This window comes from Moschus berezovskii, chromosome 15 (genome assembly GCF_049115385.1).
Source record: "Moschus berezovskii isolate FMDL1 chromosome 15, NW_MosBer_1.0, whole genome shotgun sequence".
NCBI lineage: Eukaryota > Metazoa > Chordata > Mammalia > Artiodactyla > Moschidae > Moschus > Moschus berezovskii.
This window is the reverse complement of record NC_142474.1, coordinates 2,116,338-2,260,516: the sequence shown is the minus strand read 5'-3', so window position 1 is coordinate 2,260,516 and position 144,179 is coordinate 2,116,338. Positions and strand designations below refer to the sequence as shown.

At 47.0% G+C, this 144,179-nt stretch overlaps 1 protein-coding gene across 5 annotated transcripts; it reads right to left on the bottom strand.

The window, feature by feature from the left end:
* Window positions 1-36,108: 36,108 nt before the first annotated feature.
* BCAS1 (brain enriched myelin associated protein 1) lies at window positions 36,109-140,816 on the bottom strand. 5 transcript variants are annotated; one of them, XM_088843615.1, is made up of 13 exons: window positions 140,441-140,815; window positions 128,349-128,425; window positions 126,921-126,999; window positions 107,369-107,940; window positions 84,680-84,823; window positions 83,171-83,215; window positions 80,716-80,850; window positions 73,442-73,618; window positions 61,962-62,003; window positions 54,849-55,022; window positions 47,441-47,506; window positions 38,655-38,918; window positions 36,109-37,239 (listed from the first exon to the last, which is right to left on the bottom strand). In XM_088843615.1, the coding sequence occupies exons 2-13, from the start codon at window positions 128,418-128,420 to the stop codon at window positions 37,165-37,167; spliced, it is 1,845 nt and encodes a 614-aa protein (XP_088699741.1). In that variant the 5' UTR covers window positions 128,421-128,425; window positions 140,441-140,815; the 3' UTR covers window positions 36,109-37,164. The 5 variants fall into 5 exon arrangements, with proteins under 5 accessions (XP_088699741.1, XP_055249844.2, XP_055249851.2 ...); XM_055393852.2 differs by lacking the exon at window positions 80,716-80,850 and having other exon boundaries at window positions 36,112-37,239; window positions 128,346-128,425; window positions 140,441-140,813; XM_055393863.2 differs by lacking the exon at window positions 80,716-80,850 and having other exon boundaries at window positions 36,113-37,239; window positions 140,441-140,812.
* Between the last annotated feature and the right edge of the window lie 3,363 nt (window positions 140,817-144,179).

Below are 144,179 nucleotides of genomic sequence, written 5' to 3'. Positions count from 1 at the left end.
AACTTGGTGTTCGTTTAGCGAGACACTAAGCAGGGACACGCCAAGAGGTGGGCAGAGGGGCCAGCGAAGGATCTAACGACACCGTAAGTGACTCCTCGGTGAGTCAAGATCAGAAGGCGAACAGGAGAAGGATAGCAGCGGCGGCCAGGACGGGGCCCCTGCAGCACTTCTGAGCCTTCCGCCAGGCAGGTCTGGATTTGAATCCCAGCTCTGATCACCTATCAGCCGTGCAAACTTTTATCTCCTCTCTGCTCTGACCTTCCGTCTGATCTGTAAGAGGAGGCTCAGAAGAAGCCCTGCCCTGTGAGGGTGAAATGGAATCATGTCTCTGAAGAGCTTAAGTCCAGGACCGGGCACATTAATATTAATACGCGCCCAGCCTGTAATTAGTACAGTGCTTGCTAGTATTTGCTGAGCATCAGCCAACTCACACTTAATACGATGACTCCCTCTCACCTTCCCCAAACAAGCCTACGGGGCAGGCTCTGCGATGACCCCAGTTTACGGGTGAGGAGGCCGGGTTCAGCGCCTGGGTCACCCCGTGAGCGTTAATCAGTGTTATCATCTGTCTTCCGGCAGCACCAGAGGAGGTGGTGGCGACCCAGCAGCCCCACAAGAACGTGGGCCAGACAGGCAGCGGCTACTGAGGCTGGCACTTCCTGGAGGTGGAGAGCGAAGGAATACCACACTTGACAGTAATGCATTTCTTTCTTCATCCAGCATGCTCGTGTTTCACTGGGGCATCACACACACAGTGCGAGGATTCTGACCGAGACATGCAGACCTCCAACACCACTACCTCCTTTCGCCAGCACCTATCTGCTTTCTATTTCTAAAGCTTTGCCTCTCCTAGAATCTCATATAAACGGAATACATACTTTTACTGAACACGTTTTTGAGACTCACCCTTGTTCTCAAGTGTACTAGTAATCCCTTCCCTTACCCTGCTGTGTAATATTCCATTATAGGGAGGTATACAGTTTGTTTATTCACTCATCAGCGAATGGACACTTGGTTATTTCCAGTTTGGGGCTATTATAAAGAGAACCGCTATGAAAGATTGAGCATACGCTTTTGTGTGGACGCATGATTTTATTTCTCCTTGGTAACACCTTGGAGTGGGATTGCTGGGTTGCAAGCTAAGTGTTCGTTTCACTTTATAAGAGTCAGAAAACCATTAGACAATGTGGCTGCACCATTTTGCATTTCTATCTGCCCTGTAGGGAATGTCCAACTGCTTTGCATCTTTGCCAACCACTGGATTATCAATCTTTAAAATTTTAGCCATTTTAGCAGCTGTGTGGTAATACCTCATTGTAGTTTTAATGTGTATTTCCTAATGACTAATGAGGCTTAGTATCTGTACATGTGTTTATTTGATATTGTTATTTATTCTTTGGTGAAGCCTCTGCTTAAACATTTTTCCCACTGGGGGGAAAATGTCTTCTTACTACTCATATATCTAGAATACAGGCATTCTTTATGTGTTCTAGATTCAAGTCTTTCCTCAGATATATGTTTTGCAAATATTTTCCCCATTTGTGACTTGCTTTTTCATTTTCTTATAGTGTCTTTTTCTGCTTCATTGACTATGCCAAAGCATTTGATTGTGTGGATCACAATAAACTCTGGAAAATTCTGAAAGAGATGGGAATACCAGACCACTTGATCTGCCTCTTGAGAAACCTGTATGCAGGTCAGGAAGCAACAGTTAGAACTGGACATGGAACAACAGACTGGTTCCAAATAGGAAAAGGAGTACGTCTAGGCTGAATATCGTCACCCTGCTTATTTAACGTATATGCAGAGTACATCATGAGGAACGCTGGGCTGGAAGAAGCACAAGCTGGAATCAAGATTGCCGGGAGAAATATCAATAACCTCATATATGTAGATGATACCACCCTTATGGCAGAAAGTGAAGAGGAACTCAAAAGCCTCTTGATGAAAGTGAAAGAGGAGAGTGAAAAGTTTGGCTTGAAGCTCAACATTCAGAAAACTAAGATCATGGCATCCGGTCCCATCACTTCATGGCAGATAGATGGGTAAACAGTGGAAACAGTGGCTGACTATTTTTCTGGGCTCCAAAATCACTGCAGATGCTGATTGCAGCCATGAAATTAAAAGACGCTTACTCCTTGGAAGGAAAGTTATGAGCAACCTAGATAGCATATTAAAAAGCAGAGATATTACTTTGCCAACAAAGGTCTGTCTAGTCAAGGCTATGGTTTTTCCCGTGGTCATGTATGGATGTGAGAGTTGGACTGTGAAGAAAGCTGATCGCCGAAGAATTGATGCTTTTGAACTGTGGTGCTGGAGAAGACTCTTGAGTCCCTTGGACTGCAAGGAGATCCAACCAGTCCATTCTAAAGGAGATCAGTCCTGGGTGTTCATTGGACGGACTGATGTTGAAGTTGAAACTCCAATACTTTGGCCACCTGATGCGAAGAGCTGATTCATTGGAAAAGACCCTGATGCTGGGAAAGATTGAGGGCAGGAGGAGAAGGGGATGACAGAGGATGAGATGGTTGTATAGCATCATTGACTTGATGGACATGGGTTTGGGTGGACTCTGGGAGCTGGTGATGGACAGGGAGGCCTGGCGTGCTATGGTTCATGGGGTCACAGAGAGTAGGACACGACTGAACTGAATAGGGTCTTTTGAAGATGAAGTTTTAAATTTTTATGAGGATTAATTTATCAATTTTTTTCTTTTATATGAAAGGTTTTGTGTCCCAAGGAATATTTGCCTAACCCAAGGTTGTAAAGACTTTTCTCCTAAAAGTTTTATTAATTTCTCTCTCATGTTTAGGTCTATTAGTTCTTTGGTCCATTTTAAATTAATTTTTTATGTATCCTATGAGGAAAGGGTCAAGGTTCATTATTATTTTCATATGATATCCAATTGTTCTAGCATCATTTGTCAAAAAGAGTACCACTTTCCCATTAAATTAAGTTGATGCCTTTTTATAAATCAACTGACTATATTTATGTGGGCATTTCCCTGGATGTTCCATTAATCTACAAATCTCTTCTTACCTCAACAAAAATCTTGTCTTGGTTACTGTAGCTTCAATAATAAGTCTTCAGTTCAGGTACTTGAAGTCTTCCACTTTTGTTCTTCTTTTCTACATTCACTTATGAAGTGCCAACTGTGTATCCAGTCTTGCTCGTTTGTTCACCGATTTATTCAAGAAAAATTTTAGAGTGACCATTATATCAGGCTTGCTTTAGCTGCTGGGATTTGGTGGTGATAAAAAACACACAAACTTTCTACCCTCATGGAGTTTACAATCCACTGGAGGTTTGGGGTTGGCGAGTTGGACTGATAACCAGAAAAATATGTAGATTGTATTTGTCAGATGTATACGCTGTGTGTGTGGTCAGACAGTAATAAATGCTGTGGAGAAAAGTAAAGCAGAATGAACTTTCGGACGCGAAGGGTGAGGGGAGAAGAGGGAGAGAGGCCCTGACAGAGACACTGTCGTAATCCGCCTGCACGAGGGAGACCGGCTTCCACCCCCGGGTCGGGAAGAGCCCCAGCAGAGGGAAGGCGCCCCACTCCAGTGTTCTGGCCTGGAGAAGCCCACGGACTGCATGGGGCCGCAGGGGGTCGGCAGGCCTGAGCAGCTTCCACTTTCACTTCACTTCGTGTAAACTAGACAGCTAGTGGGAAGCTGCTCTGTGACACAGGAGCTCAGCTCTGCTCTGTGATGACGCTGAGGGGTGGGAAGGGAGGCTCAAGAGGGAGCGGATATGTGTACTTAGAGCTGATTCCTGTTGTACAGCAGAAATTAACACAACACTGTCAAGCAATTATACTCCAATTAAATACATAAAAAATAATTAAAACAGAGAAAAACATAAAGCCCTGGAAAGAATAGTGATGGAAGAACTCTCTGAGGAGGTGATAACCCCAAAAGAAGTGAGGGGTTGAGTCATTTAACATGGTCTCTTTAGGGCAGAAGAGCAAAGAAGTGCCTAGAAACTGAGCAGAGTGGGAAATGTTTAGGTAAGTTTTCTCTACTATGTTTGTAAGGATTTTAAAGTCAGTCCACTTAGTGGTCATTTCCATGATAAACAGGGAGACCTGGGCGACAGCTGAATTGAGATTGAAACGGTCTTAGAAGACGGATGCTGTTATGTGAAGAACTGGATACGTTTTCTAGGAACAGGAACAGCAGGTGCAATGGCCCTGAGGTCAGAAAGTCCTCAACATGTTCTAGCAATCAGGTTAATATGCGGGAGTCTTCGAAATGAAGCCTGACAAATAAAACAGACCAGGGAATTCCCTGGTGATTCAGTGGTTAAGACTCCACGTTTCCACTGCTAGGGGCCTGTGTTTGATCCCTGGTTGGGGAACTAAGATCCTGGAAGCTGAGTGGTACCACCAAAAAAATAAAGACAAGACACCTAGAGCTGTAGGAGTAGGCGCAGGTGCAGGCACAGGCGCCTGTGTGTGTGCCCAAGTGTGTGCACTAAGTCGTTTCAGTAGCGCCTGACTTTTCGCTTCCCTGTGGGCTGTAGCCCGCCAGGCTCCTCTGTCCATGGGATTCTCCAGGCAAGAACACTGGGGTGGGGTGCCATTCCCTCCTCCTAGGACTGAATCCACGTCTCTCATGTCTCCTGCATTGGCAGGAGGATTCTTTCCGCTAGCGCCACCTGGGAAGCCCATAGGGCTTCACGAGCCAGAGGTTAAGAGTCTGGATTTTATTCTGTAGGGCAGTGAATGCCATTGGGGAGCTTTAAATAGAGGGAGTGTTTCTGTGTGTCATTCAATGTAACTCAGTGGCCTGTATTTCAGAAACTTCAAGTCCTGAGAGACCGTTGGGGTGTGGCTGTACCATCTGGCAGCTTCTGGTGAACCCCGTAATCTGGGAGAGTTTATGAAAATGTTTAGGAATGAACCTCACATTTTGGCTGTCGAATTATCTTGGGTGCACGCAGGGACGATTCATTTTATTAGTATGAGGGGTGAGCTTTGATATATGGGGTACGCACGTGTGTGTGCGTGTGTTTGGAATTTTTAATCTTCGTGAGTCATGAAGTGTATTTCCACATTTCAGCTAAATGAATGCTGTTTACTTTTATAGTTTTTCTCTGTCTCCAGCTTTTAAACTACCTTTAATTTGAAAATAATTTAAATCTACCCACCAAGTTGCAAATAGAGAAATAATGTAGATTACCTTTTTCCTTTTATATGTTTACCTACTAACATTAACATTTTACTCTGTTTGCTTGTGTGGTCTCTTTACACACACACACACACACACACACACACACACACACACACACACACACAATTTCTTCCTAAACCATCCATGACTGTTAAATTCCTCACGGCCCTTGACTCTCAAATACTCCAAGTATGTATTTGCTAAGAATGGGGATTCTCTCCTACACAGCCACAATATATTTTAAAACTCAATATATTTATCCTGATGTAACAGTTTAACTTACCACCCAGACTCCAGTTTTTATCAGTCAGCCTTTTACTGTTCCTTTTGACATTCCCCTTCCAGTACAGGCTCCTGTCTAGGGGCAGGGTGTGCATTTAATTGTCATATTTTTTTAGCCTCCTTGGACCTGGAACATTTCCACAGCTTCTCTTTGTCTTTTGTGAGATTAGCACTTTTGAAGATCGCAGTCTTTCCCCTGCCCTCTGCCCCACTCTAACAGAGTGTTCCTCTAATTGTGACTGTCTGATTTGGTGTTAAGTTATGCATACTGGGCTGCAGTGAGGCACACAGAGGATACTGTGTTCTTCTCAGGACACCATCTCTGGAGACAGAGGATGTCCACCTGTCTGTCTTGCTGATGTTAAACACCCACACTTTTCATCCGGTGTTTACAGACGACTTGAGGGAGAGGGGAAGAAAGTTGAAATAACAGAGGCGGATGACTCAGCATTTGTTAAGTTCCTGAGTCATCTGTGTTGCTGATTTAACCACCCAAAGCAAGGCTTTGTATACTCACAAAGGACACACACACACTCACACACCCAAGTTCTGATCCACTTTGCATTTTTTTAGCTGCCACCAAAGTCCTGTTTCAGCAGATGGGGCATTGGAAGAAATAATGTGAAGGTATTTTCAAATTCTGCATTGAAGAGTCACATATAATCATTACTTATACATATAATTATGTAACAATTCCTTGGGTCTTAAACCAAGGAGATGGTGCCATGGTTATGAGCTTTCTGGGCACTAGCCGAGCATATGGATTAGATTGAAGCAGTAGTTTTCAGCCCCAGACATTAAGTTCTCCCAGGTGCATTTAACACCCAGTGCTGGGCACACCCCCACTCCGATCAACTGAATCAGAAGTTCTAAAAGTGGGGTTCCTGGATGGAAGAATTTTAAGGTAAAGAACCACCAGCTCAGTGGTATGATTCTGGACCTTCAATAATCCCCAAAGGTCTTTAACTTTTGGTCAAGTCCTCCCTTTAACAGCTGAAGTATATTGAGCACTGACTGTGTGAGCACTGACTGTGTGTCATGGACAGCCACAGATTTGTTTACAGAGCATCCACTTTCCCTTCTATGGGAAAAAGCTCCCTGGATTTATTTTGGCCAATACCACCCCCACTTGCAGCTCATGTGGTTTTGGGGTTATTGTTATTTAGTTGCTCAGTCATGTCTGACACTTTTGAGACTCCATGGACTGCAGCATGCCAGGCTTCCTTCCCCATCTTTCACCATCTCCCAGAGTTTGCTCAAACTCATGTCTGTTGAGTGGGTGATGCCATCTAACTACCTCATCCTTTGTCATCCCCTTTTCCTCCTGCCTTCAATCTTTCCCAGCATCAAGGTCTTTTCCAATGAATCAGTTCTACACATCAGGTGGCCAAAGTATTGGAGCTTCAGCTTCAGCATCAGTCCTTCCAACGAATTCAGTCCAGTTCACTTGCTCAGTTGTGTCTGACTCTTTGAGACTACATGGACTGCAGCACATGAGGCTTCCCTGTCCATCACCAACTCCGGGAGCTCACTCAAACTCATGTCCATTGAGTCAGTGATGCCATCCAACCATCTCATCCTCTGTCGTCCCCTTCTCCTCCTGCCCTCAATCTTTCCCAGCATCAGGGTCTTTTCCAATGACTTAATTTTTTGCATCAGATGACCTGAGTACTGGAGTTTCAGCTTCAGCATCAGTCCTCCCAATGAATATTCAGGACTGATTTCCTTTATAATGGACTGGTTGGATCTCCTTGCAGTCCAACGGACTCAAGAGTCTTCTCCAACACCACAGTTCAAAAGCATCAATTCTTCGGTGCTCAGCTTTCTTCACAGTCCAACTCTCACATCCGTACGTGACCACTGGAAAAACCATAGTTTTGGCTGCTGCTGCTGCTGCTGCTAAGTCACTTCAGTCGTGTCCGACTCTGTGTGACCCCATAGATGGAAGCCCACCAGGCTCCCCCGTCCCTGGGATTCTCCAAGCAAGAACACTGGAGTGGGTTGCCATTTCCTTCTCCAATGTGTGAAAATGAAAAGTGAAAGTGAAGTTGCTCAGTCGTGTCCGACCCTTAGCAACCCCACGGACTGCAGCCTACCAGGCTGCTCCATCCATGGGATTTTCGAGGCAAGAGTACTGGAGTGGCTTGCCATTGCCTTCTCTGATAGTTTTGACTAGATGGACTTTTATAGGCAAAGTAATGTCTCTGCTTTTTAATACACTGTCTAGGTTTGTCATTGCTTTTCTTCCAAGGAGCAACCATCTTCTAATTTCATGGCTGCAGTCACTATCCACAGTGATCTTGGAGCCCAAAAATATAGTGTCTCACTGTTTCCGTTGTTTCCCCATCTATTTGCCATGAAGTGATGGGACCAGATGCCATGATCTTAGTTTTTTGAATGACTTTTAAACCCACTTTTTCACTCTCCTCTTTTACTTTCATCAAGAGGCTCTTTAGTTCTGCTTCACTTTCTGCCATAAGGTTGATGTCATCTGCATATCTGAGGTTATGGATATTTCTCCTGGCAATCTTGATTCCAGCTTGTGCTTCATCCAGCCTGGCATTTCACATGATGTACTCTGCACAGAAATTAAATAAGCAGGGTGACAATATAGAGCCTTGACGTACTCCTTTCCCAATATGCAATCAGTCCATTGTTCCATGTCCAATTCTAACCATTGCTTCTTGACCTGCATACAGATTTCTCAGGAGGCAGGTCAGGTGGTCTGGTATTCCTGTCTCTTGAAGAATTTTCCACAGTCTGTTGTGATCCACACAGTCAAAGATTTTGGTGTAGTCAATAAAGCAGATGTTTTTCTGGAACTCTCTTGCTTTTATTATGATCCAACAGATGTTGGCAACTTGATCTCTGGTTCCTCTGCCTTTTCTAAATCCACGTTGAATGTCTGAAAGTTTTTGGTTCACGTACTGTTGAAGTCTGGCTTGGAGAATTTTGAGCATTACTTTGCTAGCGTGTGATATGAGTGCAATTGTGCAGTAATTTGAATGTTATTTAGCACTGCCCTTCTTTGTGATTGGAGTAAAATCTGACCTTTTCCAGTCCTGTGGCCACTGCTGAGTTTTCCAAATTTGCTGGCATATTAAGTGCAGCACTTTGAGAACATTATCTTTTAGGACTTGAAATAGCTCAGCTAGAATTCCATCACCTCCACTAGTTTTGTTCATAGTGATGCTTCCTAAGGCACACTTGACTTCGAACTCCAGGATGTCTGGCTCTAGGTGAGCAATCACACCATCGTGGTTATCTGGGTCATGAAGATCTTTTTTGCATAGTTCTTCTGTGTATTCTTGCCACCTCTTATTAATATCTTCTGCATCTGTTAGGTCCATACCATTTCTGTCCTTTATTGAGCCCACCCTTGCATTAAATATTCCCTTGGTATCTCTAATTTTCTTGAAGAGATCTCTAGTCTTTTCCATTCTATTGTTTTGGGGGGCTGACCCTGAATCCTGACTTCAGGGATGGACATTATTTTCTAGGTATGGCCACTTGATCTGTTCATGGTCTAAGTTGATCAGATAAGACCTGAGTTAAGACTTTGTTGGAATTATTGGCAAAAAGGTACTTTAATTCCACTAGCGCTTAAAACTAAGAGAGTGTTAATGTGCAGTTACCAGGGACTAGTACAGAAAGGGGACCTATCTAAGAGTGAAGCCAAGATAAAGTAAAAAAGAAAAAGAGAGGAACTTGGTGGATATTGGTTTGAGCCCGTGTCCTGGATCCAGCCATGCCTGAATTCCTAGATTTTTTAACTATATGAGCCAATAAATTCCTAAAAACTGCTTAAGTCAGTTTGAGTTCAGGTTCAAGAAGCAGGCAAGACAAATCTCAGCCATAAGGACGTGATAACTTGACCTAAGGTGAAAAGTAATCAGAGGTAGAAAGGCCTTAGAGAAGGAGGGACTTTCAAACACTGGTTCTCTGGCCTGTGGCTGTGGGATGTTACAATCACCCAGCCTCCCTGGGCTCTGGCTTCCTCCCCAGTGTAGCAGGGGTGGGCAAATAAAATTCAAGACTGCACTTGTGAAGTTGGTTGAGCCAAACCCTCCCGCAGAACTGCTTGGTTCAGATAATACAAAGCTTCCTCCATCAAGCATGTGTGCTCAGAAGCCAAGCTCCAGCGTCCTGGAGGGAGCTCGTGGCAAAGAAATGATAAACTAGCCCTCGCTGGTATTCACTGAATCCATGCCGCATGCCTTCTGAAGCCCTTTACCTGCACTGTCTTGCTTATTCCTTACAGAAGGGGCAGATATTACAGAGAAGGAAACAGTACAGCCGACCAATCACTGGCTGTTACAAGAGCCCAGGAGTCCAGCCGCAGGCTTGTCTTCTTCCCAAAAGGTGCAACAAACTAGTCCTGGGGGTTTGCCACCAAGAAACCCCTTCCAAAAGGTTTCCGGGAATTTTACAAACAGCAGTGGACATCCATTTGGACAGGAGTTTTTTAACCGCATAAATATGTTCAAGGCACCAGAAGAGGCAAAAGTAAGCCAAACGCAAACTTTCCTCAGCATCTTCCCCTTAGATACAGAAAAACAAATCATAAAGTATGCTCAGTAATGAATTGGTAGCCTTGAGGGGCCCCATAGCAGACCTCGAATCAGCTGGGATTTCAGCCCCCGTCCGTGGGGGGCGGGGGAGGGGAAGAGTCCTGCAGAGAAAGTGCCGGAAGAATGAGGAGAGAGATGGGGGAAAGGAGGGGGAAAGGAGAGAATGAAACAGAGATTGGAGGGAGGCGGCGGGCGGAGGGAGAGACAGAGGTTGAGAGAGAGCTGGGGGAGGGGAGAGACGGGGGCGCGGAGCGGGTCGAGAAGGACTGAGAGCGACGCTGGACGGACAGGCGGGCGGTCCCGGGGGCAGCTCGGCCCGGCCCGGCCCGGCCCGGGTCCCTGCAGCCGCCCTGCCGTCCCCACCATTCTGCCCCCGGCAGGCGTGTGAGGCCGAGGCTGGGTTCAGGGCGCCTCCGAAAAGCGGACCCGGGGTCGGGGGAGGAGCTGCCGGGGGCGGCCCGCGGGCCCCGGGCCGGCTCGCGCGGCGGCGCGGACGCAGGGAGCTCGGCTCGGGCCTCCCGCCTCAGTTCTGCAAAATGGTGTCCGCGCCGCGGGCCGGAGGCTGAGGCGCTGCGCGCCGCGGGGCGCGGCCCCCACAAGCCGCCTGCGCCCCGCGGCTCCCGTCTCCGCGCTCGGGCGCCGTGTGCTCAGTGACCTGTGCCATCTGCGGCCTGGGACTGCTGCTCACAAAGAAGCCACACTGACGGGAGGACAGCCCCTCACGCTGCTGCAGTCTGCACGGAGAGGGGGAACGCAGGCGCCCCCTGCTGGGCGGGACGGGCGGGGCCGAGCCGGGCAGTGGGGGGCTGGGGGGGCCGGGACGCGGGTCCCGGATGGAGGCGGGGCCTAGGCGCGGTGGGCGGGGCCGGGGGCGCGGGTCCCGGATGGAGGCGGGGCCTGGGTGCGGTGGGCGGGGCCTGGACGCCGCTCTCCCCTAGATAGAAGCAGGCGGAGCCTGAGCGCTGAGGTCCCCGAAATGGAGGCGGGGCCTGTCCGCGATGGGCGGGGCCTGTCCGCGATGGGCGGGGCCTACCCACCCCACCCCTCACCTTCACGTGTGACCCGCTCCCACCCTTCAGGGCAAATGGGGTTAAGCTGAGTTCTTTCGGCAAGGGGAACTAAAAACCAAAACTGAAACTGCATTACAAGTAAATCATTCACTTTGAGAGAACTGAAAATTTCTTCTCTGGGATTTTTTTTTTTTCCTGTCAACAAATGTTGAGTTTCACATGTTCCAGAGAAGCAGGCAGAAGGCAGGGGTCTTGCGGGACACTGCTAACTTGTTCATCAAAGCGAATGGTTTGGGCTCTCAGGGAGGTCCTGGCAAAGACTGTGGCTGCGCCAGGCCGGCGGGGGCAGGGGCTTCGCGGACAGGGTGGCCAAGTTCTAGTCCATTCATAAATTATTATTGACACTTTGAGAATAAAAGAGGTGCTAAGAATGGTTCAGTTCAGTTCAGTCGCTCAGTCGTGTCCAACTCTCCGCGACCCCATGAATCACAGCACGCCAGGCTTCCCTGTCCATCACCAACTCCCGGAGGTCACTCAAACTCATGTCCACAGAGTCGGTGATGCCATCCAGCCATCTCATTCTCTGTCGTCCCCTTCTCCTCCCGCCCCCAACCTTTCCTAGCATCAGAGTCTTTTCCAGTGAGTCAACTCGTCGCATGAGGTGGCCAAAGTATTGGAGTTTCAGCTTTAGCATCAGTCCTTCCAATGAACACCCAGGATCGATCTCCCTTAGAATGGACTGGTTGGATCTCCTTGCGGTACAAGGGACTCTCAAGAGTCTTCTCCAACACCACAGTTCAAAAGCATCAATTCTTCGACGGTTACAACACATCAATACGAGTAATTCTGGAGTGTGCCAGGCAAGGCAGACTCTTTAGCTCAGCGTTGTCCAAAAACAACTTTCTACGATGATAAAAATGTTCCGGATCTGTGCTGTCCAATAGGGTAACCCAGCCCTACATGGCTACTGACCATTTGAAGTGTGGCAAATACAACCTAGGAGATTATTTTGTCCTTTAATTTTGTTAATTTAAATTTATTTATTTATTTTTTAGCCCCACTTCAGGGCATGCAGGACCTTAGTTCCCCTACCAGGGATCCTATCAGGGGCCCCCTGTAGTAGCAGGGTGGAGTCTTAACCACTGGACTGCCAGGGAAAGTTATTTAAACATGGTTGCATGTGTCTAGTGGTGGTGCTAGGGGTAAAGAACCCACCTCCCAATGCAGGAGACATAAGAGACATGGGTTCGATCCCTAGGTTGGATGCAGGAGGCATGAGACATGGGTTCGATCCCTAGGTTGGGAAGATTTCCTGGAGGAGGGCATGGCAACCCACTCCAATATTCTTGCCTGGAGAATCTCTTGGACAGAGGAGCCTGGCAGGCTACAGTCCACAGGGTCGCAAAGAGTTGGACACGACTGAAGTGACTTAGTACACACTCACAGTGACTAATGGTTTTTCTGGTAGCTCAGCCGGTAAAGAATCCGCCTGCCAATGCAGGAGGCTCAGGTTCCATCCCTGGGTCATTAAGATCCCCTGGATGAAGGAAATGGCAATCCACTCCAGTATTCTTGCCTGGGAAATCCCATCGACAGAGGAGCCCGGCAGGCTACAGTCCATGGGGTCACAAAGAGTCGGACACAACTAAAGTGACTTAGCACAACAAGAATTGGTTGAACAAATAAAATCTCAATAATCAAGTCACTGTGTTCCATGTCTGCAGTGGCATAAACTCAGAACACTTCTCAGAGACTTCCAGGAACTTGGAGAAACACAGCTTCGCCTGGGAGAGCCGAGATCCCGGTGACATTTCCTGTCCAGTGTCCAAGGCTAACCCCAGGTCTTGAGAGTCCGCCTTGGCATATGGCACTGCCATCAGCACTTGGAAAGGTTAGTTGCTGCTTGTTCCAACACTTTCCTGGTAGCGTCCTAAAAGCTGGCAGAGTGTCCACGTGATCAGAAATGTCCTTTTACCTTTGCAATTTCACCAACAACTTTTAAAATCTCTCCAGTTGTCTCTTGGTGTTTTAGATTTGGAAAGCGACATTTTTGTTTCTAATTATAAATTCCTAGGTGATGTCATTCAGTCCCCAAACACCCACTGGGGCAAGGCTCAATAGAGAAAGACAGTATTCTAACAAGTTATCTGGAGGTGTCAGAAAGAAATGAGGAAAAACAGTACAGTTTGGGGAAATGTTTTCCAGGCTGCTTTCTGGTTTTAGCAGCTGCTCTGGAAGAGATAAGATACACATGGCTTTTATAAGGAGGCAGCGGGATCTCCAGGGGACATGAGGCAGGAAAAAATAATCAGGCTGAAAGCATCTGATCATCACATATTCACTGAGAAACAGATTACAATATAGCAAAAGAAGTTCTTCAAGGAAGGGCTCCTATGGGGACCTCTGGGGCCAAGATTCAGTGCGTTCTGGGACAACTTGACTTCAACTCGATGGTATTTGAATAATCTGCCAGGGAGAAAGCAGATATAGCACACACGGTCACATTGAGCATTGAAACTCTCAGTTTGACAATGAGTAATGATCAGCCATGCCCAGAGGCCAGGCCGACACTGTCTCAGAAGCAAGCGGGGAATTGAAGCAATTATTCAGTTATCCACGGACATAGCTACTGGCCAGGGCTGCATCCCCAATTTAGCCAAGAAACAGTAACACTATTATAAGCAGTTTGCAGTGTGTGGGTCTGTCTTGAATTTATTAAGGAAAAGAGATTACAGAGAAATCCAGAATGTTGTTGGGAGTGCAGTAAGACTTAGTCACACAGACAGTGAAGTGGGAGGTGGAGGGCCCCTTACCACTGAAAGGAACATCTTGCTTTTGGCCAAAATGGAAATAAAGATTTGGGTTTAGATATTTCAGATGGTCATTTCTTCATGTCACCCTTTATTATATGCGTGGTTGCTAAATTTCACATTGGATTGCATTTGTGGTCAAAAAGACAGAAAATGTTGAAACAGGACATTGTTCAGTTGTTTAATCACTAAGTCGTGTCCAGCTCTTTGTGACCCCATGGACTGCAGCAAGCCAGGCTTCCCTGTCCTTCACTGTCTCCCAGAGTTTGCTTAAACTCCTGTTCTTTGAGTTGGTGATACCATCCAACCATCTCATCCTCTGTCACCCGCTTCTCCCCCTGCCCTCGATCTTTCCCAGTTTCAGGGTCTTTTCCAATGAGCCAGTTCTTTGCATTAGGTGGCCAAAGTATTGGAGTTTCAGCTTCAGCATCAGTCCTTCCAATGAATATTCAGGGTTGATTTCCTTTAAGATTGACTGGTTTGATCTCCTTGCTATCCAAGGGACTCTCAAGAGTCTTTTCCAGCACCATAGTTCAAAGGCATCAATTGTTCGTCTCTCAGCTTTCTTTATGGTCCAACTCTCACATCCGTACATGACTACTGGAAAAACCATAGCTTTGACTATCTATATCGACCTTTGTCGGCAAAGGGATGTCTCTGCTTTTTAATTCACTGTCTAGGTCTAGGTTTGTCATAGCTTTCCTTCCAAGGAGCAAGCATCTTTTAATTTTATGGCTGCAGTCACCATCTGCAGTGATTTTGGAGCCCAGGAAAATAAAATCTGTCACTGTTTCCACTTTTTCCCCATGTATTTGCCATAAAGTGATGGGATCTGGGGCTTCCCAGGTGGTGCTAGTGGTAAAGAACCCTCCTGTCAATGCAGGAGACAAAAGAGATGTGATTTCAGTCGCTGGGTTGGAAAGATTCCTCAGGAGGATAGCATGGCACCCCACTCCAGTATTGTTGTATGAAGAATTTCAAGGACAGAGGAGCCTGGGGGGCTACAGTCCATAGGGTTGCAAAGCGTCAGACATGACTGAAGTGACTTAACACTCATGCACACACGATGGGACCAGATGCCATGATCTTAAGTTTTTTAATGTTGAGTTTTAAGCCAACTTTTTTACTCTCCTCTTTCACCTTCATCAAGAAGCTCTCTAGTTTCTCTTTGCTTTCTGCCATTTAGAATGGTATCATCTGCATGTCTGAGATTGCTGATATTTCTCCCAGCAATCTTGATTCCAGCTTGTGATTCACCCAGCCAGGTATTTCTCATGATATCCTCTGCATAGAAGTTAATGGGAAGCCTGGCATGCTGCAGTCCCTGGGGTCACAAAGAGTCAGACCCAACTTAGCGCCTGAACAATAGCAAAGCAGGGTGATAATATATAGCCTCGATGTACTTCTTTCCCATTTTGAAGCCAGTCCCTTGTTCTATGTCCGTTTCTATCTGTTGCTTCTTGATCTGCATACAGGTTTCTTAGGATATAGGTAAGGTGGTGTGGTATTGCCATTTCTACGAATTTTCTGGTTTGTTGTGATCCACATAGTCAGGGCTTTAGCGTAGTCAATAAATCAGATGTTTTCCTGGAATTCTCTTGCATTTTCTGTGATCCAATGAATGTTGGCAGTTTGATTTCTGATTCCTCTGTCTTTTCTAAATTTTTGAAATACTATGAATAAAGTAATATTATTTCAGCTGTTCCTTAATTATCCCCTTCTGGTGACTTTTGGTGGGCTAGAAAGAGGGAAAATGTTTTATTCCTCCGTTTATTTCCTCCCTTCAAAGTAGCTTTGCATGTCCCTCAGTTGTGTCTGACATTTTGAGACCCCATGGACTGTGGCCTACCAGGCTCCTCTGTCCATGGAATTCTCCAGGCAAGTATACTGGAGTGGGTTGCCATTCCCTTCTCCAGGGGATCTTCCCAACCCAGGGATCGAACCCAGGTCTCCCTCATTGCAGGCAGATGCTTTACCGTCTAAGCCACCAGGGAAGCCCCAGAATATAGTTTATCTACCTATCGAAGAAAACCCAAATATGAACAGCTTAAATAAGATTTATTTTGTCCATTTAGTAAGAAATTCAGAGGCATGGGCATAGTAGATTTTAAGACCAAAATTTTGGGTCTTACTCTTCTCGTCATAGTTTTTCAGGTGGCAGAAAAGGAGAATGGAAAAAGAGATCCCTGAGACTTGACCGCTCCTCCCTATCCCATCCCCCAGCTTTAAGGAACTTTTGGGAAGTGTACCCAATGACTTCTGACATTTCATTGCAAGTGAAAGTGAAAGTGGCTCAGTCGTGTTCGACTCTTTGTGACCCCATGGAGGAATTCTCTAGGCCAGAATACTGCAGTGGGTAGCCTTCCCTTTCTCCAGGGGATCTTCCCAACCGAGGGATCAAACCCAGGTTTCCCACATTGCTGGCGGATTCTTTACCAGCTGAGCTACAGGGGAAGCCCAAGTGGGTAGCCTATCCCTCCTCCAGCAGATCTTCCCGGCCTAGGAATCAAACTCAGGTCTCCTGCCTCGCAGGTGGATTCTTTACCAACTGAGCTTTCATTGGCCAGCACCAATGAAGTGTTAAAAGGCCAGGTCTATTTGATAAGGAAGCTGGGAAATGTAGTTTTTAAAGCTGAGGTTTTTAAAGCCTCCCCTCCCATTAAACTTGATATTCTGTTAATAAGAACATTATTAACAGAATAATATGGATAGGCATTGAGTAGGCTTCACCACTTCAAAGCATCTTAAAACAGATTTAAAAAACCTTTTTATCTAGTTTTGCAAAAGTAATATTGTCTTTATGAATGACACTTATAAGTTCCCATAGAAAGACAAGGCTCATGCCTACTATTAAATACTTATATCAAGGAAGAAAACCAGTTAGTTAAGACGAGGGTGTGTGTGTCTCCCTGAAGGTGGCTGCATTCTTGCTGTGTGATGGGCTTCGGGACATGCCTCCTGGGGTTCTGCACGAAGTAGGTGTGACTTGTCTGTCAGTCCCTCTGTCTTCTTCCATTAGGACCTGAGCTGAATGGGATTCTCCTGAGAACTAGCTTCCGTAGGGGTTTCTTAAGCCTGAAACACACCGTCTAGAGCAGCTTCAACTTCATTAGTGATTTGAGGAGAGATTTATTGAGCCAGAGGGAAGACGTCTGTGAATAGAGTGTGTCTACATTGGTTTAGTAACTAAAACAGTCATGGTGTTTGAGTGGTTTTTTGGGTCTGGTCTGAAACAATTTCTCTGTGAGTCAGAAGGAAAAACAGAAGTTGAAGGGAGAGACTGGGAATTGGGGCTAGGGGCCGAGGGGCCGCATAGTACAGGTCTCACGAGCATGTTACCAGGTTGAGCTTCAGCCTGGGGCTCAGGGCTTACAGACTCTTCAGGGCCAGGCAGCAACGTGGATCCATGAGGCTGGTCAGGCTGACAAAAGAGGGGCAGAGGCGAAGCCCACAACTCCCCATGGGGACAGTCCCTGCTGGGCTCCAACCAGTTAATCCCACGTGAAACTGCAGACCCAGTTCTGCCAGTGAGGCAGACCATTCAGGAAAAGCCCAATATCTGAGTGTTTATATGAAATCAGATTTGATTATGTGGAGTCACTTAGCTGGGCAAAGTGCTGGGCAAATTTGGCTGCAGCTGGCACCTTTGTGAGCAATACGGTACCAATGAGACTCTGAGACGGTGGGATGGGGTGCCGAGGATGGTCTGCAATGGCGAAGAGGGGAGCACAGAGGCAGGGGCTTCACCGATGGCAGGAAAGCTGTTAGGATGCTCGCATTCCAGCAACGAACAATACAATGAGGCACCACTGCACACTGGTCTGAAGGGCCAGCTTCAGAAAGTCTATAGATAATAAGTGCTGGACAGGGTGTGAGAAAAGGGAACCCTCCTGCACTTTGGTAGGAGTGTAAATTGGAACAGCTACTCTGGAGAACAGTATGGAGTTTCCTCAAAAAACTAAAAACAGAGCTACTATCTGATTTAACAATCTCACTCTTGGGCAAATATCCAGAAAAGATGAAAACTCTAATTCAAAAAGATCCATGTACCCCAATGTTCATAGCAGCACTGTTTACAACAGCCAGAATATGGAAACAAGCCAAGTGCCATATATATATGTACAGACACACATATACACTCATTGGAATATTCAGTTCAGTTCAGTCACTCAGTCGTGTCCGACTCTTTGCGACCCTATGACCCGCAGCATGCCAGGCCTCCCTGTCCATCACCAACTCCCGGAGTTCACCCAAACTCACGTCCATTGAGTCGGTGATGCCATCCAGCCATCTCATCCTCTGTCATCCCCTTCTCCTCCCAGGATCAGATCTTTTCCAGTGAGTCAACTCTTTGCATGAGGTGGCCAGAGTATTGGAGTTTCAGCCTCAGCATCAGTTCTTCCAATGAACACTCAGGACTGATCTCCTTTAGGATGGACTGGTTTGATCTCCTTGCAGTCCAAGGGACTCGCTAGAGTCTTCTCCAGCACCATAGTTCAAAAGCATCAATTCTTCGGTGCTCAGCTTTCTTCACAGTCCAACTCTCACATCCATACGTGACCACTGGAAAAACCATAGCCTTGACTAGACGGACCTTTGTTGGCAAAGTAATGTCTCTGCTTTTTAATATGCTATCTAGGTTGGTCATAACTTTCCTTCCAAGGAGTAGATAATCACGGTGGTGTGATCACTCACCCAGAGCCAGACATCCTGGAATGTGAAGTCAAGTGGGCCTTAGAAAGCATCATTACGAACAAAGCTAGTGGAGATGATGGAATTCCAGTTGAGCTATTTCAAATCCTGAAAGATGTTGCTGTGAAAGTGCTGCACTCAATACGCCAGCAAATATGGAAAACTCAGTAGTGGCCACAGGACTGCAAAAGGTCAGTTTTCATTCCAATCCCAAAGAAAGGCAATGCCAAAGAATGCTCAAACTACCGCACAATTGCACTCATCTCACATGCTAGTAAAGTCATGCTCAAAATTCTCCAAGTCAGGCTTCAGCAATACATGAACCGTGAACTTCCAGATGTTCAAGCTGGTTTTAGGAAAGGCAGAGGAACCAGAGATCAAATAGCCAACATCCGCTGGATCATGGAGAAAGCAAGAGAGTTCCAGAAAAACATCTATTTCTGCTTTATTAACTATGCCAAAGCCTTTGACTGTGTGGATCACAATAAACTGTGGAACATTCTGAAAGAGATGGGAATCCCAGACCACCTGACCTGCCTCTTGAGAAACCTGTATGCAGGTCAGGAAGCAACAGTTAGTACTGGACATGGAACAACAGACTGGTTCCAAATAGGAAAAGGAGTATGTCAAGGCTGTATATTGTCACCCTGCTTATTTAACTTATATGCAAAGTACATCATGAGAAACGCTGGGCTGGAAGAAGCACAAGCTGGAATCAAGATTGCCGGGAGAAATATCAATAATCTCAGATATGCAGATGACACTACCCTTATGGCAGAAAGTGAAGAGGAACTAAAGAGCCTCTTGATGAAAGTGAAAGAGGAGAGTGAAAAAGTTGGCTTGAAGCTCAACATTCAGAAAACAAAGATCATAGCATCCGGTCCCATCACTTCATGGGAACTAGACGGGGAAACAGTATCAGACTTTATTTTTGTGGGCTCCAAAATCACTGCAGATGGTGATTGCAGCCGTGAAATTAAAAGACGCCTACTCCTTGGAAGGAAAGTTATGACCAACCTAGATAGCACTGGAATATTACTCAACCATAAATGAAATATTGCCATTTGCTGCAAAATTAGGTGGACCTGAAGAATATATCATACTAAGTGTGGTAAGTCAGATAGAGAAAGACAAATACTATATGATATCACTTATATGTGGAATCTAAAACATAATACAAATGAATCTGCATTCAAAGCACACTCACAAACGTAGAAAACAAACATAGTTACCCGAGTGGAAAGACAGGGGTGGAGGGATAAATTAGGAATATGGGATTAACAGACACAAACTACTGTACGTCAGATAGATAAGTGACTATTTACTTAACTAGTTATTTTTATTTAACTAAGGAAGTAAAAATATATAAGGATTTTCTGTATAGCTCAGGGAACTATATTCAGTATCTGGCAATAACTTATAATAGAAAATCATCTGAAAATGTATATAACTGAATCACGTAGCTATATACCTGAAACTAACACAGTACTATAAATCAACTCTGTCTCCGTTTGTGGAACAGCGGTAGAAGGGGAGGTATTGCCTCATGATGTCACTGAAGAACTCTGTGTAGAAGGACTGAGGAAGACTGCTCCTGTCAGTTGCTGCTGCCACCTCGGAAGGGGCGTTAGTCAACGTGTGTGAACACACACAGGAAGACGGACTTACCCAGGGGTCTGGATCGACTGGCTTTAACCAGTCCATCCTAAAGGAAATTAACCCTGAATATTCATTGGAAAGACTGTTGCTGAAGAAGCTCCAGTACTTTGGCCACATGATGCAAAGAGTCAACTTATCGGAAAAGACCCCGATCCTGGGAAAGGTCGAAGGAAAAAGGAGAAGGGGGTGACAGAGGATGGGATGGTTAGACAGCATCACTGACTCAATGGACATGAGTTCGAGCAAACTCCGGGAGTTAGTGGAGGACAGAGGAGCCTGGCGTGCTGCCATTCGTGTGGTCGCAAAGAGCTGGGCATGTCTTAGCAACTGAACAGCCACGACAGCAAAGTGGCTTGGAGGTCCAATTCTCAGTATTTTCCCTAGAGGAGTACAGTCCCACTCAAGTGCCCAGACAGATGAAATCAAGAGTATTGTCTGTTGCCTCCTTGTTTGTGATGATAAGGAACCAGAAGCCAGCTAATAATGTCCATCCGTAGAGTTACAGGTAAATAAACTCCGGTCCATTGTGTATCTGAGCTGTGGAGACACAAGAAACACTCAGAAAGATAAGACACACTGAAACACTTCCACACGAAGCCACAGCCGGCCTCTTCTCGCTTCCTCTCACGCATTCTCTGTCTCTGCGGGCACAGGTATAGGACCCGAAGGTGCCCTTACCCTTCCCTCAGCGTTCGCAACACTGGACACCTTTGTTGCAGGAGAAAGTTTCCAAGATGATGGATAAGTGGTCACCAGGGAATCTGTGTTTAAGTTGTTAATTATTTTAACTGGGAAAATGCCTTTCTGGATCTCTTGTGTAGTGAGCAATGACAGTGGAGGGTGATGCGTCTGGCGTTTTGCAAGGACTGTTGTAGCAGGGAGCGGGACAAGATGGCAGCATCTTGAGGGGCAAGTGGAAGTTCAGAAGGCAGAATCTAAGCGGAGGGAAAGAGCCGTGCTAAGGCTGCGGAAAGGCCTGGTGGGGCAGGCTGGGGCAGACGAGAGAAAGTTCTTTTAACGGGGGTGACAGAAAATCTCAATAAAATGGTATTTTGATTTCCTTTCACGGGGCATTGCTTCTACATTAGTAGATTCTACAAATCTCAATAAAATGGTATTTTGATTTCCCCTTCACATGGGGTTTGCTTCTGATTCAAGATCACTCCTATGACCAGCATCCCAACTCATCTGATGTAGAAAAGTCTAGAAAGATTTCGATAGGAAATTAAAATTCATTGGTGGGATAGGACCAGAATATCTGGATGAGGGCAACACCCTCCTGGGGAGAACATGTTGCTTGAAATAGGATACACAGGAAGGCCTGCCAATGGAGAGACGGCTGAGTGCGTTAGTATAAGAATCAGCGGCGTAGGCTCTTACGAGATTATTAAAAATCATATTTTCCAAGTTTTTAAATTGGAAAACATGCAGAAATGCTGATAATCCAATGTTTGATTTAAAAAATGCTTGCCACAAAACTTTATGTGCAGTTGAGTCCAATTGCAGTTTACAAAAATAAGTCTATCTACGTGAGGGGAGAAAAGAAGGAAGCATTCATTTGGTAACAGTGCTTTTCCCTGGGTGATGGGGAAACTGGTGATTTTATTTTTCATGCATTTCTGTTGACATGACAATTTTCTGTCGAAAACAGGATTGCTTTTTTAATTCCCCAAAAGAACTGTTTTTAAAAACCGTCACTGAAAAATCATCTCTGAGGGACGACAGCCAAGGGAGGATTCCTGTTTGGCAAAGAAGGAGACAGGCGGGTTCCAAGCAGCTTTTGGGGGACTTTCCCCCCCTTTTGCCCAAATGTCAAGTGTCAGGCATTCACACGGTTAAAAACAACCTAAAATGAGCAACTTCCCCAATGCGGGATGACAAGTGTCAAGCCCTCCGCCCCTTCCATCCCAGGGGGCTGTTGTGAGTTCTTATATTTATAAGAGAAAACACGGAACTTGAGTAGGCTGGAGTTCACAGGCTGGCAACAGAGGTTTGGTCCTTGTCTCCTTGGATGGACCCTGGAATCCTTCTGGAACACGCAGGATATGTATGAACATGATGAAGCAGAACACAGTTCTCTCCCTCCTGCAGAATCCCACTTCTTCCCACCAACATGGCAGGAAGCAAAACGACCTCATGGTTAAGCCTGTAAACTTTGGAATCAAACAAACCTGTGTGACATCTTTGCTTTTTTTTTTTTTTAACCTAACAGTTCTGTGGCTTCCAGCAAATTCTGTAACTTCTTTGTACTTTTGTTTCAGTTCAGTTCAGTTCAGTCTCTCAGTTGTGTCCAACTCCTTGCGACCCCATGAATCGCAACACACCAGGCCTCCCTGTCCATCACCAACTCCCGGAGCAAAATGGTGATAAAGATCACCACCACAGTGGGTTCCTTTGAAGATTAAATAGGATAAAATACAGAAAGTGGACATGTGCGACCCTATGGACTGTAGATTTTTATTCTCGGATTACCTGTTTTCTTCTCACCCTACCTTAGGGCCGTCATTCATGGGATGAAATAAGAAAGGATGGTTTGGAGAAAGATACTCTTGGTAACCTGCAGATTTTCTTGTGAAAAGTGAAATCTCCCAGTTCCAGGTTGGCGTCTGTTGTTGGTAACCAGGTTGGCTCCAGTCAATGAACCAATTTATTGAGCACTATTACTTGCTAGTATGGCTTCCCTGATGGCTCAGGTGGTAAAGAATCCTCCCGCAATGTGGAAGGCCTGGGTTTGATTCCTGGGCTGGGAAGAACTCCTGGAGGAGGGAATGGCAACCCACTCCAGTATTCTTGTCTGGAAAATTCCATGGACAGAGTAGTCTGGAGGGCTAGAGTCCATGGGGTCGCAAACAGTCGGACATGACTAAGTGACTAACCCCTGCTAGGCAGTGTGCTTAAGCCCTCTTATAGGTATATGACTGGTGTCCACATAGATTATATTATCCCGTTATGTTTTATTCAAATAAATCCTGATAACAGCCACTTCTCACCACCTCTTCAGCAATGACGCTAGTCTCAGCTACCACCTTCTCCCAAGAAGTCACAGCAGCAGCCTTCTCCTGGGCCTCCCCTCTTGCACTCTTTCCATTTCCAGTGAACTTTGGAGTCACCCAGAACAGGAGCACAACCAGTCTGGAGGGAGAGCAGTGCTACACCGGGGAGCCCAGGGACTCTGGAATCAGGGACTGAACCCTGCCTCACTCAGTTAGTTGCTATGACCTTCAGTCACAAGGCAGCCGCTGCCAAAGGTGCTTCCCATGCGCCTGGCTGCAGGCTCCGAGGACGCCAGACTTGCCGTCACCCGTTATCGCTGAGACATGCGGACGTCGAGCGCAGCTGGCTGTCTCTGATCGCTAGGGCAGTGCCTTCACTTAAGCAGACTGCTGTCATTGCTCCTTCCTTTCTGCTCCACCAGCACGAGAGAGAAATTTACCCACCTAACACACCCTAAGATTTGAGAGGGCTTCTGCTTCAGGAAATGCAGTACATAGCCAAAAATTTTTCTCTGCAGCCTTTTAAAGCCAACCTTTGGATTAACCAGACGTCTGATGAGCATTTTTTAAAAAAAACATATGTCTACTAAAAGTGAAAGTACTGTTGTTTTTGCTTATAAATACATCAAAATATTCATATCTTTTATTGATCTGTGCTGATGGAGTTGTGGGTTTTCATACAATGTTTTTTGAAAGAGTGAAAAGTGAATACCTCAAAATGAAAATAGGATCACACATGGTTTTATCATCTTGTGCAGTTCATTTTATTACAACCTGATCTTATGGAAGGAATCCCATTTTGGTTTAATCTTTTGGGGCTCCCTGCTCAGCTAACCTGAAGGTTTAGCTTGGGATATTTAATTCCATAGTCTATGATCATTTTAGGAAATTTACAAAAAAGGCAAAACACAATATATAGAATGATTCACTGTGGTGGAGGTCAAAGCAGAGTGGTCTGTAGTAATTCTACAGACGACAGTACAGCAGAGAAAAATGGCTTAGCCAAGCTTGCACACTGACACAAGAAATCCTAGAGCCATAGAGATTATAACCATGCATCTCATGAAAAAACATGAGCGGAATGTACACACAATAATTATAACATCACATCATATCATATAACTTGTGTACAAAGCACAGGCTTCTCCCGTGGCGCTAGTGTTAAAGAAGCTGCCTACCAATGCAGGAGACATAAGAGGGTTGTAAATTCAATCCCTGGGTTGGGAAGACCCCCTGGAGAAGGGAATGACAACCCACTCCAATATTCTTGCCTGGATAAATCCCATGGACAGAGGAGCCTTGTGAGCTACAGTCCACAGGGTCACAAAGAGTTGGACACAACTGAAGTGACTTGGCCACATGAACAAAGCATAATACAAAATAGTTTGCATTGAACTGGATAGTCAGGCAGTCAATATGCATTTTATTAATCACCTGCTGTTTGCAAGTTACTTTCATAACTGTGAAATAATCTATATAAAAAAAAATCTGAAGGGAGTATGTAAAAATAAGGCTGAGTCAGGAAGATGGGATTATCATGTGTTCTTTGTCTTTATTCTCCCCTAATATTGAAACATATATGATTTCAAATGGGATCTTATTAAACTTATAAGTTTTGCACAGCAAGGGAAACCATCAACAAAACAAAAAGACAACCTACTGAATTGGAAAAATATATTTGCAAATGATATGATTGATAAAGGGTTAATATCCTAAATATATATAAATAGCTCATTTGACTCAACATAAAAAAACCCACCATATTAAAAACGGGCAGGAGGCCTGAACAGACATTTTTCTGAAGAAGACACGCAGATGGCCAGCAGGCACATGAAAAGACACTCACGAATTATCAGGGAAAACGCAAACCAAAACCACAGTGAGAGGTAGCCCCATACCTGTCAGAACGTCTGTTATCAAAAAGAACAGAAATAACAAATGTTGGCAAGGATGTGGAGAAAAGGGAGCCCTCATACACTGTGGGGGGAACGTAAATGTAAACTGGTGTAGCCACTATGGAAAACATCATGGACGTTTCTCAAAAAGTTAAAAACTGAGTTACCAGCAATCCCACTCCTGGGCATATATCTGAAAAAAACAAACACACTAGTTTGAAAAGACAGACGAACCCCAGTGCAAGGTTTATAATTACAAGCATTATTTACAAACGCCAAAGATACAGAAGCAACCTAAGTGTCCAACAACAGGTGGATAAAGAAGATGCGGTATAACTATACACAATGAAATACTACTCAGCCATAATAAAGCGTGCAGTTTTGTCATTTGCAACAACACGGATGGACTTAGAGAGTATTATGCTAAATGAAATAAGCCAGACAGAGAAGGACAAATATATATGGTATATTTGTACATATATATACACACCACCACCTATATATAAGATCTAAAAATAAACTAGTGAATATAGCAAAAAAGAAACAGACTCAGAGAAATGGGGAACAAAGTAGGGATTGCCAGTCGGGAGAGGGAAGGGGACAGGAGAGTCCAGGGTGGGGAGCGAGAGGCACGAACCACTATGTACGGAGTGAGCTATAAGGAGCGATTGTCCAACACAGGGAAATCTGTAAATAACATTTGCTTTCAGTATTTTGTTTTAAAAGGATAAAAAATATTTGAAGCAGCATAGTGATAAGAGTTGCAAATGCTGATTTTGTGCTAACTTAATCTCAGGCACTGCTCTGAGCAGGCTATGAATTTGCTCTGGTTTACTTCTACAGTGATGGTTTTATCAATAACATCACTGCCATTTTACAGTGAAGAGACTGAGATATGATGTTTTACGTAAGCCCAGTGTCCTAGAGATGGCTCATAGGAGAACTGAGTCCCAGAGTGTTCTTGATTACTACTTCAAACCTATCACACAAGGGTATGGAACACAGCTACACACGTGAGATTTCCTTGATATTCGGCCTTGCAAGTGGCTGCCTCCTCAGACATCCTGGAGTGTTCTCTGCTTTTCTTATCACTCTCCCAGACCCAGACTCACAACTGATACTCAGTTGGTCAATGAATAAACCAATCCCTCTTTGATAAAGGAGGCCAGGAATTGGGTCATCCACTTCATTTTTTTCAGAAGTGTTTGTCAACACCAGGGGACTTTTAAAGAGTTATTTCTTTGTGTCCACCATTCCAAACTGAAACAGATAATGCCTACTCAGCTCACAAGACAAGCAAATACTTAAACTGAGAAGATAGTGATAAAACTAGGAGCTTGTTTCACTCTGGGAATATTCCAGAAATCAAGTTTGAATAATTGCTTCATGTTCAGTTGGACACAGGTTCATTCCTGCCTTGATTCACACATAGAAATACTCCTGTCTTATGAGTGCTACACACACGTACACTCCTATCTTTCCAAAATGCTAATTGTGCATGAACCAGTCATTCTTGACTTCAGAGCAGCAAGTCCTTAAGTGTCAGCCTTGACACCAGCCTTTCTCTGATCTTCACATCCAATCCAACAGCAAACCCTGCCCACCCCACCTTCTAAATCTGAGACCTACTCAGTAGGCCAGCACATGTCAGTTTTGGTAAATATTCCATGTGTACTTTAGAAAGAGTATATATTTTTCAGTTATTGGTTGCTTTGTTCTATAAACATTGATTAAACCAAGTGTATAAATAGTGCTGGCCATTTTTTTTTTTTTAATTGCTACTAAGCTGAGTGCTGAAGAATTGATGCTTTTGAACTGTAGTGCTGGAGAAGACTTTTGAGAGTCCCTTGGACTGCAAGGAGATCCAACCAATCCATTCTAAAGGAGATCAGTCCTGGGTGTTCATTGGAAGGACTGATGCTAAAGCTGAAACTGCAATACTTTGGCCACCTCATGAGACGAGTTGACTCACTGGAAAAGACTCTGATGCTGGGAAAGGTTGGGGGCGGGAGGAGAAGGGGACGACGGAGAATGAGATGGCTGGATGGCATCACTGACTCGATGGACATGAGTTTGAGTGAACTCCGGGAGTTGGTGATGGACAGGGAGGCCCGGCGTGCTGTGATTCATGGGGTCGCGGAGAGTCGGACATGACTGAGCGACTGAACTGAACTGAACTGAACTGAACTTGCCTTTGTTGGTTTTTCAGTTCCTGGTAGAGGAAAGGTGAAGCTGACAACTACGACTGTGAGTCTATTTCTCCTTCTGGATCTGGGGGTTTCTGCTTTATATGCGTCACAGCTGCATTAGCAGGAGTTGCAGCTGTGAAATTTTTTTCCTCCCTGTATCTGTAATGACAAGGATAGAAGAGGCTCTCAACACGTTTGCTGTGTCACATGAAGGGTCGTGCAGATGCGCTCACTCGTGTCCTACTCTTTGTGACTCTGTGGACTGTAGCCCACCAGGCTCCTCTGTCCATGAGATTTCCCAGGCAATGCTGGAGTTGCCATTTCCTCCTCCAGGGGATCTTCCTGACCTGGAGATCAAACCCACATCTCTTGAGTCTCCCACATAGGCAGGCAAATTCTTTACAACCAAGCCACCTGGGAAACCCCAAATAAAGGGTCAGATGGGGACAAGCCAGAGTCTTCTTGGCTCTGATGATCTCTATTTATCCCCTGAATGAAGATGCCTACATTTCCCTCTGAGTCAGAGTCAACAGCAAAAAAATAAAAATCTCCTATTCTGGTCATTTTCCCAGAGTTGCTCTCAGAGACTGCTGTGGCACCAAAGAATGAAAGAAACATCACCACCACCACCCCCATTCCAGAATTTCCTGTCTTGTCTTGTGGTTGACTTCAAACATCTCACCTCCCGCCTCCCTCTTTCTCACCATCTCTTCTTCATGTCTAAAAAAGTTACACATTTGCAAAGGAAATGATTAAGCAAATCCAGAGATCTTGGCCAGGGGACCTGATTTTTTCAAGGCCCTCATTTTCTGAAAGCTGAAGAAATCTGTACAATGAAGGGTTTGCTCATGCGTTTTTAGCTTTAGTCAGGACTGGTGCACAATTTCCTGTTTTTGTATCCTCAAAACTGCTAAGCTACTTGTGAACGACTGGCCGAGAGAGGGAGGGTTGTGAGCCATGCGGGTAGGGAAGGGCTGCTCCTTCCTCGGTCCTGGCAGGGCTTCTGTGAAAGTGGCAATGTGTTTCGGTGTTTTATTTTCGTCGTTTAGTGGCAGCGCAGTCGAGACTGGAGGCAGAGTCTCGGATTCTAGACCTGAAGCTGGGGGCTGGAGTGGTAAAGAGAAGAAACAAGTTCCAGCAGGAATTTTAACGGGTGTCCAGATACCCAAATGACAGTTGAAACTCAGTGTCCTGATAAGTGTGAACCTTTATTAGGCCCTTACGATGTGCCAGGCTCATCAGCAGGCAGGGTGTCTCCTTAAAGCCCGTGCAACCCGCGAGGGGGCTTCCACCATCAGCTCCGCTTTACGCGTGGGGAAGCGAGGTGGGGAGGGAAGTGACTTGGAATTCCAACCTGGCCTTTGGACCAGAGCCTGCATCCTTAACGTCTACTCTGTCCTGAAGGTAATGAAGGGGACCTGGTTGTCACAGGGACCGCAACATACATGTTCACGTATGGAGATCCAGAGAGAGGGTGGGGCCCTAACCAAAGCTGCGCCCTGGTTTGTTTTTCTCTCTCTCTCAAAGCAGGACCTCAGATTGTGCTGGGCATTTGCCTGTTCGCTCTTACTTGCTCTTTCCACGCTTGCCTTCAGACTACCTTTCCCAGGATCCACAGAAGCCGAGTGGCTTCTCGTTAGGTCAGCCAGTGGGAGGCACTGGCACCCAGACGGTTTTTCCTCCCATCAGCACAGAAGCAGCGCTTCTGGAGGCTGACCCTCCGAACCGCCCCTCTCCTCCCCGCTCCCACGCCCCACCCCACCCCCTCCCACCCCCACCCCAGCCGCACTCAGGCAGTCCTCCCCTCCCCGCACAGGGCTCTCCCTTTCCCCCAGGACCACAGGTTCCCTGGTCTCAACCAAACCCCCCCTGCTGTCTGTGTGGCCCTAACGGCAGCCGAGGCTTCCTTCGGGGTCTTGTCTCTGCATCGTTGCCTTGTCACACGGTTGCCTTGTCAGTTCTTCCAGTACCTTTGAAACCAGTGCCATATTAACCCCCCTTCTGTTAAATGACTTGGCACAAAGCTAGGTCCCCTGATGAAAGCCTGAGGGAAACACAGATGTTCGTGCTTTAGATACAGACCAAGACGAGAGGTTGCGTGCAGGTCGTTTATTGGGGAAGGGGTCCCAGGGAGCACAAATGAGGAAGGGTGTATTTGTGAGTGTGTTACTACTGTGGGCTCTTGCTGGGGACGCCTGTGGAAACGTGCAGCAGATCCCCTTAAATATGGAGAAGCTGAGCTATTAATCTGTCTTATTCCATCCCTCCTTGGTTGAGGGTGCTTCTGGAAACGTGAACTTTCAGGCATTTCCAGGAATCCTGCATGTGGACTGAACAAGTTCCCACAGCCCCTGGAGGAAGCCATCAAGAAGGAAAGCAAATAATGGAGGGACCATTGAAGTGGGAAGTTATCAGGGCTGTGGCTGAACTCAGAGTCGGACTGAGGACCAATGAGGCAGCCACAGCATCTGCTACTATGGCAACATGGCTAACAAACAGATACAACCAAGGCAAACTAAAGGGAGACCTGGGACCCCTCCCCTCAATTCTACTTTACTTTCAAATGGGACAGACACCAGGGAAAATCAACATGTTTTCCCTTCCTTCTTTCTCTTTTCTTGGATGAGCCAGACAGTCAGGTTACCAGGACAGGGAAAGACAGGGATGCAGCTTAAGGGCAAGGACTGGGTGGACTCTGAGCCCTTGAAAGAGAAGACATACCTTCTACCTTGGGCAGATGTGCTGGGCATCCTCATCAACATGCTTCCTGTGCACTTATTTGCCAGGCATTCTACTAACAAGCTATAAATGCCTTGTCTAATTCTCCCTGGTGGCTCCGACAGTAAAGAATCTGTCTGCAGTGCAGGAGATCTGGACTCCATCCCTGGGTCAGGAAGACCCCCTGGAGAAGGAAATGGCAACCCACTCCAGTATTCTTGTCTGGAGAATCCCAAGAACAAAGGAGCTTGGTGAACTACAGTCAATGGAGCCGCAAAAAGCTGGACACAACTGAGCAACTAACACACTATACTAACAAGCTATACATGCGTTGTGTTATTACTCTTCTCATCAAGTCTAAGTTCCCCGATTATTTCCATTCTACAGAGAAGCAAACTAAGGTAAAGTAACTGAAGATCTCACAGCCTTGGGTCATAGATGTGGGTAATCAGCTGGACGATGGGGCTGAATTCCAAACTCACACATATGGCACTTGGAAATAAGCATTCAAGCATCCTTTCAAGGACCAAAGCCATTTAGAGGTTTTATCTGAGTATTTCTTATACCCTGTGAAGAGGTTTAAAAGTCAAATGATGACGCTTTATGGTGTCTGGTAGTTCAGGTCACTCAAGGTATCCAGGGAATATTAGTTGAATTGAGTTTGCATTAGATCCACCTGCAACCAAAGTGCAAATCTGATTCTGTAACCTCCCGCTCAGATCTCTTCCCTGGCTCCCTACTGCCCACAGGAGAAGGTTCAAGCTCTCAGTGCGGGCTCCTTTCTGCGTGTCCCTGCTGGTGTGGTCTTCCCTCCCGTCCAGCCTTCACCGTCTGTCTTCCCCACAGCCTCACTCCAGCCGTGCCGACCTACCTGCCATTCCCTCTGGAAACACTGGCCTTTTGCACTTCCGTTCTGCTGGAAGCCCCTTTGGCCATTCTTTATGAGTTAGTTCCACCGTCACCTCCTGAAACGGCATGCCCCATCCCCGTTAGCGCTGAGGGGCTGCCTCTAAGCGCCACCATGCCCTGCATTTGCGTATATTACAGTTGTCTTTGTGTCTGTCTGTATCTCTCACAGACACAAAAATATGCCTTTAAGAAGAGCTTAGCTGGGTTGCAGCCTTGGCTCTGACCTGTGTGTCTGCAGGCTAAGTTGCTTCTCCCCTCTAAACCTTGTTTTCCTCACCTGTAAAATGGCCAGTAAACAAGGGACTTCTTGTGAAGCACAATACCGGACCTGTATAGTAAATTCCAAGGGTAGCTGTGATTATCTTTGCACATTCAGAACTGGTCTTTTTTTGGTTGACACTCAGTGAAGTCAGAGCTCAACCTTGACCAGTGGTTTTTAATTTTCCCTGCATCAGAGCCACCTGGAGGGCTTGTGAAAACACACATTGCTAGGCTGCACCCTGGGTCTGGAGTGGGGCTGGACAATTTGCATTTCTAACTGGTTCTCAGCTGACGCAGGTTGTTCTGGAACCACGCTTAGAGGGCCACTCAGTCGGACACTTGAGGAGGGAAGGCTGATTAGAGTGATCAACACTCGGAGCTGAAGTCAAGCCAGAGCACAAGGCGGCCCTCTTTCCAATGGACATGGCCTTAAAACACTTATCTATCCACGTACCCATCCAGATGCTATTTATTCAGCCTTTCCTGTGCCCAGGCATTGTACATTGATGATAGAGCAGTGAATGAGACAAGAAGGTCCCTGATGTTGATGGGCTCACAGTCTAATGACCCTGGTCTTCAGGGCAGGCGTCATAATTGCTCAAGCCCTACCAGGAACTTGAAGGGGCCTGGCTGGCTTGGGGAATGGCTGACTTTAAACATACTGATATTCACAGTCGCTTTATTGCTTACTGCCTCATCATAGTTACCTTTTCAATAGCAGTTTCACGGAAATGACAAATCAAAACTGATCCGTGACCCTGTAATTCCCTTGTCTGGCACTGATGAAGTCGACTTACTTGGGACATGGCAGAGCTGAGTCCCAGAGGGTCAGAGCCAGGTTGTGACCAAACACCTATCACATACAATGATGAATACCCCTACTGTTGTTGTCATTATTAACTAGCCGACTTGAGTAGGAGTTTTCAGGTGCTTGGTGCTCTAACAGCCCTCCTGTACTGTTTTTTTTTTTTTTTTAATGTACCAGCCTTTGCACAGAGGGTTTGCCTTGCTCCATCTCAATCCACGCTCGCAGCAACTCCAAGAATTGTGCACTATTATTACTCTCCTGTTTAGGGAGGAAACTGACAGGGTAAAGTCACTTGCCCTCTCCTCTCGTTAGGTGTGAGCGTGACTTCCATGCTTGGCAGTGACACCCGCTTAACCGTTTACAATCACACTACCCTTCTGAAACTTCTAAGTCTGAGCTGATAAAAATGGAAAAACCAACCAATAACCAACCTTACCTTTGTTGGTGGGACCGAGAATCACAGGGACCTGGACTCACCAGGTTGGCGCTCTTACCCTAGTTCTCATTATTAAACTTGACCACTTTCTAGGAGTTACCCAACAAACGCACTCTTGAGAGTTGCTTCAGCCCAACCTCCTGGTCAGTGGTCAGAGAAAAGGGCCAGGCTAGAGATCTGGGATCCAGGTCTTGGAACTCCCTCCTGTGGCCAGATTTAAATAGAAAACCTTCAAGGAGAAGAAATCGCGTGAGCAGTGAGCAGTCATGGCTAGATCCAGCTGGGGGCCATTTTGTTAAGGAATGCATCTTTGGGAGGGGAGGAAGCCACAGAGTGCACACCATTCCCTCTCACAGTGAAATACAACAGAGGATGCAGTTAAGTTCAGTTAGGGGCACGCAGCTTTAACTTGGGTAACTTAGTCAAAAAGCAGCCGATAAACCATCAAGTGTGATAATGTAAGGATGTTGTATCATTGCCCTGGTAAAAGCGAAAGTGTTAGCTGCTCAGTTGTGCCCTCATGGACTGTGGCTCGCCAGGCTTCTCTGTCCATAGAATTCTCCAGGCAAGAATGCTGGAGTGGGTTGCCATTTCCCTTCTCCAGTGGATCTTCTCGACCCAGGGATGGAACTCAGGTCTCCTGCATTGCAGGCTGATTCTTTGCCATCTGAGCCACAAGGGAAGCCCAACTGTTAGCCTTACTTTCATAAAATTGCCCTGATTTGCTATCCAGGCACTGGCAATGGCTAGTTAAAGGGCCAGGGGGTGAAGAGGCTCCAGTGAGTGGCTTTCCAAGAGAGGGAAATGAAAGAGTTAAGCTCCTCTGAAAACCAATTTATGGCAAGGACTGGATTCTGACGGGCATTCAGGCCAGTGCTAAAGATCTGAATTACAAATTTACAGAATTTTCTGCTCTGTAAGTAATTCCTTTTCTTCCTAATGGAGCCCGTAATTTCTGGGGTTGGGGGTGGTAGCTGGTGTCACTTGATTTCCACTGATAGAATGAACAAGATCTAGACCAGAGAGGAGCTTCATTCTACTCACCGTGAGAACTGCCTTTTTATTAATAAAAGGCCAAGAAAGGGCTTGGGAGGATAGTTAAAAGCCGATAAGAATCATTTTAGATTTCTGCAAAATGCATTCCCTGCATTTGCAACTTGGGTGAGTTAATACTGGCAATCATCTTCCTTTCCTCCTCTTTCAGGTAGCGTGGTGAGCTGATTCTAGTTTGTAAGGCTTAAGAACAGTTTGGGATTCTTTGACAAAAGAAATGCTGCTTATCAGGCCTGCTCCCTTCCAGGCACTTTGAGAAGGAGCCAGCAAGGCGCAGATTCGAACCTGTTGGAGTCTCATTAAATGGGACCCCAGTGCACCCGCTTGCACACAAACAACAATGCAGCTAGACAGGCTGTGTGTGTGTGCAAATCCCTGAAGATTTGTTTAAAGGGCAGGGGGGCACAACAAAACCACAAGGACTCCGCTCTCTTTCTCACTTCCTTCCCTTTTCGGCATTTTCCTTGGGTGGCATGTGCCCCTCTCCCCAGGATGAATTCATGAGAGACCTCAGGGGCTGCTGAGAACAACCATGACTTGAATGGATCCTTTTTCGGATATCAGTGCAGATGTCGCCGTTGGCTGGAGCTGGCAAGCAGCATTTCTCTGTTGTTGCTTTTTGTTTCCCTGATGGGGGCCAGTTCAGCTCAACAGCCCAATTCTTGGAAAGGCCACGTCTTGACACAGGAGAAGACACTTCCATGCGCACCTAAAAACAAATAATAAGTTAATGAGTCTGTCGGCTTCAAAAAGGCACCTTTGCCCCTCCCCCAGGTGCTAATTTCTCTTTCTGTTTTGGGGTGTTCTTAACATTTTACTGTGGGTGGTTTTGCTATCCAAAGGGCATTCCTGGGCACTGTAGTTTAAAGAACTTCAGTCCCTCTGGGAATCTGTGTCCCCGGAGCTTTCCTGCACTCACTTGGGAGTGGCTACTCTTCTCACCCCTAATCCAACAGGAAGCATGGAAATTAGTATTTATTGCAAATGTGTCAGGAATGGGTTCTCCAATCAAAACCAAACAAACCCCACCAAACTAAAAAAACGGAATTTTAACTTGCTTTGCAGGCTACAACTGGCTTTAGAATCTCCCCAATAATTTTTAGAGTCCTCTCTGGCTTAAGTTTTCTTAAAAACAGAACAAGCAATTTCTCTCTTTTTTTGGCCAGGAGGATGGGAAACTAGTTACAGAAACCGTTGGCATGCTCTGCATTAAGATTCTCAGCAGAGAACTTCTTTTTAAAAGTTTGAAAATTTTTTTCCGGGGTGGGAGGGCTCCTTTGGCATTAGTGAGTCAGTCTCGCCCTGGAGACATTTCTCATCAGGGCAAAAAGCCCCTGTGTCCAGTGAGGTGAAACTTGCAAATAACACTGTCACCTTTCTCAACAGACTGGCATGGCCGGAGCTCAAAGGTCACACCAGGCAACCCCCGCGGTGTTTAGAGACAAAGCAGTGACCAGCTACCTGTTTGCCCTGAATCATCCCATGTGCTGTGATGGGGATGATGGAGGGAAAGTCAACCCCCACTGAGGTCTTCCCCAGAGGGTTTTTTCCCCTGATTTGGGCCAAGTTAAGCATGCAGACGTGAAGCAGCATGAGGTCATTCTCAGCTGGGTGAGTCACAAACAGTAGGAATCTCCAGGTTTGGGCAGGAGGGCTGAAGAAGCCAAACCCACCCCAAGGTAAAAGCCTCTGGTCTTTTTTTGGAAGCTGAGCCCTCAGGTGCAGCCAGTCCAAGCTGGTAGCCAGCGGGTCCTAGGAGCCAAGGGCCTCCCAAATTTGGGGGGGAAATATTTTTGTCCTGAACATATTTTCCAAAGTCCTTTTTGCCCAAGCCAAAGCTTTATTTGCCTGAGGTATCAACTTCTCAGGAGCAGGCGTTCAGTGTTATTTCTAACCACGGTGCGGTGGACTGGACACACAGTGGAGCCGTGGGTGCCCGTGGTTCTGTGTCAGTTACAGGTGTCCGTTTGCCTGTGTAAGCCTGTGAACGTGTGCATGCGTCTCTGTTCCTGTATGGAAACACATGTTCCTGAGTGTGTGTGCATCTGTGGGTATAAATACACACCTGGATGTATGTGTCACTTGTGGACACTTCGACTGACTCTTAACCTCCAGCCCAAGGGATCCCAGCTGCTCAGCTCAACTGTAGAAGTTTGCCTGGCTCAACACCGCCCAGGGTGGTCCATGACTCACCAACAAGGGGACAAAGGCCAGCCTCCTTGTCTATAGGCAGAACCAACTCTGTGGTATGAGTCCTGCTCCAGGTCTCCCTGGGAGACGGAACGAAACTCCACTCCAGCTGAGACCAGACACTGCCCCTGCCTCCCTTTCCTCTGGGAGCCGGCCTTCAGGCTAGCACGTGCACTGAGTCTCTGGGTCAGGCTCTGCTCTGTCAGTGTGGCCAGAGGCAGTGTGTATATATTACACACGTGTGTGTGTATGTGCAAATACATGTGCACACGTCTGTATGTGCACACGCCCACGTGTGAGGAAATCGAGGACGATCTGGGAGAGGAAATAAGATGCAGGGGGAGCATCGATTTTCTGACATGGAGGACAAAGGCATCTGAGATACAGAGCGCGAGGCCTGCTTTAAAAGCTGAACATTAATTAAAAGATCGTTCAGATGTCAATGCATTTTTTTATTAAATCAGAAAAAGATACAGTATACATGATATCAGTCGATCATATGGCTAGGTTTTGAACTACATTGTAATACACCATGGTCCTATTTAGTCCTCTGTACAAGTATTAAAAAAAAAACTCAGGTATTTGAATAATCTGTAAATTTTTTATTATTAACTGGGGTTATGGGAGGGTTTTATCAGAGCACATCCTGAGAACATTAGGAAATTACAGACAGACTTGAGATAAGTGTCAGACAGAACAGATGAAGCAAGCCCCTCAGCCATCTGAGAAACATTAATAATGTAAGATCGCAGACCAAATCTTTGTTAGGGATACGGGATGCGGGACGAAAACGGAGACCTTGGCGCCCCCTAGTGTTGCAAAAATAAGCTCGCAACGTCTTTTATTTGGTTTGGGTTTTTTTTTTGAAGTTGTAATCCTCGCCCTTGTCACTGAGCCTCAAAAAGCAATTGTTTTCCCGAATCATGTCAAGTCCTCTCCAGTCAGTCTTTTCCCTCTCGTCAATAACGTTCAAGGACCCTATTTGAAAAACAACTCTCATTCATTCCTTTGTCATTCCCCACACATTCCATTCCAGAAAATTGGCAACCTCCCAACCACACACAGCCCACGTTCTGCCTCCTTGAAACGTGAACTTAAACAAACGGATTTTCGCTTCTCCTCTTCAAGCCACGAGGATGAGCACGCCTTGACACAAAGCTTAATTCCTTCCAGCAGTCTTTTCCCTTCTGCAACTTACTTGCCCCTGGCCATTTTCCATAACTTAACCAGAATGCAGTCCTCTGCCCCTTCCCCACCCTGCTTGGTACCCATCTCTGGACCTGGCTAGCTAACCTGCTAAGCCATCTTTACAGTTATTTACCAGGGAAGACTGGACTAGAGACGTAAATAATACACCTCAATATACAACAGCTCAGGCTTAATTCGGAGGCAGACTTTCACTGGATGGCCATCAGATGAAAAAATATACACATGGAGAGGGTTTGGGGGGGAGATGGAGTCAGAAGGAGACATCTCGGTGGCGGAACCTGATGGTAGCCGTGAAGATTTGTTTACTTGGATTTGCCCACTGGTCCGATGGACACGGGGTCTGTTTGCACTTGAGCATCCAACATCCGCTTCGGTCCCTGGAGGAAATACAAAGAAGGTGAAGATCTGTAATATCAACAACACTCACCAGTTATTTAGCACTTTATGCCAGGTGTTGTCCTAAATAAATACGCCATATTCGTGGGTGGTCGGTAAGACAAGCAGTCTCAGGTGAGCTGCCCGAGTTCCGTGCCTGTGTATATTCCTTGCTAGCTTTGTGAAATCTTGGACAAATGACTGAACTCCCTGTGCTTCGGTTTCCTCATCTTTAGAATAAAGGTGATGACGTTTATCTCAGAGGGTTCTCCCAAGACAAAGTGAGTCCTGGCTTATGATGCACTAAGAACAGTACTTGGGCGGGGGGGCGGGGCGCCGTGTAGAAAACCGCCCACAGTTAGAGCTAATTTCATTCAACCCTCTATTCACTTTCTAACCGTACGGGCTGTTTACTTTTCTCACAAAACGTATCTCTGCAAAGTTTTCATGTAACACCAAGTAGGCTGCTTTCTCTCTGAATACAAGCAGCAGATGTAGGAGGAGGAAGGGGCCAGAATGAAGGATGTCACCAGGAGGGCAAAGGTCACATGGGGGGTGGCTGGCGGTGTAGCTTCTGGGGACGGAGGCTGGGCTGGGTGGGGCTGAGGGCAGCTATAAGCTCCTTTTCTGTAGGTGACAAGGTGGCAATGGTTCCCTGACTGGTGATGGACCTGCTGCTGGCATTGCCCTCTCAGGAGAGGGGTCAGGCAACCCCCGGGGAAAGGTGCGCAGCCTGGAAGCCCTCGGGGCTTGATTGGCTCCTTGCAAAGTGGCAGGAGAGCCCTCCCTTCTTCTCCACCACCGTTGGAGTCTTGTGACTTGGAGGAATTGAGGAAGAAGCATTTCTGTCCCAAAAGGATGTTGCCATCATTAAAGAGGTGATGAATGCAGGGAAGCCTGGCCTCAGACAAAGGGCTGGGTGACGTGAACTAGACTTAGTGTCTACCCACTGCTCACCACCTCTGCAGGCATCACGGTGCCAAAGCTCCATCAGCTCTCCAAGGCTGTCAGAGAAGTGTGCTGCCTGCCTGACTATTCTGCTGTGGCCTTCTATGGCCATGTCTGCACTGTAGCAGCAGAACAGTCCATGAAGGCTATAAGCAAGGGTCCAGCATTTTCTCGTTGAACAGTTTAATAGCTTTCCTGTTCACGCAGGAGTGGGTCAGTACTCTGCACAGCCCGCACTGCCGGCTTGAGCTGCCCACGGCCCGAAACGGAGCTCCTTTCACCCGCCCCGCGTCAGCATCTCCCTGCCCGCAGGCACCAGCCTCTCTGCCCCGGTATCCAGCAGGCGCTCAGGGTTTGTCTGCAAAGGCCCGGCCACCTGGTGGCCGGCCAGCCGGTCACCTCTGGAGGCGGGACCCACAGCCGGGGCCCAAAAGTCCCGAGAGAGAGGGGAGCCGCCCCGTCTACCCACCAGGCCCTTGAAGAAGCCCCCGAGGGACTGCCGCCGCTTCTCGGGTCTCTTCTGGGGCTTGTCCCCGTTCGGCAGCGAGTTCGCCTCCACGGCGGCCGGCTCCACGCCCGGGGCCGGCTCTTTGGCTTCCTGCTTGTTGGCCTTCTGCTTGGTGGTCTCTGCGGCTGCCTTCTTGTCCTTGGACGGGCCCTCTTTGCCCTTCTGGCCCGCAGCTGCCGCTTCCGGCTGTGGCGGAGCGACCACCTTCTCCGTGGGGTCCGAGGTCTAGAGCAAGTTCAAACAAAGTGCATTTTTAGTGAGGAGCAGGTGAATGAATAGGTTAGATGTTCAAAGGTTGGATAGGGTCTGTGCTTGTGAGTCCTGGGGGAGATGGAAAAAAATAAGAAAAGATGTGTAAATACTTTTCATGGTGTGAGGTCACAATGGGGACATTTGTTTACCAATCTGATCATTCATCCATTGATGACTGCTTCCCTGGCAAGCATTTTTTACTCCTTCTTCTAGAACTGGAAGCTGGGTTTTCCTTGGAGAACCACTCTTCTCTCTGGTTTATTCCCTGCGGTTTTCACACGCTAAGTTCACCCTTGGACAAGGACACGTGACCCAGACTTGGCCAACCAGAGCATTGTGTTTGATTGGGCTGCTGGGATTGGTTCAGGCTGGCAAACACAGCTAAACCTGAGCTGATCTCAAAGCTTTGCTAACACAACCAAGAGAGAGGTCTGTTCCCTTTCCTTTGAGCTGGGAGCTGTGAAGATAAAAGCCTGGGGCTTCAAGAACCATCACCATTTCTAGGAAACAATCTGCTTGAAAAAGAGACCCAGGGACACAGAGGAAAAGCGGAGATGAGAGCTGAAGAGAGAGAAAGGGAGAAAGACCCCATGTATCGCTGCCATCGGATATGCCCCTGGATCCAGCTGTTCCTGAAGCCCCCTTTTCACAAGCCGGCTGTGAGAGGGTCTCTCCCACTTGTGCCTCCTGTGACGTTTCTTGGGTGCGCCTCCTGTTCTCTGCATGATTATCTCCCTCAATCTCTGGAGTGACATTGCCATTTCATAAAACAGCAGTAAAAGAAGGTAATTTTTTTTTTTTATGATTAATTCTTTTTATTTATTTGTCCCTAAATGTATGTAGGGACATACATTCAAATAAAAATTCAAAAATTAAGGAATTTTTATTTACATGACTCACATACTCTGTCTCCTTCTTTCTTTCAATATATGTAGATTTTAAGTTAGACAACTACAGTCATCTAAAATGGTGATTTTTTTGTGTGTGAAGAGACGTATAAAATTTCTGATATGATATAAAAGTATACGGGTTTTTTTTCCTAATTTTTTTTTCTACAGTTCATAACTTTTATAAATAAAATAAATTAAATGTACAGTGAATAAGTTCTCTGAAATATTTCAATATTTCTGCAGGTTTAGTAACATCATAAAATACATTTCAACTAAAATTCACAAATCTAAAAACCTGTTAGGCATTTTTAGGCGTTTTAAGTTGGAAATGAAGACCAATGTTACATCGTAATATGCCAATTACAAATAGTACTTCAAATAGCATATACTACAGTTTGTCCCAAACTTTAAAAACTATTCATGAACTCAACACTGAACTATTGATGGCTATGAGAATTGTTTCCTAGCCTTTTTGAAAATTTCAACCCATTTACGTTTAAGGTAATTATTGATAAGTAGCCATTTTCTTTATTGCTTTGGGTTCAAGTTTATACACTCTTTCTGTGTTTCCTGTCTATAGAAGATCCTTTAGCATTTGTTGGAGAGCTGGTTTGGTGATGCTGAATTCCCTCAGCTTTTGCTTGTCTGTAAAGCTTTTGATTTCTCCTTCATATTTGAATGAGATCCTTGCTGGGTATAGTAATCTGGGCTGTAGGGTATTTTCTTTCATCGCTTTAAGTATGTCTTGCCACTCCCTTCTGGCCTGAAGAGTTTCTGTTGAAAGATCAGCTGTTATCCTTATGGGAATCCCCTTATGTGTTATTTGCTGCTTTTCCCTTGCTGCTTTTAATATTTGTTCTTTGTGTTTGATCTTTGTTAATTTGATTAATATGTGTCTTGGAGTATTTCGCCTTGGGTTTATCCTGTTGGGGACTCTCTGGGTTTCTTGGACTTGGGTGATTATTTCTTTCCCTATTTTAGGGAAGTTTTCAACTATTATCTCCTCAAGTATTCTCTCATGGTCTTTCTTTTTGTCTTCTTCTTCTGGGACTCCTATGATTCGAATGTTGGAGCGTTTAACATTGTCCCAGAGGTCGCTAATATTGTCCTCATTTCTTTTAATTCGTTTTTCTTTTTTCCTCTCTGTTTCATTTATTTCTACAATTCTATCTTCTAGTTCGCTTATCCTGTCTTCTGCCTCTGTTATTCTACTGTTTGTTCCCTCCAGAGTGTTTCTGATCTCATCTATTGCATTATTCATTGTATATTGACTCTTTTTTATTTCTTCTAAGTCCTTATTAAATCTTTCTTCCATCTTCTCAATCCTTTTCTCCAGGTTATTTATCTGTAACTCCATTTTGCTTTCAAGATTTTGAATCATTTTCACCATCAAAATTTGAAATTCTTTATCAGGTAACCCCCTATATCTTCTTCTTTTGTTTGTGTTGGTGGGCAATTATCTTGTTCCTTTACTTGCTGGGTATTTCTCTGCCTCTTCATCTTGCTTATATTGCTTTGCTTGGGGTGGCCTTTCCCTCTTCTTGCAGTTTGTGGAGTTCTCTTTATTATGTAGTTTCTTCGCTGTGTGTGGGGTTGGACGGGTGACTTGCCTGGGTTCCCTGGTTAGGGAAGCATGTGTCGGTGTTCTGGTGGGTGGAGCTGGATTTCTTCTCTCTCCTTTAGAAGACAATGGGCTGCTTTTCTGGGAGCCTGATGACCTCTGCCAGTAGTCAGAAGTTGTTTTGTGGACTTTACTCCGTGTTCAAATGTTCTTTTGATGAATTTGTCGGGGAGAGAGTGGTCTTGCCGTCTTATCCCTCCGCCATCTTGTTCCTTCCTCCCCAGAACACTGGATTCTTATATTCCACTTGGTCGTGGAGTATCTCTTCCCAGCTGCTCCAGCAAGGTGCAGCCGCTGTACCTTACCTTGCACGAGGGGTATCTCCTCAAGGCTGCCCCTCCTGCTTTGAATGTGGATCAGCTCCTCTCGGCCCTCCGGTGCCCAAGCAGCCACCGCCTCCTGGACATGGTACAGCTCCTCTCGGCCACCGCCCTAACCCTGGGCGCGGGGTAGCTCCTCTCAGCCACGATTCTGCACGTGGTCGGTTGCGCCGGAGCCGGGCGTCTCTCGCGTCTGGTAATTGTTTTATTTGTTGTTTTGAATGGACATCTTTTCATGGTAAAGTGCAATGTTCACAATCCTACTTGGTTCCTATGGTTTGGAGGAATGACGCTGTAAAATCCAAAATTCTAGGTAAACTACAGATGACCAAAAATCTGTTAGGAGGTCAAAGCCTTTTTCCCATAGTTTACTTGAACTGAAATGACACTGGGGGCCATACAGATAAAATAAAAACATGAAAGAGGCTAAGGGTTAGGATAATCAAGTGGTGACCTTATCTCCCCACTTCTAAAAGGCTGACTTTATTTTTGGGGGGCTACAAAATCACTGCAGATGGTGATTGCAGCCATGAAATTAAAAGGTGCCTACTCCTTGGAAGGAAAGTTATGACCAACCTAGACAGCATATTAAAAAGCAGAGACATTACTTTGCCAACAAAGGTCTGTCTAGTCAAGGCTATGGTTTTTCCAGTGGTCATGTACGGATGTGAGAGTTGGACTGTGAAGAAAGCTGAGCGCCGAAGAATTGATGCTTTTGAACTGTGGTGTTGGAGAAGACTCTTGAGAGTCCGTTGGACTGCAAGGAGATCCAACCAGTCCATTCTAAAGGAGATCAGTCCTGGGTGTTCATTGGAAGGACTGATGTTGAAGCTGAAGTTCCAGGACTTTGGCCACCTGATGCAAAGAACTGACTCATTTGAAAAGACCCTGATGCTGGGAAGGATTGAGGGCAGGAGGAGAAGGGGACGACAGAGGATGAGATGGTTGGATGGCATCACCAACTCAATGGACGTGAGTTTGAGCAAGCTCCGGGAGTTGGTGATGGACAGGGAGGCCTGGCATGCTGTGGCTCATGGGGTCGCAAAGAGTCGGACACAACTGAGTGACTGAACTGAACTGAACTGAAAAGCAACCTAAGGCCAAAGAAATATTTCTCTAGTGTAAGAAAAACAGTTCAAGCAATGCTGGCCTAGATGTTGGGGAGACAGATCAGAGTAGCGGGGACTGTGGTGAGCTGAATGTCACATGCCTTGTTTAAAAGGGCAACAGCTGCTCAGATCCACCAAAGATATGATTAGATTATAGCCCGGCACTGTCAGATCTTCTATTGTTTTTCAATGGAAACTTGAAATCAAATTATGGTAAATGAAAAATATGTTCGTTTAAAAATACTGACAGCAGAAGCTTTAAAGCCCTGTTGACAGCAAACAACCACAACGCAATTATTCCTGCAGCTACATTTGGCCCACTGGATACACACGCACAACTTATGATTCATAAAACTTACGTCACAGAGTTCTACGGCAAAGTGGCAGTTTTGATTCAGAAGGCAGAGAGTAATCATTTCACATCAGTGGATCAAACACACCTCTTAGACATGAGCAAGAAGACAGAGAAAAATTGCCCGGTCCTGAAAACTTCCCCAGACTGCAGCCCCCTGGAGGAAGGGATTCCTTCGAGCAAAGCCTCAGGCATCCAGGGCTCCCCAAGAAGCTGCTGTACAAGCACACCTCCTGAGTGTTTTTGTCGGATCCCAGCTGCTTAAGTTGTGGCAGACGCTAAGATGTCAAGTGTAACAGGCACCCAGCGCAGACACCCGCCTTAGAAGGAGACAGACGCCCCCAGCACGCCGTTCTGCAGAAAGGCAGAAACCAGCAGCCCTGCCACCGCCGTTCCCACACCCCGTTAACTGGCTTTGCCCCGCAGAGGATTTGAAGACACAGCGAGAACTGACAGCTCAGTGTCTAGAGTCAAGAGAACACGGCATGGCTCTGCTTTCACCACATCCTTGCTGTGTGACCGGGAATAAATGGGTGTGACCTCTCAGCTTCCTCTTCTGGATGGGCGTAGCCATACAACAACAAAATCGTACCTCGCGGCACTGCGAGGGCTACAAGAGTTGGTGATGGAAGCCCACGGAGGACACCGTGTCTGGATGCCAAACACAAAACGGGCAACCGTCTGGGTCTGTCTGGGAGTGAGGGCGTTCCAGGACCTGGAACTGAACAGCTTTAAAACCAGGAAGTGTGCTTGGTCGTGTCCAACTCTGCGACCGCATGGACTGTGGCCCGCCAGGCTCCTCCGTCTGTGCGATTCTCCAGGCAAGGATACTGGAGTGGGTTGCCATTTCCTCCTCCAGGGGATCTTCCCGACCCAGGGATCGAACCCGCGTCTCTTGTGTCTCCTGCATTGCAGGCGGATTCTTTACCGCTGAGCCAGCTGGGAAGCCCCCAAACCAGGGAAGTCCTGGGTGAACTGGTTGTCCTGGGACGAACTGGTCCTCTTAGAGTAACACTCAGTGGTGGCTCTGAGGGACGCTGGGTCCCAATGCCGGGTACAGAGGAGGCACTCAGGAAATATTTTCTGGGTCGGGTGCCCCTGTGCCTCACCGGCCTCGTCCTGGCCCTGTTTATTCTGCGACAGCCACCAGGGGCTTTTCTCCCTTGAACAAGCCGACTCTGAAAGCAGAGCCTCCTCCTGGCTGCGCTGATGCTCGGGGTGTCTCAGGGCTTCAGGGGCCGCGTCTCTCCCATCAGGTCTCAGTTCAGCTGTGCTCCTTGGAGACGCAGCCCCAGCTGAGATAGTATGAGGAAGCCTGACCCCCTCCTTGGGGAACACTGCTGAGTTTTCTTTATATTTGGGATTTCTTTGCTCATGTGGAAGTGTTCTGACTCCCTCTGATGGAAGGGAAGCTCTAGAGGCTTCTGTGTTTCTTCCATTGCTTTATATTCAGCACCTCGCCTGACACATAGTCTGGAATGAATAGCCAGCAACTGGCCTTCCCAATGTTTCCAAAATATTTCCCTTAGCTCATCACTCAGGTGTGAAGTGGGGAGTCCCCACAAACAGCTCTCCTTTGACACTGATATTTTTTAAAGAAGGGAGCTTTCAGTGGGTCATATCTATTTACCACATGGTTATGCCATCCCTATTAGCTTCATTAAAAAAAAAATAGCTTAGAAGCTAAATTCTGGAAGCAGCACATGGCTGAATCCTTTCCTTCAAAATGAGCTAAGAATCCGAACAGTGTATGATTACTTTGTCATGAAATGCAGAAGATTTAGAATCTTTGCTTGGGGTTTGACCCTATAGATTCTGAGAATTTATAACAAAAATTATTCACATCTGAGTCATCTGAGTGTGTCTCCTCCTAGAACCCAGGGACGTTGGCAGGAAGCTGGAGGACAAGATCATCAGAAGGTCCCATTTGATTCAGACACTGGAAGCCAACCCAGGCTGTGCTTTCTGTTTGTGGAAGCATCTGTCAAGGCTTTTCTAACTCAGGGAAAATCTGAAAGGAGCAGAGAATGTCTACCCCTCCCTAAAATTAAACTAAGCATTTGTCATCTCCCAATACTACACACAAATCTTCTCATGTCTGTATCCAAGACCCTGGAAAACAGAATTCTCAAAACATTCCTAGATGAGTGTAAACAGAATGACATTTCCAGCTCATTCAGATTTCCAATGACTACAGTCAGATTTTAGAATCAAAATGATGGGCATAACTGATTCACTGTCAGATTCCAGACAAAATGTACAAACATATTTAAATATTCCATAGTGAATAACAGAAGTTTATCATGTTTCCAAGACAGTAACATTTGGGATTTTTAGTTCCAAAGGGGTCTAGAATATAGGTTTGGAGGAGGGGTGGGTATAGTAGTCAGGTAAAAATGAAAGATAAAAACAATCTGATGCTGTAAAAGGCAATAAAGTCCATGTTGAAATGTGGAAGAGAAACCAACTATTATAGAAGTAGAAACAATAAATTATTTAGTAATTGTAGAACGTGTGTGTGTTTGTGATATGAACAACATCACAGGGTAGTAATGTATCGTCAGAAGCCATAATAGTCGTGAAACAGCAGCAAGATCTATGACTTTGTAAGCTGAAGCCCCAACCCCAGTCTGAAAGTGGGTGGAGTAAGGAAGGACTGGCCTGGCCAAACTTTTGTTCATGTTTTTCTATAATTTTCTGTTCATTCGTTTCTGTAATATCTTACAGGAAAACCTGAATGAACTTTTTGGCCAGCCCAATAAGTAAGGCTGAGGTCATAAGAATGGGGCCCCGATTCAACAGGATCAGTGTCTTTGTAGGAAGGGACATAAGTGCTCATTCTCTCTCCTGTCTATGGTATTCCGTTATGGCCGTTCATGCTATTAAACAGCAACTAAAATTCATCGACTCCTCTCCACCAGGAATGTTCTAAGTGCTTCACACGTATCAGTTCAGTTCAGTTGTGTCCGACTCTCCACGACCCCATGAATCACAGCACACCAGGCCTCCCTGTCCATCACCAACTCCCGGAGTTCACTCAAACTCATGTCCATCGAGTCGGTGATGCCATCCAGCCATCTCATTCTCTGTCGTCCCCTTCTCCTCCTGCCCCCAACCCCTCCCAGCATCATAGATTCATCTAAATATGACAGCCCTATAAAGCAGTATGTTTCCTAGCCCCATTATACAGATGAGGAAACTGAGGCCTGGAGGGATTGGTAATTTGCCTTTAGTCCCACAACCAAAAAATAGCTGAGCCAGGATTCAAACCCAGGCAGTTTGAAGCCTGCAGCCCTTACTCTTAACAATGTCTCCGTATTGCCAAAATTAGAAGAAGAATATTGATGACTTTTTTTGGAGGTATATTTCTAAGTTAAGAAAGAGTACAGATTATAAAATAGGATGTTGAGCATGAAATGATTCCCATTGCGGGGAAAAGGATATATATAGTTATACAAACATAGCTGTTTCTTTAGGATAGAGAAAATGATAGAAACAGCCCACAGGACCCCTTTTACTCATCTATTCCAGAAATAGCAGCTACTATGTACCAGGCACCATGTAGTGTGATTAAAAAAAAAAAAAATAGAACAGGCCCCTGGTCCTGTCCTCGCTCCCCAAGGGCTCCAGACAGGGGTGGGAAGGGGAGGGGGAGACAGATGACTCGGGAACACGTGACTCCTTCAATGTGTGACGAATGCCATGAAGTAAAGCGCAAGGTGCAGAGACGACCGGGGGAGGGGCAGGTGTCTGAGGAGGTGACGTTTAAGCCAAGATGTGAAGAAGGAGGAGGGGTTATCTGTGTGTAGACAGGGAAGAGCGTGTGGGAGACCCTACAATAAGAAACAGCTGAGGAAAGCCAGCTTGTCTGTGAAAGTATCTGGAGTAAAGAATTAAGGCTAATTAATGTCATAAAGATGGGGCCCTCAACTAATAGGATTAGTGTCTTTGTAAGAAGAGAAATCAAAACACTCATTTTCTCTCCTCTCTCTGGTACCATGTGGTAGCTCATGCTGATAAACACAGTAATAAACATTTATTGCGCCTTCAAAGTCCAAGGCGGTGCCTGGTATACAGTAGGTGCCCGACCCAGAGATATCAGATGTGTTGGCTGTGGCTGAGAACTGACTGGACATGAGCCTCGAAAGAAGCAAGAACATAGCAGCCAAACCCACCACCGCACCGAGCTTACAGATCACTTACTTGGTAGCTGGAGTCTTTCCCATTTACTTCTTCAGAGTGGGTGATCCCTCCATTCCCTTTCACTGACTAAAATAACAAACAGACAATGGCCTTTCAGCAACCACAAGAACAGCAACGGGGAAAATGCGAGGGAAGTTCTGAAATGGATGACCTCAGTCATTCACTGCTGAGGTGCAAGGTCAAGATAAATGGAAGACCAGTGAGAAACGCATTACTCATGAGACATAATTTCCATGTAGTCTGTAACCAGACTCTGGTTAAATTCAAGTGCTGGCCTCCAAAAACAACAATAAAGGTCTTAAATCCTGAGATTATGTTATTCTGGGGTAAATAAGTGGTGATGAAAATACTGATGTTGGAACCAGAACATCAGGGAACACACAGAACATATGAATAAACAAATGAGTTAAACCGTTGGTAACATTTAAGTGGTGGGTGTTTGGTTGTAGTCCTTTTTGCCCCTTGTAGAGAGATGGGTTATGCTGAACATTCTCTTTTTCAATGCTTAGCACCCCCGCCATGGCCAGTGGCACCAGGGTCGTGCTGAACGGGGTTGAAGTCACAGCTTTGGTTCCTTCAGTTCAGTTCAGTTCAGTCGCTCAGTCGTGTCCGACTCTCTGCGACCCCATGAATCACAGCACGCCAGGCCTCCCTGTCCATCACCAACTCCTGGAGTTCACTCAAACTCATGTCCACAGAGTCGGTGATGCCATCCAGCCATCTCATTCTCTGTCGTCCCCTTCTCCTCCTGCCCCCAATCCCTCCCAGCATTTGGTTCCTTACCGACAATCTAAACTAGAGGTTCTCCCAGTGTGATACTGGCGCCAGCCGCTTCAGCGTCTCCTGAGAGCTGTCCAGACCAAAGGCAAATGAGGATTTGTTCCCTATGCACAGGTTAGACCCGTTCAGGTGGAAGCTGGCTCTCTTCTCCCTCTAGGTTTCCTGCATTGTTCTACAAGGCCCATCTTCTTGAGAACAGTTAGCAGGGAAAAGGGTTCTTGGTTATTATTTTGCCCCCTACAACCAGCTCCTTCAGGTCTCACCTAAAAGTTTGACCACTTTGGGGTTCCTGGGGCCCCTAGAATTCGGGCTGTGTTGTCACTGACCCTCCTACTCACACATGCTCTACAGTGTCCTTTAGAACACAGGGCCCTGCCCTCCTGAGCTGGCCGTTAGGGAATGCTGAAAGGCAGAAACCAACCAAAGTGATTTTTTAAGGAAAATCTGAATGGACATTAGGAGGCATGTTACATCCTCCTAGGACAGAGATTTTTAACTTCCCTAAATGTAATTGTTTCAATTTGCTAGTGCTGGGTGCCTGCCACTTTAAGATTGAGATCTGCCTTCTTCTCCCTTGTTTGCTCCTTGCCTCTGGTGCTGGTTGGGGTTGCCGGGAGGGGCCTAGGATTGAATCTGCGGGTTCCCTGGGCAGTAGTGGCTCCAGGCTGCCATCCTGGACACAGACCCTCGCAATGCCAGGGAAATCACCGCGAAGGAGTTCAAAGTCTTTACAAAAAAGTAAAGGAGACTGCCTTGAGCTTTTTTATGATTGTTCTCTGCTGTTCATTTTGAGGCGTAGTTTAGTCGCTCAGTCGTGTCGGACCCTTGTGACCCCATGGACTATGTACCCTCCAGGCCCCTCTGTCCATGGGATTTCCCAGGCAAGAATACTGGAATGGGTTGCCACTTCCTTCTCCAGAGGGTCTTCCCAATCCAGGGATCAATCCCGGGTCTCCTTTATCGACTGAGCTGCCAAGCTGCGTTTATGAAAAGGTAACTGTATGGTGAGTTTAGACAAAGACTCTTAGGTCTGCCTGCTGTCTCTGCAGGCACTGACAGGCACTCCCTGCTCCCTCCCGCCCTTCCCCCCTCTCTCTCTGGTATTCTTTCCACCCCTTCTCCTTCCTCTCTGCAGAGCCCTCTTTCAGTGAGAAATTAAAATAGTTCCTGTTGGGCTTTGTACTCAAAGGACCATAACCACAGCAGCTTATTTTCCCCCCCAGCTGTCAAAAATAACAGACTTGGTGTTTAAAGAGATGAAAAAATCCTTTCAGAGACTGTTTAGTACTTTAAAGAACAGTCTGAAGACTATTAAGTAATTTTGGAGATTTCCCAGTGTGATATTATTGAGGAACCTTCTTACAGAGTTTATTTTTATTCATGGGAATCAAAGATGAAGCATCTCAGGGCTTGGATTCACAACCAAGCCTTGCATGTTAATAAAATCACTTTTTAAATGTCTTTCATTGTCCCATGCATGACTATAGCTTCATTCTCTGAAGAATGTTTGAAGCATCTCCGATATTTATCACTTATTCAAAATCCTAGTGGAATGTTTGGTGGTCAGTTCCCATCTCTTTGAAAGGAATGCAAATGTATTTTGATAGAGATCTACTTCAACTGAAGCTGATATTTAAAAGAAGAATTGGGATGACATTTTATTTTAGCGAGTACAATAGCCTGATGGTTTACTAAATCAGCCTCATTACAACAGATTCAAGGAACTGGACCTTCTAGAAAGCTCCAGGATAAACAAAGGTTTTGAGTCCAACCTTTGTGTTTTACCAAGAGGCTCACTTGGGATGGAATTCAGACAAAATGACACAGCCAATGTAAATCTCATTTTAGTGGCAAGTACATTCAGAAAACTCAGGTCTGAGTTTTATGACAGTCACGGGTTAACTCTCCTGTCTTCTGCTTTGTCGCATTTTCAGGTAAACCCAACACATAAAAATGACGTTTCCACAGAGAACATTAATAAGAAAATCAGAAAAGTGGAACTTAAGCTGTTCTATCTGCTTTTAAAGAAAACAGCTCCCGGAAGCACAGGAAGCATCAACTTGAGGGTACCAGGGTGAGCTGTGGAAGCGACAGAAAGCCCAAGTGTGAGTTCTGCCTCTGCCGGCCACAACTCTGTGACCACGGGCAGGTCATTTAAACAGTCTTCAATACCCCCATCTGCACAGTGGGGCAGTAAGAGGGTTTGTGGGCAGGGTTTTTGTGTTATAAATGAGTTAATGCATGCACTGTGCTTGGCACAGGACTGGCCACATAATTTGCATGCAATAAACAAACGGTAGCTATTATTATTACTATTAATAGCTGAGACCCGCCCAGTGACTACAGGATCCCCTTCCAGGGTAGGAATGAATGCCAAGTCTCTGGTGAAGACAGGAATTGCCCAAAACAAATGCTACTTTAAAAAGCCTTTCCTTAAAGAACAACTTTGTATTCATATTTTAATACTCAGGGAGGAATCCAAGATCAAAAACTTTGGCTAAAAGACTCGTATGTTTTGTTTTAGAGTTATCCTTACGAACAAGTCTTTTTTTCCATGAGATAGTCCTTGGCAGCAGGTTTTCTTAGTCAGTTCAGTTCAGTCGCTCAGTCGTGTCCCACTCTTTGCGACCCCATGAATCACAGCACGCCAGGCCTCCCTGTCCATCACCAACTCCCGGAGTTCACTCAAACTCATGTCCATTGAGTCGGTGATGCCATCCAGCCATCTCATTCTCGATTGATGCAATTAACAAAACCCCTCTGATTTCATGGCTGTCTCATTTGGGCATTTAATTTTCCCAGTATTAAAGTTTAAGAGTCTTTCTTATCTAAGCCTGAGACGGTTATTCCAGCAAAGAGTCTCTACAAAATCAGTGGTCTAAAGAAAGAGGAGGAGGAGGATTAAAGGAAACACTGTGACGACAGTTTGCAGGAGGAAGCACTTTTCAGGTGTTCAGTTCAGTTCAGTTCAGTTCAGTTGCTCAGTCAGGTGTAAGGTGTCATGAATATTGACAAAGTGAAATCTATGTCTTTACACTTCCATCCACCACCTTTCTGGTTTCATCTGCCCACCTGGTTTGTGGGTACCTGAATAAAGTTCTCTACCCACTCACTTTATAAAAATACACGAGTGCTTCAAACAGCCAATTTCTGACACACCGCTGAATTAATACACATAAGAATCGCTTTCTATTTAGGGTTTGACAGATGTCTTAGCTATTCCTCGCAATTATTTCGAAAGTCTGTAGGAGTCCATAGGAATTTTGTAAAGTGCTACATCTGCATGTGTCCAATGTGATGTCAGGACTTACATGACTCTCTTTTCTTTTCCTTGAAGTATAACTATTTGAAAAATGATTTTTATGGAAATCATTTCTGGGAAAAAAGATCTCTTTAGAAATCAACTGGGCAATGCATTTATTAAAAAAAAATTCAACCAAGAGGTACTTGGCCATGATATAATAAAATACGCTATCTGAAAGAAATTTAAGGGAAGGGAAGACTAGAAAGTAGAAAATCAATAGTCAGATAATTCAAACCCTGATTACAAAACGAGGGTGATGTATTTGCAATTGAGTTTTCTCTTCTATTAAAGTTATTTTTAAACATTTATTTATTTTTAATTAAAGGATGATTAAATTAAATTTATAATATTGGCTCATTACTAAATATAAATATACGGTTTTACAATATACAATATTTAATTGTATTGTAAAACTTTACAATATTGTATATTTTATAATACTGGCTCATTACTAAAGTCAATGAATATTAAAAACTCTATTCTGCTAAAAATATCTGAAGTCAGTTTAAAATATTTACTTATTCAATTATAATGCTTAGGCACATACTCAAAAAAATAAGAAAAATCCCATAGTGATAGGCCAGATGCTGTCTATCTTCAAGCCCTTAGAGAAGATTTTTATTTCTCCTACAAAAATCCAAAGACTTTTGTTTGAAAGCCATGAAATGTTAACTGGAAGTGTTTCCTGAAACTAACTGCTGAAGCCATCTCGAAGGAGTGCAGTCCATGGGGACATTAACACCTGTGCAGAAACAGGTTATAAGGAAGTCCGTGCAGCTTGGTGAAGCCGCCGAGACTGTGAGTGGAAGACACGCGGTGCGTGCTCACTGAATGTGGCGCAGACTCCAAAACAGGTCTGTTTTCTTTGCCAGGCTTTGTCCTCCATGGGGGCGGGGACCACACCTGTTTGGGCTCATTGTTGCTTCTCTGTCGCCTGCAATACAGTGGGAGCTTAACGATATTTGTTGAGTAAGTGAATAAATGAAATGCAGAAACTTGGAAACAGACAAACGTCCATCAATAGAGCAAAGGTTCATCAGAACATGCTAATGTAATGATAATTTAGTATATTTCTATATGTATATTTATATGTAATAACATATAATAATTCAGTATATTTATATACATTCAGTATAATCATGATAATTCAGTAATGTCGATGAATAATTAGTATATCTGGACTTTTAGGGGAAACCCCAACCATCATGGAAGCTTAGGGGTTTGAACATTGAAAGGAGGCACTTAATATTCAAATTCCCACGTCAAACCTTTTTAAGGAGAAACAGGAAATAAGAATAATGGACGCTTTGACACCTGATGCTATGAACTGACTGAGGGCTACTTGGGGGAAATTATGTCCTTTTCTACCTCATCCCTATCCTACAGAAAATCGATTCCAAGGGACTCTTATTTCCAATTTGTTCCCCTAGCAGTTCAGACTTATAGTTTCTACTGCCATGAAACATCCCCAAACATCACCTAGTGGATGACTCTGGAGGATGAGTTTAAACATGGGACCTCACTTGAATGCAAGGATGTGTTTGGAACGGATGCAGTGGGTGGTTGAGAGGTCTTTCCATGCTTTATCTGGAGTCCCTCATATCTTTCTCTTTTAAAGGAAGAAGTCTCATGTCAATTATTTGGAAGACAAAGTCATTCTGTTGGCCTTTTCTTTTTCTTTTTTTGTATCTCTCAGTTCCATCCAGAAATGAGAAAGCTGGATCACCCTCAGTGTTGTGATGAGTTATTTGGGGGATCCCATTTGTAATTCAGATGGGTTGCCAGAAAGAGGCCAAATGTTCTTTTCTTTCCTGATGTAAAAATTGATTTAAAAATCTCAAATCTCAATGCCCGTTTTCAGTGCCAAACTGCAGAATAACTGGCCAGGAATATGGATGGGGTCCCGGTCATGCAGACCGCCCACCACTTCTTACTCCATGAGGGTTCGGCAATAAAAGAAAATGATTCCCATCAACAGTCTCTGACAGTGATTTTTAATATGCCTCATCTCCCACTGGCAAGGGTTTTGTTCTGTTTCGTTTTGTGGACTAGAAAGAATTCCTTAGCAGGTTGAGCTTATGAAATTAGAGAGTTGCTTTCTCAAAGGATTAAATTCCCAAATACTCCTGGAAATAAAGGCATACTATAATGATATTCTTGCTTTTCATTAAAAGAGAATTAAACCAATGACCTTTTATGTTTTTTTTTTTTTGTATTCCAAATGATTGGGGTTTGATTGCATTATATGATTTAAGTTCCTGGATGTTTAGATATTTAATATATATAACTCTTCATAGATGCCCAAAGATGTCTGCCCACATTCTCTCCATGCTATAGATGTTAAGAAGGGCAAATTCACCAGCTAAATTACACACGCTACTAGGAAATTGTCATTTCCTTTCGTATCATATCCTGTCTGGAATTGTCTATAAACAGGCTTTGCCCAAATTTGTGTCACTCACACATCCCCTTCAAAACTTCTCCAACATCAAAATATAAATTGAACTATTTATTACTCAATCCTTTAAAAACGCCTTATGTTCTTTATGGAAGTAAACGTATTTTCAAAGGAAATGATATTATTACCATAACGAGGAAAGCGGAACCGCTTGCCAAAAAAAGAAGGAAACTTTTAAAAATAAATAAAATTAAAAGTAAATAACACAATTTCCAGGTGGTTACTATTGGCTGCCATGGCTCAGGAGCCTAGGCGAGCTTTTCCTTTGTTAAGAAGGAAGTTAGCAGGGGTTAAGGGTTACTGGACGAGTTGACTCACTGGAAAAGAGTTTGATGCTAGGAGGGATTGGGGGCGGGAGGAGACGGGGACGACAGAGAATGAGATGGCTGGATGGCATCACCGACTCAATGGACATGAGTTTGAGTGAACTCCGGGAGTTGGTGATGGACAGGGAGGCCTGGCGTGCTGTGATTCATGGGGTCGCAAAGAGTCGGACACGACTGAGCGACTGAACTGAACTGAAGGGTTACTGGATGGCATCCCCGACTCGATGCACATGAGTTTGGGTGAACTCCCGGAGTTGGTGATGGACAGGGAGGCCTGGCGTGCTGCAATTCATGGGGTCACAGAGTCGGACACGACTGAGGAACTGAACTGAACTGAAGGGTTAAGGAAAATAAGCAATGAAGAGACATTCTCTGTGATTGACTCAGCAGGACGAAAGGGAACTTTCTCTGCACAATTGGTGTTTAGCTGGTATTCCTTCCATACTACCTAGAACCACGGCTGACCGCCTGCCTTGGGCTCTTGGGTCTCAGCAGCTGGTGCGGGCATCTCAGCTGCCCTGAACCGGAAGCAGAGCTTACCATCTGTCTGAGGAGCGCCATCAGGGAGGGCCTGGAGGCGCTGCGTTCCTCTCTCCTGGGTGTTTCTTCCGCGGGCTCAGGCGTGCGCTCTCCTTCTTCGCTGAGATCCACTGTTTCTAAGGCTGATTCTACTTCCTCAGACTTCACAGCCTCCACTGGTGAGTCACACACCACCTGGATTGTCCGGCCAGGCGATAGGACGGGGGGGAAAAACCCATCCCCAGACAAGCTTTATAAAGCGGGGTCCTGTGGTCCCCTCACCCACACGGTTGCTGCAGACTGGAGAGGCCGCCCGCCACACCAGGTGCTCTCCAAGCCGTGCACGCAGAAGAGGCGGCCTTCCTGCCCGGGAAGCCGCGGCTTCGGCGGAGGACGCCCTTTTCAGAAAGCCCTTCGGTGCACATTCAGCCCCTTTTCCGCTCTAGCAGACCCTATTAGATTTGGGCTCCGGCAGAGGCGAGCCACACCCGGCTTAGGTGAAACTCGGGCGTCACCATTTGCTTAAGAGTCCGAACCTGAGGCCGTGGCGGGGCGGCTCCCCACCGCTGCAGGGAAACCACCCTCTTTGCGGAAAGGATGGGGAAGACCTCTCTTTGACGGCCTCGACTTCCTCATTACCGTTTCCCACTCCTCCTCAGACGAGCCATGTGCTCTTGTTGCTTAACTGAAGCCCGTGCTCTCAGAAGCGGGACGAGCTCCACAAAGGAACTCTAAGCTCCGCGCGGTCCTCAGGAGCTGTCTCAGCGGCCGGCCAGCAGTGGGGCTGACGTGGGGCTGAGACAGAAGCCCTGCCCTTAGACGACCCATCTGAGCCCCGACGCCAGACCTGTCTGTCTGCACCGCCCCACTCCCCCTGCGCTGTGCTCGGGTTACACCTGGGGCGGCTTTTGTGTTTGCATTTGTCCTGGCAACAGGACCGAGCTAACTGGCCTGGAGAGAGTTTATAGCTTCCTTTTTGTTTCCACAGGCAGGGGTTGGCAAACTTCTACCAAATTCTTCCCAGAGTCTGTTTGGGGATGGCCCCTGAGACAAGAATAGATTCTACATTTTTAAAGGGTTGGAAAAATTGTTTAAAAAGATGAAAAAATTGGCAACGGAAACCCTATGTAGCCAGCAAAATCTGAAACATTCACTATCTGGCCCTTTCCACAAAGCTTGCCATCTCTGCCTCAGAGAGAAGTCTCTAGAGCCAATGGCATCTCTGCATTTGTTTTGGCTGGTACCAGACGCCTAGCTTCCTCCAAATTCTTTTCTTGCTGTTGGGGTTGAGGGGAGGGGAACAGAATCCTTTCCAGAAACACAGCATAATTGTGGAGAAAATATTTTCCTTTCTTCATGCAGAAAATATCACTGGTTTGTAAATAACCCAAATGATCTGAATTGAGAAGGACCCTTCATTCTATATTGTCAGTTGAAGAAGGCATCCATCACCAAATCAACATATAGACACACCCTAAAACACGGCAATTAAATCTCAGCATTATCTCCCCACCTTCCATTTCTTAACATATTGACGTATTGACGAGTTCCAGCATTTCCTCTTGGTAATCTAAGATCTAGGTTGGGAAATTATAAACTCAAAAGTCCCAGAATGCAAGGTAGGTGACGTCAGCATGGACTGACTAGGTGTAAGACAAAAAGAAGGGGACTGTGGCAAACGGAAGTTAAGTTGTCCCATTGAAAGATATTAAGAGACTAAACGTACTGTGCTGGCCAAAAAAGCATGTTTGTAATGAGGTCTCTGCTGCTGGGATGCTGAACTTTGACCCAGGCCTGTCTTTAGAAAACCAGGCATTGACTAGGGCCAAATAAGAGACTGGACTGGCGGTCAAGTGTGGTCCTGGATTTCTACATCCGGGACTGATTTAATTCAATTTCATTTCTGTAAAATAAGTTCCAGCCGAAGAGTTGGCAGTCCGCTACAGTGACTGTGAGTGCAGCGCCAGCACCAGCCGGCCTGGGCCTGAATCTAGACTCTGCCCCTCCAGGGGCTCTAATCCAAGCTTCCTGCTCAATGGCCCTGCACCTTTGTTTTTGCATTTCTTGATGGGGACAGTACACACATCAGAAAGTTGTTTTGAGAATTAAATCAGGCAACATATTTAAAGTTCTTAGAACTGTGCCTGACACACAGAAAGCATTAAGTTAATACCAGTGGTTGTCAGAGAGTGTAGGCATGAATTATCTGGAATCGCCCACTGTGCACGAGTCCATTGTTTAGAAAAGGTATCAACAACTATCTCTTATTATGTCAAATGTACAAAGTATTTTTAATATGTTACTTCAGTAAAGGGTTACTGAGTTACTCAAGACAGCTCAGTCTAGTCTACAGATGAAGCATCTAAATGAGTGAATGAGATAGCCAATATCATACCAACAGATAATTAGCCATTTCAGTGAGGATGGAGCTGTTTACCAGTAACCAAATATCTAATAGTGTCTTAAGAAATAACAGTATGGAACAGGACATTATGGGGTTGGCTTGGTGGCTCCACAATGTCTCTAAGAACCTGAGTTCTTGCTACCCTCTGACTCTGCCATCCCTGGCTTTCTACCCTTTTATTTGCTACCTCATGGGCATAAAGTAGCTGCCACAGTCTCAGGCATCACATCCTCAACCCAATGTCCTAAGAAGGAAGGTCACAACCAAAAATTTTCTCTAAGTGAATTTCTGTATTTTGATCCTCTAACTCAGAGTACATCTCATTGGCCAAACGTAGGTCACAGCCTTACCCCTAGATTAATTATTGCTGAAAAAAATGGGATTTGGTTTAGACAAATCACAACCAAATACTGGGGGCGGTGGTAGTGACCAACCTTACCTAAGATCAAGGGGAAAAGGGTGCAAGAATGAGAAATGTCCGTTAGGTAGGTAATGAACAGAGACTAACTCACTGACTCTGGGTTTAGAATTTTTGTGTGGTTGAAGCAGCAAGTTACCTGTGTGTGTGTGTGTGTGTGTGTGTGTGTGTGTGTGTGTGTGTAGGGACGAGAGGGACAGTTGCTCATATGATATGGCAATAACTTTGTAAATCAACTTTATTTGAGTGCCAATGGTTTCTTGCTGGGCCTTTCCAAATGTCAAGAGGTGTCAACTTATAAATCCTAGCCCACAGTCCATTCTTCAAAATACAGTCATTTCAGTAGGGGAAAAAAAGAGACTTCTAGAGACTCTCATTAGCTTTGAAGTCAGGCCAAGAAGTTGGCTTTCAGCAGCCAAGGGGAACAAAAAGATCCATTAACATCCAGTGTGGAAATCTAGAAGGATTTGAGCTAAGTGAGGATCTTATTTACCTATACAGACATGAAAATTTGATTTTTATTTGGATAGTTTTCTGATTTCTTTCCAGGCCAGAGCTTTGGAAAAAATGCTATTCCTTATTCAGAATATATGACTGCCTCTGTACATTTTAACTTTGGGTATGATGGGCATAGTGAAAACCAGATTTGCCCTGTATTTTAGAATTAAATCTCCTTTGCTTGATTTCAACTGTTGTTCAGTTAATAAGTCATGTCCAGTGCTTTGCGACCCCATGGACTGTAGCTCACTAGGCTTCTCTGTCCATAGTGTCTTTCCAGGCAGGCATACTGGTGTGGGTTGCCACTTCCTTCTGCCGGGATCTTCCCAGACCAGGGACTGAACCCACATCTGCATTGGCAGGTGGATTCTTTACCATTGTGCTACCAGGGAAGCCCTTGATTTCAGCAGGGCATGTTATATGTTACATGCAGATGGCTAGTACAATTAACACAGACAACACACAGTTCAGCAAAAGGTTTCACTTTTGCCTCTAATATTATACCATCTTTACTCTTGAAATTTGGTTTATATAGTTTTTACTAGAGCTATGAGTTTCAGAAAGTGATTTATAGCAAAATAGATTTCCTCCACTTAAACTTCACCTATGCCGTGATGATATTGACAATTTTTATTTTAGAACTTTTTAAGATTCTTTCTGATTTGATTTATAACTTGATTATTTGATTGCAAAAATATTGTAGAGATTTTATTTTTATACCCAACTCACAGCTGATACACAGCATAAGTGAGGAGGGAAGAAAGGATTTTTGCTATTGAAAACCTCAGGCATTGGGGCTTTGTTGTTTTTGCAACACTACCTGGCAGATGCTGACTAATAAAGCAGGCGAACCCATCTAAGTCAGTGAAAAAGAACAAATTCCAGGACATGTAGGGTTGCTGCTGGACGGGTCTCTCCTTTATTCTGCACTGGCTGACGTGCTGTTGAAAACCTGAGAAAGTAGCCAGGCCAGGAAAGCTGAGCCAAGGGAAAGCGTGAGGGCCAATAAATCTCACTTTCTTTTTCTCCAGGTAGAGCTGGGTGTTCTCTCACTTGCAACTGACAAGTTCCTCATTAACAGAAAAACAACTGAGCTACCTGTTCCCCTGATCTTGGAGCTTATTGGGAAGGAAAGCTTTTCTTCCCTCATGAGTTAGAACACTACCTCAGGTTAATCAGTGTTCCAGACGTTTTCAGATTATAATGAAAGGATTCAATATTCTCTGTAATCTGGATAAATAAAAACTTTCCCCTGATAGAACCAGAGGTTCATTCTATGAAAAGAGTTCATTGGTTCCAAAACCCTTATTTTTCTTTTCATGAAAAAATTTGAAATCACTCTGCTCTTTGATTTGGGCTGGTTCATAGATCAGCTTTGGGAACTCATGGTAGAGATATTTTTTTAAAAGTAAATTCAACCACGTTTTGGCTGTAAGAAGTTGCGGGTGAAAGGGCTCGTGTAATGTGGTGAATGACACCTGTTTGTCCCGTTCTGGAAGTTTAGAGTACAGTCCTTTGCTTTGACTAACCCACCTCTTTTACTCAGGAGAAGGAATTTAAACTGATGAACGGATTCTCATACATCTCACTCCACGCGGACACTGAGTCCGCAGGCAGGCGCGTCATTTCACAGGGAAACAGGAACCCGATCACTGGGACGCGCCCACGTCGGCTGTTACCCGCAGCGCACTGACGCTCCTGCAGGGGGCGACACACTTCCCGCAAAAGGCCCTGCGATGGCTCCACTCCGCCCTCGCGTCAGGAAAGCAGCCATGGGCTGGACCAGGAAGGAAGGTGTCTGTGTTCTAATAAAACTTTATCTATACACGCTGAAATTTGAATTTGTATAATTTTCATATATCACAAAATATTATTCTTCTTTTGATTTTCTTTTCCAACCATTCAAAATGTAAGAACCATCCTTACTTAGCTTGTGGATCATATAAACACAGGTGACGGGCTAGATGTAGCCCGTGAACTGTAGTTTGCCAACCCCTGAATTACTGAGTTCTTTTGTGTTCCAGGCATTATTCATATAATTCTCACATGAATTCTTACAAGGGGTAAGTCATATTATTAAGGCCATTTAAGAGATAAGTAAACTGAGGTCCAAAAGGTAGCACAGCCTGGGGGTGATGAGGCCAAGAGCACAATGTATTTACCGTACTCTTTCAACTAGCAGTTAGGAGATGAAATGTGGAATCTTAAAATGAGAACATTATTGGTAGGGCTAAGCAATTTAAAGCATTTAAAAATGCTTATTTTCTTGACAAAATATTTTGCGTTCGCTTGCATCTATATCTGATTTTGTGTTATCTTTTGGTATCTGTCATTTAACTCTAATTCATGTTATTTTTGTGTTCTAAATTTCACAGTAGAAAAGGAGACACTTTCTATTTGCCAGTTAGAGATCTACTCCGCATTTGCATATGCAAGCTGCAAGAGACACGGGATTCCTCGGATAGGATTCCTACACACAGGCATACAAAAAGACGTTTCACTTCAAAAAACATGGAAGTTGGAAGCTAACAGATGCTTTGGATTTAATCTGTAGCTTTTAAATTTAAAGTTCGTGGGAAGAAGACTCAAGGAGTTTCCCCTTGTAGGGTGCTGAAATGGAGAGTTAGATTTTCTAGAAAATAACCAGTAAACTCATGAGAATTTTCTGGAGTTACAAGAGTCCTGAGGTTTACAAGCTAGTAAGTTTGGCTCCAAAAAGGGGGAGGGAGAAGGGGAAGGGAGGGAGAGAGAAGGAAGGAAGAAGGAAAGAGGAAGGCAGGAAGGCGGGGGGGGGGGGGGAAGAGAAGCAACAGCAGCGACAGAGCAGATTCCAAAGCTCTCTCCCAGCAAGAGTTACGGCATAGCCATTCCAACTTTTACTCCACATCACAGACAACATTTCTGGACATATTTGGAGTTTCAACTTCTGCTCAGTTCAGCAATTAAATAAAAGTGAAAACACAAGCCTCTTCCATGGCAAGCAACAAGAGACACCTCAGAAGAGCCAAACATATTTGCTTTGGCAAAATGATAGCAATCAGTTCTATCTTAAGGAGTTGTGAACTTACGTAGCCCACTTAGAACATTTTTTCCAAAGACTGAACTTCTTTTAGAGCAGACAGCTGCTGCTTTGGGTCTGACACTCACGAGGCCAATTTGTTCACCTCCCTGGAAGATGTTTTGGAATGATACATTTGTGTGATGGCTTACACGGAGCCATCGTCTTAGACATGAATGCACTGTCTTGAAAGACTTGACCATCACTCTTGGAAATTAAAGGCCCCAAAGAGAGTGAGGCTCAACTTGTGTCCGTCAAGTGTAGACCCATGGAGTCAGCTCTCCTGCCCGAGAGAATGTCTCACAGCATCTATTGCAGCAATATGCTCTGATGCCTGGTGCAACTACCTGTCCTGGGTACCACCCACGGTTAGTAGAGAATCTAGGTTGCCATGGAAATAAAAGCGAAAGAGCAATCAAAGTAAAACGAAGCAGAGGGTGCAGCATCATGTCCCTTAAGGAAGTAGCGAGATGTTCTTAGGTTGAGTAGACTCTTTCAGCCCCTAAATGGTAACAAATGCTAAAAATGTGTGCTCTGATTCTGCATTTTATCTGCATTGATTCAATGGGTGTTACAACTATTGATCCGAAGTTATTCCTCCATGGTCACTAATTATGTGAAAGGGTGAAAGAGTCTACAGTGGGTGAATCGCACTTGGAGCATGCAAGAACCCACAACCCCAGAGCTGACATGCCCAGGGGTCCATCACGCCAGAGATGAATATGGAATGATTCTGTCATTTCGTGTGTAACTTACATTCTCCTCTCCACCTGTGGGGACTGAATCCTCTTTAACTGACTAAAGGGAAGATAAAAACAAAAGCAAGAGTTAGGATGTTACCAAAACCAGGGCTAACGGCTTTCTGGTGCCATTTTTGGACATTGCTAATGCATACCTTGTTCCAAGAAGAACTCAAACGAGGTTTATACAAATATAAACAGTGTAAATTAAATGATGCAAAATGCAGTGAAGGAACAATAAATATACAGATGCAGTCTGAATACAAATGGAGGGATGGGGGTGCCGCAGAAAACACAGACGACAGCCTTGGCTGTGGGCAAGTATTAATAACATGCTTGCCTTGACGGTTCCTAAGCTGTTGAAAAGAGGGACCTAACACGAGACAGTCACTGTTAGGTAAGACGCACGAGCTGCTCAGGAAAATTCCGGTAATATGTCCAGAGCAATCCATCCCGTGATCCTCTGAGAGGAAGCGGGCACTGATGTCATAAGCAGGGTCCCCAGCCTTATCCTGATGGTCGGGTGGTGGCCAGCATCTGAAGCTGCTTCTTACCAGCCTATGATCTGGGCCAAAGTTATTGTGCCAAAGAACAATCTGGTTAAAATACTTCTACGGAGGGCCAGAGGGCTGGGGTCCAACATATCCAGCTTCAAATCCTGTTAATCCCTGCAGCAATTCTAGCATCTCAGTCCTGCCCCAGATAGGAGAGGTATTACCAAATTCTATCAAAGGTCAATGTCACAATCATCCTATCAGTTTGCCAAGCTCCAACTTGAGAGTTCGTCTTTGCATATTTCTTGCAGTTGTTCTGACGCATTTAGAGGTGGGTGGTGGTGGTTACAGGCCACTGCAAGACTCACTTGTCAGAGCTAGATTCTCTTCCCAGAAAAGTAAGCTTGAACAAAATATTTTGCAAATAACTTCAGGGTGTTCATAGACCCTTGCATTTCTTCTCTTGGACTCCAGGACAAGAACTCTTTCCATGTCAGTGTTTATTTATTTATTTCTCTTTGCCTGTGCTGGGTCTCCGTTGCTGCCCCCCGGCTTCTCTCCAGCCGCGGTGAGCAGGGGCTGCTCTTGGGTTGCGGGGCCAGGACTTCTCATTGCGGTGGCCTCTCTTGTTGCGCATCGTGAGCTTCAGCAGCTGTGGGATGTGGGCTCAGCAGTTTTGGCGCCTGGGCTCTAGATCACAGGCTCAACAGTTGTGAGGCACAGGCTTAGCTGCTCCGAGGGGATTGAACCCATGTCTCCTGCACTGGCAGGCGGATTCTCTACCACTGAGCCATCAAGGAAGCCCCATCTATGGCGATTTTGTCCCAAGCCCTGCCTTTATTTTTACCTTGAAAACATGCAGTGTGCGAGGGAAGGGACCTGACATTTGCACACATATCCTCTTTATTTGGTGCTTTGTAAACATCGTCTGGGAGAAGGCAATGGCACCCCACTCCAGTACTCTTGCCTGGGAAGTCCCATGGACGGAGGAGCCTGGTGGGCTGCAATCCATGGGGTCGCTAAGAGTTGGACACGACTGAACGACTTCACTTTCACTTTTCACTTTCATGCATTGGAGAAGGAAATGGCAACCCACTCCAGTGTTCTTGCCTGGAGAATCCCAGGGATGGGGGAGCCTGGTGGGCTGCCATCTATGGGGTCACACAGAGCTGGACACGACTGATGCAACTTAGTGGCAGCAGCAGCAAACATCATGTGACTCAAAGCAGTCCCAAGCGGTCAGTATGCTGATCTTCACTTACACAGCAAGAAACAGAGTACAGAGAGCTGGAGTCACTTGTTTAGGATGATAAAACCAGAAAACGATGGAAATGGTTCCAAAAGCCAGTTTTTCCCCCTGCCGTGATGATTTGAGGGATCAGAAACGTTTTTTGGTAACTGTGTGAGCTTTCCTCTTCTACCAGAGCTTTCTCTCTCGATGAGGTTGTCAGATTTGACCACTGATTTCTACTTATCTTCTTCTCACTCTGAAGCTCAGCTGAGCACAGAAAAATGTCCCTAAAATGGATTGTGGGTTTTCTGGAAGCTTCTGATGGTTGGAAAATCATAGAACATTCAGAAGCAACTGCAAGTAGTGTAGCTGTCTCGGAACCACACCCCTTCTTCCCGAGACCACTCGGGTACTGTTTGATCGTATGAAAAGGCAAAGAATTAAATGACATTTTAAGCAGACTGCCTTAAACCTGACCCACAAAAGTTTCAAGAGTCAATATACTGTGTACATTGAGCTGAAAAAACCCTCCCACCGTGTGAGAACAGCACTGCTGGCTTTCCAGGCTCTCTCTGCTGTCCCGGGGGCTTGGAAGGAGCCTGGTTTGTGCGCTGGTTTCCTGTGTTGGGAAAGCTCTTGGCCGTTGACGGCTCACTGCTTTCCAGAGGAAGCTGAGGAGTGAGTGCAGCTGAGGCTGAGGTGCGGAAGGGACGCCCCCGGAGCCGGGTTTCCACCGTCTTCATCACGGCGCCGCTCGTCTGATCCTGCTGATGTTTCAGGGGTTGGCGTTTAAGTACTGTCTGTTCCGAAGGATATTGCTGTCTCCTACTTTGAAGCTATACTACCCGGCAAAACACTCCTTATGTTGGGAATTAGTCCTGTGGACCATTTTCAAAGTAATTTGCATACTGTTTTCACAATTCTTGACCTGTCTGTGTACCATCTGTATTTACTTGATATTTTTCTTTAAGTTGACTATCTTTTCAGTTAAACAAATGTATTTTAAAAGAAAACAGCTTAACATGAACGTCATATCAACATCCTCCCTGATATCAGAAGAACGTATTAAAACCACCGCAATTCGTAATGGTGCTCATCAAATTCTAATTGTTTTTAAGTCTTTGTTAAAAAGAGAGATCAGCAAGTGTTAACACAGTAAAAACTGCTTCTTAATACCAAGAAGAGATCTTATAATTAATGTTACCAGAGGAAATGGAGTAGATTGGAAAGAAGATGAGTTTGCATTATGTGATGGATTAAATGTTTACAGTTGTCTCCCGGAGCCATTCAAAACCATCTTGCACTTTCCTGTACATTTGCACACTTGCTTATGGGCATAACCTTCAAGTTGGGGTAAGTTGAAATATCCAGTTAGAAGAAGGACCCCCAAACGGGTAATGAGACACCAAGTTCTTGTTGCCCTTTAGGGCTTGACACACGTAAGACAACCTGCTCAGAACCTAGGTCCTGAGCATCTCGGATTGTGGAGTCAGGGTCAAGTTCACTGCTGTAGCTGCGCAACCTCGGGCAAGTCCACCATGTCTCTCTGAACCTCAGTTCACACACGAAAAGTGGGCGATTAGAAAGCTGTTCTGAGGAGTACACACAATAAAGCCTGTGAAGGGAGAGCCACACCCGAGGCAGAGCTGAGACTCGTCCATGTCTGGGGGCTGGGGCCCGGCCACAGGGCAGCTCCTCCCAGTGCAGACGTCAGGACCTTCCTTTCCACGGGCGTCAGAGACGCTGCGAGGTGTATGCAGGGCGGTAAGAACAACTTGAACTATGTTGCAGTGAGGGTTCAGGTGTCTACAGTCTTTTCTAGAAGTGGGGGGTACGGGAGGAGCAGAAATAAAAAATTTAAGAAATGGGGAGAGAACTCATCCGTGGAAGTAAGAACTCCAGGGGAGCCAGCGTCCTGCAGGGGTAGTTTTGGGGAGGATGCCGGAAGTTGGAGAGCATCTTACCCAATCCAGCTCAGCTGTCCTTGAGCTGGGCATGCCCTGGGGAGAACAGGGCTGTGTGGGTGCCAAGGGTGTCTCTCTGCCCTGAGCAGCTGCTCCCGGAGCTGAGCTTCACACAGAGAGTTTTCTCCCTGCCTCTCGAGTGGCAGGGGAGCAGCGGCAGGCACCGAGGACATCAGCAGGGCGTCGGGCCAGTTGGCGTGGACCTTCTCCTTGGCAGCTCTGGGGGCAGTGGTGCGGTTTCTGAGTGATCACCAGGAGGAACATAGAGAGGCCTCGGCTGAGCCGTGATCACTTTCTCACAGTCCTGGAGCTATCTGAGTGGTGAGTAGGCGTGTGGATTTACGTGTGGAAGTGGCCGGTGTGACGGTGAGATGTGTGCCGCCCTAGCACAGCGCTTGCACAGTGTGCGCGCTCAGCGAATGGAGGGGCTGTCTGCGCCTGCTGGGGAGACGTGGCATCATCCAGGCCCGTCTGACCTACTCAAGGCTTTTCTTAGGGAATCCCCCTACTGTTGATGGGAATGTATACTGGTGCAGCCACTGTGGAAAACAGCGTGGAGCTTCCTCAAAAACTTAAAAACAGGTCTGTTATACGATCCAGGAATCCCGCTCCCGGGCATATATGCAGACAAAATTCTAATTCAAAAGATACAGGCACCCTATATTCACAGAAGCACTATTCACAGTGGTGGAGACATGGAAGAGATCTAAGTGTCCATCAGCAGATGAATGGATGAAGCAGACGCAGCGCCCGGACACACACACATGCCGAAATGCCGCTCGGTCATAAAAAAAACGAAACATTGCCGTTTGCAACAACAGAGAGGGACCTAGAGATGATCCCGCTCAGTGAGGCGAGTCAGACAGAGACAAACATCATACGACACCACTTACACGCGGAATCTGAAATACGACCCAAACGGACATACCGATGAGACAGAACCGGACTCCCAGACACAGAGAGAAGCCTGTGCCAAGAGGGAGAAGGGGTGGGGGACGGGTGAGGAGCTTGGGGCTGGCAGACGCAAACCGTCACACAGAACAGATAAGCGAGGCGGGCCTGCTGTACAGCACAGGGGACCACGTTCACTGTCCCGTGAGGAACTGTATCGGCACCGGATGAGATAAAGGCTCATAAGGGGAAAGTGAGAATGTTAGTCGCTCAGCTGCGTCCACCTCCTCGCAATCCCGTCGACTGTAGCCCCCCAGGCTCCTCGGTCCACGGGATTCTCCAGGCAAGAATACTGGAGTGGGTAGCCATCCCTTCTCCAGGGGATCTTTCTGACCCAGGGATTGAACCTGGGTCTTCCACACTGTAGGCAGATTCTTTACCATCTGAGCCACCAAGGACACATGTTTAATTGACCTGCTTTGCCGTTTAGGAGAAATTAACTTCAATAAAATACATTTTAAACAACTTTTTTTGATTAATATCATGTTGCTTTTAAAATTCCCTTATGTTTGGTCCAGACACATGGTTGCTCCTGAATTCCTTTGGAAGAGACATTTCTAACACTGCTCTTGGGTTATATTAAGTTCTAGCATTGGAACGGGTAACCGGATGGCGTGGCTCTGTTAAAATATGTGATGACCTGCTCCCATCAGGACAGTGGCACATTGAACTTCATTAAACAAAAAGCCCAGGACATCCTAACTTCAGCCCATTGTGCCAGTATTTTGAGATCCTTATTGCTTATATTTTGGGTTGCATTAACGAGCCCACCCAGCTCATAAACTTGATAAATGTGCTTCACAGTTTAATGACCAACTTACAAATAAAAGCTCTGAATAAACAGGCCTGGGGCCGGATTCCAGACGCCGCCCCGCAGGCAGCTTCCTGCGCATGGTTTTGATCCTTCGGTGACACTGTTTGTTGGCCTGCGTCTCCCCGTCTTGTGAACGTGCCTCAGATGCAACTCGACAGGACGGAAGAAAAGCACCAATACTGACAAAGGTAATCGCAAAGCCCACATCACTGGGCTGTGTGTTAGGCAGCAGGCTCACAGACATTTTCTTACATTAGTATTCCATGTCAGTTTGCAAAACGGAAGCAGACCCCCTGTAAATTCTAGGTCTCTGTTCCAATACCTATTAAACTTTAGCTTTTATTCTGAAACCATGCCTCCCTTTGAAGTTTGAGGTGTGTCTCTAATTCTCCTTCAAAGCTGACATCCTGGAGCTCACATGTAATGTATATCTGTAACCAGCCTGGTTTCCGTGTTCAATACACAATGACAAAGTCATCCAACAGCTTCTGCTTTTTCTCCTCCCCTTTCCCGCACGGCAAAAGCCTACGAGCTGCGGACCCAGCAGGACCAGATTCCAGTTCACCGTTTCCATTGCCAGGGAGTGCGCTCCGATGGCTAATCTTTGAGGAAGAGGAGAGACCACTAACTCTTCCACGTTGGGAATACGTGCGGGCAGGGAATTCAGACAGGAAGGAGAATCAGAAGGCACTGCAACTCGCTTCGAAATGAATGAAGACAGAATGATTCTAGAGCGCAAGGTCGATCGCGGCACACCAGGGTGGTCAGTCCCTCAGTCAGAGGAACACGATAAGGTGTGACAAGCAAACACAACGAGCGGCGGATTCTCATTCAAACCTCAAAACCAGAAACGCTTCAATCCTTTTCAACGAACTGGACATCTGGCTGTTATCTAGTGAGTTTAAAAGTTGTCCAGCTTCGTTAACAACAACAAAAACCCAGTTTGAAATCTAAAGGATCTGGTTTGGACATTTATATTGCTGAGAATAAGAGCTGAATGGCACATGTACTTATCATACAAACTTGATTCACAAGAGCACCTCTCCTTTAGAGAGCACTGCAGTCCTTACAGGAATGTTTCTTTAAAATGCTGTCACATGGTAGCACTGAAGCCGGCAGACACCCTGTTGCTACCGGGTCTTCCAGAAGCGCCATCTGGATCATGTGGCAGCTGTTCTGTGTTCACTGACTTCACCGTGGATCTTAAGGAAGACCTTTTCTATCCGGTCTGAATGCTTAACCCCGTCTTTCAAGTGCTTCCATAGTTACCCAGACCTAAGCCCGCCTTTTCTTGGTTTATTTATGTATTCTTTGGCTGCACCGAGCAGCAGACGGGATCTTAGTTCCCAGACCAGGGATCAAACCCCTGCTCCCAGCACTGGGAGTGTGGAGCCTTAGCCGCTGGACCACCAAGGAAGTCCCTATGCTGGGCTGTCTAAGCCGGATCCCAGTGGACTCTGGAATTCTCTTTCTGAGACACATAAGCCATATGAGTCAGAGGAGTGTTTCAGTTCTCTTAGTCTGCTTGGACCTACCCTGGCTGCTCCCTTGTCTAAACACCCGAGGCAGCTGTAACCTGTACTCCACGGACTAGTATTAGACTCCACACTTGACTATTTGGGAATGAAGCTGTCACTCATCAAATGCCAGTCACTTTGGATCCATTTTCCAACTCCTCTCCCAGATCATGAAAGGCAGGTATCACTTCCTATTTTCAGAGTTCAGGAAAGTGAGGCTTAGAGGGTCTAAATTCTTTGCTCACATTCAAATAGACAGTCACTGCCAGAGCTGAGATTTGATATGTGTCTCTTTGGCTTCAGAGCTCACATTGTTTTTCTACTTCATCATTTGTCTCCCCCAAAGGAAAGTAGGAAAAGAGTCATTTTGAAGATACTCCAAATAAATGCACCATTTACCAGCCGCGTGCAGGCACACACACACACAGGCGGGCATGTATTCATATGTATGCTGTCCCTCCAAGTGGGTTTCAAGTCTTTCGATGGCAGCATGTGGGTCTGACATTCCCTTTGCACCTCATGTGCTGTGGGCTCCAGAAGCTGCACTTGGATATTTAGATTGTAACCAGTGATGGCGTACTTGAAGAAATTAGAGGAGCGCCGTTCACTGAGCACTTACTCTGTCTCAGACAGTCTCCGTTTAAGTGACGGATTCTCATAACAACACCATGAGACGGACATGGTCCCTCTATTACAGGTAAGAAAATAAACACGCTGAGGGGTCAAATAATTTGCCTAAAGTTACAGAACGCCATCTCTCTGATTCTGGCTATTATGCCAACTTGCCATCCCCAGGGCTTTTTAAGATCAGCTATTCCAATCTTTTCACTCAACAAATGAGGGAAAAGAAACCCAAACAGAGTAAGTACCTTTTGCGAGGTCACAGAGCAAATGGTATCCCAATTACTCTGAAAGGGTGCAGTTAGTCCACATAACTGGACTTAAACATCTTTTTGGCAAGCACAACAAAATGTGAAATTAATTTTCTCAAAGGTTTTTTTGTTTATAACAAGAACTACTTTAGCAATCAAGACTATAAATCAAAATAATGTATAATTTCATATTGACAGCCTGTAGGGGAAAATTTCATTTCTGATGTTCCTAATTGGAGACTTAGAGACTTCAAAATTTATTTAAAAGCTTCTCAATTAAAAGAAAGCGAGCTTAGAGTTAGTGAAAATATCAGAATTTTCTAGTGTTTATCTTTGTTCTCAAAAATTTTACAAGAATGGTTTTATAACCAAATTTTATTCTAATTTAAAACAGACAAAGACCGCCATTTTGTTTCCTACAAGAAATAAGCTCCTCCAAGAGAATGGAAGCTACTAGAGGGCAGCAATCTGTTCACTGAATTTTCTTTGATGCCTAGGACCTGCACACACACACACACACACACACACACACACTAAAAAAAAATAATTAGCACAAAGAGAGTGATTAACATTGCTGTTGGATAAGTGAACCTCCCCCTCACTTCATACAGATCTGTTTTCTCTGCATGAAAGAAGGAAAGACAAGATTAGAGGTGATTTGGTTTTTAGTTTCTCTTAACTTCATTGTTTGTATGACCTACTAAAGAAATAAAGCAGATCCAGTGAAAGAACCAGTGAGACTGAAATAAACAAGTACATGAGTGCCAAGTGGTTCTGATTTTTATTTTCAGTGGGAAGAGCCGAAATTTCAAAGAGGAACCGACACATCTCTCATAGATGCCAAAGACCAGGAAAGGAAAAGCATGGGAGGTTTTTCCGTTTAGAAGCTTCCCCAGACTGGCTGGCACAGAGAGATGTCACAGGGGGCCTGACTCACGCCGCAGCCCTCCGAGCGCGTGGGCGACACGCTGGCTCCCCGGCTGCTGCCGTGTGAACACGGGGCAGGGGTTTTACCCACGTTCCTTCATCCTTGCTCATTTCCATGACACGGGACTATTACTGTCTGCATCTCACAGACGAGGAAACCGAAGCTCACGGAGGTGGACAGGGACTCAGTCTGATCTGGCTCCAGATTTTAACCTGTACGTCAGTGCTCCTCAGACTTCCATTGTTTGCCAACCTCCTGTGTGGTTTTGGCCACATTGTACATACCCTGTGGGGCTTCCCTGGTGGCTCTGCGGTAAAGAAGCTGCCTCCCAGTGCAGGAGACACAGGTTCGATTCCTGGGTTGCTTAGATCCCCTGGGGAAGGAAATGGCAACCCACTCCAGTATTCTTCCCTGGGAAATCTCTTGGTCAGAGGAGCCTGGCGGGATACAGTCCCTGAGGTCACAAGAGTCAGACTGTGTGACTGAACAACACCCCACCTGTGGCAGCTGTGGCCGAGAGTGGCTCCCATCTCCCTGCGAGCAGGGCAGCCTCTGAGGCTCACGACTTCAGCGCCCACGACCTCTGCGCTCCCCCCGCTGCTCCTTGGCAGTGACCGAGTGCAGAGAGTGCTGGAAGCTGGACACAGGACCCCCCACGTGAGCTCTGCGTGGGCCCCGCTCAGCAGCACCCCTAGCCCGAGGCCCTCCGGCCCTCTCCTCCTGCCGCTCTGCCCGTCCCGGGCCCTGCAGCCTCTCCCCTCTCACTCCTCCCCACTCCCAGGATAAAGGGAGGCAGTTTTCCTCCAAGAGATATTCTACACATCAGCTCTGTCTTCATGTCAGCCTCCTGGGGGGCCCCCAATTTACCACTATTCACTCAGCACTGTTCCTGTTGAGTCGCTAAGTCATGTCCATCTCTCTGACCTCACGGACTGCAGCACGCCAGGCCTCCCTGTCCATCACCATCTCCTGGAACTTGCTCAAACTCATGTCCACTGAGTCGGTGAGGCCATCCAACCACCTCGTCCTCTGTCGTCCCCTTCTCCTCCTGCCCCCAATCCCTCCCAGCATCAGGATTTTTCTTTCCAAAGAGCTGGCTCTTCCCATCAGGCGGCCAAAGGATTGGAGCTTCGGCATCAGTCCTTCCAGTGAATGTTCAGGGTTGATTTCCTCACTAGCATTGGTACCATTAGTTACATAACTCTTTCCTTGGATAACTTTTTTTTTTCCAGCTGCAGCCCATGGCATGTGGGCTCCTTGCTCCCTGACCAGGGATTGAACCCTCACCCCTGCATTGGAAGTGCAGAGTCTTAACCACTGGACGCCAGGGAGGGTCCCCTCCTTGGATTACTTTCTTAAACTAAATACATGTACTCTCACCTTGAGCAAAATGTATGTTAAATCTTGAGCTTATTTAATGTGCTAGTTTTATTTTTCTAACATTTTGAATAATACAGACAATTATTGAAGTAAAAATGTTTGAATATGAGCCACTTAAATCTATCCCTTGCCACCAGTATATGGATGTATCTTACTTGGAAACTGTTCCCTTCCTTCTAGTGCTGATAAAACATTTTGTTAAATAATTTAAAAAGATGAGGAAGGAGAAATAGGACGCATCTGCCAAGTGACATCGCCCAAGGTTTTCATTAAGATTAGTGTTTGTTCTGGGAAGAACCTGGAAGGGAGATTTCTGTACAATGGAAAACAAACGGGAAAAGGTTTCAGAAATCCAGCTGGATTCTGCACAAGAGAAGAAACCAAACACCCAGCGGCATCTGCGTTCACCGCCTTCCTGGCACCGCGCGCCAAGACGCACGGATGTGCCATTGGAATTGCTCAATTGGCGTTTCCAGCTCTATTTTACCCTACCCCTCCCCTGACTTCTTGCTCATCTTTGGCCACATTTGGGCTTCCCTGGTGGCTCAGAGGTTAATGCGTCTGCCTCTAATGCGGGAGACCCGGGTTCGATCCCTGGGTCCGGAAGAGCCCCTGGAGAAGGAAATGGTAACCCACTCCAGTATTCTTGCCTGGAGAATCCCATGTTCGGAGAAGCCTGGTAGGCTATAGTCCACGGGGTCGCAAAGAGTCGGACTCCACTGAGCGACTGAACGGAACGGAAAAGCAGGCAAGCGCTCTGAACACGACGTGCGGCCCCTGAGGTCTGCTCGCAGGAGGATCACGGAGCAGCTCTCAGCGGCAGTCAGCGCGCCCACCTCGCTTCCTCGCTCGGCACCTTCACTCGGCGGTTTGCGTGTGCGCTCACAGGGCGCGCTGTGCGCCTGCCCTGGTGGTGAGCTGGTTGACGGCTGTGGTTCTCCAACAGGAGAGCGAGGTCTCGGGCTGCTGCCGCCGAGCCTCTGCGGCTGGGGGACGAGGGACGGAGCGGCCCGAGGCGGTCCACGGAGGAACCCGGGGACCCCCGCGCTAGAAAGAGGACGGCTCACGGAAGACCCCCGCCCTCCGTCCCGAACCGGAGTAATGCCAAGAAGGGAAATTCTGCTTGTTCATTTCCTTTGCTTTCCCACAAAACACATGCTTGTAGCACAGCAGACACTGCATTTTTCTCACGGGGTGAGTTACAAGTTTTCAGCTCAGTGGTGAGTTGAGTCAGCTTGAAGAAGAAACTCCATGCATCATTGAATACCGTGGCTGGCCCACCAGAAACCATTTCTCAAGCCATCCTGGCCCCGGGGCCTCTCCAAATCTGGAGACTAGTACTTACCTTTTTCCAGAACAGTTTGCCCAGAGGCAGAGAGCTGGGGCCCCCTTTTTCCTTGGCACCGTCCTTTGCCGTTTCCGTGGATGTAGAATTCTTGGCAGCCCCCTGGGGCTCCTGGACCGTAGCGTTGGCTTTGTCTGACTTGAGGTTGGCTGAAGGGGCGGGTGACTTTTCCTCGCCCTATAAAAGTTAGAAAAAATGTTAATCATCGCAGGATTTCAGAAGCCAAAGGGCTCTTCTTTACAAACGTGGGCTGAGGTTATGCATGTTAATTTCCCTTTTACAACTTTCTGTATTTTCCAAATATTCTATGTGGTTGTGGATTTGTGTTAAAATATCGGGAAAAGTCCAGATACTTTTGCAGAATAATTATGTAAGTAACACATTAGGGCTAAGCTGAGGGAAAGGGGCAGTTGACTGTTAGAATGTTGGTTTGTGCTGAGGCCATGGGTCTTCTTTAGACTGTGGTCTCCGCAGAAAACTGTTCTGAACGTGCGTCTCCCAACACACTCGTGTTTGTCACGTGATGAAGATGTACTGTCTTACCGACCCAAAATCTGAAATGAGAGATGGGCTCTAATACATCTGCTTTAGAAGAGAAGGGCTGACATTCTGCGCTCGCTGTGCTTGAGAGGTCACTGCGGTCAGCGGTTCCCAACCTCGTTGGCCCCAAGGACTGGTTCGGAAGACAATTTTCCCGCAGGCCGGGGTTGGGGGAAAGGTTTCGGGGTGGTTCAGGCGCATTACGTTTGCTCTGTGCTTCATTTCTATGGTTATTATATTGGGATATATGATGAAATAATTACACAACTCGCTTGTTACTGACTCATAGGGTTTGACGCGAGTCTGCGAGCAACTGATGTGTTGCGGTCGCCGTGCAGTCAGACCTCTCTGCTAAGGATCACGGCCACCTGCAGCTGCTCCGCCGGCTCAGCTGCCTGGCTCAGCTGCTCCTCAGGCCATCGGGCATTAGGCTCTCTCTCACAAGGAGCACCCCTCCTAGACCCTCGCGGGCTGGGTTCACGGCAGGGCTCTAGCTTCCATGAGAGGGTGGTGCCGCTGCTGAGCTGAGAAGAGGCAGGGCTCAGGCAGCCGTGCGGGCGACGCTTCACTCGCCCGCCGCCGCCCACCTCCTGATGTGTGGCCCGGTTCTTAACAGGCCAGGGACGGTCCGGCCCTCGGCCTGGCGGCTAGGGACCCCTGACTACAGTCACCTGTAGCCTGCAGAGGTCTGTAGATCTCACATCTACAGACTGAGGCACTCGGGACAGAGGTTTGGGTCTGACGAGCCACCCTCAGGCCCCGCGTCTCCACTTGTAGCCGCAGCCTCCCCGTCTAAAGCAGGCGCGCGCGGGCGGCCGGACGCGGACACGGACCCGCAGGCGCCGCCCGTCCGGCCTGGGCTCCCCGCTCCCCACGCGCCCCGCCGCTCGGCCTCCTGTCCTCTGTCTGAGCAGCCGCCCGCGTGCGGTGCGGGGCCGGCTGCCCTCCGCAGCGGCTGCGCTGTCACTGCCGCGCCCTCGCGGGCCGGGAAGAGCTGGGAGACTCACGGTCTCTGCGTGTCTCGACGCGGGTGAGCACCGCGTGAAAAATTCTGACACTGGGCTCGCCTGGCCGAACCTCGTCGTCTTACGCGTCTCCCTTTTAACGATCCTTGGTCCAGGGACTCGCGACACAACCTTTGAATCCCCAGGGATGTCAGATCTTTGACTACGTTTTCTGATTAAAAGGAAAAAAAGAAGTCTGAGAGTAAAAACAGGGTGTGGAAACACTCAAACCTTTCAGAGTACGTCTGATGTTGGAAAGAGTCTTAAGAGACCATCCAGCCCCATGCCTGATTTTCATGAAGGGGGAACTGAGGTCGACCTGCCCGCCACCAGCCAGGGGCATAGTCTGGCCTCAGATCGGACTTTCTGCTCCGACCTGGCGCTCTCCCGCACGGCACAGTACCTCTCCAAGGGAAGCTCACAGATCACTGAACTCCACTGTCCAATGCAGGACACAATACCTTCTGTGCTGATTTTTTTGATACTAAAAGGGAGTCATTTACAGAGTAGATTCTACATTTGAATCAGGAGCTAAAGGGCCAATGTATAGAAATGACTTCTGTGACAGGTGATCCTGGAATAATCCCAGTTCCATTTAAAAACGTATAAAACCACATAATGCTGGGGTTTAAAATAACCTCTGCGCTCAGAGGTTAAAGCCTCTGCCTCCAATGCGGGAGACCCAGGTTCGATCCCTGGGTTGGGAAGATCCCTGGAGAAGGAAATGGCAACCCACTCCAGTATTCTTGTCTAGAGAATCCCATGGACGGAGGAGCCTGGTAGGCTACAGTCCACTGGGTCACAAAGAGTCAGACACGACTGAGCGACTTCACTTCACTGCCTTGTATCAACAGTGTGATCAAACTGGCTAGGCTCAGACGGTTCTGCATTTATGCATGTTCCAAATGGTCTGTGACACCAGGTGCTGTTTTAGCTCTAAATGGTAATTAAATTAACGAGGACTGGTTGAAGGCGAAGTGCCCTCCACCAACTAGCTTGCTGTCTTTTTCAGAAAATAAGAGGGAGGTATTATGATGTATGCATTTACTCGTGAAAAATGCGATCGACTGCCTTCTATGACCTGTGATGGATACTGAGGGCTGGGGTGACGTGTTCTCATGAAAAGAGAGAGACACCAAACAAATAATTCCACAGGTGAATGTAAAATTTCAACTATGATAAGTGCTACATGGTAGAGGGAAGGATTTGGTGCTAAAAAAAAAGGAGGGAGTGCTAAACTAGATCAACCATGACAGTCAGGAAGGCTTGACAGAGGAAAGGAGGCTGTGCTGTGATCTGAAGGGCTACTGGAAACTAACCGGGGAGAGGGGAGGAGGCCCCTGGCCCAGGGAGCAGTGCCCGCGCAGCAGGAACAGCAGGAGTGGCCAGGCATGGTCCCCAACATCAACTCCACTTCTGCTCTCCCGGGAAAATCCCCATTTGCTCAAGGGGTCCGTTTTAGACCAAGAATCTGGGCTGGGGGCGGGGCTGCCCTCACTCCCATCTCTTAGCAAGCACTGTTGTTGGCTTAAGTAAGTCATCGGTCCTGCTCACGTCATTACAGGAAATGCTCCATTACTCAATAGATCCCACACTGTTTTGGTTTAAATTCTGCCGCTTTGCTTCCTCTACTAAGAGGCTGTGTTACCAGCTTAGGGCTGTCCCTTCACAGGTGCTCAGCCTGCTCAGTCAAAGCCGCCTGGGAGTTACAAGAAAAATCTTGGTTCTGGAGTTCTAGCCTTCTACCAGGGCAGGTCCAGTTGCTAAGCCCACAAGACACCTCTGGTTTGGCTGGTTTTGCCTCCTCCCCTCAGCCTCCTGTCTCCCTCAGCCCCCTGAAGAGGGGACTATGGTCCTAGGGAACTGGGCAAAGAGATGTCCAACTTTTAACTCTGATGTAACTGCGATAGAAGGCACCAGTGCCCAGCACCATTCTAAGCCACTGAAAGTTGTAACGACAGTCTGATAAGGAAGGAATGAACGACTGTGTCCATATTAGTGGTGAAGAACCTACTTGCTGATGTGGGAGACACAGGAGACACAGGTTTGATCCCTGAGTCAGGAAGATCCCCTGGAGAAGGAAATGGCAACCCACTCCAGTATTCTTGCCTGGGAAATCCCATGGACAGAGGAGTCTGGTGGGCTACAGTCCATGGGGTTGCAAGAGTTGGATGTAACTAAGCAACTGAGCATGCATGCATGCATTATAGTTAGGGGAGTTTTGGTCCCAGCTGGTTAAACAAGTTGCTTGTGATTGCATTGATATGGGGACAGAGTTGACCTCTAAATCCAGGGTGGGTGACACTCAAACCCGGACATTCAGTCCCGTGTCTCCTGCATTGTAGACAGATTCTTCCCCACTGAGCTGCCAGGGAAACTCATATTAGATGCATAGCAATATACCTAAGGTGTTGATGTAACTGTTGACTGTGCATCTCTTTGGCCAGACTGAGCTCTGTGACGGTACAAGCTGTTATGTCTTCGTCACCATTACGTCCCTATGTCTCCATTAGATCCTGTATGTGGCTCGAAATGGGTGTTAAATAAACACCAGATTAACTGATGCCGGAGACCACAGGGAGAGACCCACGCAGTATCCTGCCAGGTCACGTTTCCGCCCAGCCACCCCCTCGTGCAGGGCTGTGGAGTCACAGGTTGCCATGAGTCGCCCTCTCCCTGCCCACACACCTCCTTGCTTCCCAGAGAAGTGTCCCAAATGGTGTTCTGCCAGCATCAACTGAATTCATACTCTTTGTTTGCATTACGGTGGAGACTATACAAGTTCTATCCATGTTTTTTGGAGAAAATCTCCTGAGTAGGGTTGCCAGATTTAGCAAATAACAGTGAGTTCACAGGACGTCCTGTTAAATCTGACTTTCAGATCAACAAAGGACAATTTTTTGCCTAAGGATGTCCCAAATATTGCCCAGGACATACTTATTTTTATACTAAAAAATTAGTTGCCATTTATATGAAACTGAGTTGAACTGGGTACCTGTTATTTATCTGACAAACCTACCCATGAAATTCTAATGTATCAGAACTGGAGGTTGTGTATCAGATGACCTTACCTTCCTCTGCTTTAAGTTTTCATCTTCTTTTCACATTTGGGTGTGGAAGAGGGGAAGTGTTAGTAAGATGTAAACACTGTACCAGGAACCAAAAAACAATGAATGTAAAGCAGAAGCGCATGAGTCCCTTGAGGTAGCTGCTGATATTTTACTGTCTAACCGACAGAGTAGGCAGGGAGCAAACCAGACTGGGGAAGGGAGCATTTCCGGGCGTGGCAAGGACACTCTAAATCCACGGCCTTCGTGTGCATGGCCCTGTTCAGCGTCTGAAGGACGTGTGACAAAGTTCTATGCTGAAGCATCATGTGTGATTAAGCCAAGAGAAAAAAGATTCAGATTCATCTAAGAAATGCTGACCTCTTTATTATTTATAACAACAAACGTATTCCATTGATTAACTCCAGGCTTCTCCATTCTTTTAAACTAAGAAAATCCTTTTTATAAGAAGGAAAATGGATCTATAAAGAAACAAGCCTAGGAGTTAACCATGATTAATAGTCCTTATATTCTTTTAGAGCAAAACTAGAAGACAATGTTTTATCCTTGAATTTGCTTGGATGAGGTCTCCTTTTCGGTCTTTGGTCAAAATGAACTCAAGGAGGAGGAGTATCACACCTCCCAGAATCAGGCACCAAGGTTCACTGATAGACTCTGGCTGGTCTGTTTTAATGGCCCTTTTTTCCCTATCTTTTTGGATGACCGAACAATCCATTGAGGAAAAGACGAACACTTTCTGAGGCAGGAAGGTAAAAGCCAGTGAGGCCCCCCAGACTGCTACATACATGAGAATAAAGAATGTCTGGGACTTGTCCCCTTAAATGACACAAAACAATAGACTGAATGTGACTCGAGGCAAAGCCTTCGGTCTGCTCTACAGAACCCCAGCAAGGGCCGCTTCCACATCTCCCAGGAGTCCGAGTCCTCTCCTTCCCCCACAGGCACCTGAGGGGAGGGAGTGAGACCAAGGGTTTGGGGAAGGCCTGGGAATACTGAACTTGGGTGGTCCACTTGTGGGAGGGGAAGATACTCTGGAACTTAGCATGAAGTGAATGTCATGGGACACACAGATCTGCTGGGGGGAGGGGTGGGCAGTTATAAGCATCTTAAACTTCCAAAGCTCCCTCCCCACAGAAGCTCCCTGTTTAGGAATTCAGCTAGATTCCTTTACCCCAGTCTCTGACCAGTTCCATGAGCAGTCACCAAACTGTCTACTGCATACGGTAGCACTGCTTTCTGACTTCCCCTCCCCCACTGCAGTATCTCTCATCTGCCCCCTTCTCTCTTTACAGAACAAAATAACCCTGTAGGCAAATCGAAGGGTGGCTTCATAATAGTTTATGCAAATGTCGATCCAGCCAGGAGAGCTTTCTGTGGAGATTTTATTTGCATACATAGTCCAGGGACTCTAATATCCAGCTGGGGATGTTTTTAAAATAAGTTCATTCAATTTAGTGGAGAACGGTGGACATTTTGAACAACTTTAGAAGCATGCTGGCCCAAGTCAGGGGTCCTTTTAATTGATGGTTTTAGACAAATACTGGCATTTTCTTAGACACGAGAAGAATGAAATCTCCAAAACTGACTTCTCTGTTGTCTTCACGTCTCAAGAACATGGAGATGGTTTGTTCTGCCTTCATTCATTGTTTTGCGTGCCTGGGCTTCTATGTGGGTTCAGTGTAAGTTTAGTTAATACAGGAAAGAGATGGAACAGAGCTTGAGAAGATAAAATCTCGAGGTTAGAAAAGTGTTTCCCAAAGTGTAGAAAGCAGACCATTGTTGGGATGAGAGATGGCCTTGGGTTGAGCCAAGATATGATATTAAACAATATTAAAGCTGTGAAACACTTATCCTTTCTCAAGTCTCATCTTTGTAAGACAATTCAGGAGCAAATCTCAGTCTGGTTCTGGTAGAGAACTCTTTAACATTTCCCTGCCACTGGCTAAGTGCCTTTTCATAAAGCTAGAAAGGCCAAAAGTTCAGAGCTTATCATGAGCCAGGTAGCTAGAAGGTAATATCTTTTTTATTGCTTATATAATGTTACCTTCTCCTTATGAAAAATGATTCTCCTATTCCAAGTGTGATGTAATGTCAAGTTTCTTTTCAAGATAACTTTAAATAAGGAGTAAGTCAATTTCAATATAAAAATTTTTAATAAATATGAAAGTCTTTCAGTCGTGTCTGACTCTTTGCAACCCCACAGACTTATACAGTCCATGCAGTTCTCCTGGCCAGAACACTGGAGTGGGTAGCTATTCCCTTCTTCAGGGGATCTTCCCAACCCAGGGATCGAACCCCAGTCTCCCACATTGCAGGTGGATTCTTTATCAACTGAGCCACCAGGGAGGCCCCAGGTAAATAGTGGTATATCTCAAATATGATGGGGCAGGTATGCAAACATTCAACATTTGGGAAACACTGGGTTAGAAGAATCTTAGAACCCTGGTCCACACTAGTAATCTGAGACATTTATAACCATGAGGACTTTAAAAAATCACTGAAAATTGTCTCACATAGTATTTAATTTCCCTCTAATGAGCCCCACCACCCAAGGCTCTGTCTTTACTGAAGAGGAGCTGGGTGGACACAGGATGTACAGGTAAGCCACAAAACGAAGACCAGGGTTCTGTTTTTTTCCCTCCTAGTTTAATGAGATACAGACCTTATGCCTAAAGAATTTTCTAAAGGCGAGTCCTAGTCTGGGGCTATGCAGGTGCTTTTTCTTGGCGCCTTTAGCCTGGACCTCGGATGTCTTCTGCCCGGCTTGTCCATCAGAGACACTTTCTCCCTTAGATGCCTTTTGGGCAACAGCAGTCACAGCTCAGAACTTTGTTTTAAACAAAATCCATTTTTCTCTTTTGTTTTAAAGTGCGGTCATCCTGGTTGTCGATTATCTACTGATACATCACCCCCATCTTCCAATGACGAGATATCATATGAACACTTATCTTTGTCAAACTCTCAGACACGGTTAAAGAGCATTGTCACCATCTATGTTTGTTACACTTTGATTTTCAACACAGTAACCTATTTAAATGACCCAGATTAGCGCAACTCCATCTGCTAAAGACAATGACAAGATTTTTAAGCTTTGTCTATAGGTCTTGAAATAACCAGGTGAAAAAAATTTTTAAATGAAGAGAATGCAGTCCCTACTGGATAGCTTTAAATATCTAAATGCTATTGTCACGTGAAAAAGAAAAAAAAAATATACCTGAAGATAAACAACTTATTTTTGCATCCTGGACTCAAGGCAAATCCTGCCACTGAGTGGCTTTCATTCTCAAACTGATCTCCCCTTTTTTGGTATTAGAAACCTCAGGGGAATAGTATTGCCCACAAAAGATTCAACTGATTTCTAGATGGGCAGATCTCCTGGGCAAAAGATGTTTCTAGAATGAGCCAGTCCTCTGAGCCAAAATGAGATGAAATTGGGACTGAAATAGCCCAGCTGCAATTATTCAGAATTGCTGACTCAAGTCACAAATGCTGGGGGATTTTGAGTGTGCCAAAAATTGCCCAGGGCCAAATGAGAAGATGGACAGAGGTTTCAAAGGCATGAATCTAATAACTTCAGTAGAAAACATGTCCAGGAGGCAAGCGTGAGAGCCAGGTTGGAAGGTCTGTTTGTGGGTGTCACAGGCAACCTACATTCACAAAACCCTCTTTTGAGCTCCAGTTGCCTCAGTAATGAACCCACCCCTCTCTGGGCAGAAGCATGAGATTTTTCTCTCTAGGTACTTTCTGCTGGGACCACATTCTAGGTGAGGCAGGAGCAGCTGATGAGAAGGAGGGCCCCAGGTCACTCGGAAGCCACACATCCCACCCACACGCCCCACTGTCTTCAAACAACGCAAGATGCAGGGCCCAAAGAGAAGCCCGTGGACCCAACCACTCACTGAACTTGACCTTAGCAGCCTTGTAGCAAACAAATAACTTTATAGGAAAATGCACATAGATGCCTCAGATATATCTTTTTTTTTTCTATGGAAAAAGAAAATTATAAAGGAACCAATCAATACAAGGCAAATGTAATCCTGGTGTTCAATCTGTCCTGCAGGGATTAGGGAAATAGGAATCACCTACATTTGAATAGAGCTCCCTGGGCTTACCAGGCATGGTCACACCTTCAGTCCTGGGGGTGGGGAGATAGAAGTTTTATTGGTTTTACAGATGTGGGAATTTGGGTTCAGAAAGGTTAGGATCACACAGCCTTCGAGTAGTAGGACTGCGGCTTGAACACAGGTCTTCTGAGACAAATTCTGGGATCTTTTTCATAGCTTAGCCCCTTCAAATATGGGAAGCAGATGGACCAGGTTGGTCAAGCCGTTTGTTTGGTTCCAGTCTCTTTCAAAGCACTTTCAGTCGCCAAAAGGAGGACACAAGACACTTCTCTGTCACCAAGTTAAGTTTTCCTTATGATTCCCGGGAAATTCAAACCACGTGTCCTACTAAAGAAAACTGGCTCTGTCTAGTGTAAAGGGAAAGCATCTCTAGAAAGTCGTCATTCCAGACAAAATGTATTTTGAGGGGAACCAGATGAATTTCTAGGATGACAGTGAAAAAGTGCACGCTCTCCAGGGCATCCTAACCCCTCCATTTGGCAAGTGTCAACTTGTGACTATTTCATGCCACCAAGCAATTGCCGTTGCAGTAGAGATTAATTTTTTTTTCCCCAAATGACATGAAAAACAAAGCAGGACATCGTTTTTAAAAACCAAAAGCCTAGAGGCTTACATCTGCTTTAAATTGAGTCCCACCGCGTTCTCATTTCCAGTGGCTTTTACCCTGTTCCCTGGGTCTCTCCACACACAACGAAAAAGACTAAGATGATATATAATTATTAGTAGTCTGTTCTGATTCTGTGTAAGAAATTGGTTTTTGTGACATTATTTAGCCACAATTGGCACATATTTCAAGTTTTCCACCAAAATTTTCGTTAAAATACCATTAACATAAATGGAACATTTTAAAGACGACCTAAAGGCAGTATTTAATTGCTAAATATGTATATATGTCTCTACACACACATATAAAATTAAAAAAACAAAGAGGACATAAGCCCAAATCCAGGTCCACACACAAACCCAAACATAAACATACTTCAGACTACCTACCGTGTCTTCTGGATCTTTTTTTGTTTCAGCTTTGTTAGGCGAAACCTTAAAAGTTTGAAAAACACAGATGTTACAAACCACAGCTCTTTAGGGTGATTTTCTTTCTTTCTCTCTCTCTCTCCCCTTTCTTTTTTTGGCCTTGCTGCAGAATCATAGTTCCCCAACCAGGTACTGAACCCAGGGGCCCACAGTGAAAGCATCAAGTCTTAAACGCTGGGCACCCAGGGAAGTCTTTATTTCCTATTTTTATTTAACACGGTCCAGTTTACTCTACAGGTAAGGAACATAATAAGAAATCCTGGTAATGCCTAGGTATAGAAAAGTTAATAAAGTTAATATTTTATAGTGAAATGCATCATATCTTATATGTTCACCCAGAGCTTGATCACATTCAAGACTGTCTCCTAGAAGGCCACAGACTTTCCAACAAGGCTCCCACTAATCCAAACAAACATACAACCCTTTGGTGTTTGTCGCACATTCTGCTGATTTTTTTCTGTTTTATCTTTCGAAGCTGGTCTCGGTCTTTGGAAATAGCCCAAGCGCTTGAAGCTGTCCGTTTAATTATGCATGCACTCACTCAGCCCTTTCCTGAGTGTCTGGCATGTGCCAAGCCGTGGGCCCTGAAGAGTCAGAGATGAGCAAGCAACGGAAGGCACAGGTCCCTGCCTCGACCCGATGAGAGCTTTAGACATAAGAAGATAGAAAGCGACTTCTACAGTTCGATTTGCCATGTGAGTGGCAAAAATGCTTTGCCAGGTCAGCAACTCAGGGAAGTTTTTTTCAGTTATTTCTATGGCCAGTGAGAATAAGACACCAACCGTGGCAGAGTTCCATGGCCAACGGCTCATGAGGAATTGACAGCAAAGGGGAGGGGGCAGCAGAGGGTGAGAAACAGCGCCGCTGACGCAGCGGACGTGAGTCTGAGCGACTCCAGCAGACAGTGAAGGACAGGGAGCCTGGCGCGCCGGAGTCCACGGGGCCGCAGAGAGTAGGGCATGACTCGCCACTGAACAGCAACGGCTGCCATGCTTCTCACAGTTGCCAGCAGTAAAGACGCCTTCACTGAAAGCCACTTCCCCTCCGAAACATCTTGTCCCTGTCCTCCAGTGTCCGGCTGCATCAAGACGACACCCCGTTTAGAGCGATGCCATTCAAGTCTGTCTCACTCTTCCGTTCAGCTCAGTCGCTCAGTCGTGTCCGACTCTCCGCGACCCCATGAACCACAGCACGCCAGGCCTCCCTGTCCATCACCAACTCCCAGAGTTCACTCAAACTCAGGTCCATCGAGTCGATGATGCCATCCAGCCTTCTCATTCTCTGTCGTCCCCGTCTCCTCCCGTCCCCAATCCCTCCTAGCATCAGACTCTTTTCCAGTGAGTCAACTCGTCACATGAGGTGGCCAAAGTATTGCAGTTTCAGCTTTAGCATCAGTCCTTCCAATGAACTAGCAAACTTTCTCGCAATAGAACTTAGGAATAGAATAGAAAAGGAGTTGAAATTACTTACCAGGGTTTTAAAGAAGCTCATGATGGAACTGTTCTCTGCCTGGGCGTCCTCCTTTGCAATCTCCAGTTGCTCAGGGTCCCCGGAGACAGAGTGGCTCACAGTTGGGACTTCCTGTCCTCCCTTTCCCTTGCCGTCAACTAAGTCCTAGGATCGAGACAGAGTTTTCACGGTTGCAACTTGTTGAATGTGGACTCTCAAAGTAATATTTTTGCTTCCCGCCTCTTTCTCCCTTACCCGCTAATTCCAGCCATACTTCTTCTGCCCACGGGGGTGCAGAACAATCAGGGGCTTATGAGAGGCACTCTTCCTTCCCCGCCCTCTCTTTCTAACAGAATCAGCATCTGCAGTCAGTCGGAGGGACATTGTCCGGAGCCAGAGGCGAGCAAACGCAGCAGGGCGCGCTGCGTCCCAAACAAAAACCCTTTTCTCCCAGCTCTGCAGAAAGGTTGTGCAGGATGCCAGTGCTCTGTGGTCGCCCAGTCTGATCGTGGAAGATGCTTCTATTTGGTTTCCCACCATCCCCACAGTGGTGGATTGTATCAACTAAGAAACGCACCGATGTTTTAGAATAATAATCCTGTCTTCAGGATCTGGGAGTTTACTGGTGAAAAGCTGGGATACAGGGATGGACTTCCTCTTCTAACTCACCCAGGACAGCAGGATGCTTGCCAAAGTGGCCTCTTTCGTTTTCTTCACTCCCACGACCTTGGGCCAAGCCAGGTTACCTCAAACCCATCCATTCTGCAGGCTTGGGCTCAAGTTTCCGTCCTTCGCTGAAGTCCTTCTGGGTCACAGCACCCACAGGACCTGTTCCCTTCTCTGGGTTTCTAGATCACCTCCCCGTGCTGAATCACTTGGGACATAAGTTAGCCTAGTGCCAAGGGCCAAGCCAGAAGAGTCTGCGTCAGAAACAGGGCTTTCTTGGGAACTTCCCTGGTGGTCCAGTGGTTAAGACTGAGCACTTCCAGCACAGGGGGCGTGGGTTCAATTCCTGGTTGAGGAACTGAGATCCCACATGCTGCATGGCGTGGCCAAATAAAGAATAGGGCTGCTTTTTATTTTGAACAGCTACAAAAGTATATAAACACATTTTGGTGAATATTTTTAAAGGTAATAATAATGTGTGTATTCCACAGAGTTTTCCTCAGTTCCAGAGCGCTCTCCAAATGGAGCAGCGCTTCTTGTGAAATGCCTCTGAAAGAGCTGGAACTTCATAAAACCCAACGCAGATCAGAGCCACAGCTCTAAGTTCTCAGCTTTTCTAGTTCATTCCAGGCAAAACGAGTTTTACCTGGGAAGAGATGCCCTTTTAAACAGGTTCTAATGTAACTTCTTGTTCATGCTGTGCTGTGCTGTGTTAAGTCCCTTCAGTCGTGTCCGACTCTTTGAGGTCCCATGGACTGTAACCCTCCAGGTTCCTCTGTCCTTGGGATTCTCCAGGCAAAAATACTAGAGTGGGTTGACATGCCCTCCTCCAGGGGATCTTCCTGACCCAGGGATTGAACCTATGTCTCTTGCATCTCCTGCATTGGCAGGGGTCGGGGTGGGGTGGGGTTCTCCACCATTAGTGCCACCTGGGAATCCCTTTCCAGCTCATATTAGAAGTCTAATAAGAGTTGAATTTTTGATAATTCCAAGGTATAATTCGGATCCAGGTTGTTAAGTAGGTTGATAAAGAGGATGGTTGAAAATTTTTTGTCTAGCAGATGAGTGGCTTCCCAGGTGCATGCTAGTGGTAAAGAACCCACCTGTCAATGCAAGAGACATGGGTTCAATCCCTAGGTCAGGAAGATCCCCTGGAAAAGGTAATGGCAACCCTCTCCAGTATTCTTGCCTAGGAAAACCCACGGACAGAGGAGCCTGGCGGGCTACAGTCCATGGGGTTGCAAAGAGTCAGACATGACTGAAGTGACTGAGCACTTAGCACGTGGCGCGCCTGCGTGGGTGACGATTTGAGTCTGGGTGGTGCATACACACGGACACACAGATGCATGAAGTTATTCTTCAGGGGTGTTTGTTTGGAAAGAGACTTCTTTGGTACAATGAACAGTTTTGCTTGGGTAGAGTTGAGTAGAAAAACTTTAGATGAAATACTAAATAAAAAAAAAATTACATAAATCATCAAACAGGTGTGTGTAAGATGAGCCAGCATGGACGTGATACGAGGACTAAATCTAACGAAGTGCCCCACCAGGCCTGCTGGAGCCGATCCCCGGAGGGAGTTACTTATTTCCACCCACTCACTCGCCTTCGTTCAGCAACATGGCAGGGGAATCCTGACCACATGCAAACTGTAGAGCGGCCGCTCAGTGTGAGCGCTGACCCCGGAGCCAGCCCGCCCAGACTCCACCCTCTGCTTCGTTCACACCCCTGCCCTCGAAGGCGTGTTCCCTGACGTCCATGCTTGGATGTGTCCATGGGCTGAAAGAGCAGCACCGCCTCTGAGGATTGTTGGGGTGTCAGTGGGACGATCCGTCTAAAGGGTTTAGCACGTGTGTAGCACACAGTGTCATTTTGCTGTTCAGTCGCTAAGTCGTGTCTGACTCTTCGTGACCCCATGGATGCAGCATGCCAGGCTCCCGTGTCCTCCACTATTGCTCAAACTCATGTCCATCGAGTCGGTGATGACATCCAACCATCTCATCCTCTGTCGTCCCCTTCTCCTCCTGCCTTTAATCTTTCCCAGCATCAGGGTCCTCTCAAATAAGTCAATTCTTCACATCAGGTGGCCAAAGTATTGGAGCTGCAGCTTCAACATCAATCTTCCTAATGAATATTCAGGACTGATTTCCTTTAGGATGGACTGGTTGGATCTCCTTGCAGTCCAAGGGGCTCTCAAGAGTGTTTTCCAACACCACAGTTCAAAAGCATCAAGCACACAGTAAACATTCAATAAATGCTCTTATTGTCATCATTACGATTAAGTTACTGAGCCTCATCCTGAGCCTGGTGAGATCGACAAAACTGAACCAGACAAGTTCCTGTCTCGAAGTGTTTACAGTCTCACGGTGGATAAAGGCTGGGAGAGAAGGAGAAGAACTTGGGTAAAAGGATACATGAATCCCAGGAGCCCACTTAGCTGCCATTCAGAAGCAGCTGGGCAGCATTTTCAACCAGCGATAACACCCAGACACTCCCTGAACCAATCTGATCAGAATGTCTGGAGGTGAGGCTCAGGCATCATTGTTTTTAGAGCCTCTGGGCTACAATGTGCATCAAGGTTGAGAAAAGCTGGGCTAGAGGGACGAGGAAGGGTTGAAGATGGAGCAGCATCTGCCCTCGGCCCTGGAGCCTGAGCTGCAGGCGGACACGTGGGGTGGGGAGGGTTGGGGTGCAGAGGAGTGTCAGAGGGCGGGAAGGACATGAAACTAAGGATGAGGCGGGGCGCGGGCGGGAAGGGCTTCAGGGGCAGGTTATTCAGTTCGACTGAGATCCAGGGGGCAAGACAGGCTTCCCAGGCAGCTCAATGGTGAAGAACCCGCCTGCAATGCAGGAGACCCCAGTTCAATTCCTGGGCTGGGAAGATCTGCTGGAAAAAGGATAGGCTACCCACTCCAGTATTCTGGCCTGGAGAATTCAGTCCATGGGGTTGCAAAGAGTCGGACACGACTGAGCGACTTCCACTTTCACTTTCTTTCACTGGTGGTCCAGTGGTTAAGAATCCACCTGCTGAACAGAAGGTATGGGTTTGACTGCTGGTGCGGGAGACCCCACGTGCAGCAAACACTGGGCCTGTGTGCTAAGCTCGCGCTCTGCGCCAAGAGAGGCCGCCGCAGTGAGAAGCCTGGGATCCGGTACTAGAGAAGGCCTGCATGCAGCAGTGAAGACCCTGAGCAGCAGGAACAAAATAAATAAACAAAAAGTTTAAAAAGATTAAAAAGTTTATGCCAGCATTACAGGAGAGGGCTGAAAAAGTCGGAATGAAGAACCACTCAAAAGTCTCCACAATCCTAGAACAAGTTAGTAAAGCAGCATCTGACAGTAACGTGGAATTTACCTATGAACCACGTGATGGGATATTTTGCAGCCATACATTCTTTGAGGAATGTGGAATGAGAAGGAAAAATGTCCATAGTAATATCATTATAATGATAATGATCAACCTTTATATGTCAGGCCCAATGCTAAGCTAGTTAAAAAGATCTCATTTAGCTCTTATAACAATTTATAACTCCATTTTTACTGATGAATAAATTGATTCATGAAAAGAATAAATAACTTGCCTTTGATCTTAGACTGAAGCTAGGAGTTGATCCTAGGTCCAAATGATTTCAGAAGAAAAAGATTTTAAGTACCATCTACACTGCCTCACGCCTCCCTTCCTCCAGGGGTTTAGCCAAATACCAACTTCATACCAAGAGTTTTCCTAGTTTAATTTCCCTTGCCTCTATTCCTCTTCCCTGCTGTTTTCCCCACATTTGTCATTATTCACATATAACACAGGTTCCATCGCTGGGTCGGGGAAGATCCCCTGGAGTCAGAAATGGCAACCCACTCCAGTGTTCTTGCCTGGGAAATCGCCTGGACAGAGGGGCCTGGCGGGATAGAGTCCATGGGGTCTCGGAGAGTCAGACACGACCACGCGCACGTAACTACAGCAACGTATAACACATTTCGCCAAAGACATACGCGAGTTCAGTGTGATACAGGTTTTTTATATTAAAGGACTTTTTATGTTGAAGATGTAGGGACCCCTGGGTGGCCATCTAAAAAGTTAGCACAGTGCCATAATCCTACTCCAGGGAAAATCTAAATGGATAAATGCACTAGAAGAGCACTTGGGGAAACCTTTCGTAATTTTGGATTGAGAGAGCTTTTGTAACTTTGACTGAAACACCAAAAGTCGTGAAAGGAATGGTCGAAAGTCAAAAAGTCCGAATGTGTGAAGACATTCTTCGAGGAGGCTGGGGTGAGAAGCAGGTGTACTCTCGTGTTTTACTGAGTGAAGCAACTTCAGTCCCGGAGGGAGGGTCAGAACTTTGGCACCATCAGCTAAAATTAAAAGCATGTGTGCTCTTCTAAGGCTTTCCCTGGTGGTCCAGTGGTTAAGAATCCGTCGTGCAATGCAGGGGACATGAGTCGATCCCGGATCGGGGAACTTGAGATCCCAAACACTGTGGAGCAACTGAACTCCTTGAGCGGAAACCAGCAAGGCCGTGCCCGCGATGCAGGCCCTGCGTGCTGCAGCCAAACGGACGACGGATGAAGGCTACTATAAAGAGCATATATGCCTTTACCCAGCGATTCTGCTCCTAAGAGTCGATTTTAAAACTCAGTTCACGTAAGTATGAAATAGCAAATACACAAGCTTATTCACTACAATGAGGTCATAGCAAATGCTTGGACACCTGCCAGAAGTCATTAATAAAGTCCTGGGTAAATAACTCATGGTACATCCATTCATTGGAAAACTATGTGTTACAGATTTGGAAGCTGTACAGATATTGACAGTCGTGTTAGCTGGGGAAAAAAAGCACGGGCCAGAACACAGTGCATGTTATATTCCCGTTTGCTCAAACAAGAAGGAACGTGAATTTATGCTTGTCTTTTGCTTGCATATGCTTAGGAAAGATTCATTTAAAAATACAAACAGTGATTATCTGTCGGGAGCGGCATTGCTAGACAAGTATGCCATTTGATAATTTCTTATTTTGAGCCATGTGAATGTATTATGTATTCAAAATTAAAATTAAAACAAAATGTGTGGCTTCCCTGGTGGCTCAGTGGTGAAGAGTCCACCTGCAGGGGATGCAGTCTCGACCCCCATCTGGGAAGATCCCACACCCGAGAAGCAGCTAAGCCCGTGTGTGCGAACTACCGAGCCGGTGCTCTAGGGCCGGGGAGCGCAAGGACTGAGCCCGCGGGTCCTGGGGCCCCGCTCCACAGCAAGGGAAGACACCGCAACCACAGAAGAGCCCGCACAGCAAGGAAGACCCAGCACGAACAAAACTAAACAACAACACGGGGACGACTGACCCCACGTGTACAGGAGACACCCAGAGAGCCAAACAGCACAGTGGGGAAGGCTCGCCGGCCCACGGCCACCAGTTTGTGGCCTATACCTGAACTGTTGGGTTATTTGTAGGATCTCTGTCCTTGACTACAAATATATCTTCGCTATTTTCATCAAGCCTCTGGATCATTCTAAGCAAACAGAAATTTCAGACAGAAACACAGGCACACTCCAGGAAATATCTGGAAACTTCTTTTTAAGCAAACAGGTGTCCATGGTGTCAGCTAGTTTTTCAACTGTGCGGAAGAGACCGACATATAATTTTTTCCCTTTCAGTTGGCTTCAAAGGGCAAACAGATAGAAACACTAGTTAACGGACCACGATTTGTCATGTTGAAAAATTGTGCTGCCTCATCATAGCTTGATTGTCTATGATCAAACCCACATGGGGCTTCTGGCGCCCTCCTTCCACTGTAAATTGTCAGCTGGGTTCCTCCTCCCTCAAAGCAAGGTCTGCGTTGTCCAAGTGAGACTATAAGTGAAGGCAGGATGATCAAGGCTAAAAAAGTTCTCGTCTGGAACTACTTGTAATGAACGTCTACCTCATCTAGAGGTCCCCACTGATTGGGCAGCATTGGGTTCATTCTGAATTTTTGTACCAAGAATCACGGTCCAACATGCAGCTTAACACGGGAAGATTTGTCTAAGCAATGTCAACTGGTACAGAAACCCATTACCCCACTCTCTTCCATCTGTTAGAAATTTGAGCCACATGCTGTCTGGGATAAAAGGGAGAGCTACGCTTCCTCTCCCACGTGGTTGCCCCAGACGCACAAAGGCCATCACCGGCTCAGCAACAACTGGCTCTAGACAACATGCAGGCTTCGCGCTTCTCCCTCTGAGAGCACAGCACCTGCACACACCCACTGTCACACTGAGGCTGAAAAATGGGATTCCATTCACGCTCAAAGCTAAACATTCATCTTTCAATGCTCCTAGAAGGGAAAGAAATTAATCAAATAAGCAGGAAGGGATTCCAAGACCAAAGTCTACAAAAATGTTTAGTGGAAATTTAACATTTCTGAAGTAATTTGGGAATTTTTCTTTAACACCTTGTTTCACTACAAAGCTCATAACCACCGAAGGAGGGTCTATCCCGGGAGTTTATTTTGTATTTTTACTTTTTTCCCTCTATTCTTTTTAAAGATTTATTTATATGTGTATTTTTTGGCTGCTCTGGGATTCTCTGCTCTGGGCAAGCTTTCTCCAGTTTTGGGGAGCGGGGCTACGCTCTGGTTGTGCACGGGCTTGTCACTGCTGTGGCTTCTCCTGTTGCAGAGCACAGGCTCTAGGGTAGGCGGGCTTCAGTAGTTGTGGCCCCCAGGCTTAGTTGCTCTGAGGCATGTGCGATCTTTCCGGACCAGGGATCGAACCTGTGTCCCCTGTATTCTGGATTCTCAGCCACTGGACTACCAGAGAAGCCTTTTCCCACTATTCTCACCCAATTCACATCAACGGATAGAAATGCATTCACATCTTTTAAGCTCATGGCAAAAATAAGGAAAGAACTCACATAGCACAACTGTAAAACGCAGTTATGAAAGGACTCTGAAAACTGCCCATCCGCAGTGTTTTCTCTTTCCAAAACACACATTAGTTGTGCATTTTAAAAGCCAGTGTTATTTCTGAACAAGAAATTGCCACGCAACCTCTGGATTGCACAGTTCCAGAATTACTGTAAGTGAAAATAACTCCTGTTAAACCTAAAAAGCAGAGACATTACTTTGCCAACCAAGGTCCGTCTAGTCAAGGCTATGGTTTTTCCCGTGGTCATGTATGGATGTGAGAGTTGGACTGTGAAGAAAGCTGATCGCCGAAGAATCGATGCTTTTGAACTGTGGTGTTGGAGAAGACTCTTGAGAGTCCCTTATACTGCAAGGAGATCCAACCAGTCCATCCTAAAGGAGATCAGTCCTGGGTGTTCATTGGAGGGACTGATGCTAAAGCTGAAACTCCAATACTTTGGCCACCTCATGCGACGAGTTGACTCACTGGAAAAGAGTCTGATGCTAGGAAGGATTGGGGGCAGGAGGAGAAAGGGATGACAGAGAATGAGGTGGCTGGATGGCATCACCGACTCTGTGGACGTGAGTTTGAGTGTACTCCGGGAGTTGGTGATGGACAGGGAGGCCTGGCGTGCTGTGATTCGTGGGGTCGCGGAGAGTCGGACACGACTGAGCGACTGAACTGAACTGAAACCTCTGGTTGCTGGGGCAGTTTCTAATACAGCTCAGGACGGGGCAAGCTTCACAGCGCCGTCTAGTGGAGGAACTGGGAAACTACCGAGATTGCAATATTTTCCTTGTGCTTAGGCAGTGCTGATGCTGGGAGGGATTGGGGTCGGGAGGGGACGGGGACCAGAGAATGAGATGGCTGAATGGCACCACCGACTCGATGGACGTGAGTCTGAGTGAACTCCGGGAGTTGGTGATGGACAGGGAGGCCTGGCGTGCTGCGATTCATGGGGTCGCGGAGAGTCGGACACGACTGAGCGACTGAACTGAACTGAGGCAGCACTCCGTGCCTGCTTCATTTACACAAACAGAGAAAATTTACACGAGCAAAGAGTAAAAGTATTAAGTGCGCCCACTATCCCATTACAGCAAATCACTACTACCGACAATTGGCAGTTTTGCATTTCAAGTCCCTCTTTGGGTAGAAGGATGAATGTACATGTTGACAGGCAAGGCAAACATGGTACTTATCCTAAAGGGATATTTCTGTATATACTACTTTGAAACTTGATTTTCTGATTTAACACTATGTTATAGCTATCTTCACAATCAATAATTCTATTTCTGTGTCATCTTGTTCATGATCTCCAGTGTAAGGCTATACCAGAATCACTGCAAAACCTCTCTAACTAGAACTTTTAGATCTTCCCAACTTGAAAAGCTATGATCAACCTAGACAGCATATTGAAAAGCAGAGACATTACTTTGCCAACAAAGGTCCATCTAGTCAAAGCTATGGTTTTTCTAGTAGTCATGTATGGATATGAGAGTTGGACTATAAAGAAAGCTGAGTTTTGATGCTTTTGAACTGTGGTGTTGGAGAAGACTCTTGAGAGTCCCTTGGACTGCAAGGAGATCCAACCAGTCCATTCTAAAGGAGATCAGTCCTGGGTGTTCATTGGAAGGACTGATGCTAAAGCTGAAACTCCAATACTTTGGCCACCTCATGCGAAGAACTGACTCATTTGAAAAGACTCTGATGCTGGGAAAGATTGAAGGCAGGAGGAGAAGGGGACGACAGAGGATGAGATGGCTGGATGGCATCACCGACTCAATGGACATGGGTTTGAGTAAACTCCGGGAGATGGTGATGGACAGGGAGGCCTGGCATGCTGTGGCTCATGGGGTTGCAAAGAGTCAGACACGACTGAGCGACTGAACTGAACTTTTCTTTTACAAATAGTGTGGGACTTCAAAAAACACAAAACCTTATGGATAAAACGTTATGCACTTTCTCAATAAATTCCTAGATGTCATATTGTCCTTTCAAATTTCTTAAGACTTAAAAATTGTGTACTGCCAGAGTGCCACAGTTGAAGTAAACTTCCTAGTGAGCCAAGTAGTTGATTAAGAAATTACCAGATACTTCAGAGGGCAATAAAAATAACATAAAAATATTGAAGTGTAAAATCTAGATTTCTTTTTTAAAAATTCACATTGGCATCTTTAAAAAATGTATGTATTTTTAAAATGTATTTAGGCCTTAATTGCCGCACACGTGACCTTCACCGTGTCCCGTAGGGTCTTTGTTGCTGCACTCAGGCCCTCCAGGACGGCACGCGGGCTTAGCTGCTCTGCAGCACCCGGATGTGGGATCTTAGTTCCCCAACCAGGACCAAGCCTCTGTCCCCGGCACTGGAAGGCAGTTTCTTAACCACTGGACCACCAGGGAAGTTCCTGAAATCTAGACTTTTCATCGTCTTCTGGCGTGTTTTCTAGGTGGGAGAATCTTCATGACACAGATCTAAAAATGCTCCACTGACCCATTTTCTCTTTTTTTTGGAAGGAGAGGCAACCCTGTTCATTCTAGCTGCTTATCCTGATTGAATCAAGCCAGGTTGGACCAATCATCCCATATGATATGCTTTATTATAAATTACGAGCTCACCACCTGTTTTAATACTCTGTAGACATAACCTCGGAGAAGGCAATGGCAAGCCACTCCAGTACTCTTGCCTAGAAAATCCCATGGATGGAAGAGCCTGGTAGGCTGCAGTCCATGCGGTCGCTAAGGGTCGGACACGACTGAGCGACTTCAATTTCACTTTTCACTTTCACACATTGGAGAAGGAAATGGCAACCCACTCCAGTGTTCTTGCCTGGAGAATCCCAGGGACGGGGGAGCCTGGTGGGCTTCCGTCTATGGGGTCACACGGAGTCGGACACGACTGAAGTGACTTAGCAGCAGCAGCAGACATAACCTCAGGTTATTAATAGCTCATCTGACACCTTTGGCAGCAAAAGTGTAACACAGAACCTTGACATGGTAGAGGCTCATTAGCCCGTGGTATTGACTGAGGCAGAGATGTTATATTTATGAGATTAAACAAACCAGCTGCCCATTTTAGTCATAGGTGGAAGGTGGAAAGAAATCTATCAGAGAAAGCAATTCACACTTTCTTCCAATAAATAAGGGTTTTCCATTTTCTCTATCAGCAACTCCTCCACTTGAGGGGTAAGTGAATTTTTCAACTTGATTTCCAATGGCAAGTGAAATGTGGGTAGAGAATTAAGCAATAAAATGTTCTTTCCTTGCTTCTTTTTCTGGCAGCAGTAATTACTTTGGGGATATTCCTAAGGACACAGGAGTTGGCATATCCTTAAATAAAGTCTGCTATGTATGATATAAAATTGAAAAATGCGATTACAGTGGGTAAAGAATGGACACAGAGTAATTCCAGGTTACCTCAGGCAAAAAAGAATCTGTGGAAGATGCTTCTTTCTTGTGATTAGTTCCAATATGGACAACCACCAGACTGATAACGACATTTTACATTTATTAGAGAGAAAAGAGATCCAACATTAAAAAAAAAAACCTTTAAAATACAAAAGCAAATAACCCATAGCCTAGAACAAGTTCATTATCTGTTTAACAAACACTTTCTGAAAGTGAGAAAATTGTTTTGAATGCTCCTAAATTAGGTTGCATATTTTCTAAGAATTGTTTGAACTTATTCAGGAAAAGAAAAATCACATCCTTTTCCCTGAATTTTTGCATTAGACCGAATCTTTCCTGACCCTACCCTCTATCCAGTCCTCATTATCAGCTTCCTCTCTCCTCTGCTTTCTATCTCAAAACTCTGTTTATTTCATTTGTAACCCTTTTCATACACTGGAACTGCTTATTTTCTTGGTTATTGTTCTTCTTCTTCATGGATCATAGCCTTGACAGCATAAAAAGCAGAGACATCACTTTGCCAACAAAGGTCCGTACAGTCAAAGCTATGGTTTTTCCAGTAGTCATGTACAGATATGAGAGTTGGACCATAAAGAAGGCTGAGCACCGAAGAATTGATGCTTTAGAATTGTGGTGCTGGAGAAGACTCTTGGGACTGCAAGGAGATGAAACCAGTCCATCCTAAAGGAAATCAACCCTGAATATTCATTGGAAGGACTGATGCTGAAGCTGAAACTCCAATACTTTGGCCACCTGATGCGAAGAGCTGACTCATTTGAAAAGACCCTGATGCTGGGAAAGATTGGAGGCAAAAGGAGAAGAGGGCGGCAGAGGATGAGATGGTTGGATGTCATTAACTTAACGGACATGAGTTTGAGTGAACTCTGGGAGACGCTGATGGACAGGGAGGCCTGGTGTGCTGCAGTCCGTGGGGTTATAAAGAATCGGATACGACTTAGCAACTGAACAACAACAAAACTGTTGATCTTTATGCTATAATGAAAGCTCACATGGGGTATAACATTCTATTCATCCTAAAATCATTCCTGGTACAAAGAAAGCACTCAGATGTTTGTTGAATGAATAAACGATCCTTCCGATTCACTGTTCAGCACCTGCTTATGAATTGACCCTCAGGCTGGATTTACAGCTTATTAGAGTCGGATGCGACTGAAGCAACTTAGCAGCAGCAGCAGCAGCCTAAATTGCTCCAAATTGTCTGACACGCTACAAAGGATGGAAAGTGGTCTCTGTTGGAGATATTTTACTGTGCTTCCAACTCTACCATAAGAGCAGAGCAGCGCCAGTGCTATAATGAAGAGCAGCTCACGCGCTGCACTTTGGGGAGTCGACTGGGGAGGCTGGGGACGCGGGCAAACTGTGGAGGAATGCCCCGTCTGAGGGTAGGCACAACTCATCGCCCACCGGCGATGGAAGTTCCTACTTTCAGAAATGCACGAAATACGAATTCTACTGAAATCTCATAATTCAAAATTGCTGTCAACTTTGCCAATTGCAAAATGTTATCAATGGACTAAAATATTATTATAAAACACTGTGTAGGCCAAATGGGCTTCCCTGGTGGCTCAGACAGTAAAGAATCCGCCTGAAATGCAGGAGACCTGGGTTTGATCCCTGGGTCCGGAAGATCCCCTGGAGAAGGGAAGGGCTACCCACTCCAGTATTCGGGCCTGGAGAATTCCATGGACAGAGGTCAAATAAAACCTATGTGCAGCTTTGCACATCCCACAAGAGCCCATTTTTCAGCTTCGGTCTATGTGCGTAGCATTTTCTAGAAGAACTGTTCCTTGGAAGATACACCCAACTGGTTAGACAACTGAGAGTTCTTTGCAGACTGAAGCCTGAGAAACACTCAGTTAAACAAAGCAAAGCAGGGGTGCCTGCTGCAGGACTTCTCAGAGCCCTTAGTAGGCTGACGTCCACTGAATCTTCAGAAGAGATGGCAGACCAAGATAGTTTCCCAAAACTATTTGATGATGGTGCTCAATTTCCAGGCTGATCTCATTGAACTGCTGCTGCTGCTGCTGCTGCTGTAAGTCGTTTCAGTCGTGTCCGACTCTGTCTGACCCCGTAGACGGCAGTCCACTAGGCTCCTCTGTCCCTGGGATTCTCCAGGAAAGAATACTGGAGTGGATTGCCATTTCCTTCTCCAATGCATGAAAGGGAAAAGTGAAAGTGAAGTCGCTCAGTCATGTCTGGCTCTTCGAGACCCCATGGACTGTAGCCTACCAGGCTCCTCATCTATGGGATTTTCCAGGCAAGAGTATTGGAGTGGGGTGCCATTGCCTTCTCCCATTGAGCTGATGAGTCTACAGAATATCAGTTTGGGAAGTAGCTTCAGTAATGTAAACAAGATATAAGACGCTTCCAAACGTTCGAGACGCTCCATCTTGTTGAGCTCGTGTGCGTGGTGGTCAGCCACGCAGGGGACAGACTGGACTCCGCCGCTTGCTAGCCACCTGATCTGAGCCGGGTTATTTCCCCTCTCTGTGCGCTGTCCTTGTGCTGTGTTAGTCACTCAGTCATCTCAGACTCATTTGAGTTAGTAAATGCTCAACGAATCAGGGCTGCTATGATAACCTTGAAAGAAGAGAATTAGACTGGATAATGCCAAAGGGTAAGCAAGCTCAAAATACAGTTTTCCAGTTCACTGCAAAACACAATTCACTTAACATTCAACCATGAGGATTAGCACCATAACATATTAAAGACTGAGTGAAAATATCAAATAAATAGGAGAGATAAATGATTCTGCACGACTGAACTGAACTGACAGCATACGAATTGCTCCCCTACTGGCTCCGTTCAGTTCAGTCGCTCAGTTCTGTCCGACTCTCTGTGACCCCATGGCCTGCAGCACGCCAGGCCTTCCCGTCCATCACCAGCTCATGGAACTGGCTCAAACTCATGTCCATCAAGTCAGTGATGCCATCCAACCATCTCATCCTCTGTCGTCCCCTTCTCCTCCTGCCCTCACTCTTTCCCACCATCAGGGTCTTTTCCAACGAGTCAGTTCTTTGCATCTGGTGGCCAAAGTATTGGAGCTTCAGCTTCAGCCTCAGTCCTTCCAATGAACATTCAGGACTGACTTCCTTTAGGATGGACTGGTTGGATCTCCTTGCAGTCCAAGGGACTCAGTGGCTCAGTGGTAAAGAATCTGCCTGCCAGTGCAGGAGATGTTGGTTCAGTCCCTGGGTCGGGTTCAATCCCTGGGTTGGAAAAGGAAATGGCAATCCACTCCAGTATTCTTCCCTGGGAAATCCCAAGGACAGAAGGGCCTGGCGGACTAGTCAGAAAAGAGCCGGACATGACTCAGCAACTAAATAACAACAATAACAGCACAGCATATAAACATTTTGAAACCATTTTTCTTGAAAGTTGTTTCGGCAGAGCTAATCATAAGATTACAACATTCTCTAACACGCTTTGAAAAACTGGAACATGATGGGTATTGTCTTTATCCTTGTCGGATTCATCTAAAGAACATCACTGCCTGCCAAGATGTGGCAGGCAGGATCGCCTGGACACACCCAGTTGCATGAGAAACAGTCACATCCTTCAAGGTCACTGTCTCCCTGTGTGATAAGGATGATGGTGGTAGAAAAGAGTTTTCCAAACTTCAGATTGTGACTGTGCGTGGAATGGAGCATAATTTAGTGGGTCAAAACCAGCATTGTTGTTGTGTAATTAGATAGCATATTAAAAAGCAGAGACATTACTTTGCCAACCAAGGTTCGTCTAGTCAAGGCTATGGTTTTTCCAGTGGTCATGTATGGATGTGAGAGTTAGACTGTGAAGAAAGCTGATTGCCGAAGAATTGATGCTTTTGAACTGTGGTGCTGGAGAAGACTCTTGAGAGTCTCTTGGACTGCAAGGAGATCCAACCAGTCCATTCTAAAGGAGATCAGTCCTGAGTGTTCATTGGAAGGACTGATTTTGAAGCTGAAACTCCAATACTTTGGCCACCTGATGCGAAGAGCTGACTCATTTGAAAAGACCCTGATGCTGGGAAAGATTGAGGGCAGGAGGAGAAGGGGACGACAGAGGATGAGATGGTTGGATGGCATCACCGACTCGATGGACATGGGTTTGGGTAGACTCTGGGAGTTGGTGATGGACAGGTAGGCCTGGCGTGCTGTGATTCATGGGGTCGCAGAGAGTCGGACACGACTGAGCGACTGAACTGAACTGAACTGAACTGAGTTACTAAATTGTGTCTGAGTCTTTGCAACCCCATGGACTGTGGCCCACCAGGCTCCTCTGTCCACGGGATTTTCCAGGCAAGAAAACTGGAGTGGGTTGCCATTTCCTTCTCCAGGGGATCCTCCTGACTCAGGGATGGAGCCTGCATCTCCTGAGTTGGCAGGTGGATTCTTTACTGCTGAGACACCAGGGGAGCCCAAAATTAGCATTAAAAACTATCAAACAAAATACACTAGAAAGAGTGGAAAATACCAGCCCGTGCTACTTGCTGAAAGAACGGCACTATTTTGTGAATTCTTCATCTCATTGATCTTTTTCTATGGGTCGCAGTCAAGTTAAAGAGCTGGTTCAACGAGCATGTTTAAATATATGACTGTCGGGAGATACTGCAGTAGCGTTTACCAGCTCCATCCACTTACGGATTTTCTGGCATGAAGTTGGATAGAAAATAATGTATCTGCTTTCTACCTGTGGCATAGCACCTTTGCTGGCAGAGCCTGCTTTCTGTTGAAGGAACTTTCCACCCTTCCCCCACCTTGCACCTCCAACCAAACATGTGACTCAGTTCCTCCAATGGGTAAATTTTAGGAAACTCGTATTTCATCTGGTAGGACATTATGACTCTCCACATTGCTTAGAACTATGGCAGTCTTCTTAAAACCACAAAACCAATATTTTATAGCAACTGTAAATGGAGTATAACCTTTAAAAATTGTGAATCACTACGTCGTATGCCTGAAAGTTATAGAATATTGTACATTAACTATACCACAAAAAAAGAAAACGAACACCCACAAGGGACCAAGCCTGTGAATCAAGTCAACACGCAGAGGGTGCTGGAGACAGACGCATCCTGGAGCCATGAAGATGCTGAACTGGACGGAACCCTTCACTTCTCGAATTCTCGTTTATTATGTATAAGAAATGTACATTTTCCACATGAACTAAGCTACTGTTGAGTCAGCAGTTTGTTATTTTTTCTTTTAATTGGAGCCAAAGGTGCCCTAGATGATCTACTACGCAGACTCCATTATGCTGAAGACCGTTTGCTCTAATTCATAATTCTGTGTTCCTAAGTTTCTGACAGTTCAGCAAATACCACCCTGTTATTTAGCCTCCTGACCACTGACTGCTTATGTCACCTTCTGTCCTCTCAGCAGCCTCGAGGGCAGGCAGTATCTTCCTCTTGTGGATGAAACACAGGTTCTGAAATGACAGAGTGGCACAGGCTTTGCTCACTGCCAGGTCTTAATTCCAGCTCTGCCTGCAATTCACTTGTGTGGCCCTGAACCAGTAACTTGACTTCTCTGAGCCTCAGTTTCCTCATTTGTTAAAGGTCAACAAAAAAGTTTACCTTGTTGTGTTGTTACAAGAATCAAAGCAGATAAGCTGTGCCAAACGTTTACTTGGCCTAGGAATAACAAGTTATTAAAAACAGAGGCAACCGCTATTATTTAACTTTACCAAACAGCTAGTAAGTGGTAGAATCGGAACTCATTTCCATATCCATTCAGGCTCCTATCACTTACCCATCACCTCTGCTATGGTAAATGTTTCATATCAAATGTTTCTTAGTGCTAATTTGTAAAGTTTGTAAAATTATAGTGCTACAGCTAAAATTGTGTCATGGCTAAAATTTGAATTGTGGTGCTGCAGAAGACTCTTGAGAGTCCCTTGGACATCAAGCATTAAACTGCTGCTGCTGCTGCTGAGTCACTTCAGTCGTATCCGACTCTGTGTGACCCCTTAGACGGAAGCCCACCAGGCTCCCCCGTCCCAGGGATTCTCCAGGCAAGAACACTGGAGTGGATTGCCATTTCCTTTTCCAATGTGTGAAAGTGAAAAGTGAAAGTGAAGTCGCTCAGTCGTGTCTGACCCTTAGCGATCCCACAGACTGCAGCCTACCAGGCTCCTCCATCCATGGGATTTTCTAGGCAAGAGTACTGGAGTGGCTTACCATTGCCTTCTCCGAAGCATTAAACTAGTGACTCCTAAAGGAAATCAGCCCTGAATATTCATTGGAAGGATGGATGCTGAAGCTGAAACTGGAGCTCCAATACTTTGGCCACCTGATGCAAAAGAGCCAACTCATTGGAAAAGACCTTGAAGTTGGGAAAGACTTAGGACAGGAGGAAAAGGGGCAACAGAGGATGAGATGGTCGGATGAACATGAGTCTGAGAAAACTCCGTGAGATAGTGAAGGACAGGAAAGCCTGGCGTGCTGCAGTCCATGGGGTAGCAGAGTTGGACATGACTTAGCGGCTGGTCAACCATAGCTAAAAGCCTTGCTTATTTCATAACTTGATGATTAAAGGTGAGTTTTCCCTCTGTTTTGACAGTCTTTCAGGTAGATGCTTCTCTTAAGTCATGGCCTTATCACCAGAGGTAAACAGCATGAAATAAAAACACACCGCATAGTTTACTTGGCCTTTCTAATGCCGGCGGTAGGGGGTTTGTCCGCTTGCGTTTGATCTGAGGCTCACTTGGCGCCCCCGAATCTGGAGGCGCTTCCGCTCATTATCACTCAGGTTTCCATAGCCAGTGTTACTGCAGTTTCGAATACTTGGTAAAATCATAACCTTGAGAACGGGAAGCATGGGTTTTGGAGATGGACAATCGTTTTTGCTGCATAATTGGGGTAAGTGGCTTTTGGTTTCACTAAAGTTTTGATTTCCTAATCTGTAAAATGATAAAGATATTAAAATTCTCTTGGACATTTTGATGTTTCAATGAGATGATTCCTTCAAAGAGATTTTGTCACAGAGTTTCAATATTTAGAATCCCCCAAAATACTAGAGGAATTCATGTCCTCAGAAACCAGCCAGGATGGGGGACATCTGGTCAGCTTCACAGAGAATTTGACCCCTGAAGGTAAATTAAATTTCTGATAAACAGCGAGAGAAGGAGATGAAGGCTGAGAGAGGCCTGGGGAGCAGATGGTGTCTGCGCAGGTCCCATGTTGGCAGTTTTCACCGGATGAATTTAAGGGACTAGGAGAAAATACAGCTAGGAAGACAGGCAGAAGACAGCTAGTAGAGACCTTGAACGTCAGACTAAGAAACGGCGGCTTGTGTGTATAAGCACTGAAGTTCTAGTCTTTCTAAAATAATTTCACTACTTCTGCATCTTTTTTTTTCCAACCCAGATTAGGACATAGGCCTTAGCTTATGCAGTTTTCAAGTTAGATTCAAATTGTGCTTTCTCTGCAAGTTTTAGTTGAAGACTATGGAAGGGAAGAGTAAAAAGACTAAAATTGTGAAGTAATTGCAAGAAAAACCATGATAGTAGTTAAATTTTATTTTTCTCAAAATGAAATATCTGTGTTAAGTACTTCAAAGACTTAGCTGTCACAGGTGTGAATGCTGTAAAAATGTGCTTGATATGATTATTACCCCCATTGTACAGATGAAGAAACGGAGGCTCAGAGTAGTTGTGTGACTTGCCCAAGGTCACACAGCCAACAGGTGACAGAGGCAGACTTGAAACCCACGTTACCTGACGGTAACGCTTATGTGTTATTTCATTACTTTATACCACATGGAGAAGGACTCTGGAAACCTTGGTTCTTCCATTCCAGTTCCGCCACTAAAAAGCTGTGCTATAAGATGGAGTTGCCATTAACCGAGATGAGAAGCCTATGGATTTAATGAGTGGGTATTTGTTGTCATCGTTGTGGGGTGTGGATGAACAGTTCAGTCTGGGACGTGTTGAGATTGAAATGATCAGCGCAGCTCTTAATACCTGTAGCCTGAACGAGTTTGTGGGTCAATGCCTTTATCATAACCTCCCTTAAAAATGTGTGTCTCTTACTAGATTATACAATCTTTGAAGGTCCAGGACCATAATTTTTCGTTTAGATGCCTTGCACAAATTTGGTGTTTAAGTTACAGTCGCAAAATTTACTTCAACTTTAAAAGAAAAAGAATATCCTTGTTTAAATCTCCTGAATCTGTGTTTGGCAGCACTTAAAACACCCGCTCTACCCCCAACACAAAGACACCTCTGGAATTGCCAGTGACAACAGAAATTTAGTGTTTTTCTTTTTTTAACCAAAAAAGGTCAAGTTTTCATGATGTGATCAGTTTTGAGGGGAATGAAGCTCCTAAATAAATGCTTATCTTAAAGTTCTGGTTCAATTGTTGGGGAGTGGAGAAAAAAAAAAAGGCCCCCTGACAACACGTTGGTTTGTGTGAATCACAGCTCAGTGAAACCTTTCAGGCATATAATTTATCTTTTCTTTGGCCTATGTAGTAAATGCTTCATTTGTTCATGAATTCTGGCCTTGTTTTAATTATGCTATGCTCTGAATGTAGTTTTATGAGGCACAAAAATAAGATTGTCGTTCTGAAAACACAGAAGATTTGTGTGTTTCCCCTAGAATGAAATGGTGGTATCTTTTTCCCAGTTCACAGCTCTGTGGGTTTGTGGTTGGAATTCCAATCCAGCAAGGGACACAGCAGTGAAACTGGGGGGAAGGGTTTGTGTGGGCGGGTGGGGAGGGACAGCTGAGCCCAGGGCGTAATTTACCCTCAGAATTCTGAATCGATACATTGATGGCCACGGATGCACAAGGCGCTCTTCCCACCGAGAAAGCCACTGATTGAGAAGTTTTACTCCTGTTACTTTCTGAGGGCTGTCCTCTTTCACTCCACTTCCAAGACCGCTGATTCCCCCCTAAATATAGGCCGCATAGCCAGAGAGCAGGTCAGAACTCGTAATATCCAGAAAACCGTTCTGTGGTTGTTAAAAATCTTTGTACATATATGTATCTGAATATCCACAAGTTTACAGACTAGAAGAGACATCAGCGGCTATTCATAACTTTTCCATTTTTATCAGCACATAGGCCAGTGCAGGTTTGATCCCTGGGTCGGGAAGATCCCCTGGAGGAGGGCATGGCAACCCACTTCAGCATTCTTGCCTGGAGAATCCATGGACAGAGGAACCTGGCGGGCTACAGTCCATGGGGTTGCAAAGGACATGACTGAGCATGCATGCAGGCAGACAGGCAGAGTGAGCACTCCATTTTTCAAATTCCAATGATACAACCAACCAAAAATGGAAATATGCTGTGTAACAAACACAGATGCAAATTTTGTGGGTGAGTCTAAGGAAACAAATACACTTAATTTCAAATGGATGATAAGTGACAATTTTTAGATCTTCTGAGAGGTTACTGTAACTTCAAAATATCACCCACGGGTCTAGCTATATTAAATACCTGCCATGTTGCTAACACAGACCCCATCTCCTGGATCAAATTTGATTTTGGAACTCATTCCACTCCAACTGAGGTGCTGTCTCAAAGAGTGTGCAATTAAAAAAAAAATAGGGTTGATAAAGCACAATTCTTAAACTTTCCTGCCCATTTTTTAGGATAGGAATGGATTGACTGCCTTAAGTTTTTATGGTTAAATATGTTCAAGGGTCGGTTATCAGAGACGGAGCTCGTTTACTTCACTGCTTTGGGGATTTGGATGTGTCAAGAGACTTCTACTCAGAGATGGGTACTCAGTCCTTCATTCCCTTTCTATAAATAAGGCAGTCTTTTCTCAGTTCGGGCAATGGGCTGGCTTTGGATGCCCATGGAAATGAAACGTGACCATGCAAAACTCAGAATGGCCTGGGGAGCCCATGACCAATAACAGGAGGCCACAAGAGACCCCCGCTCCAGGAAAACAGTCAGTAGTTTTTAAAATATTCATGAATATTGATGTCCTTCACCCAAGACAAGGACTCTGGGCTCCAGGTGCAAACATCTGATGGACGCTTCCCTGGGCCAACTAGACTGATTCTCCTTGAGTCTGGACAACTTCTGCAACACTTGGCTTCCCCTGCTAGGGCCCTGGGTGCTTTCAGCATAGCTGTGGGGTTTTGTGCCTCTTCTCTCCCTGGACCACAGGCTCCCTGAGGCCAGGGGCCTCATCCTGTCCAGCACTGTGGTCGTGCCTCCCCTGCGTCCGGCAGCGTCACGCTCAGGGAAGATCTGCTGTGCGCATGCACACTAAGCTGCTTCCATCATACCAGACTCTGCTGACCCCTTGGACTGCAGCCCACCAGCCTCCTCTGTCCATGGGATTCTCCAGGCAGGAACACTGGAGTTGGGTGTCGTGCCCTCCTCCAGGGGATCTTTCCAACCCAGAGGTTGAACCTGAGTCTCCTGCACTGCAGGCAGATTCTTTTACCGTCTGAGCCACCAGGAAAGGCCAAAGATTTGATGCCAGCATACGTTTGAAGACTCACTTTGAATTAAACAGAAAGTTTATTCAGTAGGCTCCTGAACTGTTGCATTTGGGGAAGCGACATTTAAAGGGCAATTTTTCTAACTTTCGAAAGAAAATTGAAAAAGCAGTTCTTGGAATAAAAATTTACAGAACGGACAAGAACGCTGATAGCATGAGCCTTAACATATGAACCTTATTATCTCTTCCCCAACTCTGTCCAGCATTTTCAGCTATCGTCTAGTATTTACAATACCATTCTTGATGGCACCTGGTGGGGTCAGATTAATGCAATACTTATTTTCCTGAAGAAAAATAATATCCGGATAGCGCCTGGCACATTGTAAATGCTAAATAAATGACAGTCAGTGTTACTATTAGCAACTTGGCAGGGAAGCTAGCTGTCAGTAAGACAATTATATTGACAACCACGTAATAATAATCAGCCCACCTAATTTCTTCCTGGCTCTAATCTCAACTAGAGAGTCTTGACTCCCCAATCTTGAAAAATACTGTTGTTTAAAAATCCACTAACTAAAGGAATCGGTGCCTTAAAATACGATGTACATGCTTCTTTTTCCTTCTTCACTCAGAGAGTTCTTTTCTGGGTCCCAATACAAACTCTCAAAGTTAAAAGTAAACGCTCTTTTTTAAGATCAAAAGAACTTGCCTCTCTTTGCACAGGAAAGAAAGCAACTGATTCAGATGCCTCTTAAAAGAAAAAAAAAAAATCTTGTTTTTACAAAGGGATTACCCCAACTTGTTGGAAAATAATTTGTACACAAAAGAGTTGGCCCAGAACTATAAAAGCCCTTTACGTACACTTTAGTGCAAAAGAGAGTTAAAGATTAGCCCAGGCTATGAAAAGTAAGAACACAATGCATTCCAAAAAAAGCCCATAAACACACTGTATACGAAGCCAGCTACTGAGACTGGTGTACATTTCAGTCTTTCAGAAACCGTCTTTATTCTGCTAATGCCTTTCCTCCAGACTCCACTGATCATAAATGCAACCTGTCCAGCTCTGCCTTTGATAAATGGAAGGACGGATTCATCCGTATGTTAGTCACCTCCTCTTTTCTGTTACACAAAACAGATGCCACAGCTGTTATTGTTCTTGCAACAGATGTTTCTGCCCACAGAAATACGGGCAGGCACCGGGCTACAATGTGCTGGCTGTTCTAGAGGGACCTACAGCTCGTCACCTTGTCAGGACCCCTCAGTGATGGCAGAGCAAGATGTGCGCGATCATCCTGCCCCATAAGTGCCCCCCGGCCCCCCACCCTGAGCTTACACTAAGAGCAAAATAGATCGTCTCACCCTGTCTGCAGGGCCATCCTCGAACTGCGTGGGTAACCCAGGAATTTCGGCGGCCGGGTGAGGATGCTCTGTGCTCTCAGCCTCCTGGGGGAGGTCCACGGGGGCTTTGTCCCGTCCCTTGTCCAGCTTGAAGAGTTTGTCAAAGAAGCTGGAGTCCTTGGGCTTGGCGGGGGCTGCTGCCCCGGACTCAGACGGAGGGTGCTCCGGCCCAGGGGTGGCAGGGAGGCCCTCCGCCTGGGCTGGGGTCTGCCTGGGGGTTTTATCCGGGCTGTGCCCGGGTGCAGCTGCCACCGGAAGGGCCATGGGCTCACTCGGGTCTTTGTTTCCTGGAGCTTTAGCGGAGCTGACATCAAGCCTCACGGATCCACTGGATGAATCCGTGGCTTGGTCTCCGGTACGCCCTGGTACAGGCCGAGAGAGTGTCAAGAAAAAACGAGATTTAGCAGCTGGTGCCCGGGGTTTGGCCTCCTTCCCAAGACTCTCGCCCTTGGCCTCTGCAGCCGCGCTGGTCTCCATTGTCTCAGGGGAAGAAGCGGCCACATTATCCTCCCGGACGCCGATTCCCAGATCGACTGTAAAGGCAAACATGAACAGCGGTCATTCACCCCAGCGAGGACATCCAAGGGTCGCGGATGGACTCCCCGCGTTTCACACACAGAGGCGGGGAGACAGGCTGGGGACCCCGCCGGGCCCTGGCCCCTCTGCGGGGCAGAGGTCAGCTGTCCAGGCATCTTCCGACCAAGGCGAGGGGGAGGAAGCCAAGCAGGAAAGCACCCTCCAGGGGCTGTGTGAGGGACACACCAACTGTCTGCTGTGATCTCCACTGGATCCTGTGAGAAGCAGGTCATCACGATTTCACCTGGGAGGGAGGCCAGCTGTCACGGGCTTAGGAGAATAATCTCCCGACCTCGGCCTCCTGTCTGGGTCAGGAGAATTCTTTGTCGGGTCCACCTTGTGCCCCGTAGGGCACTGGGCAGCACACCACGAGACGCCGAGCACCCCAGAGTGCCCCAGCACCCCAGAGCACCCCGAGTGGGGACACCAGGAATGTCTCTGGGTGTTGCCAAAACACGCATTTGAGAAGAGCAAAGCTGGTCTATTTGACTGAGTAACTGAGCTTTTCTTTGCCTCAGTTTTCTGGTAAAATGAAGAAAATAGGGGAACCTACATCAATAATTTTGTTACGGAGATTCCATGGGTTAATATTCTCAAAGCACATCAAGCGGTGCCTGGAACATAGCAAGTGCTCAATGAACGGCACAAACATTAGTCATCGTCGTTGTTGCGGAGGGAGGAAAGTGACAGCCAGGGGAGCTGGGGCACCCCCTCCCGGCCACCCAGCGAGCAGTCTGCTTATTCCAGAGGCCACACTCTCTCCGCCTCACCTGCATTAGCATTGGCTGCCGAGAATACAGGCAGATTTTTCAAAAGGACTACTCAGATGCTTCCATTCTGACGTCTGGGAGCACAGGCAGCTACACAAGCAGGTGGGTTATACCCCCGGCCACAGGACTGGATACGGGTTCTGCCTCCTCCGGGGAGGGGCACTGCTTCCAGAATCCACCCGTTTCTGCTTTGAACTCTGCTGCTGCTGCTAAGTCACTTCAGTCGTGTCTGATTCTGAGCGACCCCATAGACGGCAGCCCAGCAGGCTCCCCCGTCCCTGGGATTCTCCAGGCAAGAACACTGGAGTGGGTTGCCATTTCCTTCTCCAATGTATGAAAATGAAAAGTGAAAGTGAAGTCGCTCAGTTGTGTCCGACTCTTAGCGACTCCATGGACTGCAGCCCACCAGGCTCCTCCATCCATGGGATTTCCCAGGCCAGAGTACTGGAGTGGGGTGCCATTGCCCTCTGCATAGACCTAATTGAACCGCCTCACCTTCTGGGTTGCTTTTATAAAGCAGTGCGATATTCAGGAGAAAGATACACTGCAAAACTGGATATCACAGGTGAAGATCAAGATCCTCGGACTGCCCTGGAGGTCCAGGGGTTGAGAGTCCACCTGCCAGTGCAGGGGACACAGGTTCCACCCCTGACCGGGAAGATCCCACAGGCCGCAAGGCAACCCTCAGGCTGCAGCTACTGAAGCCCGTGTGCCCTAGAGCCCGTTCTCTGCAGCAAGAAAGGCCCTGGCAGTGAGTCTGAGCCCCACACTGAGGGAGCAGCCCCTGCCCACCGCAACCAGCGAAAGCACGAGTGCGCAGGCAAAGACGCAGGGCAGCCGAAATCAGTCAGTCCTATTTTAAAAGATCAGGATTCTCTGCCCACAAGCTGAGTGACCTTGGGCAAGTCACTGCAAATCTCTGAATTCCTTTATATGTAAACTGGGGAAACAGAAGCTCCCATGTAGAGTAGTTGTGATGTTTCAAGGACAAAATTCATACAAAGTATCAGGAACCCTGCCTTTCCATAGTAGCTGCTTAATAACTGACAGATAACTGTGATTGTGTAGTTTGGAGTCAACCACGTCTTCATATCTGTTTGTAGGAAAAGAGAAAGAAGAGAAGCTATGGACTTCCCTGGTGGTCCACTGGCTAAGACTGCATGTTCCCACTGCAGGGGGGCCGGTTCCGATCCCTCGTCAGGCAACCAGATGCCACATGCCACAGTGAAAAGATTCTCACACGTTGTAACTACACAGTGCCCCAACAAAGATCAAAGATCCCACATATTGCAACGAAGACCTGAAACAGCCAAATAAGTTATTTTTTAAAAAGAAGAGAACTGAGGTTTCTTTAGGGCATAGATCACTCCTAAGTACTGAGAGATACACACATCCCTCCGCGATTATTTTTGCCAAACTCTAGTGTCTCACCGTGTCTCAAGTCAAGAGCAAACAGTAAAGGAGACAGGCAGAGCGAGCGTGCACACCGGCTCCTGGGCGGGCGGCAGCCTCCTCCTCGAGCTTTGAGAGGCAGAGAGGAAATGGCACAGGGGCCAGTGAGAAGCACCAGCGGCCTGTCACGAACTCGGACCTCAGGGAAAGCACCCTGCGTGAACACCGGGTGTACCTTCTAGCTCATGTTTATCGCTTTTCTGTGGCCCTGGACTTCATAATTGTGGTAAATATTATTCTCAGGCAGGAAGAGGCAGGGAGGCAGGGGGAAAGAGGAAGTGCCGGATGGACACGTCGGGATGCCAAGCAGGCACGTCAAGCAGCCGAAGTGTCAGCGTGAATGTGCGTGACTCGTGGGGACGCCCCATGCCGGGAGAAGAGGGAACAGCTGAGGAGAAAGGGGGAGCCGAAGAGTCAGAACAAGGGAGGGCCTTTCAAAACACCAAGAACATCAACTGACCTCTCTGAGTTTTTTGCCTCTTCCTTACTCTCTGGCTGGGAACCAAAGGAGCCAGTGATAAGTAAGAGCATTCTGGTCGGAGAAAAAGTGTTTGAAAAAAATCTTTGCAGGGACAGACTTTCAAAAAGTGCCAATGCATTGCTTTGACCAAAGGATCCATTCCTTACACAAAGTACCTCGAGTAAACTTCAATGCACCAAGAGTTACAGCAGATGCCAGCCATAAGCACTGGTATCAGAGGATGGGTTAAGTGTTTTGATAACTTGTGGCAACCCATAACTACGGAGCTCTGCCCACCCCCCCCCCAAACTTGGGTGAGCACATGTCCAGTCCCATCACTTGGAGCTTCTACTTCTCTTGCTAAAATGCTCACTTCTCAGGTGGGCACATGACCTAAGCCAGACTAATGAAAATAAATCTTATGATTTTTGCTGAACCTACTAGAACAGAGTGGTGATCTTCGTGCTTGAGTAGGCAAGCCAGTAGGGGGTACATCCGGAGCTGGTGGCCTTGGCTATCACATTTGACGGTGCTTGCCTGAGAACCAACACAGATGAAAGCCCCAAGAGGTCCGTGGTTGCATTTGGACACCTGGGTCCAGCTGTCCCTGAAGCTGGTTTACCACCCCACAGCCAGTAGATCTTTTTTTGTTTTTCCACTTATTCCAGTTTTAAATTAAGTACATACTCTGTGGCTTGGAGAGAATTTCAGTGACTTAGTCAGTACCTATTTCACTTGTTAATTAATAGCAATCAATCTTCTTCTTGAGAAGTTGTCTCCAGGCTCTTCAAATATATCCAGGAGGCATTTAACATGGGATGAAGGGGAGGAAAGAAAATGAAATGCAAGAAAGTGATTTGTAAGGAGCTGTTTGCTGCTGCTGCTGCTGAGTCACTTCAGTCGTGTCCGACTCTGTGTGACCCCATAGACGGAAGCCCACCAGGCTCCCCTGTCTCTGGGATTCTCCAGGCAAGAACACTGGAGTGGGTTGCCATTTCCTTCTCCAATGTGTGAAAGTGAAAAGTGAAAGTGAAGTCGCTCAGTCGTGTCCGACCCCTGGTGACCCCACGGACTGCAGCCCACCAGGCTCATCCATCCATGGGATTTTCTAGGCAAGAGTACTGGAGTGGCTTGCCATTGCCTTCTCCAAAGGAGTTGTATAGAAACAAACAAAAACCCCACCAACACTTTGCTTTCTCAGTAAAAAGAAAGGAAAAAAATCCAAGTGGGAAAAGATATTACGTCACTTGAGACCTTGGATAAGCATTAAAAAGCAAATAAGTTATATACTGAAACAGTAACTTACACATGCACAATCTTTGTGAATGACTAGGAAGAAAACCCACTGGAGTTCCAGGTTTTATAGTCTTGCAAAGATGGGGATAACCTCCGCGCCTTCCTCACATTATTATGGAAGAATAAAATGTTCCTTCTGGGTGACCGGAACGAAGCTTTTCATTCCTATGAAAACCCTGGGAGAAGTCCGTCTGGAATCTGGTTTCAATAAAATGTTTCCCACAAAGCAGACAGATGACACACCAAAGAGGTTTTACTTCCTGTAAAAATGTGTAAGAGCTTAAGGAAAATAAAAAGGAATCAAGTAAGAATGCAAACGGTAGCTCCCAAATATTTAGGAGAGTTGAAAAACTTGATCTCCTTAGTGCAGAAAGGACATTTTGTACTGTGTGTGTGTGTGTCTGTGTCTGGTGTGACTTACTTCAGAAAGTCGTCTTATCCAGACACGCGATGCGGAACTTACTTCCCACGGCACCTTAGTGTCACTGAAAAGTACTTAGACTGTGGATCAGAGGAACCTGGGTTTAACTCTGAAAATGAAACATGTGACTTGGACAAGTTCCTTTATATCATGTTTCCTCAATTTTCTTTAAAAAAAAATGGACAGGAAAATAATTGTCTTCTTCAAAAGGTAATTGTGAGGACTAAGCAAAATGCTTCCTACAAGGTACTTAACACAGGTGGGTATTTAATAAATATTAGTTGTTTTGTTACATTTATATGTTATGAATATAATGACCATGTCATTTCCTAAATAGAAGCCTAAGGAAAGGAATTATTCCGATGATTTCACCTATACACTTGGGGGAAAGACTTTGAGATAGTAATGACGTGGGCTTCCCTGGTGGCTCAGGGGTGAAGAATCCGCCCCCCAGTGCAGGAGACGTGGGTTTGGTCCCCGATCCAGGACAATCCCACACTGAGCAGCAACTAAGCCCGTGCATCACAACTACTCAGCCAGTGCTCCAGAGCCCGGCAGCCACAGTCACTGAAGCCTGAGCGCCCTCCAGCCCAGGCTCCGCAACACGGGGAGCCGCTGCACTGGGAGGCCCACACACCCCAGCTGGACAGCAGCCCCCGCAGGCGGCAGCCAGAGCAAACCCCGAGCAGCAGTGAAGACCCCGCACAGCCCAAACCAATCAATGCAATTTGAAGGGCAATGATACGAATTCACTGATCTTCAGAAATCTAAGAACCTGGGCCGTGGAAGGTTCGAGGATGCTTTTTCCAAGCACCAAGTGTTCTTCGTCAAGACAAACTCTTCATCGGCAGTCTGTTACCTACGACACTATTCAGAATTTCTGAGTAAGGGCTACCTTTTATTTGCTTTTTTCATGAGCCAAAGCTACGATCTTCACTAGCTACAGCTGTAAACACAATAGCTGATATTCACTGAATGCTTCCTGCGTGTCAGGCGGTAAAGTAAATGCTGAAAGTAACAAGAACTGTTTTGTTTCTGTATTACAGCAATCCATGCCAGGTACCACGGAACCTCCCATTTTACAGGCGTAGCAACCGCAGCTCTGAGAATAAAGTCACTTTTAAAAAACATTTGGCTGCACCAGCTCTTAGTTAGGGCGTGTGGGTCTAGTTCCCCGACCAGGGGTTGAACCCCAGGGCCCCTGCATTGGGAGCCCGAGTTCTTAGCCACTGGGCCACCAGGGAAGTCCCTAGAACTCTTTTCTCTTCAGTTCAGTTCAGTTCAGTCGTTCAATCATGACCGACTCTTTGCGACCCCATGAATCACAGCACGCCAGGCCTCCCTGCCCATCACCAACTCCCGGAGTTCACTCAAACTCATGTCCATCGAGTCGGTGATGCCATCCAGCCATCTCGTTCTCTGTCGTCCCCTTCTCCTCCCGCCCCCAATCCCTCCCAGCATCAGAGTCTTTTCCAGTGAGTCAACTCGTCGCATGAGGTGGCCAAAGTATTGGAGTTTCAGCTTTAGCATCAGTCCCTCCAATGAACATCCAAGAACTCACTATCCAAACATTTCTATGGCTGAAGGTTAAAGAGGGAACTAGAAACTTCATCATACTTTTATTCGTGAACGAAGCATCCACTTAGGACTCCTCACTCACACACTGTCGTACGCGTCACTGAGGTGACCAGTCAGGACGAAAGCTAAGAGGAAATACACCGCACACAAATCGCAAAGAGAAACTGCAGATGATGGCGGAGTTCACAGAGCCGTGTAAAGACCACACACGTGGTTTCTGTCGGGTGAGGACCCGAGGGAGTTGAAACAGCTCACCAAAAGAGAAGGAAAAGTAGATGATGGCACACTAGTTTTTCAAAGGAGAGCTCTAGCTGAATATCAAAGGGTTGCCATGGACCCTGGGGCAGACGGATGAAGACCTCAGTTTTGCAAAAATGACCCCTCTGCGGTCAGGCTGCGGGAGTCAAATGACACTTCAAACAACCATGGCTTTATGTGTTGTGTAAATGCGTTTGTTGTTTTAAAGATCTTGAAATAAGGATTCACCGGTCAGCTGCTTGTGGTTTGAAGGAAGATGTTAGATTTGAAACCTTCACCGAATGATCAGATTTCATGCTCTCCACCTCCATATTAACAGGGCAGGATGTCCTCTCCAAGAGAGTCTAGCAACAGCAAAAGAAAGGAATGGGTTTGGGGGGCAGGAGGGAAGAATTCTCAACTGTCAGCTGGATGCGATGTGTCTGCACATTTGGTGACAAAAATGTTGGATTCAAATGTTCTGTGGGCAAAAGGTGACTCGCCCTGCACACTCTCTCGAAAGCATCCTCCGAAGCCAGCCGTCACTGTAAGTCACTGAGGGGGCCAGACTGCACCAGCGACTCTCAGAATTTCCCTCCCCTTGATTCTTTTGTTTATTTTCGGCTGTTGGGGCTCCACTGCTGTGTGGGCTTCACTGCAGTTGTGCTGAGTGGGGACGACTCCCAAGTTGCAGCGCCCGAGCTTCTCTTGTCGCAGAGCCCAGGCTCCAGAGCACAGGCTCAGCAGTTGCGGAGCACAGGCTTAGTTGTCCTGAGGCATGTGGGATATTCTTAGATCGCGGATCAAACCCGTGTCTCCTGCACTGGCAGGCGGATTCTTCACCACTGTGCCACCAGGGGGGCCCTCCCTGACTCTGCATGCATCTCCTGTCAGTTATAAGCTTATAAAAGCCTGGAACATGAAAAGATTACCTAAATGCAGAACCAGTCTTTGCTCCAACATGAGCAAATACTGTCACTCAAAGACAGAGGTTTTATTTTTTCTCAATTTACTAGTAACACACATTTAACATGTGCTTCCCTCCCATATGATTAATCTCCCAATGCTTCCCTTTCCCTCTCTTTACCCCTCACCTTCACTGCAGTGTAACGAATCTTTGCAGCCTGGTGCAGCTTTTCAGACATTGTTCAGCTCAGACAAACACATACGAGCATCCCAGACACAAATACTAGGAGGCTGTATTTGTCCCTGTTGGTGTTTTCAAAAACAGGATTATATTAGATATCATTTTTGATTGCTTTTATGTATCACTGCTATGGATTGAATGCTTGTGTCCCCACAGTTCATATGCTGAAATCCTAACTTCCACGGTGATGGTATTAGGAGGTGGAGCTTTTGGGAGGGGATTAGGTTATGAGGGTGGAGCCCTCATCAATGGGATTAGTGTCCTTATAAAGGAGGTCCCACAGAGCTCTCTTCCCGCCTCCACCATGTGCAGACAGTGAAGAGCTGACTGGCTGTGCACCAGGACCTGTCCCTCCCCAGGCAAGGAGTCTGCTGGCACCTTCAGCTTGGGCTTCTCAGCCTCTGGAACCACGAGAAATAAGCGGTTACTGTTTAAGCCACCAAGTTACGGTGTTTTTGTTACAGCCGCCCGAACGGACTGAGACAGCCTTTGTTCTCCCCTTCCTCAATCAGCACATCCCAAATCTATCTTTATCTTTTTAAAACAGCGGTAAAAATGTTCCTTAATATGAATATACCAAAGGGCATTTATGTCATTGGCTGATCAATGAGCATTCTGATAGTTTCCAAATAATTTTTTTCCATGTTAATTACAAACAATGCTGGGGAAAACGTCTATGATCAAAAGTCCTAAGCTAGTGCTTTATTTCTACAGAATAGAGTTACAGATGTAGAATCACTGCACCCATATTAATGTGCATTTAATTTTTAAAAATAGACACTGCCAGATTAATTCCCGAAAAGAGGCTCCAGAGAGTCACATTTCCAACAGCAATGTGATAAGTGTCTCTCACCCTCAAGGGTGGCAGGGAAGAAAAGCAGCAGGAACACTGATCATGTACACAATATTAAACACCTTTCAAATGCTAAAAAAAAAAAAAAAGAAAAAAAAAACTTACCAGGGGAAATCATACAGCATTGTCTCAATGCTCTCAGCTATCAGGACACGAACACTAAACTGTGGAGATGGTAGGTGGGAGCAGGCTGAATTCAGCCCACACAGAATACTGCTTAGCAGTAGTAATTACCAGTGTGGGACACTGAGAATAGCTAGCCAGAAAGTAATATGAGACAAGGGGCTCAGAGGAAAAGGATGGGGAAAAGAGCCAAATCAGGAAGACTTTACAAGGACTTCTCCGCTGGCCCAGCGGTAAAGGATCCACCTTGCAATGCAGAGGCCATGGGTTATTTCCCTGGTTGGGGAACTAAGATCCCACATATTGGGGAGCCACTGAGCCACGTGCCACAAACACTGAGCCAGCCTGCTGCAGCTACTGAACCCAAGTGCCCCAACTAGAGGGTCTGGGGGCTGCAGAGAAAGGTCCCACGCGATGCAACAAAGGTCCCTTGTGACACAATCAAGATCCAACGCAGCCAAGTAAATAAATAAATTCTTAAAAAAAGACGTATTCTCCAGAGTGGGAGATGCAAATGATCAGTGAGCACATAGAAGATGTTCAATATCCTCAGTCATCAGGGAAAGGCAACCAAAACCACGTGTCACCACGTCACACTCACCAAGATAGCCTAATCAAAAAGACCTGCAACCTAGGTGAGCCTTGGAAACGGTACGCTCAGTGGAAGGATCCAAAGACAAAATGCCACCTATGGTATGGTTCTCTGTATATAAACCGTCCAGGGTAGGCAAACCCGGAGGCAGGAAGTGCATTCCCGGTTGCTGGGGTTGGGGAGGCGAACTAGAGGTTAACTGCTCAAGGGATTTCTTTGAGGAAATTTCTCTGATGAAATGTGGAATCAGACAGTGGAGGTGGCTGTACTACCTTGTGAATACAGTAAAAGGGACTACATCGCATAATACACTTGAAAAGGGTGAATTATACGGTATGTGAGTTATAGCTCAGTTTTGAAAATGAAGACCCTGTACTAACAAACACCAGCACAGCTCTAGGGTGGGGGGGTCTACACTTAAGACGCACAGAGGAGTCACAGTCAAGGCAGGTGACTTTCCAGCCAGTGAGAAGAAACGGATGGGGTACGCTGTCAGACAGAAATTCTCCAGGAGGATTTCTGACGAGAAAAAGCGCTGAGAGGCGGAGAAGTACGAGATTTCAGGGAGAACGTGCCTGCTGCAGGGAGGGGCACGGAGCTGGGCCATCCGGAGGGCGTTTTCAGAGCCGCCTGGAAGCGCTCGAGGCGGCGGGCGGACGCCCAGGGTCTGTGCGGGCGGCGTGTCCGAGGGGCAGCAGGGCGCGGAGCGGAGGGTAGGGGGGCTGTCGACGGGGCGGTGCGTCCGGGAGAGGAAGGCTGTCGACGAGGCGGTGCGTCCGGGGAGAGGGAGGCTGTCGACGGGGCGGTGCGTCCGGGACAGGGAGGCTGTTGACGAGGCGGTGCGTCCGGGAGAGGGAGGCTGTCGACCGGGCGGTGCGTCCGGGGAGAGGGAGGCTGTCGACGGGGCGGTGCGTCCGGGACAGGGAGGCTGTCGACGGGGCGGTGCGTCCTGGGGAGCGCGCGGAGGGCGGAGGCGCGGGCGCCCAGCAGAGGCACCGGAGCCCGGCAGGCATGCTGCTCGCTGCGCTTCCGCCGCGCCCCTGGCAGCCGGCGCCCGCGGACCCCAGGCCGGTCGGGGGCCTCCTCTTTCCCCGGAGCGGCCCGGGCCCCCAGAAGCCCTGCAACCAGCGTGGCCTCCTGCCCTCCCGCCGGCCGCTGAGGTTTCCGCGGACGCCTGCTTGGGGCCTGGGCTTCCGGCGAGGACCCGCCTTTCGTTCCCAACAAAGGAAGAGCCGCGGCGCGCCTGCCCTGCGTTTGGGCCCCGTGGCCCGAGGACGGCGTGCGGGGGTGCTCAGCACACGTACCTGGCATCTGCTCATGCTGGCGAGCCGCCGCACCGCACTTGCGAGGGCTGACCCCCAGGCTCCTTTTCATAACTAAAAGCGCCGTTTACTTAGGGCTGCATTACTTGCAGAGGATCCATCAGGATCTAGGACTCGCTCTTCAGCTGTTTTTCTTGCTCCTCTACTGCTGCTTGTCTGACGTGTCACGGTTCATTAATCTATCAGTCATTTGCGAGCTTTCTGTGTATCTCAGAGCCTGGGCTAAACTCTGGGATTATTGCAACAACAACTTAAATGTTCTGTTCTCAGGAACTTTTATCCAAGTCGGGGAGACAGAGTTAAAAAGCCAGCCAACTGGGGGAAGGCCGTGAGTGCGAAGCGCACAGACCTGTTTGCTCCCTTCCCAACCAGGGATGCTGGTCCCAGGTTTGTCCCTCTGTCAGGTGGCTGAGTTCGGTCTTCCAGCACACTTTGCCCAGGCATCCCAACTGGCTTCTCGTCTCACTCGTTATGGCACAGTATTGGCAGGCGGATCATTTATGCAAGTCAGGATTTTCAGTCCAAAAATTATTCAACTTACTTCTTTTTTAAAAAAGCAAAATTAGGCACTTTTTCTTTTTAGGAAAAAACTGACTACAAACAAAAATGAAAGACAAATTTTTCTAGAAACTTCTTATCCAGGTGAAACAGAAGCGGTCTTCTGCTTCTGAAAAATGACGTTTGCTGACAGATCATGCCTTAGTCCCTACCATTCATTAGCAGTGAGGAAATGGCAACCCACTCCAGTGTTCTTGCCTGGAGAATCCTAGGGACGGGGGAGCCTGGTGGGCTGCCGTCTATGGGGTCACACAGAGTTGAACACGGCTGAAATGACTTAGCAGTAGCAGCAGCATTGTGATAAATTTGATAGAAAGAAATCAAAGAAGGAGGAAAACAAGGTCCTTTTATCTCCCTAAAAACTGGTGAGGTTTTAGGTATAAATACACAGGTGGAAAGTTTGGCCAGGCGATACAGCAGGGGAGAGGCCAGTGATGAAGGACACTCATGACTGTGGACTCTGGCTGTGGTTTTTCCCTGTCGTGTTTATTTCTTCACACTTATCCTGTGCCAGTCGCTGTATACAGCTCATGTTATTATTATTTCCACTTTGCAGGAGAGTCTCTGAGAGTACACATTTCTTGCCAAGGTTACATAGCTGCAGAGCGACAGAGCCGGGCTCCCCAGGAGGCACTAGCGATAAAGGATGGGCCTGCAAATGCAGAGACATAAGAGATGCAGGTTCGATCCCTGGGTCGGGAAGATCCCATGGAGGGGGGCACAGCAACCCACTTAGTATCCTTGCCTGGAGAATCCCACGCACAGAGGAGCCTGGCGGGCTGTGGTCCACGGGGTCACAAAGAGTCGGACATGACTGAAGCGACCGAGCTCGCGCGTGACAGAGCCAGCGGGTGGTCTGTGAGCCTCCGTGTCTGCAGTGCGCTCGTGTTAGTTTCTTGCTGCTGCTGTAACAAACTGCCACCATTGTTGTGCCTTAAAACAACACGAGTTCTTCTATCACGACCTCCAGCGCCATGACAGTTGACGCTTGCCATGGCAACAGCTGAAAGAGTGTCTGCAAGGACTGAAATGGGGTGCTCTCCCAGCCCGGGGCACATCATGCCCTGTTCTTGGGTAAGTCACCAATACACCTCCCTCCTTTACTTAGCCCCCTCCCTTTGGCTTTGACCTTCCATGTACATATTGTGTCCCAGTCCAAGTCGGGTTGAGAAGTTGATTTTCGAACTAAGTCCCCGCTTTTCCATTCTCTGGCCATTGAGTAAAGCTTGCACTGTTTTAGGCTCAGCATTGGTTTCTTTTCTGATTGATTGTATCTGAATGAAAAAAGAATCTTCCCCACTGAGGAAGAGGACCTAAGTGGAGATGCTGCTGTTCAGTCGCTCAGTCGTGTCTGACTTTTCGTAGCCCGGAGAACTGCAGCACACCAGGCTCCTCCGTCCTTCACTATCTTCCGGAGTTGGCTCCAATTCATGTCCATCGAGTCGGTGATTCCATCCAGCCATCTCATCCTCTGTCGTCCCCTTCTCCTCCTGCCCTCAATCTTTCCCAGCATCAGGGTCTTTTCAAATGAATCAGTTCTTCGCATCAGGTGGCCAAAGTATTGGAGTTTCAGCTTCAGCATCAGCCCTTCCAATGAATATTCAGGATTGATTTCCTTTAGGATGGACTGGTTGGATCTCCTTGCAGCCCAAGGGACTCTCAAGAGTCTTCTCCAGCACCACAGTTCAAAAGCAGCAATTCTTTGGCACTCAGCCTTCTTTATGGTTCCACTCTCACATCCGTACGTAACTACTGAAAAACCATAGCCTTGACTAGATGGACCTTTGTCCACAAAATGACGACCATACATCTCTTTCCCTACAACAAATTTGGTAATACCCCTTTAAAAGGACCCTGTGATTATCTTGGGTCTACCTGAATAATCCAGGATCAGCTCCCCACCTCAAGATCCTTAATTTAATCATATCACAAAGCCTGCTTTTGACATGCGAAGTGACATATTGCCAGGCTTGGAGATTCGGATGTGGACATCTGGCCTCCTGTTCTGGCAATGACAGCTTTGTACTTGGCAGTGGTTCATTCCTATTTCTGCACAGGGGTGTAGCATCGTGTGAATCTGCCCTAATTGACACAACCACTCTACTGATGGACATGTAGCTCTTTGGGAAGTACTTCTCCAGATACTCTGGAATTCTAATCAACATGTATTGGAAAAAGAAAGGGAAGAACTGAAGAAACGAATTTAAACAACCACTTTTTGGCAGAGCAAACACATCAGCCTCTGACCTAAAGGTGCAAGAAATGGGGTTGTGCACAGCAGTAAGTCACGCTGCACGTGGCTTTGGCACCGTCGCCAGCTTCCCCGAAACAAGACTTTCCAATGGCATATGAAACTGGCAACTGAAGCTAGAAATATAATATGGAAATAAACATCAGACATTTTGATTTTCTGAGATATTGTCATCGAAGATGAAGTATAATGCTAAGCTTTGAAGGGAAATCCCTCATCTACATGAGCTGTACTACTTGATCTTGGTTTGAGACCAAGATCCCTAGTCTCTTACCCTCCCCAGTAAAAGCTACTGTGCAAGATAAATTTCTGCAAGGAAATAGAATGTAATTTCATGAATCAATTTTAAAGAAGAGTGCGCCTGATTGATCTCTCCCACAGTGAGTCTGGAAGACAAATAAGTAAAACACTGGAAAAGTATAAGGGATGCAGGGAAAGAAGTTTCAAGGTTATGGTTTAAACTTGCGAGAGTTATCTACATGGAGCTAATACAGCCAACTTCATACCCAAAGGATGGCCTTTATTAACATTAAATCCAAAACAGAAAAATAAACGTTGCTCACACGTTGACCGCTCGTCAGACACTCTTCCAAGAACTGCAGGTGCGTCACCTCACGTGTGCTTCCCCATGATCTTAACAGCTTTGTTCTCGTTATTACGATTCGCATTCTACAGATGTGAGACCAGAGCAGCTCACAAAGGTCACATAGCAAAGCCACAGCGTGAGTTTAGGGTCCTGCTCCCTAGGCTGTGTGCTCAGGCACTGCTTCTCAATAGGTCTTCACGGGAAATGTTCCCGCATGGCAGTGAACGTCTTTAATAGGAGAAAAAAGGAATGGAAAAGTGTAGATAAAGAGAAGGAAAACAGCCACCCAGGGTCCCATTTATCTATTTTTTAGTCACTTTTCTATTGTTCAGTCTCTCAGTCATGTCCAACTCTTTGTGACCTCATGGACTGTAGCCCACCAGGCTCTCTGTCCATGGGATTTTTCAGGCAAGGATCCTGGGGTGGGATACTGTGTCCTCCTCCAGGGGATCTTCCCCACCCAGGGATTGAAGCCGTGTCTCCTGCATTGGCAGGTGGGTTATTTACCACTGGGCCACCAGGGAAGCCTGATTTTCTCAACGTGCATACATACAGCAAATGAAGACAAACATGCATCAAAAGACATGGCAGCGAATTTTGTCCAAAGGACAAAAAAAACCAAATCACCCAGGATCCCACTTTCAACTGCACTGAAAGTGACGAGAACCTGGAGAAGACAGCCAAGGATGGCAAGCTGCCTCCCCGTTCAAAGGGACAATCTCTCCAAAGTGAGTTGCAGAGGGCGCGTTGTCAGTGGGGGTAGGCGGAGGTTTGAGCTTCAGAGGATTAACTTAAACTTGCTACAGGTTCTTGAGTGGGTGCCGATGCACGGCTGCACCGCACGAAAGCTGGTGCAACCAGCCACGGGCCACTCGGACGAGGCTTTGTTTCCCGGGCATGTAGGCGTCCACAGCGACACACTGTCCCCAGGTTTTCCCTATGTTTCTGTTACCTATTTTCCTCTTTCCAGGAAGACCTGCCAGTTATATATATATCATACATTATATATATATTATATATTATAATAACATATGCTTATAGATTATTTTATATAATATATAAAATGTATGACATAGTATACATTATATACACACACACATTACATGCAATCTATACATACAGTCAATTCAGTTCAGTTCAGTCGTTCAGTCGTGTCCGACTCTCTGCGACCCCATGACTCACAGCACGCCAGGCCTCCCTGTCCATCACCAACTCCCGGAGTTCACTCAAACTCAGGTCCATCGAGTCAGTGATGCCATCCAGCCATCTCATCCTCTGTCATCCCCTTCTCCTCCCATCCCCAATCCCTCCCAGCATCAGAGTCTTTTCCAGTGAGTCAACTCGTCACATGAGGTGGCCAAAGTATTGGAGTTTCAGCTTTAGCATCAGTCCTTCCAATGAACACCCAGGATTGATCTCCTTTAGAATGGCCTGGTTGGATCTCCTTGCAGTCCAAGGGACTCTCAAGAGTCTTCTCCAACACCACAGTTCAAAAGCATCAATTCTTTGGCGATCAGCTTTCTTCACAGTCCAACTCTCACATCCATGCATGACCATGGGAAAAACCATAGCCTTGACTAGACAGACCTTTGTTGGCAAAGTAATGTCTCTGCTTTTTAATATGCTATCTAGGTTGGTCATAACTTTCCTTCCAAGGAGCAAGCGTCTTTTAATTTCATGGCTGCAGTCAGCATCCGCAATGATTTTGGAGCCCCAAAAAATGAAGTCTGACACTGTTTCCACTGTTTTCCCATCTATTTCCCATGACGTGATGGGGCCAGATGCCATGATCTTAGTTTTCTGAATTACACATTATTATATATATATATATATATAATTGCTGGGCGTGGAGGGGAAAGTAAGGAAGGGGAGAGGAAAATGGAGAGGGAGGGAAGGAGAAGGGACTGTCTCGATCTCCACCATTTTGTTCCCGTGTTCTTCTGACGCACTCCTCACCCTTGTGTCCCATATTAAAAATAGGGGCAAAAAAATAGGGTCTAACCTCAACAGCAACGTTGACTGAATGACGACAGAGAAACCATCTCTGAAGGACATGTTAGACTGTCGGGGCCTCTGGATCAGTCGAGAACGTCGACAGTTTGCAAACTATAAAAACGATATGATTCTCCTCTCAAGTGTGTGCATCTCAGCCACCAGCTTCACGCCACTCTCGCCGAAGCTGCTGCCGCCAGTTCAGCCCATTCCACACACATCAGAGCAGAAATCTGACTCACAGGTTGAAAGGCAGGAAGAGACTTGTGACTTTATCGCATGCTTTGGTTGCCAATCCTGCCTGTGCCTCTGAACCCTCTAGAAAACGTTCAGCAGTCCAGACCCCCAGGGCTCAACCGGAGGGTATTCTGGGAAGATGGGACCTGGGCATCTACACTTTTAATAAGCAACTGAGGTAAGATCCTGGGACATCCTATAATATGAAATATATGTTTGATCTTCATCCCTGTTCCTGGCACAGAGCTCCTAAAACTTACCTTTAAGGGTCAAGAAGATGACCCTTGTTATTGATAACAAGCCAGCCCCTTTTAACCACATCTGAGTTTATGTTAATGAGGTGACTTTGGAAAAGCCCCTCCTAAGGATGGGGCCCCTGTTGCCAGAGAAACAAGACATGTGATCAGAGGGCTAGGATTTCAGCTTCACCACCCCGGCCAATCTTCCAGGAGGGGAGAGCAGCTGAAAATTGAGCTCCACCATCAATAGCCAGCGATCTAATCAAGCACGCCCACGTAATGAAGCCTTCACAAACGTCTCTGAAGAATAGGATTCAGATTGCTTCTGGGTTGATAAGCACATGGAGGTTCTGGACGGGTGGCTTGTCCAGAGAAAGCATGGAAGCTCCCCTCCCCCAGGGTTCCCTCCCCTGCCTCCCCATCACCTCCATCAGCTGTCGTCGACAAGTTGTATCCGAGTTGTATCCGCTTAGAATGAACTGGTAACCTAGTAAGGGGCTTCCCTGATGGCTGAGCGTAAAGAATCTGCCTGCCAACGCAGGAGACTTGGGTGCAGTCCCTGGGTCAGGAAGATCCCCTGGAGAAGCAAACGGCAACCCAGTCCAGTATTTTTGCCTAGGAAATGCCATGGACAGAGGAGCCTCGGGGGCTACAGTCCAGGGGGTCGCAGAAGGATCGGACATGACTGAGCGACTGATCAGCAACAATCTAGCAAGCACACAGCTCTCCTGTGCTCTGTGAGCCATTCTGGCAAATGACTGAACCTGTGGGGCGGTCGTGGGAACCTCTGGCCTGTGGCCGAGCAGGGCAGAAGTTGTGGGTAACCTGGGGACTCCCCACTTGCCATCGGCAACTTTAGTGGGAGGCAGTCTTATGACACTGAGCCCGTAACCGGTGGGAGCCGATGCTAACCCCCGGTAAATGGTGTCAGAACTGCACTGAACTGTGGGACACCCAGCTGGCGTCACAGAACCCTTGGTGTGGAAAACCCACAAAACTGCTGTCAGATGTGGTGTGGGCAGCAGAGCACAGACAGGGGAAACAGAGCAGTCTCTTCTCTTACATTAGGACATTCCAAGGCTTCTGGAACCAGTGCTGTGATTCATCTCCTCACTGTTCAGGGAAGGACACTGAAGCCCAGAAACTCACATGCAAATGACAGCAACCATAACCATCATATAGTCATGACAGCTGATACACACGGAGCCCTTACCATGTGCCACTGAAATGTGTGCTTTTATTACATCTGATCCTTAGGCTGTAGGTACTGTTATTATCCCACTTCTTGACAAGGAGTCTGAGGTTCAGAGAGGGTAAGTAACTGGCTCAAGGTCACACAGCTGGGAGGTGGCGAAACCAGCAGTCTGATTCCAGATTTCTCACCCTCAACCACTGGGCACCCTGCCTCTTATATAATTTACTGATGTTTTTCACATAGTAGAACTCAGTCAATTTTGATGCTTGGAATTTATAGCCTTGTTGTTGTTTAGTTGCTGAGTCACGTCCGACTCTTTGTGACCTGCCAGGCTCCTGTCTGTGGAATTTCCCAGGCAAGAATATTGAAGTGGGAGCCATTTCCTTCTCCAGGGACCTTCCTGACCCAGGGGTCAAACCTGCGTCTCCTGCCTCTCCTGCACTGACAGATTCTTTACCACTGAGGCACCGGGGAGCCCTTATAGCCTTATACTCCAGAATAAAGTCAAATACATGAGTACGTTGTCCAGTTTCAACACTGGCCTCTGCTATCTTCTATTTCACTTGTTTCTTTGGAATGTCTAAGTGCTGGGTAATAAGTAAAATGCTTGATCGCCTTTAGTTCTCTCATCAATTCCATGAGATGGGAATCATTATCCCCACTTTACAGATGAGAAAACTGAGGCTTGGAAAGCCACGTGACTTGCTTCAGGTCCCACAGACAGTAAGTTGCAGGGCAGGGGTTTTAACTTTGGTCTGTTGGACTCCAAAGAGGCCAGCCTCCCAGTGTTTCTATTCTGTTGCTTTTCACTTATTGCTATAAATCCCCAGACTCTTCCAGACATCATACACACCCAAGAGAGACGAGCGCTGTTAAGAGGTGAATTGCTGAGATGATGGAGTCTTAACCCCCAGTTCCTACGACCTCATTTGGAAATAGGGTCTCTGCCGAGGACCAAGTTAAGATGAGGCTGGGTTGTGCCCAACCCCACCTGCCCGTGTCTGTACAAAAGAGAGAGGCTTGGACCCAGAGACAGATGCTCATAGAAGGAAGATGCTGGGAAAATCAAGGAGGAGTGCTGTGTCAAAGCCAAAGAGTGTCTGAGGCCACTGGGAGTCAAAGCAGAGGCAGGGGACAGTCCTTCTTTTCAAGACTTTTTTTTGCTTGATGTGGACCAATTTTTTAAGTCTTTATTGAATTTGTTACAACATTGCTTCTGTGTTTTGTTTTGGTTTTTTGGTCATGAGGCACGGGAGAGTCTTAGCTCCCCAACCAGGGATCGAACCTGCCACGCCTGCACTGGAAGGTGAAGTCTTAACTACTGGACACCAGGGAAGGCCCCAGGGAATCGATTTTTTCACACACAGATCTCTCAGAAGATCCCGACCTTGCCCACACCCTGAATTCCAACTTCCAGCCCCAGCACAGTGAGACTACATTCCTGTTGCTTGAGCCGTCCACTCTGTGGTGCTGTGTTTGCAGCCCCAGGAACGACACGCGTGCCTTCCACGCGGCTTCAGCCCCGGCATCTGTTTCACCGTCAGCAGGGCCAGCAGCCCTTCCCCACCCTCATCCCCACCCTCATCCCCACCCTCATCTCCACAAGAGCAGTCCGCCGGGACACTCACCTTCATCATAGAGTTGAACAGTGCGGGCGGATATGATGACCGGCAGGCCGTTTTGACCACACGTATTCCCAGATGCGACCTGGAATAGACGTGTGGCAGTATTAGCTGAGTCTTGGATGAGAAAAATCAGAAAAACTCAGGAAAGAAACTCAAGACCAGAAGGGCGCCTCACAAATTAAAGTCTCCACTTCTAGAAACTACCCCGCTTCCTATCACGCCTCAGAGAAACTAATACCCCGATCTAAAGGGCTGGATTCCCAGGTTGACGAGAGCTTTGCACGGTCTATGCCTGCTTTCAGTAAGCCCTGTGAGCCCAGGCAGGACAGACCCCTCTGTACAGGTGGGACTCCCGGGCAAAGGAGGCACTGGTGCGACCGGTGAGGGGACAAGAGCCTGACGGGCTGGGCGGTTAACCACACGCCAGGGTCCTGCACACAAGCACAGCCCCCAGGCTGCACTCTTCTCAGATTCAGGAGGTCGCCCGTTGCTATTTTTGTGTTCCATCGAGCTGTTGCAACCCCTTTCCAATTTTAGGTCATTGCTGGATTATTTTTTTCTCTTCTGTTATTTATTGCTGACATTTTAAAAGATTACACATATACACACATACAGATACACTCACATGGAAAGACAAAAAGATTGCAAAAGAGAATGTGTTACCTGATGTCATTTTCATAATAAATGATCCCACTCATAGTTGGCATTAACTGAATATTGATTATATGCTAAGCACTTAGCATATCTCGTCTTATTTTGCTAACACTATTAGTAGTGTAATATATGTTAATAAGTGCAGAGAGAGAAAAAAACAGCTAAAAGACTAAATACGCATCTTTTGGAAGACTTTTCTTTACTTTATATTTTTGTTGCAGTTTTGTTTAAAAGAAGCTTGTGTCTGGAAGTTCCCTGGATACTGGAGTTGTGACAACCAAGAAACGTCTCCAGATACTGCTAGTGGGGAGGCAACGCCGCCCACAGGTGAGAACCGTCAGTCCAGAGCCACTGCACCGCACATCGATGGACGGGAATCCGTCACCATGGAGACACGGGTTCCACGGGTCCCCGTCCCTGCGGTTTCTGGTTCCCTGGGCCTTGAGTGGGGCCCTAAGAGCCTGCACTTTAACAGCTCCTCGGTGGGTTCTGGAGGTTTGTTGTCCCACTGAGCATCACCGACTCGATGGACATGAGTTTGAGTGAATTCCGGGAGCTGGTGATGGACAGGGTGGCCTGGCGTGCTGTGATTCATGGGGTCACAAAGAGTTGGACGCGACTGAGCGACTGAACTGAACTGAACTGAACTGAGCAACCCCCGGGAGGCGCAACCGCCGCACTGACCGCCCCGACGGGCCCTGGGCAGGCTCCTCCTTCTGCCGTCACCCCGACCCTCCCGACCAATAGCTAATGACGCAGGGGCCATAACACCACTACCTTGGGAGTGTCTGCTTCCGGGTCATTCTCCTGGTCTTCAACTCTTTGGGGAACACTCATTTGGTTACCCATTGTTCCTGCAACAGAGAAAAAGAGAGACTCAGAAAATTAAAACCCAAGAGAAACGGGAGTCTCACTTCTGCCTATAAAACTAAGATGCAGAGACCCGCCCGGCCACTGTGGGTGTATTCTCACAAGCCCAGGGAGACCAATTGCTCATGTCTGTTTTGAGGGATAAGGGAAGATTTGGGGCTCATGAATTCAACAGAATTAAAGTCAAATGCAGGAGCTTCACTGGTGGACCAGTGGTTAAAACTCCACATTTGAGCTGCAGGGAGCACAGGTTCCGTCCCTGGTCGGGGAACTAAGATCCCACAAGCTGTGTGGTGTGGCCAAAAAAAAATAAGTCTAATAAAGAGTTTGGTTGTTTAGTCACTAAGTCATGTCCGACTCTTGTGACCTCATGGGCTGTAGCCCACCAGCCTCCTCTATCCACGGGATTCTCCAGGCAAGAATATTGGAGTGGGTTGCCATTTCCTTCTCCAGAATAAAGAGTTTGGGAACCTAAAAATGAGTGGATATATGTGTCTGTATAACTGCTTCACTTTGCTGTACAGCAGGAGGTAGCACAACATTGTAAACTATACGCCCACAAATTTTCTCAACATCTCATGTCTTTGTTTTTGGCTGCGCTGGCTCTCTGCCGCTGCACGGGCTTTTCTCTAGCCGTGGCTTCTCCCTGCAGCGGCTTCTCGTGTGGCAAAGCGTGGGCTCTGGGGCACGCAGGCTGCGGGGCTGTGGCTCATGGGCTCGGCACCTTCAGCTCCCTGTCTCTGGGGCCCAGGCTCAGTTTCTCTGGAGCGTGTGGGATCCGCCTGGACCAGGGATGGAACTTGTGTTTCCGGCATTGGCAGGGGGGTTCTTTACCACTGAGCCACTAGGGAAGACCCCTAAAAATTCTTTAAAATGCAGTCCCAGTTTTAAACTGTGTTTCATTTCTGGGGGATATTATCATCATGAAAAGCATATTCCATGTAGATACAATTATCTTTCTTCTCAGCCAGTCAACAGCTATTAGATCAAGGAGATTTTAGAATGGGGACAGTTAAAATGATACTTATAATTTTTAATATTCTCTGATCCTCACACTAAATTAAATCCTCTGTTAAAACCTCTTGTAGCACAGGCGTGTTTTCATAGCACTGCGTGTGACATATGTATCTGTCATATATCATAGATACCTATGTTTCTATATATCTACTTGGCTATATTTTCACTCATTTACTGATTCACCAAATATGCGCAGAGCACCAGCTTTGCACCATACGCTGAAGCAGACACCAGGGTTGCAGCTGTGAATTAAACAGGTGAGCCCCTTTGACTTCATGGACTTGAAATCTGCTGGGCGGACAGACAGTAACAAACAGTAAGTCCACACATCAGGCCGCGTCTGGGAGCTCACAGCGGCACGCGCAGTGGTGGCGGGCAAGACCAGGAACAGGACAGCCTGGGCCTGACCGCGCTGCCTGCCCCTCGCCGCTGTGTGTCCTTGGGTGAGTTAATTAGCCTCTGTGTGCCTCACAGGGCTGCCACAAGCACACACTGAGTTAATGCTTGTAAGGTGCTTAGAACAATGCATGGCTCTTCATGAGCAGCATAGAAGTGTTTGTTAATCCAAACACATAGGGTTCAGTGCTATGAACAAAAAGGTAATAGGGAATGTATCTACTATTATATATGAACATTAAGGGGACACAGAAGAGGGCACGAAGCGGCAACGCTGGACAGGATGGTGCTGGAATGGAGTACAACTGGTCCAGGCTTAACTCTGAGGGCGATACAGGACATTTAACTTTACCTCCCTTCCCCCTTTAGCTGTCAGCACCGTGAGGGCAGGGACTGTCTCTCCTTACCCAGCGTTATATCGCAGCACTGCGTCTGCGCTGATCAGGTGTTAAATTATGACTTCTTAGTTGGGTGGAGGGAATAATTATCAGCAACACTCCCTCAGCCCGCAGCACTGAACCAGGCCCTAACCCGCGTTATCCCCAAACCCCTCAGGAGCCTCGTGACAGCACTAACAGCAACAGCTCACAGCTGCTCACAGGTCCTCAGCTCCAAGCGCCGTCCCCAAGGGCGCGCCCTGCGCCGTCTCGCGTGGCCCCCACGCCCGCATGAAACGGTGTCACCGGCATGTCGCTCTAGCCAAGAGGAAGCTGAGTCACAAGGAAGTAAAGTCACCTTCCAAAGGTCAGCTGGTGAAAGACGGCAGAGGGAGATTCCTGCACGCTGCCTGTGCGCCAACCTCTGGAATGTTCCCCGCAGAATTCCCTTCCTGTGGAAAGGGGGGACTCGAGTCTCCCGAACGTGCCCAGGACGCACATCCAGAGAAAGGCCACGTGAGGTCTTGACCCAGAGTATGTCTGCTTCCAGAGGGAGGGCTCCTTCAGTCCCTCTACACTGCCTGACTAGTGAAAAGCTGCTTTTCCACACACAAGTGATTCCAATGTAGCCCTTCTCCAAAGACCTGGCTGCTGACTCATCACCCTCCTAGCTTTTGGAATAACAGCCAGGGACTTTAATTCCTGGCCAAATGCAGCCAATGCATCTCCAAGGATTTCCATGGGAGGAGACTTGAGTAATCAGAAATTTGGGAGGCCACAAAAGGGCTTTCTTAGGGGAACCTGGTAGATATCAGAATTGGGATTTTATATATTAACAACAGGTCATTACAACAGGTAATAAAGCTGGACAGTGCTAAAACATACAGGACCCCAGTTATGTTGCAATATTTTCTATTTATAAAATCTAAGATATCCATACTCCCAGTAGGCCATCGCTTCATCTATAAATGGGATACTACAAAAATAATATTGAATATTCAAAGCCAGGGTCAGCAAATGACAGCTGGGGAACAAATCTAGTCCACCGCCTGTTTTAGGCTGTCTGTGTGCTAAGAATGGATTTTACACTTATAAAGGGTTGGGGAAAAAAATCAGAAGAATCATAGACTGTGACACATGAGAATTGTATGAAATTCAAATTGTGGTGTCCATAAATAAAACTCTACTGGAAGACAGCCATGCCCATTCTTTCATCGATAGTCTACCTACAGCTGCTTTCACGTACTGAGGCAGGGTTGAGGAGCTTCAACAGAGACCACATGGCCTGCAAAGCCTAAGATACTCACCGTCTGGCCTTTTCTAGAAAGTGTATAGGTTTTGCTCAACATCAGCCTTGGTAACATATACTCATTTTGCAAATAATGAGATTGAAGCAGCCGAGAGATTAAGTGTTGCCCAAATTAAGACTGACCAGGAACTGAAACCACTGTGTATAAAAATAATGACAACTCTAACAGCCATAGTAATGATGAGACAGTAATAATAGGGGCTTCTCTGGTGGCTCAGTGGTAAAGAACCCGCCTGCTGGTGCAGGAGACATGGATCTGGTCCCTGGTCCAGGAAGATCCCACGTGCCTTGGAGCAGCTAAGCCCATGAGCCACAGCTGCTGCAGCGCGAGCTTTAGAGCCGGGGAGCAACAACTCCGGGGCCCACGAGCTGCAGCCACTGGAGCCCTCACCCCGAGAGCCATGCGCGGCAACACGAGGAGCCACCGCAGTGAGAAGTGCCTGCGCCGCATTGAGAGAGCAGGCCCCTCCGGGCAACCTGAGAAAAGCTTCGCACAGTAACAGAGACACCCGGCACAGCTTCAATAAATAACGTTATTTTTGAATGTAGTAATATTAATAAGAATAATGTTGTTGTTTAGTTGCTAAGGCATGTGTTAGTCGCCCAGTCATGTCTGACTCTTTGTGACCCCATGGACTATAGCCCACCAGACTCCTCTGTCCATGGGATTCTCCAGGCAAGGACACTGGAGTGGGTTGCCAAGCCCTTCTCCAAGGGATCTTCCCAACCCAGGGATCGAACCTGTGTCTTCTGCTTTGGCAGGCGGATCCTTTACTGCTGAGCCACCAGGGACGCCCCGATATAATAATAACAACAAATTTGGTGAGTGCTCATCACCTGCTGGGAAAGTGTCCTGAGAGCTCCACGTGCCGTAAATGAATTTACTCCCTACAGCAAACCCACAAGGCAGAGGCATCATCATTCCAATTTTACAGATGAGAAAACTGAAATTCGTAGGTTAAATGCCTCAACCAAGGCCACTTGCAAAAATGTATACACAGTAGATGATGTCTCCATCTAAATCTAGCTTTTTACAAAACTAAAAATAATTTACCAATGGACTTGCAAACTTTCAAAGCTCCCATTATTCAGTTTACATTTAATCCAGTTTGGGAGGTAACTTCAATTAAGATGTTTGAGGTTGTGAAAAAGCTTTGCCCTGAGAGGTGTCGTGTGTGCAAACAGGAGAGAAACTTTGAACCCGCAAGACTTTGGGCTCCGTAACCCGACCGTTGCAGGTTTTAAGGCGCCTCTCAGGCAGTATCGAGGCCAAATGGCTTGAAAGAAAGAAAATCCATTTGCATGTCTTTTGCAGGGACAACTTGGACTCAGATAACATTGGTTTCCGCCAGCAGTTACAACATATGTGTTGTGAAATTGCTTCAGCCTTTCAGATTTTGCAAGGGGCCAGATTTCCATGAGACGAAAACAAACGGTTACTGCCACCTATCGGTCAACATCAGAATTTGCCGAAACAAACGTACTCGGCCTGCAGCGCACGTGTGCTCAGTCCTGTCGGACTCTGCGACCCCATGGACCGCAGCCCACCAGTAAGGTCAAAATGTCTGGGGACATCAAAGGAAATGCTTTTACGTTTAGCAATTAAACCTCTGTTAAAGGTTCGCAAGAGCATGCCAAGTCCTTTTGTGCCCCAAAGATGCTGCTGTTTTTAGTCACTCAGTTGTGTCCGATTCTTTGCGACCCCATGGTCTGTAGCCCACCAGGCCCCTCTGTCCATGGGATTCTCCAGGCAAGATACTGGAGTGGGTTGCCATGCCCTCCTCCAGGGGATCTTCCTGATCCAGGGATTGAACCTGTGTCTTCCACACTGCAGGCAGATTCTTTACCATCTGAGCCACCAGGGACTATAGCCCACCAGCCCGCCCCAAAGATGGTACAACTAATGGGTGGTAATGTTGACCACACCTGACTGGGGATGTGCCAGCGCTGAGACCTCTAGGTAGAGAGCAGTGCTGTCAAATAAGGGTGTGGGCTCTGGGGACTAAACACCGAGGTGCAAGTCCCCACCCAGCCACCTACTGAATGAGTGACACCGCGAAAGTCACCGAGCCTCATGGGGCCTCAGCTTCCTCTTCTGTAAAATGGGCATAATAAGGGCTCACACTCAGGAGGTTGCTGTGAGAGGTCAAGGCACTAATACATAGCAGGTGCCCCAAACAGGGTGTGGCACACGGTGAAGGTGTGCCTGAAGGTGTTCTTCGTGATTAGAAGGGTCACCAGGGCCATCACTGATGCTTTCAGAGTTGTCTGATACAAGCAACTGAAGAACGCGGCAGCTCTTCTGATCTCCGCGATCATCTCACACAGTCGGGCCGGGATCCTGGATCTGTGATGGAGAGCAACACCCAGGATGTCCTGGGATGAGGACATTCTGGGGAGGCAGACCCTCCCTGTTACAGCCAGGGAAGTCCTAGGCAAGCCAGGATGAGTTGATCACCCTGAAAGCCGTGTCAGGGACTCTGTGTGGCCGGAACCCTTTTTATCCCCTTTTAGCAGATGGCAAAACTGAGGCTGCAGGTGGTCCAGACTGGACCATTCCTGTCTGTGATGAAGCTTCCTCCAGTCTCCAACAGAGAAGAAGAATAAATCAGATGATGAGTTTTCTCCATCAAGAAAAACATATTCTTTGAAAGAGCTTGGTTTTTATTTTGGAAAAAAAGAAAATTGAAGGTGGTATCAAAACGCCCTTTCATGACCTGATGGTGTGCATAGTTTTGTTCTTATGAATGTTCTTCTTTAATCTGACATTAAACACAAGTCTCCATATGGCAGAGAGGTTTGGTTTTGAAATTAGACTCGAGGGCCTAGCATTTGGAGAGTGTGGGCTAGGTCATTGACTGGGGGTCGTTCAGATGAGGAAGTCTCCTAACTTTTCCATTCCCCAGCTCTGTTATTGAGGCCAGTCTTCACACTGTTACATATGCCAACCCCCATGGGAGATTTCAGTCCCCGCGTCCAGGCCCAGCCAGACCCATCCCAACAGAACCCCTGGCCGGGGCCCGGGCATCAGAATATTTTCAGGATCTCCAGGTGACTTCCAGGATGGCGAGGGCTGAGAGGTGCCATCCTAGACATTTTGGGCCAGGGACTCCCCCAGATGCTGGCTCCCCTGGTACATAGAACCAGGATCCGGATTCTTAGAGAGAGGAAGGGGCTTGGCTTTCACCGTCCACAAATCACAGCCAGCTCAGGGAGTCTGAAAATGTTTGCAACCCTTTCAAAGCACTTCTTTTTTTTTAAAACTGTCCATGTGGCATGCAGGATTTCCGTTTCCTGACCAAAGATCAAACCCAGGCCATGGTAGCGATGGTGACAAATCCTAACCACTAGGCCAGCAGGGAACTCCTGAAGTGGGTATCCTTATTGTCCCCAGTTCACATGAGTCCAGAGAGCCTGAATTCCTTGCCTAAGATCACGCTATGAGCTGAATGATGTCCCGCTCCAAATTCACCTGTCGAAAACTTAACCCAACATGACTTATTTAGAGACAGATTAGAGGATGTTTTAAGAGTGGGGCTCTACAGCTCCTGCAGCTCAATTCCAGAAAAATAAATGACCCAATCAAAAAATGGGCCAAAGAACTAAACAGACATTTCTCCAAAGAAGACATACATATGGCTAACAAACACATGAAAAAATGCTCAACATCCCTCATAATCAGAGAAATGCAAATCAAAACCACAATGAGATACCATTTCACACCAGTCAGAATGGCTGCTATCCAAAAGTCCACATGCAATAAATGCTGGAGAGGGTGTGGAGAGAAGGGAACCCTCTTACACTGTTGGTGGGAATGCAAACTAGTACAGCCACTATGGAAAACAGTGTGGAGATTCCTCAGAAAACTGGAAATAGAACTGCCATATGATCCAGCAATTGCACTCCTGGGCATACACACCGAGGAAACCAGAATTGAAAGAAACACATGTACCCCAATGTTCATCGCAGCACAGTTTATAATAGCCAGGACATGGAAGCAACCTAGATGTCCATCTGCAGATGAATGGATAAGAAAGCTTTGGTACATATACACAATGGAGTATTTCTCAGCCATCAAAAAGAGTGCATTTGAATCAGTTCTAATGAGGTAGATGAAACTGAAGCCTATTATACAGAGTGAAGTAAGCCAGAAAGAAAAACACCAATACAGTATAATAACGCATATATATGGAATTTAGAAAGATGATAACGATCACCCTGTATATGAGACAGCAAAAGAGACACAGGTGTATAGAACAGTCTTTGGACTCTGTGGGAGAGGGCAAGGGTGGGATGATTTGGGAGAATGGCACTGAAACATGTATATTATCACATGTGAAATGAATTGCCAGTCCAGATTCGATGCATGAGACAGGAGGCTCGGGGCTGGTGCGCGGGGATGACCCAGAGGGATGGGATGGGGAGGGGGGTTCAAGATGGGGAACACATGTACACCCGGGGTGGATTCATGTCAATGTATGGCAAAACCAACCAATATAATATTTTAAAGTAATTAGCCTTCAATAAAAATAAAATAAAAGATGTTTTTGATATGGAAAAATCAAGAGTGGGGCTCTAATCCTAAGGATTAGCAGCCTTATAAAACACCCAAGAGCTTGCTTTCTCTCTCTACCATGTGCGGAACCCACAAGAGGTCAGAGGTGTGAGGGCTGCAAACAAGGAAAAGAACTTTCACCAAAACCAGAATTAGGATCTTCATCTTGGATTTATTAGCCTCTAGGTTTGCGGGAAAGCAAATATGTGTTGTTCAAGTCACCCGGCCTATGGGTTGTTTGTTTTTTTGTTCCACTGCTTGAGCTGACTGATCCAGCTCATCAGCTAGTAAGAGGGAGCATCAGGGCTTAACCCGTAGCAGCCTGGCTCCGCAGTTCAAGCTCTAAACTCTTTCTTACCCTTACTGTCTCCTCTACCATGTAAGTTATGCTAAATTTTATTAAGTGTTTGCATATAATGTAATACAACACAGACTATGAAATATTTATTGCATATCTGTTTTTGCAATGAGAAATCAAAATCATAACTAGTCGAGGAACATAGCCAGATCTAAAGTGAATAAAAAATTGAAAGTCATCAATAATCTTTGGAAAGATTTAGCCCAAGGGCTTGGCAGCAGTCAGATGAGAAAAATGTTAGTTTTCACTGTTTATTTCTCTGATTAGTGTTGTAATCACTTTAGCCCTGTTTTGACCCACAAGTGAATTGGCCATTCTGGGAAGTTTCCTTTGCCCTTCTCCTTGTTTACTCCAGGGATTGGCGTTCATGTGGCCTCCTTTAATGTAATTAATCAATTAATCTCTTTTAGAGGGTTGATGCTAAAGCTGAAACTCCAATACTTTGGCCACCTCATGCGACGAGTTGACTCACTGGAAAAGACTCTGATGCTGGGAGGGATTGGGGGCGGGAGGAGAAGGGGACGACAGAGAATGAGATGGCTGGATGGCATCACCGACTCTGTGGACATGAGTTTGAGTGAACTCCGGGAGTTGGTGATGGACAGGGAGGCCTGGCATGCTGTGATTCAGGGGGTCGCAAAGAGTTGGACACGACTGAGCGACTGAACTGAACTGAATGACTTTGACATGTAACATTTATAGGTTTAAGGTGCAACATGTGATACCTTTATATATTGTGATACGGTTGCCACTACAGTGACATTTACCATGTGATGCAATTGAACGTCTGTGTTCATTTCCTGTGCCCTCAGTCTCTAGCTCCAGCTCCTTACCAGTTCCTTCCTTAAACACCTTTCCTCTTATCCCTGCCCACCTCTCCCACCACCGACTCTTCATTGAGTTACAAGATACGTCCTCCTTCTCCAAACAGATCAAACACCAAACGTGGTACCAGCTGCCCCAGAGAAAGAGTGTTTCTGTAGCAGCCTTGCTGGCAGTTAAATGACTGTCAGATGGAGGAGGAGGTCCTCAAAGGGTGCAGTGGTGACAGAATTAGTCACTGGGTAAACGGAAACGCCTTTGATCGATGCAGTGGAATGTAGGTAAACTGGGGGCCCTTCTCACCACCCACTGAGGGCGGTGCCAACAGGAGCAGGCTGGCGTGGTCAGCAGAACAAGCCCTCTGCCCCCAGCTCCAAAGATAGCGTCAAGGGGAGTGATGAGAACAGACGTGCCGGGCCCGAGGTCCTGCACCGTGCTGGAGCACGGGCTGCCGTGTGCAGAGAGAGCTGAAAGCCGTTCCTCTCTGCGCCCCCAGCCTTGTGCCCAGAGCCCTGGTGTGTGTGGGTTCAGGGGGAGGGCGTCCTTATCAAAGCGCTGCTGACTGTTTGAGGAGATCTGGGAATTGAGGTCCTGCTATTGGAATGCTTTCTTATGTTTGCAACCCTTTACCCATCGCGGTTCCTAGAAGGCTGGGAGCTCAGTATCTTATCCCGAGTGTTGCCCCGAACATCTTTTGGCTAATAGTGATAGCAGGTAACATTAGCTGCAGCCTTGCCATGAGCTCGGCAGGGTCAGGAGTGGGTGGGGCAGGAGAGGTGTCCAGGTGCAAAATGCAAGGAAGCGACCCCCTCAAGGCTGGGCAGGTTCGGTGGGCACCTCAGAGTGAGTGCCTCCCTGCATTGCCCCTGCAAGGTGCCCAGTGCTGGGCACTTGACTTCCTTGTTTCCGTTTTCTCTTACAGCAGCCTCTTATCCCCATTATGCAGATAAAGAGACTGAGGCTTAATGATGCAAGCCCTTCACCCTGAGAATGTAAACTCCTTGGGGGCAGGTACCCCACTTATCCTGCTTGCACAGAGTGTGCCCTTAAGTTATATCTGCTGATTTAATGGATAAAGGAGAGTAAAATAACCCTGATCAGATAGAAAGTTCTTGTGAGGCAGAGCTAAGGTTGAACCTGGTTCTACAGGACTAAGGCACTCAGACCCTTCAGGCTGCCCAGCTCAGCTCTGGGCAGCAGGAGAAGCTGCTGACACGGGGACTCTCCACGAATGTTTAAGCTGCCAGCGGCTCGGGCGGGCCTGCAGGAGCAGCCCCCGGCCTCCCGGGTCTTTCCAAAACCTCTCTGTGCATCCCCGTCGTCATCCGAAGCCAGCCAGGATGGGCTTACCCAGGCCTGGTTCTCTCCTGAAGCACTTGCCTTTCCCTACAAAGACAGCCCTTCCCAAGTTTCAGAACCCTTTCGGAAAAAACAGCCACCCTGATGTGGGACTCCTTCAGTTGAAATCCATGTTTGCAGGGCCCTCCCTTGGGTTTTATTTAGGGGCAGAGCAAGGATCTATACAGCTTCCCATGTGGCTCATTGGTAAAGAATCTGCTTACCAATGCAGGAGACACAGGGTCAATCCTTGAGTCTGAGAGAGTCCCCTGGAGAAGGAAATGGCAACCCACTCCAGTATTCTTGCCTGGGAAATCCCACGGACAGAGGAGCCTGGCGGTACAGTCCATGGAGTCACAAAGAGTCGGACATGACTCAGTGACGGAGCACACACACACACACACACACACCAGGATCTATACACTCCAGACCTCTAAGGCAGCTCAACTTTAGCAGGGCTGATGAGAATGGGGTCAGATGCCTCCTGGTGCAAAATTTAAGGTGGCGGCAGAAAACTCAGCCATCAAGATAAATAAAATATATATATATATTTCAATATTACATTGTCTTAAAAACCAGAATTAATGCTGGGACTGATTCCTCACAAAATTTGTGGTTACTTGGTTCATTGTGGATGTTTTTGCATTCATTTAAAATTTCAAAAATATTGCTTTAAAATATAATTTACCTCAAAGATGGAGTTTTTTGGTGTCTCTTAAATTCTGCCCCCAAGGAGAGGAACAGAGCCTCACACATCTCACTGAAGTCAGCTCTGATGGGAACCAGTTTCACAATTTTCCTTCCGTGAGATCCAGGAGTCCCTACCCACCCCTCCCCAACCTCATTTTCCTAATATCACATGGAGATGATGACAACAATAAAAATAACAGCTGCTGCTGCTGCTGCTGCTAAGTCACTTCAGTCGTGTCCGACTCTGTGTGACCCCACAGATGGAAGCCCACCAGGCTCCCCTGTCCCTGGGATTCTCCAGGCAAGAACCCTGGAGTTGGTTGCCATTTCCTTCATTGAGCATGTCGGTAGGTGTTCCCTGCCTTGGTCCCTCAGCCCTCGTGGATGTCACTTTGATCTCGAGACTATCAACTTGCCTATTTTACAGAGGAAGACACTAAAGCTCGAAGAGTGAAGTCACCCACCCCAGGGCACCCAGCCGATCAGTGGTGGGCTGAGACTGGACCGGGCATCAGTAGGGCTCCAGACCACTTGCTCTGTTGTCGCCATGGCTGTTCAAGGCAGTGAACGGAGTTTCTGAGGGCAATGCAGGTTTCTGGAGTCTGCTGCTGGGATCTGAATCTTGCAGGTGCCTCCAGGGGAGGTCTTGAATGTTAAATAAGAATTTATGTCAAGAGCCAGATTCACAAAAGTCCCCGGGGGAGTCCTTCCAGTCTCCTTCACCTCCTTAGGCACTGCCCCTAGACACACACTCAAAGCTGGCTCTGCACTGGGGGATTCTAGTTCTGATGGTGGTCCCCCAAGCACACAGCATGCCCCTCCATCTGCTGACTTTCCCCCCAAGGTTTACACTTGAAATGACATGCAACGGGTCCATGCAAACAGGAGTTATTTCTGCTGTCTTGAACTCAACAATGCCCACATTATCGTGGAATCCTCGTGTCCTTTCAGGTAGGGCTATCCTTGGGCCCATTTCACAGACGGTGAAACTGAGACCCCACAGACCCAACGCCACACTCACTGGCAGAGCCAGGGTCAAGCTCAGCCCTTTCTGGCCTCCGGCTTCTACAGTTCACTGCCTGCAAATAACTAAGAACAAACCCTCCGGCCACGCTGAAAAGACCTGGAGGCGGTTACCTGCAAGCCCCCAATGGGAGTGTCTTCTGTCCTCAAGTGTCTCCTGGAGCTGCTTCTGCGTGGAGTGCCGTGTGTCCAGCTGGTGCTGCCCAGTGCCAGGCTGTCAACTGAGCCCGGCTCCTTGCCTTTTGCTTCCTCGTCCGGAGCCTGCTGGCTGAATACACAGAGCACGGCAAACACAAGCCTGGGTGGAGCTCGCCTCTCCCGGACAGCCCTGTAGGAGCAGGTCCTCTTCCTGGATCGGCGGGGGGCCTTGCCTTTCCGGAGAACCCGCGCCCCTGATTGCTCTTGTGCTGACGCCTCCCTGGCCCCACGAGCATCCTGTCCTCACTGGCGGCGTCCACTCAGGCTGACCCGGGCAGCTAGCTCCCTTCCCCAGTGACCACGGGGCCTGGGGAAAGCCGGGAAAACACGTTCTGTGAGGTTTTGCTGTTCTGCCTGCCTTTCACCTACATTCTTTCTGGGACGCCACCGAAGGGGGAGGAAACACCGTCTCACCCGCCCGCAGCCTCCAGTCACATAAACACCACCCCTCAAAGGCCTGTGGGTGCTGGAAAGCCGGTAACCTGAGGGAGGGTCACTGCTCTGGAGACACGGCCTGGCTCTGGAAAGGGCATTGTTCTTTTCTGCAAGCTAGACATTCAAGACAAGCTCAGTGTGTTTCGCTCCAGCAAGGATGTTTACTGCGGCGTCTTAGGGAGACACATAGGAGAGCATAAACAGAAAGACAAGGGCCTTCCTTGCTGGTCCGGCCGTGAAGACGCCACACGTCCAAGGAGGGGGCACAGGTTCGATCCCTGGTCCAGGAACTAAGATCCCTTAGGCCACATGGCCAAAAGAAAAACAAAAGCTATGCTGATAGTTATACAACTCTATAAACTTACCAAAAATCACTGAATTGTGCAAGTAAAGCAAGTGAATTGTATGGAACGTAAATTATAAGTCAATTTTAAAATTTTTAAAAAAGATAACAATGGAAGGCATCACCAACTTGATGGACATGAGTTTGAGCAAGCTCCGGGAGTTGGTGATGGACAGGGAAGCCTGGCATGCTGCAGTCCATGGGGTCTCAAAGAGTCAGATACGACTGAGCGACTGAACTGAACTGAACAAAAGAAGATGAAAAAATGAGAGTGTGTACATTGAATGGGAGTAAGACCACTGGTGAGTGTATGTGTGGATTTATAAACTTGCTCAGATGTGGCTTTGAGCTTCCTAACAGCCAGTGCAAAAAGGGAAACATGATGAGTTATGTTATTCAGTGTTCTTGAGAAAACATTCCAGAGAAATAAAACTAGTAATTATTGTGGCTTTGTTCATTAATATATGCATCCCAGCACCCGTCATGAATGCTTGTCACGCACCAGCTATACACAGGCCTATGCTTAGAGGCGCTGCCCCCGCCCTGCCCAGGCCCACTATAATTAAACACAGAGTATTGCAAATAAACAGAGTCACAGAGTGGGGTCCTCATTATGAAACAAAAGCCGAGGTTTCTAAGAGGGAGAAGCAGGGAGAGCTAGAGAAGGCCCCTTCCAGAAAGCCCCGTTTCAGGAACAGAGGTGCTGTTGAAATAAATACTGAATTCACAACTGGATGCGCATGACTAGGCCTATAAACTGGACTCCAGCTCCACACTGTGCCTTTAACTCTGGGATGCACCAGGCCCGAGGGCTACGCAGCCGTCAGGCGTGCACGGCGTGCCGACCCAGACAGGAGCACCGAGTCAGGCGGCCTGCAGGCCGAGGCCCGGGCTCCCGGACCCCAGGCCCCCCAGGCTCACAGGGACCCCAGGCTCACAGGGACCCCAGGCTCATAGGCACCCCAGGCTCACAGCGGACCCCAGGCTCGCAGGCACCCCAGGCTCACAGAGGACCCCAGGCTCACAGCGGACCCCAGGCTCCCGGACCCCAGGCTCACAGCAGACCCCAGGCTCGCAGGGACCCCAGGCTCACAGGGCCCCAGGCCCCCCAGGCCCACAGCGGACCCCAGGCTCACAGCGGACCCCAGGCTCCCGGACCCCAGGCTCACAGTGGACCCCAGGCTCACAAGGACCCCAGGCTCACAGCAGACCCCAGGCTCACAGGGACCCCAGGCTCACAGCGGACCCCAGGCTCCCGGACCCCAGGCTCACAGCGGACCCCAGGCTCACAGGCACCCCAGGCTCACAGCAGACCCCAGACTCACAGGGACCCCAGGCTCACAGGGACATCAGGCTCACAGCGGACCCCAGGCTCACAGGGACCCCAGGCCCACAGCAGACCCCAGGCTCACAGCGGACCCCAGGCTCACAGGCCCCCCAGGCTCACAGAGGACCCCAGGCTCACAGCGGACCCCAGGCTCACAGGCCCCCCAGGCTCACAGAGGACCCCAGGCTCACAGCGGACCCCAGGCTCACGGGCCCCCCAGGCTCACAGGGACCCCAGGCGCCCCCCGTGCCTGACCAGCTGCTGAGTGGGAGCCGCAGTCCGCTCTCCCCCAGCCCTCAGCCTCTGTCGCCCCTCTTGGCTGCGGGTGCTTGTGTGTTTATTGCGTGCTGGGTTTTGTGTCTCTGACGCCCAGCACCCTGCAGACCAGGATGCCCTCTCCCTGCCGTGGAGGAGGGGCTCAGCAAACCCTTCCTGAATGGACCGGCTCCCCCGTCAGTATTTGCGACAGGCAGTGCCCTGTGGATGGCGTCTTACCACAAGAAACATCATCTAGGCAGGGAGCTTGTCTGGTCTATCACAGACCCTCCCCGAGTATTACTGAGGAGTGGTCCCATGGGCAGGGCTGGCTCAGTGATGGGCAGGTCCTCGTGCAAGAGGAAAATCCAGAGACCCTCTTTCTAAAAGCAGAAAATAGTGCTGGGAGAGGTCCTATAGGACTTCGCTGGTAGTACAGTGGTAAAGGATCTGCCTGCAAATGCAGGAGACACAGGAGGTTAGGGTTTCATCCCTGGGTCCCTGGAGAGATCCCCTGGAGGAGGAAATGTCAAGCCACTTCAGTATCCTTGCCTGGGGAATCCCATGGACGGAAGAGCCTGGAGGGCTACAGTCCATGGGGTTGCAGAGTTGGACCCAGCTGAGCGCCCACGAGCACACATGCAGAGGTTCTCAAACAGAAAGCATTTTCCTTTCTGTCATGGCCTCTCACTATGTGTTATATATTTTACTTACCATCCTAAGTCATTCTAAGTAAAGAAAGATCGAAACTGTCAGTTATTAGCATGAGTTTTATCATTCAATTTTCTACTGTGCATTATCGGCTTTAAATGCAATGAACTCCTTCTTGGAATACTCCAATTCACACAACTCCTATTCCTTCTTTACTAAAGCAGAGTAAATGCCACACACACTGACTTGATTGTAGATGTTGCTTCGAGGCACTCACGCATGGGACCCGCACTGTCTGCTCTCAGCTGACTGAGGAAGGGCAGGTTGGGTGGAAGAGAAGCTCCTGGCTGCTTCACCGTTCCCCCCTCTCAGCCAGCCCCGCAGGGAGGGAGCGTGAGGGGAAGGGGCAGGTCTTCTGCTGTTTGCGCTTTTTAGACTGTGTGGCCTTCTTTCTGCTCTGAGACCGTTTCTGGTTACGAATGGAAACCGAGGGTTCTCAGGACTGCCAGTGCCCCTGTAGCTGTAACACAATTCACTTCCACTCACCCTGAGGCTTGCTAGATGCCCACCCTGGTGGGTCCAAGAGGTCCACGGGGATTTCCTTCTTGTGGGCACCATGTGAACCGGCAGCAACAAACTGGATG

Bases quoted from the DNA above. Each gene is read 5' to 3' on its own strand.
- BCAS1 (XM_088843615.1), bottom strand. From the start codon at position 128,420: ATGGGTAACCAAATGAGTGTTCCCCAAAGAGTTGAAGACCAGGAGAAT. The intron at 84,824-107,368 runs GTGAGACGATCT...TCTCGATCCTAG, and splicing joins AGGATGGCCCTGCAGACAGG to GACTTAGTTGACGGCAAGGG. The intron at 80,851-83,170 runs GTAGGTAGTCTG...GTTGCCCAAAAG, and splicing joins AAAAAGATCCAGAAGACACG to GCATCTAAGGGAGAAAGTGT.